The sequence below is a fragment of the Chanodichthys erythropterus genome, chromosome 7 (assembly GCF_024489055.1).
Source record: "Chanodichthys erythropterus isolate Z2021 chromosome 7, ASM2448905v1, whole genome shotgun sequence".
In the NCBI taxonomy this organism is placed as follows: Eukaryota; Metazoa; Chordata; class Actinopteri; order Cypriniformes; family Xenocyprididae; genus Chanodichthys; species Chanodichthys erythropterus.
The window spans coordinates 23,918,015-24,062,193 of record NC_090227.1 but is presented as its reverse complement, the minus strand read 5'-3'; the positions used below and the strand labels follow the sequence as shown (position 1 = coordinate 24,062,193).

General features: G+C 39.7%; 1 protein-coding gene across 1 annotated transcript; it reads right to left on the bottom strand.

Annotated features, from left to right (window-relative positions):
- Positions 1-23,764: 23,764 nt before the first annotated feature.
- si (sucrase-isomaltase) lies at positions 23,765-109,217 on the bottom strand. The gene is made up of 48 exons (XM_067389930.1): positions 109,087-109,217; positions 108,026-108,149; positions 103,798-103,883; positions 103,599-103,719; positions 102,505-102,614; positions 102,266-102,420; positions 95,493-95,664; positions 94,729-94,828; positions 94,367-94,479; positions 92,394-92,519; positions 91,637-91,768; positions 91,362-91,478; positions 88,206-88,319; positions 87,475-87,559; positions 87,254-87,371; positions 84,798-84,969; positions 79,731-79,847; positions 79,126-79,280; positions 78,079-78,163; positions 76,271-76,327; positions 75,309-75,433; positions 74,624-74,712; positions 73,942-73,991; positions 73,616-73,789; positions 72,333-72,476; positions 71,986-72,180; positions 64,247-64,401; positions 56,025-56,193; positions 53,420-53,516; positions 49,210-49,322; positions 48,769-48,894; positions 48,032-48,163; positions 46,435-46,551; positions 45,224-45,286; positions 44,603-44,719; positions 44,162-44,252; positions 43,896-44,034; positions 43,666-43,799; positions 42,219-42,253; positions 41,860-41,976; positions 31,983-32,131; positions 31,335-31,419; positions 30,437-30,493; positions 30,120-30,244; positions 29,211-29,299; positions 27,428-27,477; positions 26,637-26,798; positions 23,765-24,800 (listed from the first exon to the last, which is right to left on the bottom strand). The coding sequence occupies exons 2-48, from the start codon at positions 108,147-108,149 to the stop codon at positions 24,723-24,725; spliced, it is 5,436 nt and encodes a 1,811-aa protein (XP_067246031.1). The 5' UTR covers positions 109,087-109,217; the 3' UTR covers positions 23,765-24,722.
- Between the last annotated feature and the right edge of the window lie 34,962 nt (positions 109,218-144,179).

Here is a 144,179-nt window from a genome sequence, read left to right as displayed (position 1 = left end):
AGCATGCTGACTGCAACTTAAGAAAAAACATCTTGATGTTATTGACATGTTGGGTTCTTCAGATTAACATACTGTTCATTTGTAGAAAATCTCTCCTCAGTTCTTTGAGGCACCAGCATGTTTTTTCTAAAGATACATGGGAACTTGAAAAGGTTTTCATGCGTCACCGGATGAAATATGAAACTCTTGATGTTTATTGTACTCATTTGCTTTTAGCAATACATTTTTCATTATTCAGGACATTATTTTAATAAAAATTAAACACTTTCTCATTACTAAGATGCAGTAATGAAAATAATATTTTTCCCTTAAAATAAAATAAAATAAAAAAAAGATACAATAAACAAATTAAAGGATTAGTTCACTTTCAAATGAAAATGAGCCCAAACATTACTTACCCTCAAGCCATCCTAGGTGTCACAGTCATCATTTGTATCACCATTTCCCAGCATCTCTCTGGTTCCTCACCTGCACTCACTCTCCAGTCACCTTCACCTGAAAGTCATCACCTTTGTTAGCACTCTTCAGCAAACCTCTACGTAAGCCCCACGTTCACTCCATCACATTGTCTGGTCTCGTCGAATAGAGCTGCAGAACTTCATGAACAAGTTGTTTACTCTCTATTTAATTGCAAGGCAAAAAGTTTTTCCATTTACGTCCTTTGAAAGATGTCAACAGTGAAAAATTGAGGTTTTAAATAAAGAATGTACAGCAAGTATAAGTGCTGACTGAATCACAATATACTATTGATGTTGCTTTTTCCTGTAGTCAACTCTCTCTGTGCCAGTAATTGAGATATTTCTCCTTGACTTTGTCCTTGTGTCGGTGCGAATGTATGTGAGCAGACACAGCTAATGATGAGGAACAGATTGTAATGATTGTTAGCGCTAGACCAAACTTCCACTGTTTTATTAAATGGCTTTTTTTTCTTTTTTTGGGAAATCTGTCGTATTTAACTCTATAGTTTTCATTTTTCCCCCATTGCTAATATTTGTAGTCTCACTTGGCATCTGTTTGCCAGCCCACTGTTTCGCTGCAAATTAATGCTTGACATTTGCCGAAGTGAATCCATATGTTTTGGAGGTCTTTGGTAATAGCAGCACTCGGTGCCTTATTCAAATGCCACCAGGAATTTTGCAGAATGCTACCAAAAAAAAAAAAAAAAAGGGGGTATAGAAAAAACTGGCCGTATATGAATCATCAATGACCTTTCCGGTATTTCGTACGCTTCCTCTTGCTAGCCTGCTTGGCGGAAAGAACAAGAGAACAGAGGCAAAGATGAAGGAAGGGGAGCTAATTAAACCAAACCGCAGAGCAAGCGATCTCCATGTTCAGTAATTATCTGCAAGTCTTTTATTCAGGGGGTCGGGGTGAGGAAGAGGTAGATGGCTAATAGCAGACTGGGATGAGATTGAGCTTGGTGGCAAAAAAAAGTGATTTAGATGAATCTGTAATGTAGTGCAGTAATTAGAACCTAGTAATTAAATGCACTTGGTGCATGACATAATGCAAACACAGCTTCCCAAGCAATTGTCAATGTCTCCTTATTTCTCTCATGTCTGATTCCTGACCCCACCTCTAGCTGGGCGAATCTCTTAAAACCTGTCAAGAGCTTGTCTGGGCCATATTTCAACCTCAAAAAAGATACATATAGGACATTTTATTTTACTGCCAGAAAATGATGCTATTAATAACATGAAATGTTATAATATTGAAATGTGAAGTAAATTTTCCATCAGTATTTCTGTGTACACTTTTGGACTAAATGCATAATGAAGAGAATATATATATATATATATATATATATATATATATATATATATATATATATATATATATATATATATATATATATATATATATATATATATATATATAATGTAATGTAAACAAGCCAGATTATACCAACATTAATTTACATCTGTAGTCCCTAGGCAGGTAAACACAAAGACACATACTAAAATATATATAAGACACTAATATACAAATACCCTAAAAACTTGCCCTTAATGGAGTGTCTAGTCCCTTTTTGTCAAACGCTGTTTAGACTAGCTTCGCCCACCAATATCTGGTTGACCACTCAAGAATTCAACGTCTTCAGTGGCGCAGTAATAGTAAGAAAGGCTCGCAGACATGGCTTTTAACGCAATCGACAGGGGTTCGAATATTTCCATCTAGTGTAAACAGCATATTGCTAAGAAAATGCTGCTATTTTCACTTCACTTAGTATTATTTTACAATAAGTTAATGTAGTCAGAAATTTACTGTGCAATTAATGCATGCTGGGTCATTTTCTTACAAATTACTGTGGATCAACAGCAAAATTATGCTAACAACACAACTCGCTCTGGTGTGTTTTATTGCAACTCCTGACAGACATCACACTATTCTATCCATATTCTATCTCACATTCTCACATTTTACTTCTGCATGCATGCATGCATGCATCTGATGCCAGTATGTGAGGTTGTTTCAGAAGTCACAAAAAGTGCAAACTTCAAAACCAAAGAGGATTAGTGTGACAGGGCATGCTGGCCAAGTAAAAAGAGAGAGGAAGTCAGAGAAAGAAAGAAGATTACAAGAGTTTTCTTTTTCTTTTTTTTTTCTTTTGGATTGAAGCAACAGGCTACAGCAAAAAGCTCTCGATCACTCAGATATCTTTCCTTACACAACAATACCGGCAAAGAGATACACCTGCTTCTCAGCAAGCTGGAATTGCCAGATCAGCACCTTGCTTTGATATGTGCCAGTCAGTCAGTAGGGTTTTAAGGTAATCTTTGCTACAGACAACACAACTGGCAAGTCAGCACCATGGACAGCGGCTCCCTTCCTATACTGAGCTGATGCTTGAACAAAACCTTTAGCAGCACTGCTAAGGTCTGTCTAAGAGGGTCCAGAGAGCTTTATAAAAAAACTTCATGGCTGTGTTAACTGTGAATGTCTGCTGATATTGCCTGATACCTGATGAATTAATGAACAGGTGAAGAAATCAACCTTGGTAACAATTTATTTTAATGGTCCACTTTAGAAATTCTACTAACTATATGTAACTTTGCAACTACATGTCAACTAACTCTCATTAATTTGCAACTACATGTCAACTAGCTGTCATTAGAGTATTAGTAAACTGTCCACAGAGAGAGAGAGAGAGAGAGAAATCAGTATTTTATATTTAAATTATTTTCCAGCCACTCTGTGTGTCCCTGTCATTCCTATTGTGGGGGGAAAAGATGTTCGCTTGAATAATGCACAAGGCCCAGAGGACACTACATTACAACTGGTGCTTAAAATCAAGGCACACAATCTCTCAGCCGTTGCAATTTCAACCACGTCACTTCTTTCATTTGCTAACTGCTTGCTGATGAATAAAATATATGGTACCGAATTTAGTCATATGTTGATTTGTTGGATGCATATGAAATGTTCCTCTTTTGTTTTAGAGGGTAGAATTTCAGTTTTGACATGAAAGCTGGCAGCGGCTCAACAATGAAATATGTAAAGAAGTTATATGTTATTCAAATAGGACAAAGGGTTTAAAGTGAGATGCAAGAAAATAAAAGTTGTTCTCACGTTCCACGTTTCAACTGTATCATTTGTCATGATGCAATGTAACATACTAAATTGTGTGGATGTCATTTTTGACCATGTGGTCATACTAAGCTTGCACTCATTGTTCCCAGCCCTTTGCTCAAGGGCACCACCTACATTTCCTGCCAGTACTGAGACTCGAACCTGTAACCTTTGGGTTACAAGTCCAACTCTCTAACTATTAGGCCACAACTGCCCCATCTAATAGAACAAACCTCTTCCGGAAGCTCAAACATGCAGCAAAACACACGAGAATGAATCTCATTGGTTATGCAACACGTTTGAGCTTCGGGAAAAGGTTTGTTCTTGTGTGTCATGCAGGTTAGGTTGGGCTTCCACTTATGTTGGCTGATCAATGTTTACATGCGAGTAAAAGCCTAAATTAAATCTGTTCATCATATAAAGCGATCAAGTCTCTTCAGAAAATCTGGACCAAACTGCTCGATTCACATGGATTAGTTTATCAGTCTCTTTAGGAGCCTATTGAAACGGCATGAGGGTGGGTAATTAATGACAGAATTCTAATTTTGGGGTGAACTAACCCTTTGATGTTCAACATTTTGAAGTCTTCAAGTGACCTCCTTAGTCCCCTGGCCTTAAAGCCATTGAAAACCTTTGGAAAATTATAAACCTGAATTTTGATAAGTCAACTTACCAAAGCTCAACTTTGGGATAAACTTAAGGGAGAAAAGAAGGAAAGAATTTAAGCATGAAACATGCACAAAGTTTAGTGAGTTGATGCCCAGAAAAGTGGCTGCTGTAATCAAAAACAAGGGAGGACCAACAAAATATTAATATTAATATTAACTGATTTCATTGTAGTCAATGTGTGCTTTATTTCCGTTGTTTTTGTTGTTGTTGTTGTTTTGTGTGTGTGTGTGTGTGTGTGTGTGTGTGTGTGTGTGTGTGTGTGTGTGTGTGTGTGTGTGTGTGTGTGTGTGTGTGTGTGTGTGTGTGTGTGTGTGTGTTTTCAATGCCAAAAGTGATGTCTGGAGGGAAGATTTGCACAATATGGTTTTTATGACACTTCAGGTCAGGTTCATACAGTATATACACTATATTGCCAAAAGTTTTGGGACACCTGCCTTTACGTGCACATGAACTTTAATGACATCCCATTCTTAATCCGTAGGGTTTAAATTGGAGTTGGCCCACCCTTTGCAGCTATTACAGCCTCAACTCTTCTGGGAAGGCTTTCCACAAGGTTTAGGAGTGTGTTCATGGGAATTTTAGACCATTCTTCTAGAAGTGCATTTGTGAGGTCAGGCAGTGATGTTGGTGAGAAGGCCTGGCTCACAGTCTCCGCTCTAATTCATCCCAAAGGTGTTCTATCGGGTTGAGGTCAGGACTCTGTGCAGGCCAGTCAAGTTCCTCCACACCAAACTCACTCATCCATGTCTTTATGGACCTTGCTTTGTGCACTGGTGCACAGTCATGGGGCCAGGAAGGGGCCATCCCCAAAATGTTCCCACAAAGTTGGGAGCATGAAATTGTCCAAAATGTCTTGGTATGCTGAAGCATTAAGAGTTCCTTTCACTGGAACTAAGAAGCCAAGCCCAATCCCTGAAAAACAACCCCACACCATAATCCCCCCTCCACCAAACTTTACACTTGGCACAATGCAGTCAGGCAAGTACTGTTCACCTGGCAAATGTCAAACCCAGACTCGTCCATCAGATTGCCAGACAGAGAAGCGTGAATTGTCACTCCAGATAACACGTCTCCACTCCTCAAAGTCAAGTGGCGGTGTGCTTTACACCATTGCATCCGACACTTTGCATTGCACTTGGTGATGTAAGGCTTGGATGCAGCCGCTCAGCCATGGAAACCCATTCCATGAAGCTTTCTACGCACTGTTCTTGAGCTAATCTGAAGGCCACACACAGTTTGGAAGTCTATAGCTATTGACTCTGCAGAAAGTTGGCAACTTCTGCTCATTGATAATACCTGATAATATCTGTGGCCGGTTACTTAAATCTTGTTCAAAAGCCTTAAGTCTTGTATTTCATGGGTTATATAACAAGTCTTTACAGACACAACATGTTCCTAACCTCTGGAAAGATGCTGTGGTTGTCCCTGTTCCAAAATGTAGTGGTCCTAAAACTATTAATGATTTCAGGCCGGTCGCTTTGACCTCAGTTTTAATGAAGATTTTTGAGAAACTGGTTAGGTCCGAGATCTTGAGGCAAACTGAACATGCACTGGATCCCTTACAGTTTATATTATCCGTATAGCATCATAGAGGGATGTAGGATGCTACAGTAACACTGCTTAATTTGCTTTTTAGATATTTGGATGGAAATGGAACACATGCCAGACTTTTATTCGTAGACTTTTCTTCGGCCTTTAATACAATCTAACCCCACATTTTAACCAGAAGGCTCTTAGAACAGTTTGACTTGAGCAATAATCTGGTGGGTTGGATTCTTGACTTTTTAACCAATAGGACACAAAGAGTGAGAGTCGATGGTTTTTTTTGTCTGACCGGAAAAACTCATCTACAGGGTCTCCCTCAAGGGTGTGTGTTGTCACCGTTGTTATTTATTCTGTATACAAATATGTGTCAGAGTAGTTATGACAATAGAACCATCATAAAACATGCAGATGATTCTGTTATTGTTAGTTTGCTTAAGGAGAACGAGATCAGCCATGGCCCAGTTATTGATGATTTTGTACACTGGTGTGAGGAATCTTACCTCCAGCTTAATATTTCAAAAACTAAAGATATGCTCATCGATTTTAGGAGGAACAGTCACATGAAAGAAGTTACTTTAATTAGAGGTCAGACTATTGAGACTGTGCAATCTTATAAATACCTTGGGACCATTATTGATGTAAAGTTGAACTTTGAAGCTAACTGTGCAGCTGTGTGTAAAAAGGGCCACCAGCGTTTATATTGTCTAAGGAAATTAGCACACTTTCATATTGACCATGTTTTATCATGCTTTTGGGTCAGTTTTGTCCTTTTCTTTGGTGGCATGGTTTGATCATACAGCCTTAAAAGCAAGAAATTCCTTAAACCAGATCGTTAAATGGTCTAGTCGGTTGGTTGGTCAGTCACAGTTGTATCCAGCATCCCTGTATACTAGACAGTTACAGAGGATGGCTACCTCTATTTTAAATGATGACTCCCACCCTTTGCGCTGTGAGTTTCAGCTTCTTCCCTCTGGAAGGAGGTTTTAGTCCCAATTTGTAGAACAAAGCGGTATAAAAGCAGCTTCATTCCTGCTGTTTTAACAGTGTTAAATAATAAATAGGGTTTTTATCCGGGTATGTATGTTTATAACCTCCGAGATTATATATATATATATATATATATATATACACACACACACACGTATGCAGGGATGTGCATTTGTATATGAAGGTACAGGTTTTATGTATATATTATCTTGAGTGTCTTGTGTATGTATATGTATATATTGTGTCTTGAGTGGTGGAGCCTTGTGCACATGTATCATGTAACTGTTTATTTTGTTCTTGTTTTTTTTATCTTTGTGATATTGATGCCTTTGTACTCATTATGCTGCAAAACAAATTTACCTGCGGGTACTAATAAAGTAACCTAACCTAACCCTAACCTAATTTTGCGCCTCAGCATGCGCTGACCCTGCTCTCACTTTGTTACGTACCACTAACAGTTGACTGTGGAATATTTAGTAGTGAGGAAATTTCATGAATGGACTTACTGCACAGGTGGCAACCTATTACGGTACCACACTTGAATTCACTGAGCTCCTGAAAGCGACCCATTCTTTCACAAATGTTTGTAGAAGCAGTCTGCATTCCTAGGTGCTTGATTTTATACACCTGTGGCCATGGAAGTGATTGGAACACCTGAATTAAATGATTTGGAGGGGTGTCCCAATACTTTTGGCAATATAGTGTATGTACACGCACCATCTGGTAAGTAAAGTTTCATTTACATATCTGTGCCTCGGTATATGGAGGTCAGATTTTGCGGATTGTACAAAAAGAGTAACAGAGACATTTGGGTCAGCTCAAAAAGCTAAACTTAGCCTGAAATTAATAAGAAAGAGCTTGGGGTTTTTAATGACCACTGAGATAAATTAACATGTTTCATGTGTCCGCTGATGGAAAGCAGTGTAGTGGATTGCACATGACTATACTATCAAAAGAATTTGTATGTAAAAAGTTTTCAGCAAATATTAGTTAATCAGTGGTGACAGATCATTATCCACTGACACAAACAGAATTCATTCATGTTCTAACCTTTCCATCTGATGCATGATATATACACGTCTCACACACACACACACACACACACACACACACACACACACACACACACACACACACACACACACACACACACACACACACATGTTTGTTTCTGTGAATTGTGGGGACTTTCCATAGACTTCAATGCATTTTACACTGAACAAACTGTACATTCTATCCCCCTACCCTGCCCCTACCCCTAAACCTAACCCTCACAGGAAACTGTGCAAACTTTTACTTTTTCACAAAAACTCATTCTATATGATTTATAAACCCATTTACATTGTGGGGACCGCTGGCTGGTCCCCACGATGTAGGTGAACTCAGGTTTATATTACATCATGGGGACAATGTAATATAAACAAAAGCACACACACACACACACACACACACACACACACACACACACACACACACACACGCGTAGTTCTGTTTTTGAAGGACAGAAAACTGAAACATTTTGTAATTTTTCTTTAAAAAGCACAATACCACAAAACAGGATATGTTATATCTAGGTCAAGTTAAGATCAAGTTATATCTAGGGATTGTGTCAAAAGGAGTGGGTAACAGTGTGTTTACAGCTTTTTTTTTATTTTCTCTTTTTTTTTTGCTGAACCTTGTTTCATAACATTTATTATTAAAAAAAAAGAAAAGAAAAAGGAAACAAACAAAAAAAAAAAACCAGCAGTTTATATCACAGCTGTTCCTTGGCTGGGATATAAACCAACCGTTAGTGAGGAGTCAGGGTGGCGGAGGTATGCAGAAAACTGTTGAGGAAAGTAGGTGATTTGTCTATGTATGTATATAGGCCTCCTCTTGTGGTAAGATCATTTGAACGTGTTATTAAAACTACTGTTTCAGTGTTTTGGCTATACAGTGGGCAGTTGCTTATTTGGATAAAACAGATGAATCTGTCAGAGCAGATCTAACAAGCACTCTCACTTCTTGTTTGCGTGTAGAAAAATGGGCTCTTTTGAGATCTCTGGCCTTTGGCTGATCCAAATACATCTCATATTGATCAAAGCCACAGCTAATTCCATTACCCAATACACTGAGTCATGCATGCCTCGACAGAGCAAATTATTATACTTGCCTAAATGCTCCATTAAATCTGTTGGACTAACACTTCATAAGTATGAAGCTTCCTTCTAACAAATAAACATAATGCCTCATTCCTGCACTCAGTATGCAAACTTTGAAATACCCAGATGACCTCTTACATTTGCCAAACTTTTACCAGTATACAATCAAAGCACAGAATGTGATTGACAGTGTGATGAATGAACAGGAAACTATGTCGTTTGCAAGTTAACACATTTTCCAACTCACTGGCATTATTTTAAAAGTACTGTGTTAACAATGCACAAATTAACATATTTAATCACCACTTGCTTATTTAAACATGAGAACAGGATACTAGTGCTGTATACAACCAATAAGATCATGTCAAACCCATAGCATTATGGGAATACAGCACCCAGTGGAAAAATAATGAGTATCGTTGTTAGTATGCTTTCCTGATCACAGATCTACATAGTTCAAACTGGATTTTGATTTGAATTAGGATTGGGGTGAAATGCAGATTGTGAATTGGCAGCAGCATCTTTCCTTATTCTCTACATCACATTAAATAGGCTCTTTTTAAAGGTGTAGTTGATTATGATTTCCATTTTTTAACTTTAGTTAGTGTGTAATGTTGCTCTTTGAGCATAAATAATGTCTGCAAAGTTACAACGCTCAAAAGTTACAACGCTCAACGCCCAAAGCAGAGGGAGGTATTTTCTTTTATAGAAATTGCTTTTTAAGGACTACCATATCTGCAAACTCCAAAGTGGTGAAAAAGGTGACATGTTTACAAAGTAAATATCAGTAGGGGTGTCTGGGGGCATTTTTTTGTGATTTTAACATGTAAACTACACATTCTGGTGCACTCTGACAAGAAAATAAGTAGAAAAAACATTTGTTTCAAGTAAAATAAATAAATAAAAACATTCATTGACCCTAGGGCTGGGCTTTGACACAATTTTTTGGATTTGATTCAGAAGCTTGCTATTTGATTTCAAATTGATTACCTTAAATTCAATATTGATTAATTTGGGGCCTATCAGGTAAAGTACATAGCAAGTTTCCTCAAAGAAAAAATATAATAAAAAACTAATGCTGTAAACTATACAGGGAACCACAGCTGGTACATCATTATATTAGTAAAGTTTAAAATGAATTGATTTGTAAACTACTTACATATAAATTACACATAATTAAATTTTTATAATAACGTTATAATAAATATTTAATGACATAACTATGTTTCTACTCGTTTTTAATATCGCCTAAACTGGTGGCTGTCATAAAACGGTTTTATACATATTGAAGCACATGTTAAGTACAATAAATATGCAATAACCTATAGTCACAGTGGATATCAAAATGTTTTTTTTTTTTTTTTTTGTAGCTGACTAATGAGTTTTTGGACATTGAATGGCCTTTCTGAAGTAAATGTGACAGTAAATGTGACATTTTTACAAGCTGTTTTATTGATGCTTTTCCGCGGTTGAAACACTGATCGATCGATTAATGTGACATAATACAAATTTCAGTAAGTTGTATTTTATCTTTCATCATACCTTCGGATATTCATTCATGTTTATTTCATGTTGTAAAGCAGAAGAGATGATCGGTTCACATGCGCTCTGTGTCACAGACACACCAGGCTCCACAGTCACCCAATCACGATGCACTCCCTCACCAGAATACTAACCATCCACACCTGACACTCATCAGCACCATCATCACTGGCACTACTTAAGACACAGCAGCACACTCAGTCACTGTCCGGTCTCGTTAACGCATACCTACTTGTTATGCTTACCTCAAGGACTCCTCTGACGAATACTTACGTACCTGTCTCCAGCGTTCTCCTCGTCTCCCGTGAGTGTCTCTGTGTCTGGTCTGCTCCTCATCTGCATGCCATCCATGATCCTTGGGAAAAACAAGACAAGTATCAGTTCTACGATCACTCCTGCCACGAATTATACCTGCCATCACTCACCTGCACTCTGCCCGCTGTTTCTGGTTGTTCAGTCCCCTTCTGTATGTAACAGAAGACCGGCCCTAACTGCCTGAACAGCCAGAATGAGCGCTCCTGTCCCATTTCAAGATCTCCAGCACTCCCACATCAAAACAGCCAGTGCAAACTTCCGCATTCTCCGCTGCTTCTCCTTCACCATCTGCAGTCGCCAGTACCATGGCCAAACCGGCACCCTTCTCTGGTTCGGCGGAGGATTGCAACGGATTCCTGCTGCAGTGTTCGCTGGTCCTGGAGATGCAACTGCACATGTATCCCACCGACAGCTCGAAAGAAGGCGTTCATAATCTCTCAATTCGACAGAAAGGCTCTCCGCTGGGCTGAACCACTCTGGTCACAGAAAAATCCCATTATTCAGTCATTGTCAAGCTTCACTGCTCATTTCAAGGAAGTCTTTGGAAAACCTGCCTGGGATTCATTGATCAGTGAGAGATTATGCAAACTCAAACAAGGTTCCATGTCTGTGACTGATTATGCTCTCCAGTTCAGAACCCTAGCCACATCAAGTGGTTGGAATGGTCAAGCCCTCATCGCCACTTACCATCAAGGTCTCGACCCCCGTTTGTGGTTGCATCTTGCTGCACGCAAGGATTCTATCGGGCTCGAGCGATTCATCCAACTCTCCATCAGGTTCGCCACTCGTATGCTGTCGTTTCTTGAAGAGCACCAGGGCCAGTCACTCTTTCCATCCATCCTCCGCCATCCAGAATCCGTCAGCCTCCCAGAACCAGCCAATGAACCCATGCAAATTGAAAATTCTCATCTCTCTTCTGCTGAGCGGCAGAGAAGGCTGACCCAGAATATCTGCCTGTACTGTGGTCAAACTGGGCATTACATTGCAGAATGCCCCATGCGACCCATGGTGAGTGTTATCATGCCTACATTGAATAAGATGAAACCGCTCACCATTGTTGTAAACCTTACTGCTGCCGACTTCTGTCTTCCAGTTATTGCTCTCCTCGACTCTGGGTCAGCCGGGAATTTCATCTCTGGAGCCCTCTGCTGCCAGCTTCAGCTCAAAACAACAGCCACGACGAAAATCTATTACATCCACTTTGTAACAGGAAGACCCCTAAGTCAGCATTCTTCACATGGAAGAAATCCACCTGCTGGTTCTGGAGGATTCAACAGCTGAAGTGATCTTAGGGCGCCCCTGGCTAGAGCAGCATAACCCCATAATCTCCTGGAGGACAGGAGAGATCCTGAAGTGGGGCAACCAATTTTTTAATGACTGTTTTCTCAAGTTTCCTGTTCCAAGTCTCCCACATTCCGAAGAAGTCCAAGTCTGTGCTATATCTGTGGAAAACCCACTCAGAAATCGCTCAACAGACATCCCTGCATGTTACTCCCACTTCAGCGATGTCTTCTGTCCTAAGGCGGCCTCCTCGCTGCCTCCCCACCGGCCACAGGACTGCGCCATAGACCTGCGCCATAGACCAGCGCATATAACCTCATCTGAATACGTGAGGGGGGCGAATGGAAGACAGCTTTTGTGACCCCTACCGGCCACTACAAGTATCTTGTGATGCCGTATGGACTCGTCAACGCCCCCTCTGTATTTCAGGATTTCATGCATGAGGTGCTCCAGGAATTCCTGCACAAGTCAGTTCTGGTCTACATCGACGACATTCTGATCTACTCCCGGAGCTTGGCTGACCATCTCCGCCACATTGCGGAGGTCATGCAATGCCTGAGGGCTTTCAACCTGTTCCTCAAAGCCAAGAAATGCATTTTCCACCAGCCCTCAGTGCAGTTCCTGGGTTACAACATCGATAACAGTGGCATCTGCATGGACGAGGGGAAGGTCTCTGTGATCAAAGACTGGCCCATTCCCATTTCCGTGAAAGAACTGCAAAGATTCCTGGGATTCGCCAATTTCTACCGAAGATTCATCCAAGGTTACACTATCATCACTACCCCTCTCACGGACCTGTTACACAGCAAGCCCAAGTCTCTGTCCTGGTCCCCAGTCGCCACCCAAGCCTTCAATACCCTCAAGAAAGCGTTCACCTCCGCTCCCCTCCTGGTCCATCCTGATCCCGATACTCCCTTTGTCGTTGAGGTAGATGCCTCTACCACAGGAGTGGGAGCGGTCCTTTCCCAGCAGCAGGGGAACCCCAGTAGACTCCATCCCCAGTAGACTCCTTCTCTCACAAAGTCAACCCGGCGGAGGTCAAATATGACATCGGCAACAGGGAGCTTCTTGCCATCAAGCTCGCCATGGAGGAATGGAGGCATTGGCTCGAAGGAGCTCAACACCCGTTTGTGGTTCTTACGGACCATAAAAACCTAGAGTATCTCGGGACGCCAAAAGGTTGAATCCACCCCAAGCGAGATGGGCTCTCTTCTTCACCAGGTTTAACTTCACAATCTCCTAACGACCTGGATCTAAGAATGTAAAAGCTGATGCTCTTTCCCGTATTCATGGACCTGACGAAAGTACGACGACCCAGAGCCCATACTCCCCGAGAAATTATTTGTTAACCCCATCGCCTGGTCTGAAGAAACACTGCCTGAGTCCAATGCCTCCACCAACACCACGCTGGGTTGTCCCCAAGGTTTGCAGCACATCACCCGGACACGGCCCACTCCCCTCATTCACGCATCACACACGTCACTGGGCACTGGCCACCCAGGGGTCAATGAAACCCTCTTGTTGTTAAAACAGCACTTCTGGTGGCCCAACATGGCAGCTGACGTCAGGAGGTACGTACAAGGGTGCAGGGAACATGCCGTCTCGAAGAGCCCTCGTCATCTTCCCTCTGGAAAAATTACTACCTCTGCCCGTTCCCAACAGCCCCCGGTCACACCTAGGAGATGATTTCATCACAGACCTTCCAGTCTCTGACGGATGCACCTGTGTCATGGTGGTGGTGGATTGGGTCTCTAAGTCCTGTCGTCTGATTCCCCTGCGAGGACTTCCTACAGCAATGGAAACTGCTGAGATCATGTTTAACTGTGTTTTCAGATACTATGGACTGCCCAAAGATATTGTATCTGACAGTGGACCATAGTTCACCTCACGAGTCTGGAAATCCTTCTTCAAGCTCCTAGGTATGACGTAAGCCTCTCCTCTGGCTACCATCCCCAGACGAACGGGCAGACGGAGAGGAAGATACAGGAGATCGGCCATTTCCTACGTACCTTCTGTCATGGCCACCAGGACTCCTGGAACCAGTTTCTGGGTTGGGCTGAGTACGCCCAGAACTATCTTCAACAACCTACCACTGAACTTGCTCCCTTCCAGTGCGTACTCGGCTATCAACCCCCACTGTTCCCCTGGACCGGGGAACCGCCAGATGTCCGTGCGGTGGATTACTGGTTCCGGGAGAGTGAGAGGGTCTGGGACTCAGCTCATCTTCAACTCCAACAAGCCCTATGCAGGCGCAGAATGACAGCTGACCTTCGATGTTCCAAAGCTCCCAATTAACAGCCGGGACAGAAGGCAAAAAAAAACCTCTTCAGATATACACGATTCACATAAATGAAATATTTTGACTCAAAACGGCGAATTTCACAGACACATTCTGGGGACACCAGAGACTTAGAATACATCTTGTAAAAGGGGCATTATAGGTCCCCTTTAAAAAAACAAAAACAAAAAAAACAATCTTATCCTTTTATCTGAAGCACCAATTCCATCCTGCTATCAGAAACACCAGTATAATTTTCATTTTCACAATCAGGGAAGGAAATGTCTCCTTCTCAATAAAACTATTATGTTAGCCACCTGATACATCACACTAACGTTCATGACTGGAATAACATCATCTCTTGGAACATGAGGACTGGCATGAGGCTAGATGCTGCCAGCACATCTCCATAAGGCAAAGGTTATGTTTTATGAGCTGTCTTTCATTTGCAGTCTCTCCATTCAAAGCCAAATATCACTTAAACAAATGCAAATAACCCTGAGTCAGTGGTATAGCTGCAGGGCTTTTGCCAGTTCTGCTGTAGTTAAAGACTCCCCAATGACACCCAAATTACCTTAACCTCAGTCACCGGCCGGCGTGACCTCCTTTGAACCGTGCCGCCAAAATGTGGATTGATATTCTGACTCAATTAAACCTGAAACAAAATAAATGTGAACATTTACAGATCCATTAGCTAAACTGAACTCAAGAGTCAGCCTGAAACATCTCAGTTTTCAAAAGTGACACATGTGGTTTCCAAACAGACATTTGAGCTGACCACCGCTAACATATGACAAATAAAATTATAAATTACTCATATTTTCATCATCCAACTACTTTCAGGCTTATTGAAAAAGCTTAAAGTGTTATTGCCATCTTTGAGAGGAGATAAAGGGCCATCCCAGCTTACAATAATATGTTCAAAATGTAAACATTTTTTTGCTCAATGATTATATTAAGTTATGAAAACATTTAAAACTTCCAATTTTATTATTTTTTTCTTGGTTATGCCCACGTTAAAGCTAAACTAGTGGCACCTAGCAGAATAAAAAAATAAAATAAAATAAAAATACTGCATATTTTGCAAACACTCCGTTTGCTCCAACAGGTGCTTGTGAAGGCATGTCTCAACAGGAAAAAGTACTTTCAATAAAAGGTCCAGCATATTAGAATTATTTTTAGCTGTGTTGCCATGTTTCATGAGTAAGCAATGGAGTAGTCTTTTAAGGTGATAGAGAGGATTTTTTCGTCGACTGAAAATCCAAAGACTGTTACTGAGTTTTTTAAATTAGCACGTAAGAACAGCCCCCCTCCTTCACAGCTCACTTCAAAGGAACGCCTCCCAAAAATCGCGCACGAGTATTGGAACACGAGTGTTTACCACCGGCATTCGCTGTGTCGTGTTTTTTGGATTCATTATGTCGGACTCACCGCAGGTAACTCATAATCTGCAGTTGTTATTCCTGTCTCCTGACAAAAACTTTGCATGCAGCGCCTGTGGAGTGTGGAAAGTTACTGGAGCTCGTCTCTCACAAGTAACGTCACGGCAGTGATTGACAAGCCAGAGGGCCAATCCGCACACGTCTCTCACAAGGAACGTCACGGCAGTGATTGACAAGCCAGAGGGCCAATTGTTTACGCGATGATCGCGTAAACGATTGGCTGATGCACCTCGTGCACAGATGATGTATATTAATATTATTACTTTCAGTGCACCTAATAAATAGTCTTTTATCCATTAGTAAAGACAGTTTCAAGTAATATTGCAAAAATGTATAAAACAAAACATCCTCTTTAGCACCTTTAAGGTAGTTTAGGCAATTTCAGAGTGGCTAGCAATAGCAAGCTAGCTTTGAAAGCATTAGATCCACCCTCCCTTCAGAGCGCTCTCCAAAGCCACTCTTTCTCCAAAACACACTAACTCGCAGATCACACACAGCCAGAGCAGATTCAGCAAAGCATCATAAAAGATGCTGTTAAATTACATTGTCTCTCAAAGCACATAACATTACAATAATAATGAACATAAACAACTTACAGAGCTCTCACTTGTACCACCAACTGTGTTGACATAGAAACGTTTTGGTTCAGGACGAACTGTAAAAGGCGGCTGCTGTTCATTTGTTGTGCTCGTTGATGGATGGAAAGTGGAACAGAAGATGGAAAGTGACAGAATGAAGCCGGAAATGGGAACAGGGAATGAAGCTATGGAAAAGAGTCATTAAATCATGAAAAGAACCATCAGTTTATCATTTCAAATGATCATTTTACTGCTTATCCTAAAACCTCTGTTTAGTTAAAATATTCAATACTTGCATGACCTTTGCAGTGGAAGCAGTTGTTCTGGACACGTTCTTGGTGATTCTGTGAATCAATGGTGTTGAAGCTGCAATTGATTTCTCCTCCGCTGAATGAAGAAATTATGACAAACTTGTAGTTTGCCTCTAATAGTGAGGAAAGAGTTATTTTCCAGGTAAGCACATGGCTGTAGTGCAGGTTGAGGCCGGCAGCGTTTGGAATTTCAGAGCAGGAAATTCCTCTGTCGGGAGTTTTACAATCCTTTGTCCTTCTAGCAGGGCATTTACAGATGTAATTTGATTGGATGTTCAAGAGAAGAAACTTCATGATTCTTATAATACAAATGTATCACAGAGTAAGCAACATGTAAAATAAATTAACAAATAGGAAACCAAAGATGGAGTCCATCTATACCAAACATGCAACCCATGTAATCTTAGTTAACCATAATATGCAATTCTAAAACATTAATTCAAAATAGTTTGGATTAATACATAGAAAAGGAATATCTATATCCCTATAATAGGAAAATCATAAAATGTAAAAATTGAAGACAGGTTTGTACATTTATCGAGTAATTATTCTTCAACAGCGATGCCATAGAAATATACAGGGCTACCGCAAAAACGGAAGTTCAAAGACAATATTCTAAAGATGGCGATGTGCTTGTTTCTCTGGTACATAAGGTCTATTATTGATTGCTATCAGGATGTAAAGAGAGTTTCAAACAGAATAACAAAAAGAGTTTATAAAAAAGTTGATGTATCTGCGACCTGAGAATCTGCTGTCTCCTCTTCTGACCCTGACAAAATATATGTCTGAAATTCTAATATTCAATATTTATAATTAATTCTTCAGATTTTCAGTCCTGATTGTTTTCTAGTTTACTATGGTTTTAATGTGGATGAAGATTTAAGTGACTGTAAAGATGGGTTTGTTTGTAAAATCAGAACACCAAGGAACCACACAAATTCCAAATTCATTTCACAGGTCTGAAGCTTAAAAACAGTTTAGACCTGGATAAAGGGGAAAGTGAAATGAAGCGAGAATCTGGCAAAAAACTGTCGCTCTACAGTATAAATTGTCTTGATTGGCTGTAGAATTCTCCCGATAAATGTCGCCCCATTAAAACATTCATATTTTATGTTTATGGACATTGCAATCTGCTCAAATGATGGTAACACTGATTGCTCACCTGTGACACACCTTGCGGCTCTAGGAGGACAGCAGATGTGTGCATTAATTAAATCATTTAGCTTTGGCCTCATGCACATGATGCCCATCCACAGCAGCGGTTGACTTTGCACAACACTCTCTTAACTGACGCTCTGAGTGCCATTATGTCAGGTGCTGTGCTTCACTTATTAATGAAATGGGTCTCTTGGCATACCCTGTGATTTAAACTGCCAACTGGAATCCCATTCAATCTCAGGGACTGTTGTGGAGCGAAAACAGTGAAAGCCATTTCAGACAAAACTGCATATCTCATTTGGTTGGTCATGGACGGTTGCACTGCGGGAACTGTAGTCTTTCAGCAAACTTCTTGCAAAAGGTGTTTGAAGAAATATAATGGAAATATATATATATAAGGGATACTCCACCGTTTTTTCATATTAAACTGTCTTGCGGCGAAACTTTGTTAGCACTTAGCTTAGCCCAGTTCATTCAATAGGGGCCAAGCAGAGAAGCTACCAAACACCTCCACGTTTTCCCTATTTAAATACATTTACTCGAGTAGTGTAACTCGACCTAGGACGGTGACACAAAACAAAACGTTGCTCTTTTCTAAGCGTGTAAAATGGATAACTTTATTGTATGGCGGAATACCATAGCAAGTGCTCGGGAGCACACGGGAGCACTTCGCAGTAATATCTTCACTCGTGAAAAGTCCTCTCACCGGCCCCCGCTCCCTCTCCTGTAAAAGTCACATTGGTTCTATTGACGGAAATGAGAGGGAGGAGGAGAGAGAGCGGGGGCCGGTGAGAGGACTTTTCACGAGTGAAGATATTACTACGCCAAGTCAAAGTGCTCCCGAGCACTTGCTATGGTATGCCGCCATACAATATAGTTATCCATTTTACACGCTTAGAAAAGCGTAACGTTTTGTTTTGTGTCACTGTCCTAGGTCGAGTTACACTACTCGAGTAACTGTATTTAAATAGGGAAAACGTGGAGGTGTTTGGTAGCTTCTCTGCTTGGCCCCTATTGAATGAACTGGGCTAAGCTAAGTGCTAACAAAGTTTCACCGCAAGACAGAGCGATTTAGTGCACACACTGAGACGAGAGAGGTATGTATCAACTCGTCTTAGTTAAGGGAATAACATAGTTTAATATGAAAAAACGGTGGAGTATCCTTTTAATAATATTATTAATTATTATATATAATTAGGTATTTTATATCTTTTTTATAATTATATATAAAATTATACTTTTACTATAATACTAAAAGTATATTTATTATATGTTATTATATTTATTTTATATTTTTATTATAAAAATACAAAAAAAATAATAAAATTTAAATGAAATTAAATCATTTAAATAATATATTATATAATGATATATACTATATTCATATATTAAATTATAATATAATATATTTAAAACAACATAAAAAGCTTAAATACTTGTATTGTGTGATAACCATTTTATAAAAGCAATAAACTCTGTGAAGTTGTGGTTTACATACATACATACATTTAGAACAGCTAAGGAGGTTTTAGGTAACAGCGCCCCTTAACTGTTATAAATTCACTGTAAACCACAGCTTCTTGGGGCTTATTGCTTTATTAAATAGTTACATATTCAAATCACTAATCTTGTATAATATGTAGAAGAAAGCAGCTGTTTGTCACTGTATTTTCAACTCTAGTTTGTGAGTTGTACTTAGCAAACATTTATATTTTAATGTTTTTGTCACCCTAATCGAGATTGCCTATTTAATTAATGCTACACAAATACTGCTCTGATTAAATTCCAATTATATTATCTGACTATATTAAATTACAAATAGCTTGTAGCCAAACTTGTAGTCTGGAACAAAGGTTAACAATGTGGAGCATCAATGAAAAAATTATAGCAGAATCAACTCTGTAAATGAGTAACATCTGGTTTGAAATGTAAAAGTTCACGCAGTGCTCTATCTAAAAGAAATAACCTGACTGTGAGTGTATTTACGTGTCCTCAGGAGACTGTCAAAGGCATAGAGTTTTCCAAATCAACACTCTGCAGGGCAAAATCGAAACTAAAAGCAGATAAAATCACAACAAAATGAATGTGGAGGGTCAAACAGAGATGCCACATCAATACAAAGTTTTGTCTGAGACCATAGAAATAGTTAAACACCCTTTGAAAATTTAGTGCAAACCTGTGTTCTTTCAATAGTATCAAAATCCTTCATGCTACAATATTTGTACATCATTTTGGAATGACATATAGATTGCAAAATTGTTTGTATATATATATATATATATATATATATATATATATAAGCATATAATGTATATATAAGCAGGTGCACTCAATGTCAATTGATTTAAAAAAGTATTTATTAAAAAAAAAAAAAAAAAAACTGATTAAAGTATATGCAAATTAACTAATCAAATTAAATAATTCATATGTGCCTCGATTGTCTTGCAATTTTTCAGCACCTCAAACCATTTGTGCAAAATTGAAATGGAATATTCCACATAAGTGTACATTAAACAACATATATTCTGATTGCCTGTCGGGCATTTTTGCTTCTTACATCAAATTACTATTTGTCATTGCAAACTACAAATCAGTATGTGAACAACACAGGTAAGGCAAGCACACACAATGCATTTTAAACATTGTTTACCTACATATTCATATCCAAACAGGAATGAAAGTCAAATCAAACTGAGTAGTTTCAGTTAGACTCAACAAGCACGCACACGTACACACACCTGTCATAGCCGGTGTGAACTGAAGCATAAGCAGCTGCAATTACCAGGTACCGGCCCCCTCTGCCCCCTGTCGTCAGTGGCCAGCTGTAATTGGCGTACGAGTGAAGGGAAAATTGCGTGGGCGCGCCGTGGTGTCACCGAGTGTCACGTGGTGAAATGACTCGTGAGGAACTGCTCAGACGGCCTGTTATTGGGCCTGTCAGCAATTTAGTGTTGCTTTAAGACTGACAATACAAGTGTGTGTGTGTGTGTGTGTGTTTGTGTGTGTGCTGACATAAACTCAGGCCTTTTACATTTCATATTTCAACCTCAGCTTCAAATTTTTAAGAAAAAACCTGCATCTTAGAAAATTTGTATTAGCTTCATTGCTAATAAATTAGCAAATTGGAAAACTAAAAATCAAGCTTCATTAGAAGGTTTATTTGAGGAAACTTTGGGGACAACTTTATTTATTTATTTCTATAAATCATATTTAGATGTGTCGTCTTTTTAAGACAAAATAATGCCATGTTCTTTTATTTATTTCAACAAATTGATTGTTAATGAAATGGTAACACTTTACAATAAGTCTCATTTCTTAACATTACTTTACTACATGATTTAAGATAAACTAGCAATACAACTTCTCTAGTATTTAGTAATATTAATACAAAGTTGGAACTGTTTATGCATTGTGAAACTAGTTATCCCCATACTATTTATTTACTATTTTTTTTTAAAATTAGCTTTCATTTTAAATTTAGTTTTAGTAGTTTTGTCATTTTTTTTTCATTTTTTTTTTTCTATATTTATATTTAACTTTAATATATACTTTATACTTAAAGAATTAGTTCACGTTCAAATAAAAATTAGCCCAAGCTTTACTCACCCTCAAGCCATCCTAGGTGTAACGTTATATGACACAATCTGAGACAAAATATCCTGACGCATCCGAGCTTTATAATGGCAGTGAACAGGGTTCACGAGTATGAGCTGAAGAAAGTGCATCCATCTACATCCAGCCATCATAAACATATTCCACACGGCTCCGGGGGGTTAGTAAAGGCCTTCTGAAGCAAATCGATGCATTTGTGTGAAAAAAAAAATATATCCTTATATAACAAGTTATGAAGTAAAATATCAAGCTTCTGCCAGACCCTCTTCTGTATTCTATTTATGAAGAAAATGTAAAACTCTTGCAATTCAAAAATATGCTATACGTCCAACACCTTCCCTATTCAGCTTATGAAAAAAGCGTAACGGACTCAATGCTAGTGCTGGGCGGTATACCGGTTTTAATTTCGAGACCGATATGTATTTTTCAACAACCGCCATACCGGTACATAGCTGAAACAGCTGCTCTATCTATTGAATGGCCATGAAGCGCTATGTAGAGCGTATAGAGAGCAGACTTCTATTACTGCATACCCTTCTTACACTAATGGAAACAACTTTATAACACAACAATAAATAACTCACAAAGCTAACTCTCTTTAATACTGCAAAATACCATGTAGAGCCATATGATCTCCGCGATGCTGAAAACACTGATGAAATCACGGAATCAAGTCAAAAATTGAACATACTGTATAAAGCAGAACGGCACATTTGACAATATTTGGATGAATAAATCAAAAGTAGGGTTGTACAATGAGTCAGATATCGATACGGACTAGTGTCTGTGAATATTAAAGCTAAAAAAGACTACTATTGAAATTTGAAGTTTGTATGAATGAGCGCCATATTTTCGTCTCTACTACACATACTGAAGCACGCCGCACGCGTCGCGTTAGGCTCGCGATGATTTCAGTGTCTGCTGTCTCACCCACTAATTATACATGAACCTAATCTGCAGAGCTGCTCTTAGAGTCACTTTATGAACATTTCACAGTTTAATTTGATAAAACTATCGACATTTGTCGTATCATATACACAGGAAGTCAAAGGTCTTCACGACTCTGTCAAAATAAAAGTATGGTATAACTTGAAATATACTATTGTACAATCGCGTATACTTTAATTAATAGAGATAAATAATAATAATAATAATAATGACACCGTTTATTAAAACACAAATTTAAAGGTCTTCATTGAAATGACAGAAATTACACTGTAAAATGTAGCCTACTTATTAATATTATTAATTTAATTAAATAATTAAATTATGTGATTACATTTTAAACTAAACTGTTAGTTTTATAAGCTGATTTGATTTGATTACATTTTTAAATATTTTTTTTTATTTGTCCTTACAATATACTCCTGACAGTAAAATATGTCAAAATAAAGGTCCATTTGTCTCGTTGCTGGAATCTTATCACATCACGTCTGGTTAGGACACGGTTCAAAGTGTAACTTACGTGTCGCAATGACTTATTACGCTACGCCATGATGTACTACGCAACATCCTACCTAATACGTCACGTATTACGCTTACGTTTTTTAATTCTTTAACTATCATCAAAGATTCATAAAATTTGTAAAAATATCTTGCTTATTGGTAATTCATGTTAGCCAATGTGTTAAACACAAACAAACACCTTACTCCTTACTGTTACAGCAATTAAATAATTGTGTGCTATTCAACACTTGGTTAGACTAACGTTACATTTCCAAAATTCTTAAAATTGCATGAAATTGAGATCATTGATCAAACATGATTCTTCAGCATGAAATAAATATAGGCCCTATATATTTCTTAATACTCCACGTGAAAACATCACACCAACTGCCCAACAGTAAATAGGAACCTGTGTGAAAACAAAGTGTGAGCATTCTGGTTCAGCTGGCCTGTTATTTCAATGTTTTCTTTGCGTTTTTGTCCCCAATCCATGTTTTTTTTTTTTTCTTTTTTTTTCAAATATATTCAAGCACGCATATATAACAAACACTCAGAATCACATGTTGATGCTTTGAAGTCACTTGAGTGTATGTTTCATCTTTCATGTTGTCTTTTTGTTGTTCCCCCCAAACCCCTTTATTTATTTATTTTTACATGAGTACTTTAACAAAAAAGTCTTTGTTTGGAGGGTTGGTTAAATCAAGACATCATTCTCTGTCTGTGTTTGATTTATCTAAATCAGATTGATTGTTTTAATGCACCTGACTTTGATTGATGTTTGGTTTGCTTGTATGCAGGAAAGAAACAAAAGAAAGTTTGTTTAGAGATTAAAGCAAATATTACCATGAAATCAGCAAGTCAAATCAGTCACAACCTTCCTGAGGTTTAAATCACTTTATTGCAGTTTTAAAGTCTTTCTCCATGTTACAGCTGTATAATTCTTTCATATGTCGCTTAATGGACAGCAATGAACTTCAGATGGTTATGGCTACAACTCAAAGCTTATGTTTTGAAAGTTTGTATAAACTCCATGAATAATTTTACATTTCCTCATGAATAACTAAAGGAGAATTGTTGCTATAAAAAAAAAAAAAAAAAAAAAAAACAGAATGCAGGACCCCTTTTCTTTGCTAATTAAATACGGGATAAACACCTTTCGCGTAATAGAAAACCCAAATAATTAAAGTCTCAGTCAGAACGGCCCCATCTTGTTTCACACTCGGATGAAAAAAAAAAAAAAAAAAGGTTCTCAATTATCATTGTTTTTGGCTAGTGTCTAAATATCGAAGGCACACCGTGAACGCCTCCTTCCCCGCGGCGTCCATGTTTCCAGCTCGCAATGATTGCCAATTAGAGCAGAAATCAATTTACAGTCTCCGTTGCTTAATTGATATCATTATGTTTACTGTAGAATGAATAATTGAATATTGTATCATTACATCAAAATGTAGTCGTGCATGAATCGGGCCCGGCAGGTAGCCCTCGCTGAGAGGTTTTCTCGTTAAAAAGCAGTGATTGCTGATAATTAAGGGTTATCATTATATTCCCACTTCCTCAAATGCCGGCATTAGACATTCCAAGTTCGGCCTAAAAAAAAACAAAAAACAAAACAAAACAAAAAAATGCACAAACGCGAATAGTTTTTAATATGTGATCTGAATCAAAACAACATCAATGTATCTTTGGGAACAAAACATTTATATTAGAGGAAATTATTTCAGATTTTAAATATTTACCACAAAACGCTCTTAGTGGAAATGCTAAATAAATTACTAGCTGACTGAACGTTCATAAATAAACAGAAATAATCATGCTTGGCACTCCATAGACTTATGTCCATGTCAAAGCTAAGTCCTCCAGGTGATTGTGAAAGACTTTTCAATGGTGTGAGATTGTGATGTTACGTCAAACAGCAACTCCTGAACCTGAAGGAGAGGAAGATAGAATTATTCGAACAGGAAAAAAAAAATAGCACAAAGGAGATTGTGATGCAACTTTTCAGATGGAATGAATACTAAACCACACACTCATGGTCAACAGTTACTACACAAATCCTCTTTAGGAGCTTAAACTCTTGTGTGATTACAGGCTGATTTCATCAGTGACCTCATAATGGCATGATGAAGAAAAATAAATGGTGTTCGAGCGAATCGTTGGAAAATGCCACCTCTGATCTGACATACGCCGCTGAGGGCAAACGCATGCATGGAGACAGATGGAGCTGCCTCGCCTCTTTCAGACTTATTATGCAGTCGGGAAATACTAAGAAAGATAAATGATTTGGTGTGGGCTGGAACACTAGTTATTCAGATTCACATGCACACAGTTTCTTTGTCATCCCCCCCCCCCCGATTTTTCTCATGGCTGGTATAAATCTCAGTCTCTGGAGCTCATGCCTGCATTCTTATTAATAGAAACAATGCGGCCGATGCGCACACAACTTTTTAAAGGCATCTCTTTTTAAGCAGCCCAGGAGAATGTAAACTCCTCTCTGTATTTCATCAAGCTCACTGCTTACAAAATACAAGGAGGAATCAATTAGGCGAATGCATTCAGATATTTAGCTTTGAAATTATTCTTATTCTTAGCTATTATAGTGATTATCATTACTGTAATAAAAAAAATATATATTTTTTTTTATTGTTTTCAGCATAATTTAAAGGTGGCAAACATACTTTCATGATGCATAATAATTTGAATATTATTATAAACAATATAAATAATTTTCTATTTAAATAATATATGCCGGGTTTCACAGACAGGGCTTAGACTAAGCCAGGATTAGGCCTTAGTTAAATTAGGACATTTAAGTAGCTTTTATAAATGTACCCAAAAAAAAAAAAAAAAAAAAAAAAAAACTTAAGACTTAATTGCTTAATTGAATTAAAATATCTTTAAAAAAAAAACATGCAAATAATTTTAAATAAAATATATTGTATTTCTTTGTATTGATTTTAGGGTAAAATATGACGAGGATCAATGAAAGGCAGCAAACAAATAGTTTAAAAAAAATTTTAATTTTAAAAAAAAATTAAAAAGCACAATTTGAAGGTGGGCTGGCAAACATACACTTCCATGATGCATAATAATCATGGGTTATAAATAATATTTTTATTTAAATAATATAATTGTTATGAAAATAATATATCTTAACATATTAAGTTAACATTAAAATATTAAAATCTCTTTCAAAATTTATAAATAATTTTAAATAAAATAGATTTTCATATTTCTTTGAATTGATTTTGGGGTGAAACATGACGAGGATATTTTCATGAAATTTAAATGTGTATTCCAAATGAAAAGTTGAAAATCACTTATATATATATATATATATATATATATATATATATATATATATATATATATATATATATATATATATATATATATATATATATATATATATATATATATATATATTTTTTTTTTTTTTTCATTTTAAACATTCCATAGAAAAATAATTACATGTATTACATAATTATTAAATTTCAATTTTATATTTATAATATATTTTATAGTTTTAAACATTGTGATCAGGGTTGCCAGGTTTTTACATCAAAACCCACCCAACTGCTACTCAAAACTAGCCTAAAACTAGCCCAAACGCATTTCACGGAGGGGTAAAATCCGCGGTTTTGGCAGGGCTACCCAGGTAAAAGTCACATTCTAGGGGCTAAATATATAAATATATCCTCATTATAGTATCAGTGGTTCTTAAAGTTTCAATGATTAAAGTATGTTTGCATGAAGCATCTCACCTCAGCATTATATGTGAAAATTAAGGTGGCATCAGGCTTCCCAGCCACAGTCATGGTAACACCAGTGATGGGCCCTGTTACACCCCAAACCTTCACCTCACCCAGGGTCAACCTGTCAGCCTCGGCCAGACCATCTGTGGTAACCGTGTTAGTAAGAACACCCTAAAAACACACAGCACAACTGTTACACAAGATACACACAGATGCATATTTACAGTACGAGCAAAAATGCTATTGCAAGTGACAATAACTAACAGTAAAACATACGGATACATTATATTAATGAATATTTGTGGGGGGAAATGTACTTAATTATATACTACAATAATAATACTACAAACATATGACCCGTTTCTTGAGATACACCCATTTAGATCTGACTAGAACAGAATGAAAAACAACAGAAAACTGTGTTGTTTCAGTCTTAATGTAACACCTGTGCCGAGACAACTCAAACTAGTTGAGTTTGACCTCGTTTACAAACAGTTCTCAACTCCGTAGGGCCGTGTTTTTTCCCCACCGCTCAAATAATCTCACCACATATGACATCAAACCCACATGAAGTCCAGAGAGCTCTGACCTGGGCCAAGTGGCCTTGAGCTGCTACAGCATAAAATAGTTTTGGATGTGAATTTAGTTTCGAAATAGAGAGTGGCCACAGATGTTTGGCTTCAAGTGAGATGGACAATCTTGGATTCCCTATAGGATTAAATGGCAACTGTGCATGCCAACAATTCAAATAAATCTGAAAGAACTGCAGACATAGCTTTCTTCAAAACATATGAACATACCGAAGAAACATCGAAAGTTGTCAAGAGGAAACGCTTGTTCTGAACAGTATCTGAAAGGAAAAAAGGAAAAAAAGATTAAGATGAGAACAGGAAAGGACCATTTTTTAAAACACATTTCTAAGTCACAAACTGATATATAAATATACATATTAAAAACGCAGTTTTATTTTATTGCTTCAAATGCTGATGAGATCTTACATTAAAATATGTTATCAGTAATAGTATTGAGGAAAATGTAATAAATCCAACATAAGTTAATCTCTAAATTATATGTTGAAATGAATACTAATGGAAGTAAAAGACCAACAACTTGCATTCCTTTTCACACAAATTATGATTACAAATATATGATTACAGATTATTGTTTAATACAGACTTATTTTCAACATTATGTTATGATGACCTTAAAATGTTTTGTGCATGATTTGATATTCACATCACGTAACCAGCTCCATATGTATGGCTTTTCTGATGTAGTAAACTTGCACGTTAGCACACCTTATTGCACTTGCGATGCAAAGAAAAAATTTTTGGTTTTATCTCACGTTTTCTTTTGTTAACTCTTATTGGTTAGGTTTAAGTATGGAACGTTATTTTCAAACACGATTGAAAATTAATCTTTTAGTGCCACTTCTGCAATACGTACAACAACCACTGAACTGAATGTGCTTTTAGAGCCACTCACTGGACATTTTACTTTGAAAGTGCTGTGCAACGGTGCAAGAATCAGCATAATATCATTTAGCAGAAATGTTGCCAGAGGCACATTTGTCATATGAGTCTGGGTTGAAGAAATCATTAAAGGTGCCGAAGAACACATTTTCAAAAGATGTAATATAAGTCTTAAGTGTCCCCTGAATGTGTCTGTGAAGTTTCAGCTCAAAATACCCCATAGTTTCTTTTGTTATTAGTTTTTTTTAACTGCCTATCATTATAAATGTGCCGATTCAGGGTACGCGGCCCCTTTAAATCACGTGCTCCACGCCCCAAGAGTTTGCGCTTGCCTTAAACACCATAAAGTTCACACAGCTAATATAACCCTCAAAATGGATCTCGTCATGCAACATGTCTAATCGTGTAAGTATAGTATTTATTTGGATTTTTACATTTGATTCTGAATGAGTTTGATAGTGCTCTGTGGCTAATGCTAACATTACACACTGTTGGAGAGATTTATAAAGAATGAAGTTGTGTTTATGAATTATACAGACTGCAAGTGTTTAAAAATGAAAATAGTGACGGCTCTTATCTCCGTGAATACAGTCAGAAACGATGATAACTTTAACCACATTTAACAGTACATTAGCAACATGCTAACGAAACATTTAGAAAGACAATTTACAAACATCACTAAAAATATCATGATATCAATGATCATGTCAATTATTATTGCTCCATCTGCTATTTTTCGCTACTGTTCTTGCTTGCTTACCTAGTCTGATGATTCAGCTGTGCAGATCCAGACGTTAATACTGGCTGCCCTTGTCTAATGCATTGAACATTGGCTGGCATATGCAAATATTGGGGGCGTACACGCCGACTGATATGTAACAGTCGGTGTTATGTTGAAATTCGCCTGTTCCTCGGAAGTCGTTTAAACAAATTAGATTTATATAAGGAGGAGGAAACAATGGAGTTTGAGACTCACTGTATGTCATTTCCATGTACTGAAAATTAAATTTTTGAATCTAGGGCACCTTTAATGGAACTGGAATTATCAAGTTAAATCAAAACCATTCAATTCCTCACAATTCCCATTCCTGTACACACAAACATAACCCACCGATTCCCTCTCCATCATCCCAGAACAGGGATCCATGTGCTGAACCTGCATCATCAAGAGCAACGAGCAGACCCAGAGGATTCTGACGACTACAAGAAAAAGCACAAAATAATGAAAACTACATTTGTGTTGCGACATCACAACCATAAACACATAAACACCTACATTTACATAATAATACTACTTATTCAATGTTCAGAATCTTGGTCATCTTGATTAAACAACAGTATGAACTCTGAGGCCACGTTCACACAGCAGCAGAATATGGTTGTCAGTCCTTATTAACACGGTTGTGTTCACACACGGTATGGTTATTTATGGGTGTGACAACCGCATTCGTAAAACTCTACATAAAAACGATATATTCTATATAAATTTTTAGGACTCACAACCACATTCTCGGAATTTTTGCGATGTGTGAACAGGACGTGACACGTGATTGCAGCGGTTAAAGACTCCGGCTATCGCGTGTTTACATGCTGCTGTTGGATAATTAAGTTTGAATGGATACACTTGCGGTTCAATTGGTCTCTTGTCATGTCAAAAGTGATAAGACTTTTCAGTTTTATTGACGTCGTCATCTTTAATATTACGTTGATCACCGTCTTGACTCTCGTTGCATGTTCATACAGGCAGTGTTTCAGACGCTACTGTACGTTGCTGTGTGAACGGCACATTTCGAGATTCACACCTGTAAGTAAATATGGTTGTCAATCCCAAAAAATGACAGTGTGAACATGGCCTTAAAGACACAGAGAGGGTTGAAAATGGAAATATGAAAGAAAATTAACTGGTTGTTTTGTAAGAGACACTTTTGAGAGTGGAAAAAAATACTATGCAGCTATAGAAAAATGTCCCAATTATAGATTAAACAAGTCATTTAATAAAGATGCAGGGTAGCTTCTTCACCTGTAGTGTGTGTTATTCTCTGGTTTCTGCCAGGGCAGGATATAGCCTCCTCTTACGTGCAGGTTAATTTTCGCTAATGGTGCATCCATATCCACAAACTGTCCTCGTACTCCAACAACTTTACCCTGGATGATAAATCACATACAAGCAGATAAGAGACACCAATATATAGAGGACAAAGTACAGCAGGTTGAAATTGTTTGGAAGCCAGCTGCATTATGACTGGTTGTTTAATTGACATGCTAATAAAATCTTGCTAATAAAGATTTGCATGTTTGCTAATAAAATGCTTACTTGCATGCTGATAAAATGCTTACCGTGTGGTAATCGTACCAGCGGGCATTTGGCACGTAGCCCCTGACAACAGTAACGCCCTTCACAAAACAAAACCAATGAGAAAAAAATAATAAATAACAACACAAACAACACTGAAAAGAACTGACAATTTCTCTTTACTGATTGACATATTAAAAGGCTTCCTAATTTATTTAAAAAACACTACATATATATTTCATTACAAAATAGAAATAAATATAATAAATTAAAAATAACTTTTTTTTTAATATGTGGGTCAGTTCAGGGGCATCATTTATAAGGTTTAGTGAACAAACCTCAAAACAAATGACAAGATACTTAGGATTGCATAAAAAAAAAAAAAAAAAATGGTGCTGTATAGTACTAAAAGTGGTTCATTGACATTGATAATCATAGGGGATCCACTTTAAGTGCTGTATAGCACCAAACCTTGGTGCTTCAGTGGTTCTTCAGCAGTTCTTCACTGGTTCTTTGGGATGACTGAGATGCTATATAGCACCGCTACCGTATACAGAACCTGTTAAGCCCCTGTATGGTTCTTCAGCGGTTCTTCAGTGGTTCTTTGGGGTGGTTAAGGTGCTATATATCATCACTGCCATACAAAGAACCCGTTAAGCCCATTTAAAGGTTCTTTACAAGCCAAAGAACCACTGTTGGTGCTGTTTAGCCCCATTTTTGTTAAATAAATAAAATGCGATATGGCACCTCTTATGGGTTCTAAATAGCACCATTTGACAAAGGTGCTGTAGAGCACCTTTAAAGATATGGTGCTACATAGCACCAAAAGTGGTTCCCCTATGATTATGAGCCAAGAACCACTTTTAGTGCTGTAGCATTTAAAAATAAATAAATAAATAAATAAAAAAATAAAGTGTAGCCAAGGTGTTTTTGTGATTATACCTGGTCCAAAGCAGGTGTGATCAGAAGGGCAGGACCCCAGAGGAACTGCCTGTCGATGCTCCATGTGGTTTCATCAGTGACAAACCTACATTACAGAACACAGCAGAGACCAGTTAGCAGTGAACATTCAGTCCAATAGATCAGGCTGCTAAAAACAGAGTGGAAGAGGAAGGTTACACAGGACAACAGGAAAGTGAAGAGCAACAATATCAAAGCAGGCTAAAAAAAAATTTAAATACAGGAACATAAGACCAATACACAGACAGAGAATTTGGCCCAAGTTCTGATTAGTCATTCCTATGATGCTTTGGGGGGAAATGTAATTGAAACGAGAGGATGGACTGAAAATAGTGTCAGAAAGAAAAGATGGTGTAATGAAGATATATTTGGAGGGAAACTGAGGAGCAGAACATAAATGAAGGTCTTAAAGGGATAGTTCACACAAAAATGTTTTTTTCTTTTTTTCATCATTGTCATCATTTCCTCATAGGCATTGTTACCTTTTATTATATGGAAAAAAGAATAGCGTGAACATTATTTCTGGTAAACATCATGGTTTAGTAATAATATGAAGGTGAGCAAATTATGACAAAATGATTTTAATTTTTGGTGAACTATTCAGAAACAGAAGTACTGGTAGACACTCACTCGTGCAGCATGGGTCTGACCACAGTGTTTCCGTAAACATGAGCTTCATACATCAGTGTGTTCAAATATGGCAGGAGGGTATAGCGAATATTCAGCACATCACGAGACATACCAGCAAACTCCGTTCCCCAGGCCACAGGATCCTGCCTCTGTGAAAGATCACAAAAACTCATGAGATTATAAATACTCAACACTACTTCTGAAGAAAATGTGAATGGGTTCTCCTGCAAACCTTGTTACTACAGTGTTTGATATGTTGCTAGAGCATTAAGTGATTGTTCTGGGTGGTTCCAAGTGGTTTCTAGTATTCTATTCTTTAATCAAGGTTCTTCACTGGCATCTCTGATTAAATGAAGAATCTTTCACATCCATGGAACCTTTTTATTTCACAAAAGATTCTTTATAGTGAAAAAAAGGTTCTTAAGTATTATTAAAATGAAGAGTTTCGTTGCAAAAGGAGATAACTCCGTTTTTAACATTTGTCAAAACATGTTTATTATTATGTTATTATGTTATTATTTTGTTTTATGGTGCTACTTAGCTGTATTTTTTAAGTTATGAAGGTTTAAATCAAAACAAACCAACTGCAGTTGAATTGATATTAATTGGAATGCACAACCAAAACAAGATTTTTGAAAAATTAAAAAAAAACGGAGTTATCTCGTTTTGCAACGAAACTCTTCAAATGTTCTTCAAACTAAGAAAAAGTTGATTGAAAGGTTTTTAGGGAACCGAAAAATGTGTCTTCAATGGCATCTCTGCAAAAACCCTTTTATTGGGACCTTTATTTTTACGTTCCTTGCAATGTACATGCTAAAGTAGTTTTGTTGTTTATTGGTGATATATTTTTATGAATGTTTTTCTCATTAGTTTTGCCTTAAGCTAGTTCAATAATTTTATTAAAGGATTAGTTGACTTCAGAATTAAATTTCCTGATAATTTACACACCCCTATGTCATCCAAGATGTTCATGTCTTTTTTTCTTCAGTAGAAAAGAAATTAAGGTTTTCTCTATATAGTGGACTCCATTGGTGTTGAAGGTCCATATTGCAGTTTCAATGCAGCTTCAAAGGGCTTTACATGAACCCAGGCAAGAAATAAAGGTCTTGTCTAGTGAAACGATTGGTAATTTTCTAAAAAAAAAAAAAATTATATACTTCCTAACCACAAATGCGCCACGCATTACGTAATCACATTGGAAAGGTCACGCATGATGAAGGTGGAAGTACTGCAGTAGAGCGAACAACTCCATGTCATTTTCTCTTCCAACTTCAAAATTGTCCGACATCGTTGTTTTACCTTTTTTTGTAAAGGGTGTTTGGTTTAGTCTTTGCATGTTTGCCTTGTAGATACTGGATTGGTACTTTTGCCAATGTCATACGTGACCTTTCCAATGTGATTACGTAATGCGTGGCACATCTCAGAGTTAGTGGAAGACGAGCATTTGTGGTTAAAAAGTATATATATTTTATTTATTTTTAGAAAATGATCGCTTCGCCCGTTGAAGCTGCTTTGAAACTGCAATTTGGAACTTCAACCCATTGTACCCCGTTGAAGTCCACTATATGGAGAAAAATCCTGTGATGTTTTTCTCAAAAACCTTAATTTCTTTTCAACTGAAGAAAGAAAGACATAAACATCTTGGATGGCATGGGGGTGAGTAAATTATCATTATCAAGTCAACTAATCTTTTAATTGCATTTTTTAAAAATATAGCTACAATAATATTTTAGAAATCATATTTAGAGGTTCTTGGTATTCAAATGTTTAAAGACATCTGGAATATATAGCAACATAAATGTAACAGATAGTGTTAATATCAAAATTTCAGTAAAGATGTGTATTATCTCAATAAATCGATTCATTTATGATCCAGTTGCAAACAGATCAGTCTGGAACAACACCACATTTCCAGGATTATCCATTATGATACCATGGGAATAAATACTTTAGCCCAGAACTATTTTTGTATGATTCAAATGTGTACAGCTGTGTCCTGCTGAATCCAGACGTAACCATACACCACACTGAGCATCTGTGCCCGTGTATATGTGAGCATCTGACTCCATATACAGGCAGAATGTTAATTGTCTGCCAGACAGAGAAACAGTTTGCCCCCTTTGGCGGCCTGTACGTGGGTCTAGTGCTCACAATGAGTGGTGTTAAGAGCGGTGGGTGTGAGTTAATGTGCTCATAGATATAAAGGTGAACCATATCTGATAATTATTTCTCAAGTACCACACGTTCGCAGGTCTGTCCACTAATGCGTGCATGCTAACACTTAGTTCTTTCCTCGCCACTGATGGAATTTTCTTTCATTTATCACTTGAAATATTTGCCGGTGCTGTAGGCCCCTAGTATAAGTAAGTTTGGGTTAGGATTGGGGGATGGGGTTAGGATTAGGCAATCAGGTAGCAGCTTCAACGAATAGGGTAATAATCTAGCAGGGAGTCGAAATTTAGCACAACACCGGCAATCCATGTTTTCACTGTTATATAGTAGGGGGCACTATTATGCATCTTCTTAAATATAGTACAGAATCTCCAGATCTAAAAACAAGTAAGCGATAGAAACGTGCTTATGCAAATGTAAGATAATGCAATCATCAAAGATTAAACAGCATATAAATAAAAAAATGCCTAATGTTAGCAAATTAATTGTCAAACCCAAGAATAGGTATAGGACTGTTCAAGCTTTGGGGGTGTTAATAGAAGCAATCTGTGAGGTTTATGTTTTGATCATTGTTCTGAATCCAATCCAGACATAGGGCCCTATTTTAACGATCTAAACGCAAAGTGTGAAGCGCACGGCGCAGGTGCACTCAGGGCGTGTCCAAATCCACTTTTGCTATTTTAACGACGGAAAAACGGTTCGTGCGCCGGGGCGCATTTTTGAAATGGGTTGTCCCTATTCTCTTAATGAGTAATGGGCGTAACGTTCAATAAACCAATCAGAGTGTCATCTCCCATTCCCTTTAAGAGCGAGATGCGCTCGCACCATGGCGGATTGCTATTTACATGGCGGAATATGTTGGCGTAAAAGCTGAACGCTTTTCAAGCGAAGAAACTGATCTGCTTGTGCGCGAAGTTAAAGCGCGCGAGCAGATCATCTACGGGACAAGCAGGATATAACATTATATATATTATATAATTATATATTATATAACATAACATTATAAAATACACTGACTTATTAAACACACCGATTCAACTGAGGAGTTCAACAAGTGATGTTTTGCTGAAATTGTTAAGTGGCCAGTCAATCTTTCAGTCGTCTACGTTGGATGCAGGCTTTCAAATAGCTCTGCGCGATGAGTCAGTTAATATATATGTGTGTATTGGCAGGATTGTTCAATTAATTAGCCAGTTTCGTTCATCATTATAAGTAGCAATAGGCTGAATTGAAAATAGGTATCCTAATTCTAATACACACAATGACTATTCATCATTACATTTTTATATTTATGTAGCCTGCACAATAATATTCTTTTACACTGTAATCCTTTTGTTTTTAATATTTGGCATATTTGTGCGATGCGTATCCCTGTGTGTAATAAGCAAAGTCAACGCGCACTGTGGACGCGCCCAGAGGTGCAGTTTCTACCAACGCGCTCTAACAAAAAAATATTGCGCCACTGACTTTAGACCAGGTTTGAGTTGGTCTATGGCGCAGTCTATTTTCAGCTCCTTAAAATAGCAATGCGCCTGAACACACTTCTTTTTTAGACCAGCACGCCCATGGGCGCACTAACTGGCGCAAATGCATTACTAATTTAAGGACGTGGCGCTGAACGGGAAAACGCGAACGGCGCCGGACGCAAACTAGCAAACACACTTGCGCTGCGCCTTGCGTCGCATTGCGCCGGGTGTATTATAGGGCCCATAGTCTTTGACAAAAACATGATTGTTTTTTGAATGAAACTTACCAACATTCAAGTGATGATAAAAAAAAAAAAAAAAGAATGGATAAAGCTAGAATAAAGAAATTAACAAAAAAGTTGAAAAGGGGAAAGTTGTATGTTATAAAAATGACTGTTCATGTCCTGTAAACATCCTTTAAACCAGACACATTTAGATGATAAGCAAAACTTTGTGAAATATTAAGGCTTGCTTTCAGAAAATGTATCTAAATTATCTAATAATTATTGACAGATTTGTCTTCCACCTGCTCATGATTAAAAGAAGTGAAAAAAATATGCCATTGCCTCAAGACAAAATAACTTTATATTAAAGATGAATTAACTGAAAACGAACCTTGATATCTTATGCAGTTTTACTTCTTAGATAAATTGGTCTTGTTTTAAGGATATTTAAATGAGTTTAAAACTGGGTTTTAGACACAAAAATACTTTAAGAAAATTATTTTGTATATGAACATGATCCATTAAAAGTTGTTGTTTAAGGTTCAATACATACATTAGTAAAATTATGCTAAATATATAACATATACAGTCTTTTTTTTCCTTTTGACCATAAAAAAAATTACATAATTTTGCAGGCAATAAGCACAAAATTTACATTTTTGAGCAGGAAGCACAAATGTGAAATTTTTAGGACAATGCTTAGTATACTAAAACTAAAACGATAAAAAATGCTGTTACTTGATATAAGATACATGTTAACTGAAATAAATTATACAGTTTATTTTATTATATATATATATATATATATATATATATATATATATATATATATATATATATATATATATATATATATATATATATATATATATATAACAGAAAATTAAAAAATAATCCAAATTTTTTATCAAATTTAGAAGACTTTACCAATTTACAACTTAACATATACTATTGTAACTGTGTGGGACAACTTGTGCTAAATTTAATTTGTTCAAAAGACCGAACCTTAACTATTGAGAAATAATAATAGTGATGCTAGGCTTAGTAAACACACTGAGTACTGTAGGCCTATATTGTTCTTGCCCTTTTGACCTGTAGAACCTGTAGTATTTTCTCATCTCTTCCGCACAGAAAAAACTCCTTCTCCTAATAGTAAAGCTAATATCTCAGTGTTAAAGTGTTTGAATGAACTAGACCTTCCTCTTGTTAGAGCTAACTGCTTCTTACAGACAAAAAGCCAAATTATTCCAAATGTACTGCTCTCTGACTCCATTAGCATGTGACTTAGCATGATGGAGAGACAGCCGAACTTGGAAGCCTTGGCAGGAGCCTAAGAATTATGACCCTCTTTGCAGAAGCTGGTCTCTCTCTCTCTCTGGCAGCTGGCATCAGAGGGAACATTTGCACTGGCAACTGACTTTGCCAGACATTAGGAGTAAATAAGGTGGTCTTTTCAAACTTCTTTCGGAGTCTGTTCATCTGTTAACTCCCTCCTCTTTTGTTTTCCTTTCTGTGCAAATTATGTCATGTCTGCTCCCATGGTGCTTTTTAGGATTACCCTATTTTACTCACTTGGGCAAACACTTCCTATTAAAACAGGAAGTTGGAGCTGGAGCTTGTCCCTTTTTTAAATAGCTAGTAGGCTTTAGTTTACATCAAAGCCATGAACCATTTTCATTATCTGACAAAAATGTGGTCATTAATATTAGTCAGTTTCCGGCAAAAGAAAAAAAAAAGTGAATTTATCAAACTTTCAAGAGTACGTTACCATATAGATGATCTTAGACACAGACTAAAAGCTTCCAAAAACTCCCTTTTTTGATTTCATTAAGTGTGTCTCTGTCTCTTATTCAATATCTGACATGTCTTTCTCTCTATTACTTTGTAATTCAGGCCACCTTGACGCCCTCCATCCTGTCTCTGGGTGACCTTCCATTTGCCTCTGTAGCCACATTAAAGCTAATGACATCTTGGAGGGGTAATTACAGCACCAAGGGGACATGCAGGGATAAATACATCCGGGTAGAGGCGAGCTGAGGACAGTTTCTTATTGGAACTGTCATTGAGACACGCAGAGGGCACATCCACACCGGTACAAGTGAATGACTCGGCAGAATAAAAGCAGAAAAAAAAAAAAAATGCAGACATGCTGTCTTGCAAGCACTATTGTGCACTTTTGTCTTAATAAAGCCCTCTAAATTCCCTGGTCACTGTCAGTGCGTGTCTAACACTAGAATTAATACATATCATGCTATTTTAAAAGCGTTTTTGTTAGCATTTTTACTTTTGTGTTTTTCTTTTTCATACCCCAGCCAAAATCCCAAAGGACTACATCTAATATTTCACAAATGTTTTTTTTTTTTTTCTTATCCCTTTTCGCCATTTTGTTTAAAGGGGTCATGGCATGGATTTAATATAGTCGACACAGCATCATCTTTTATTTTCAGTCTCTCTGAGAAGCCTGCGCCAAACTGCGTCTTGTTAAAGGGGGGTTGTTTAAGCTTTTGTTACTCTACATATAGAGTATATGCACTTGTGTGCCAATTCCCAACAAAACATAGACATCTGTTGCAGCTTTACTCACCGTCCCTGATCTGCAAATCCAGCACCAAACTGGGACTTTTACAAAGCATTCATCAATTCACGGGAACAAACAAACATACATGCACAACTCCGTTGCTGCCTCGGAAAAACAAACTTCATCCTCTGTTCCCTTAACGCTGGGTTCTTTGGGAAGCTGAAAAAAGTAATCTTTCCCTCACAACCAAAAACACACTGCTTTGTTTACAGGAGCTGCATCTCATTTCAGATGCTGCGTCCTCCGGAGGTCACATTTGAAGGCTGCATACGTCATCAAGGATGTCATATTTAAGAAAAGTAACCGTAATAAAATTGACTGATATTCATTATGAGGTGTAAAATAGTGTAATTTCTTTCTTACGTTGCAATCTAATGGTTATTTTTCTTAAATGAGACTGCCTCGATGATGTATGCAGCCTTTGAAGGGTGCAGCTCCTGAATTGGGACACAGCCATTGTTGAAAAATCTCTCGGCTTCCGTATCCCTAAAGAGAGCAAAAAAATGAATCAGCAGTAAAATGAAGCGAGAAAAACTAACAGTGTCTTACTGACGTGATCTGGATTTCTTTCAAAATAAAAGTTCATTCATGCTTTCTTAACCCTTAAATGCATGACTGTTTCGCCAATCATTCTTACATATTCGGGTCTTTATCGACCCGGATCTATATCTAACACGGAAGGATCTCTACCTGTCGCGATAATATAAAACTCCTCTGATATTAGAGTAACAATTACAGAAGAATAAAATAAATTGTATTTTGTTACCTTTTGGAGCTTGAAAGGGCTCCGTTTGAGCAGATGTTTTATGCCATCATCACTGTCCTCGTCAGAGCTCATTTCCCAGTAAATTCAGCAAATAATGGGCTATTTTTATGTTTGAGGTCATGAATATGAGCCCATTCGCGATCTCAAACGTATTCTCAAAACTATATAATTTTCAACATCTTCAAAATCAATATTTTGATCGCTAACAGCTTCACCAGATTCATCCAGTGACAGTGACAGTCATATTTGATTGCGTTTAGTACTTGTTCTGCAGTAAATCGCTGAGCCATTTCATGTTTGTTTTATTATTTCGTTTTCTGTCTGAATGAGTCGTCACTTCAGCATTGCGTTTCAGACAATAAAGGTGAACTGCACTTATTCCGTCATCTAAGATTCAATTATTGTTGTGCAGAAAAAATATACGTACACTCATACACACCTTGGGTCGTTTGCGACCCTATACAATTTTTACAAAAAATGAATACAAAAAATAAGCATTATTTTATAATTTTTGGATTTTTTTCTTGTTATATTCTTTATAATGAATTGATTGAGGAATACCAAGAAGGTTGATGTCTAACTTTAAAAAATGAAGGATAGTGAATGACGTCCTGGGTCACTAAAGACCCGAGGTATGCATTTAAGGGTTAATGATGATGTTGAAGTAGGCATTGGTCTTTCCTCGCACTATGACATCATACTGAGACAAAATCCAAAACAAGTCATTTTGGTAGCTTGGTTTCAATAAAAGCAATTTTTTGACTAATGAGGAAGTTTTGAGTTCTGAAACTTAAAGAATATTTTAATAGTACAATGACCTCTTATATTTCAAAAGATTCTCAATTCAAGACAGAGATAACAAACATATAGGGAGTAGATAGCAAACACTATATCTCCAACTCTCCAATTTCTATTATAATTTGGAAGCAATCCTGAAGGATTCTAATCTGAATTCATATATGCTTCCAAAATAACACAAAACAAAAACTTGATCTTTTAGTTCCCAATATCTTGTTCCCAAAAGGTCTATTATAATTACCAACATGGATAAAAAGATGTTGTATGATAGCAAAAGAAATGTAAAGAAAATCCTTCTGGATTTTACAAATCCCAGAGTTTCCCTACAGATTTCGCTACAGAACCGTTCAGTAGCAAGACATTATTCCAATACAATATAAGTAGGATTCGGGTAAAAATAAAAATAAAGAAAAATAAAACAACTTTCAACAACTCTAGAACTCTAAAGACCAAAAAAGAATAAAAATAAGATCAACAAGGATTTTCTATTTATCTAGAAGAATCGCATTTGATTCCCATTGAATTACATTTACATTTATTCATTTTGACAGACCATTTGTGTCCCATGCTCCACCACCTGAGCTACAGGATCCTTTAGGGCATTCTGTGCACAATCCTTTAGGATTTTTAGACTACACTTCTGCTCCAAACTCTATTTTTGTTTTGTTCGTCCTTTGTTTAATCACCCATTAGCAATTCATTTTTAAATGATTGAAGCCCAAAAGGGTTCTGGATAACTTTGAGCATTTAATTATACCCCCAAATGAATCTGTTAGCAAAAAAGCTGCCACGTCCACTCACTGAAGAATTTTCCCCACGCCATATCGATCCCACTCACTCCTTGGGCTTATTGGATTTTTGTGACAGGTCCCAGCACTTGCAAAGGTCACATTTTAAACAAGTGCCAGAGTGAATACCTGACAGCCCACCTGTCTACGGATCCCAAATATTAGTCAGCAACCGGTGTGGGGGGCCCTTTTCAAGTGCCGCCGCGAGTTTTGGGGCATCGTGATGGACTGCTGTCTGTCGCAGGGATTTACAGATCATTTTCATACTCCCTCAGGGCGCCACACAGACAAGCGTTCATGTAAGAAGTTGTCATGGCTGTCTGTACAGTAACAATATCTTGTTTCACCCTGTATTTTGATGCCTGTCACTCAGTGTCAGTGATTATCAGGCTTAACACCATATAAGTCTCAATTAAGGGTCCATTTCACACTGTCTGCTGAACAATGGCCTCACATGTCAACTGCCACATGTCCAATAATTTTCTGTCAGATCAAATTTCTAGATGTGCAAGATTATCTTGCTTTTCGTGATTGTAAAATTCTCAAATAGTAAAGGCTGCAATTTAATTAAATAAGTATATAGATTGTTTAATTTGAAAATTAAGAAATAAAGACAGCGATACATTTTAGTATTGTAGTTAGTATTGCAAAAGGTGTACTGTAAAATAAAATTATTATTATTATTATTTCTTTTAAATACTCTTTCGTTATAGTGAAATATTACAATAGTACTATTTCTTATTTTGTTTTATAATAATAAATTGTATTCTATTCATCATCAACATTATGATGATTATTATTATTATATTATTATTATTATTGTACAGCACTATAACAAGCAAGGAGTTTTTGCTTTTTTTAATACATTTTAAACTGCTTTTTTTTTTTTTTTGCAAAATTCCCTTTTTCAGATGCAAACATTATTTCAACGTGATTTAAAACATGAGAGTTTTTAAAAGAGGTCTGTCACAATTTGACTGACTAAACTCATATATAAGCCTAAAATATGATATTTGTTTTGGTTCACACCAATAAAAAAAAAAAAAAAAAATCTGTCCAAAAAAAGGTGCTGTATGTGTTCTTACTGGCATGTATATAGTGTTGTGGTTTCTGGAGAATGGGTAGAAAGCTCCAAGCTGCATCCAACGCAAGCACATCTCGTATTCGGCAGGGTTAAAGAAGCCACAGATATCAGCACCCGTCTGAAACACAAGCAGAAAGGGAGAACGAAAAGGGGAAGGAGACATAGAGAGAGAAACACGATTATAGATCTCTGTAAAAACAGGGCCAACTACAAAACATTAATAAATAAACTCTCGAGTCAGTGTAATGGCTACATGCTAGTGTAATGCACCCAAATGAACTAAAACATTGTTTGATAGGAAATAAAGCACAAATGAAAAATCAATAGCAAGTGCTGCGGTAGGACGGGAGAGGCACTTACATAAGAGATGCCAAATATGCTGAACTCCATCATGCCTGAAAGACAGAATGAGAGAGAGGGAGATTGGTTTTCAGTTTATACACTGTACTGTACAGTAGACATTGTTCAACACAAAAAAACAGCAATTTAATGGAGGTGGTTCAAGAATAATATGCAAGGACAAAACAGATGTTTATAATATGTGAAAAAGTTGGGACACTCTATTGAATTCCATGGTTTTCAGTATCAGGACATAATAATTCTTCTTTAAAATGTTGCTTCAGTTCTCTGATGTTTGTGTCTATGCACAGATTTTTAGTCGGAATGAGGTCTGGACTTTGACTGGGCCACTGCAACACCTTTATTCTTTTCTTTTTCAACCATTCTGATTTGCTGGTGATCCTCAGATCATTGTCTAGTTGCAGGACCCAATTTTGGCCAAGTTTTAGGTGTCGGGCGGATGGCCTCACATTTGACTCTAGAATACTACAGAAGAGTTCATGGTCAACTCAATGACTGTGATGTTCCCAGGCCCCATGGCTGCAAAACAAGCCCAAAATCATCACCCCTCCACCAGCATGCTTGACTTTTGGTATGAGGGTTTTGTTCTGATATGCTGTGTTTGGTTTTCACCAAACTTGGCACTGTGATTTATGGCCAAATATCTCCACTTTGGTCTTGTCTGTCCAAAGGACATTGCTCCGGAAGTCTTATGGTTTGTTCAGATGCAACTTGTCTTGCTGCCATGTTTTTTTAGAGAGAAGAGGCTTTCTCCTGGCAACCCTTCCAAACAAGCCATACTTGTTCAGTCTTTTTCTAATTGTACTGTCATGAACTTTATCATTAACATGTTAACTGAGGCCTGTCTAGTCTGGGTAATAGTTCTTGGGTTGTCTGTTGTTTCTCTGTGAATTACACTCTCTGATCTTGGGGTGAATTTGCTGGGACATTTGCTGGTGTCTGTTTCCACTTGTGAATAATCTTCCTCACTGTAGAATAATGGACTTCAAATTGTTCGGAAATGGCCGTATAACACTTCCCAGAATGATGGCAGCAGCAATTGCTTCTCTAAGATCATTGCTGATGTCTTTCCTCCTTAGTATTTTGTTAACACACGCCTGAAGGCTCCAGACCAGCAAACTGCCAAAACTTCAGCTTTTATAGAGGTGCTCACACTTGCTGATGATCGATTAATCAAAGACATTTGATTAGCAGCACCTGACTGCTACTTACCCTCTTAAATCCTAATGAAACTATAAGGATGTCCTTAGTTTTTCACCCATGGTTTTTCCATTTTTTCCTAGTTTTTGTTAAATAAATAATGACACAGTGTGATATGGCATGTGTTGTTGTTCATCTGAGGTTTTATTTTCCAAATTGTAAGACCTGTCAAGGACCAGATGATTTTTAATATGTCCTGATATGGAAAACCATTTAATTCAACAGGGTGCCCTGTATAAACTCATACCTATGATGGACTTCAGAAGCTGGTCCCAGGCAGAGTAGTTGTCTCCCAGCCAATGTCCTGCCCACCGACCACTAGATGGGTATGTTGAACGGGTAATAACGACACCTCTCTTGCCAGTGGTACTAAGCAAAGCACTGTGGCATACACATAAACACACATAGAAATTAAAACTCATTCCAGAAAGCCAAGAAATAAATACATTAGTGAATATGGAGGAACAGAAAACTCACTTGTAAGTGGGTTCCGTGTGAGACCAGCCGTACAAGTTGTGGACATCATAATGTTTGACAGGAGTGCCATCAGCAAGGATCTGTTGGCTGTTCATGCATAAAGTCTTATGGTTCAGACCTCTTTGCATGGACTCCAGTGCTGAGAATAAGTATTAACAGTATGCAGATTAATTTCAGATGCACAGTGCTAAATACAGGTTGACCATCTGTGTTGTAAAATCTCTCCAGCCATGTATACACATCAGGACGCTTTCATTCAAACTTACGGGGCATATACGGAGGATTTTCCAAATTGGGATCCCCTAGACAATTTCCTCCAACTGTGCCATGCACAAAACTGGCTGGCTCATTCATGTCCTTCAGAAAGGAAATCAGAATGACAATGAAGGCAAAAGAGGAAACAGTGATTATACGCATAAATGCATAGACAGTGGCTGTGGCTATGCTAAACCTTCACTCATTGCATGCTCACCATGACTTTCTCACATAGGATGTTTTTCTGATTCGGTTTCAGCAGCATTGTTATGAATCTAATATTTCACATTTGACTTTATTTAATGGTTATGGTTAGGGTATGTTGTTTCAAGAGCAACAAATGTGAACACAGATGTCCTCAAAGAACATCTTGCACAATTGTAATTATTGAAATTTCTTTACTTTGCATTCCGACATTAAAAAAAAAAAAAAAAAAGAGACAAAGCACTCACGATCCAAAGTCCGTCAAACTTAGTGATGTTGTTGTAAAAGTCTTTAATCTGATCCTGCCACCACTTTGCTGTGCTGTCCTTGAAGAAATCAGGGAATGCCACGAAAGCTCTGAATCGCTGAAAGTTGATGAAATGAAAAAGACATTTTTATAATTGTGCTTTAACCATTACTACACTTCCACAAAGTGCTTTAACCATTGCTCCAGTGTGTGCTGATTGGATATTACAGTAGTTAAACAACAACACGATAATTTGTTTAAATAATAATGTGCTGATTCACTTTTATAGCAGTGAGTCTGATATGTTCTGATAAGATGAAATGAGTTTGTTTGCTACATGCTGATTGGTAGATATACTAGTGGGTGATATAATATAATATAATACTAGCAGTATATTACAATGTGCTCATTGACAGATAGCTTGTCTTCTACATGCCGATTGACTGATAGAATTCTAAGATGTCACACTCATCTCTTTTGACTGCATTTGCAATTATAGTCCATTGTACTGATGATTTCAGTATGAATAGACTTGACTATGTGGGAACGAGAGAAAAGATGTATGGTTCTCTGATTAAAGTGAGATAGAAAGATAAAGAGATGGGGGTGGGGTGGCAGATACCTCTACTTGAGTATCCCAGTCCAAGGAATTGTCCACAGTGATATTGGGATAGTCAGGCCACACCTATGATGGACAGAAACAATAGCTAAAATCTGTGTTTCAGTATAGGCTAAAATAAAGGATCATTCCTGCTTGTAGTACAATACATGTCCCCTTCATACTATGTCTTAAAACATTAGATAAACAGGTTCTCTATAATGAAAATGTTCCAAACAAAATCAATATTTCTTGGGAATATGATTTTATTCTGTGATTAATTTATACTTCCTTTATTTCCTGAAGTGTCTTCATTATCACTTAATTGTCTTTTGTGAAATCCCCTTAGAGGTGCAGTATGTGATATTGAAAGCTAGCGGTTGAAATTGGTAATGCAGTCCAAATTCAAAATATTGGAGAGAGTTGTTTCCCCCATCCCCTCCTTAACAGACTTGAAACTCACGTGGGTTGCCAGATTGAGAACACGCAACAGAAGAGAGCGCAATTGACAATGGAAGGCCGGGGTCGATTATTGTGATTATTACGCTTATCACCAGTGTTTTTTGAGATGTTTTTCGTGTAATAAATGGCATATAATACAATCTATACAAAAATGGCATATAATACACATCTATTGGTGTGGCCAAGAACTGTTTGTAGGGGTCTTCCTTTTCTACTTACTTACTCTTCGTCGTCTTGGTATCAATGTGTGCTTGGCAAGACCATTTTGTGCTTGAGCGCCACCAAGTCGTGTTTTACTGTAACTTCAGCAGCTCCAGGCACGTGAACAAAAGTGCCAATCTCATTGGTCAGCCAGTTTTTAATGTGGTGCGTCAAACCAAAAAAACGAACCTGAGGCGTTTTTTTTTTTGTTTTTGTTTGTTTGTTTTTAATTACGTTTTTGTATATGAAAAATTTGTATATGATAATATCATTCACTGAGCAATGGCAATCTTTCTTTATTTCCATCTTATCAGGCATCCTGTTGTTGATTGTTTTCTTGTTGTGTAGATAATCAAAATATATGTCCCTAATGCACACCAATGTTTTAAAAGCCACAGTATGAAAGGTACTGAAGGACCCCAAAGTTCAGAAATTTAGGACCCTCTTGAAAACAAGATGATGCATCTCAAGGGGTTTATCCTAAAGAATCACATTTGTTACAAAAATATATTGTCAACAAAACTATGAGGTATTGACACAATCAATAATGTTCCTCTTTGCGTTTGCCATACCTTTCCCCACACAATGTCACTGCTGAGCTCAGGAGGCCATTTGATGAAAACGTCTTGTTCCATCCCGAGTCGAAATGCAGGGTAGTCTTCTGTCTCATTGGCTGCTATAGCCGGGTCCTGAAGCACACAAACAAATAAAACATGTAGCTCTGACAACCCTTATGAAAAAGAAGTATACTTCAAATTCATTTGATAAAATAAGTATACTAATATCAATGTACTAGTAGTAAACTTGTAAGTGTACTATTGCAATACTGCTTGGGACTAAATTGGCCCACTTTTTAGTATATAAAATTATACGTTTAAGTGTACTATAAGTGTAACAGTAGTAAACTTTAAGTGCATGACTAGTTCACAAATATGTTTCTCATTTGTACTGTATCTGTACTATAAGTTAACTTGCAAGTATACAAGTAGTTTGCTATTTTAATACTTGCAGCACATTTAGTAGTGTTATACTACAAGTATACTTATAACTTCTCTTTAAGTGAACATAACATCATATTTATAGTTTACTATTTATACATTATTTTTGCACTTAAGTATACTATTAGGTATTCATTTTGCTATACTTGAAATATACCTTTAACTGTACTTTAACTCTTTCCATTAAAAAAAAAAAAATTCTAGCTTCATGCATCCCTTTTTATCAACACTTAATTGTGGGTAAGTTTCATAAAAAAATAAAAATAAATAAATAAATAAATAAATAAATAAATAAATAAATAAATAAAAAATACAAAAATTAAAAAAGCTGAGAAAAAATACATTTTTGTCAAAGTCAATATCCAGATCAGACTTCAGAGCGATGATCAAAACACAGATGGAGTAGATTGTGTCCATCAACACCCCCACCTGTGTTTTGATCTGGAGATTCTATACTAGAAGATACTTAATAGCGCCCCCGTACTATATAACAATGAAAACACGGATAGCCGGAAAATTCAGTCAGTGGCGTGGAAAGTGTAAAGTAGATTTGAAGTAAATTTCTATGTACACTACCAGTGGACTTTCCTTAAAAAAAAATTAAGATACTCAGAATTAGGAACACTTCTGTTCTCTTTATAAATCAATATTTTCAAACAATGTAAGTTTATAAGACAGTATGTAAAACTATGTGAAAAAAAAGTATTTAATAGGCTGCTTAGTCAAAAGATTAAACAACTACAAGCCAAGTATACTATGAATACTTAATTATACTTTTAAGTATATCTCGATCAAAAGATTGGGTAGCCTACATGTATAGTCCAAATGTATTTACACTTTTCTGTCAGTATAAGTCAAGTATACTTAAGTGCAATTCTGAAAAGTGCATAAAGTATGTTTAAAGTATGTACATATAAAGTAGACTGAAAGTATACTTTTTAACTTTTAGTTTAAAAGAAGTATTCTAATAGCACACTTGAATAAACTTTTTCCTAAGGTAAGGTACAGAATAAATCTCACTGCATGCTCCTGGCCAGAATAAGAAGACCAGACTGATGTCAAGACTACATCAATCCATATTTATAAACTCTGCTCTGCTCATTACAGCCAAACATCCATTACCACTTTATGATAACAACTTTGTTTTCCAGTAATTGAGAACTGTTCGTACCAAAATGAAGATAAAACGCATCCCCTCAGCCCTCATTTGGTCCACCAGAGCTGGCAGTCCCTTGAAGTTCTTTTCATCCAGCGTAAAGTCCATCTGCCTCTCCATATAGTCAATGTCTGCATATTGCACATCCTTTAAGGGATCAAAGGTCAAATATTATGATCATTAAAATCTGAATGTGAAGTTCCAAGTTAATTATTGAATAATTACTGAAAAAATAAGCAATGCTTTGGGCTGAAACATGGTTTTAAACTGCTTTACTGCAAATGCAGACAGTGAGATGGTGTGCTGTTGCTAAGTGGTTACTTATGTGCCCATTTTCACAATTTCACAGACTTCTAAACAAGCCGAGCATTGGAAGTTTTATTCATTATCAGTAACCCAAACACTGCAGGACAGGCTACATGATGAACTTTAATACATAGTGTTAAGTGGTTCATTCAAATCCCACTAGTGATGCTTATCTTAGAAAGAACTGTCAATAAAAAGGACTAGGACTAACACACTCCTGGTACCACTTTTTAGTCTTAAAACGGACACAGAACATTGTGTGTTGTCATTCAAGTTGCACATTACAGTGAAATTACTTGATATTTACAGTGAGAAATGTAATATTCCTAAAGTTCTAATGAATGTTCTGAAGGTCAGTGAGAGTTACATAACTCTGCTACACTGTGTTACATTCAGGGGAAACCTGAATGACACACCTGCACACACTAAAAGATGAGATTGCTTACATAAGGAATTCCAGCGTCTTTCATGTCTTTGTAAAGATCTGCGATCTCCGTATCATTGGCGTAGCCGTAGCGACAAAGCTGGAATCCAAGTGACCAGTAGGCTGGAAGAACCGGACGGCCAATCATCTGTCAGACAAAATGCACAGAGAAAATTGTTTTACATTTTATGCAAATACATTTTAGAACATAAATATTCAAGTGGCTTTAGAGAATCTAATGGCCCCTTCTGTCTATGTGACAAGCGAGATTCTTTTAGATAAATATTTATGTATTTCATTTATGCATGTGAGTTTTTGGATGTTATTTTGTGTGTGTGTTTAGACTGAGTACACTGTGAGCAATGAGGCAGAGAGACTCCAGCTGCTAAACCTCATCAAGCCAGGAATAACACACACACCCACCCACACACACACACACACACACACATATACACACACTCACCTCAGTGTACTGCTGAACCACAACTTCTGGAGTAGGTCCCATCACCATGTAGAAGTCCAAGATACCTCCGATGGTGCGGTAGGTCAAAGCTGGATTAGGCTGGAAGGACACATCTAAGAGCAAAACAAGCCAAAAAAAGATGTTACATCATCCAGTTTTGACTCAATGTGTGACCTAGATCTTTTTTTTTTTTTTCTTTACCCAACTACACATTACAAAAAATAATTGTATTACTATTAATATTATAACAATGTTGTTAATAATGTCAATTCCCATTGCTGTAAAAATTGTGATAAAAAATATTTTTATTTATTTATTTATTTATAAATTCAATTAAGTCTTCCTTTTTCAGTGATTTCACCAAGTACAAGTTACTGGATCAACATATTTTTTTCTCTTTTTTTTTTTTTTGTTTGATCTCGGAACAACATGCCAATCAAGCAATCAGATCAAGTTTACAGTTTATGTCAAGTTTAGGCTTACAACCAGGGTTTGGTGTATGTACATCGGTGTTATTCACCAATTATTTCCCTCTGATTTTAAAGATAAGTTATCGGTTGGGTTAGGTTTACCAGGATAGGGTTAGGCCGTGTGTCCACCAAAGCATTTTTTTCCAGCAGCTAGCATACTTTTCCAATTGTTTTCAATGGAAGCACCACGTTGTACCATGCTTGTTCATGTTCATGGTCATTAGCATTTGCAAACGCCTCCAATGAACCATACTGTATATGGTGACAACACCTCCCTTTAAAAATCACATGATTTTGTTTTTTTCTCACCACAATAATGGCAAAGAGAGCACTCTGTGCTCTCGCCAAGCAGATCAGCACGATCTTGGAAAACACGCTCTCTGCGGAGTGCATTGTTTGACAAGTCTTCCAATAACACAAGATAAGCCATTGCACTAAGACAAACATCTTTCAAAGCTGATTTTTATAGGGTTTGATGCCAACTATGCATTGTGTTTAAAACTAGACAAATAATAAATTGAGTGTTTTATACAGTGGTGTTAAAAAGTGCTTGCCCCCTTCCTGATTTTTCCTGTATGTCACACTATAATGTTTCAGATCATCAAACAAATTTAAATATTAATCAAAGATAACACAAGTAAACACAACATACAGCTTTTAAATTAAGGTTTTTATTATGAAGGGAAAACAAAATCCAAACCCACATGGCCCTGTGTGAAAAACTGCCGTTAAAACATAACTTGACTGTGGTTTATCACACCTGAGTTCAGTTTCTCTAGCCACACCCAGGCCTGATTACTGCCACACCTGTTCACAATCAAGAAATCACTTAAATAGGACCTGCCTGACAAAGTGAAGTAGACCAAAAGATCCTCAAAAGTTACACATCATGTTGAGATCCAAAGAAATTCAGGAACAAATGGGAAAGAAAGTAATTGAGATCTATCAGTCTGGAAAAGGTTATAAAGCCATTTCTAAAGCTTTGGGACTCCAGCAAACCACAGTGAGAGCCATTATCCACAAATGGCAAAAACATGGAACAGTGGTGAACCTTCCCAGGAGTGGCCGGCCAACCAAAATTACCCCAAGAGCGCAGCGACGACACATCCAAGAGTCGTCCCACAACAACATCCAAAGAACTGCAGGCCTTACTTGCTTCAGTTAAGGTCAGTGTTCATGACTCCACCATAAGAAAGAGACTGGGCAAAAATGGCCTGCATGGCAGAGTTCCAAGACGAAAACCGCTGCTGAGCAAAAAAAACATAAAGGCTCGTCTCAGTTTTGCCAGAAAACATCTTGATGATCCCCAAGACTTTTGGGAAAATACTCTGTGGACTGACGAGACAAAAGTTGAACTTTTTTGAAGGTGTGTGTCCCATTACATCTGGCGTAAAAGTAACAGCATTTCAGAAAAAGAACATCATACCAACAGTAAAATATGGTGGTGGTAGTGTGATGGTCTGGGGCTGTTTTGCTGCTTCGGGACCTGGAAGACTTGCTGTGATAAATGGAACCATGAATTCTGCTGTCTACCAAAAAATCCTGAAGGACAATATCCGGCCATCTGTTTGTGACCTCAAGCTGAAGTGAACTTTGGTTCTGCAGCAGGACAAAGCACACCAGCAAGTCCACCTCTGAAAAGCTGAAGAAAAACAAAATGAAGACTTTGGAGTGGCCTAGTCAAAGTCCTGACCTCAATCCCATTGAGATGCTGTGGCATCTGAATTACAATCCAATCTGGCTGAATTACAACAATTCTGCAAAAATAAGTGGGCCAAAATTCCTCCACAGCACTGTAAACAGACTCATTGCAAGTAATTGCAACAGACTCATCACAAATGCTTGATTGCAGTTGTTGCTGCTAAGGGTGGCCCAACCAGTTATTAGGTTTAGGGGGCAAGCACTTTTTCACACAGGGCCATGTGGATTTGGATTTTGTTTTCCCTTCATAATAAAAACCTTCATTTAAAAACTGCATATTGTTTATTCGTTTTATCTTTGATTCATATTTCAATTTGTTTGATGATCTGAAACATTAATGTGTGAAACTATTCACTAATGTCACTATTCTACCACTAGATTATCTGTGTAAGCATGCTCAGAAGTGTGCTTATATTTACAAACATTTCTACATATAAGTACAAGTTGGTGAATCCCACACTTTGCATGAAACTGTTCTTACGCACTCATTACGCACAAATCTGTCCGTACGCACCGTTGACAAATGTGGGCCCCAGAGCGTAATGAGGCGCTGAGAGCTGAGTGCGTTTTTTACCGGTCGCCTCGAGTTGAAGAATGTTCAACTTTGAGTAAAACGCTGCACTCATCACTGTCACTTTTTAGCCAGCTGTCCAATCAGTGGGGGAGGAGAGGCAGGACAAATACAACACCGACCAACTGTCACAACATTCTTGCTGTGCAATAACATCAATGAGTAGAGAACGGGACAAAATGGATGAGAAATTAATATTGCTGGTCTCCGAACATACATAGCAAGTACTCCACATTGTGTCGACATTTTTAGTCTGAAATAAATTACCTGCAAATCAGTGCCGCAGATATTCCGTACCATAGCAACAAAGCATCTCAAATAAAAAAATAAAAATAAAAAACGGTGTGCTTCTGAAGCACTCAAATGTGTTTTCAGCTGGCTAAAAATGCGTTGGTGGACACGCAGCCTTAGGACTAAATTTTCTGACAGGAATGTTGTTCCAAGATCAACAAAATATGCCTTACTTCGCAAAATCACGGTGACAAAGGAAATATGTCAACATACTGTAGACAAGAAAACCTTCAAACCATTTCAGAGGTCTTTACACCTCCTTTACTGTCCATTTCTGCATTATTATGTATGCTGTGAGGTGTTAAACACATCTGCATTCAAATTAAAAGGGCACTACTTTGAACTTCTCTGGGTAAAGTGAACTACATCAAAGCTATTCTCCTGCTGTGGTTTTCAGGATGCTCATTTACTCGACTGCCTGTGCGTGTGTGTTTATGTAAGAATTAAAATGTGTGTGAGAGCATTTGTGAGACAGCAGTTGAATGCAGAACTTTCTGAGAGCATAACTCGGTTAAAAGCCCTGCTGCAGCACCAGCATTATGTGAAAGCAAAATCCTGCAATAAGCATAACCGTTTCTCACACAAAAGCTCAATGACAGCCTCTCGCGTCTGATAAATAGCACCTGCTCTAATCACGACCTTAAGACCTGCTGAAAAACTCCAGTCAGTGTTGGAGCAAGTGGTGAGCGACAAATTTATTTGTTCCAATACTAAAGATGCAGCCAGTGGCCGACTGGCTGAGTTTAGACTCATAAATATACAATAAAACCATTGTTCCCGGACATACTGTAGTGCCCTTTACATAAAGATAAATGTGAGGGGCACATAAAATGATGTTTTCTACAACTTAATTGCAGTGGTGAATACATTAAGAACAACTTAGTTAGGAACTTTGGGATGTTTCTCTCGATTCATCCCAATGCGCTGTGGGATAGTCTATCCATTTAACAGAATATCAAACTACTTAATTGTAATCTAGGTCTAAATAGCCTATAATCCTAATTTTACTTTTAATCTGCACCTGAAAAATAATAAATAAACTAGCCTAAACTGATTTTCTGATCAGCCTAGTCTTAGTACTTTTAAACAGGAACAATTTGACCAGTTTAAACTAGCAAACCATCTTAGGCTTGGGTCCAAGTGGACACAGATGTTTAGTTTATGCAGTTGTACTCACCCATGGCATTGCTGTTGAGTAGGAGGACACCATGTGCATTTTTTGATTTCTCCAGACCCATGTAGAACGGATGGACACCATAACTGTTCAGCTTATGCTACAGATGAGGAGAAAGAGATTAGAGTTTGTGATGCGATTTCAGTTGCTCTCAGTGTTAAACAGACAATTAAGTGTTAATGAGAGATTTTTATTTGGCTTAAAGGAATGAACCTTGCAAATCCCATCTCTCTGTTTTCATTAAACTAATTACATCTCTCTCTTTCTTCCTTCATGTAGCTTTCTTTTGCTTCTCTTTCTCTGGGCATTGTGTCATGAAGTGAGTCAGAGAATAAGGCTGTTAACATGTCCAATATGAATGAATGATAACCAATAACTGTCACGTTCTGTAATGTGGCTTTCCAACACGCACAACTCAGGTAATAAATTCAAATAGACTTAAATGAACAAGGATAATACAAGGAGATTTGTAGGAGAACAACAAAAACGAGAACACAACAGAAAACACAGGATTATATGAAGAGTTTGGTTCCAAAATGCTATAAATCTGTTTTGATTTATTTGAGTAAAAATGTGTTTTCTTTACCAGGAAAGTGGCAAGATTAAAACCACTATTTTCTGTTTCAAACTTTCATAGCACCGTTAGGTTATAATAACATTAAAAATTCAAATCCAGATTTTGATTTTCAAATATTTATTATAAGAAATAAAATTATTATTTTTTCCCCAAAATGCAATAAATCCATGACAAGTTTTTTTTTTTTTTTTTTTTTTTTTTAAAAATTTTTCCAAAATGAAATTTAATCGAAGGCTTGGCAAACAGCTTTGGAGAATTTGATGTTTCCCCATTCAAAGTGATAGGAGCTGTACTTGGATGCCTAAGAGGCGTTTCAAAGATGGCCGCCGAGTGAAATGACTTGTCTTAAAAGGACTTTGACTAGACACAGGTGAAACTAATATGTAACTACAGAAACAAACAATGACCTAAATAAGTTACTAAGGAAACAGAAAGAAACTGCAATGAAGCACAAGAAAAAGAAACACAGAAATGATTGTTGCGTCCAAAATTGAATAGTATGTGAAAAACAGTACGATGAAAGAGTAGTACATCCGAATACACAGTATTCCAAAAACAGTTGGTGAAAAACCCCTTGATAACCTGCTACTTCTGCTAAGATTCTGAAGTATGCATTCAATGGACACTTTAGTATCCCATGAGGCTACAGAAGGGGATTTATGAATGGAAGTCAAGCGATGCAACTGATGCTGGTAGGTCATGTGACAGTAACAACATAGTGCATGTAGTACCATCCGAATTTCATTCATACTACACATATACTATATAGAGCATACTTTTTTAACTGTTACGAAGTAAATTCAAATTCATATGTACACGTTTTGGACACAGCATGTAAAACAACTAAACCAAACATAACCCTGACAATAATAGGGAGGTTAGTAGGCCTCAGCCGAGAGGTGACATCACCGTAACTGAGTAGATCTTTTTGTATGTCACTTTTTAAAACCTACTTATATGAGTCAATTCATTCAAGATCAAAATATTTTTACAATTTAAATAAATGTATTATATTTTAAAATAGTTTAAATGTAATTCCTGTAATGGCAAAGCTGATTTTTTTAGCATCATTACTCCAGTCTTCAGTGTCACATGATCCTTCAGAAATCAATCTAATATTGCTAATTGCAAAATATACACTACCGTTCAAAAGTTTGGGGTCTGTTGATGCAACTTTTTTTTTTTTTTTTTAAATCAATGTTGAAAACAGTGATTTTTGTGGAAAATGTTGATACATTTTGTTAGGTTTTTGTAATTAATGGAAAGTTCAAAAGAACAACATTATTTGAAATAGTAACATTATAAATGTTTTACTGTCACTTTTGATTAACCTAAGGCATCCTTGCTGAATAAAGGTATTTTTTAAAGGTTACTACACACATGCACGCACCCACACACAAGAGGCCCTTGGTGATATACATTTTCTTTTTTATTAATTATATAACTTCCCTTTTTTTCTGCAATGTAACACCTGGTTTCTATGCAGCCATTAAAAGGACAGATATTAATAATAACTTTAATATGAAAACCAAACAAAATAATAATCTGATATAATCAGCTGTGCAAGCAGACAACTACAGTAACATACAGTCGCACTGAACTCTAATAATCGCTCGAACCCATTCAGTGCATGTTTGATCTACACATTCACAAAAAAAAAAGTGCATAAAATACAGCTGTAAAGATACTTCATGGTAGTATTTTTTATGCTATAATTAAATTATTTTTAATTAAAACAATTATATCTGTGCAAGGCAGAATCCATAACTTATAATTTAATCTATAGGCCTACTCATTAATCTATATGAAATTTGTATATTTTTTTTCTTTTGATGTTGGGTTGAAATATGATACATGAGATTCACAAAGATGAACTGTCACAACGATTACAGCTTGTGATTACTTCTTTGAGTGGCCTTAAATCAGGGCCAAGCTATACACTTGGGACGGCTGTGTAACTGATGTGTAAAGGGCAGATGACATATCATGCAGAAAGGCTTTTAAAACATCACCAGTGCTTCTGTCACTCACCCCTGGAGGCTGGTCTTTCGCAAACAGGCCGTATTTGTGAAAGTTGAGATCATGTTTGTAGCTGAGGTGCTCTGTTTCACCAAAACCATAGACATAGTTTGATGGGAGGAGTGTGGAGATCTGAAGGAACATGTCGGAGAATGTGAACCCCGGCACAGCAGAGTTCCATCTAGAGAGAATGAGATTTAACAAAACACTGAAAACACTCAAGATGTTTTTGTCTTCTGAAAAATAAGTTCCTTTCATTAAGAAGGCAAACTGTGCTTTTATAGTCCTAAAACTCTCTGAAAACCCTAAAAGTGCACCATCAGCACTGTTATTTCTGCACTAAACTCCTGTGCTCCTCTACAAAACTGCTTCTTTGTTGCTTTCTCCAATTAATTTGCAGCTGCAATACCTTTGGGAACTTTGCAATACCTTTGGGAACAGGCTAATCTCCTTCTAAAATGGTTTTAAATAGCATTTAGCTAATTATTTTATATGCATGCATTTTAATTAATATAAAATAAATAATAATAATATAATTTTTTATATAATTAATATATAATTAATTATATATATTTGTATTTAATGCATTTTATTTAATATATAAAAAAATGTAAATGCATGCATTTATTCATTCAAACTCAGTTCTCGGAGGGCTAGGAAGTTCCAATCCTGCTACAACAAACATACCTGTAGTTCCCATTCAGTCAGTCACGTTCGACGTTACGTCGATACTGACGTAATGGGGTCTCGCTAGGGAGCCCAATCACCTCCAAGGATACAAAACAAGCCAATGGGAATTGGCCTGTGAGATTTACATGCCGGGCCCCTCCCCCGGCATCCGGGTATAAATAGGGCCGGCATACTCACCTTCATTCATACTTTTGCTTCGGAGCCGATCGGATCGGATCTGCACATTCACCTCTTAGAAGAGCGAATTTCAAAAAGAGCAAAAAACAGCAATTATAATTGCTATAGGACAAGATCCTAAAAACAGCAATTTTAATTGCTACTTGGCTGTTTTTTGTTCCTGGTGGCTGCTCGAGTCTCTCCAGCTGGTGGGAAGGCACGCTCAGCGGTGGGTGTGACGGCGCGCTGCCCACAGGACGGTGCCACACTCGTCCCTGGGTGCTTCGGCTGGTGAGGTATACTGAAAGAGCAAGCACGGGCGATCAGCGTCTTTTTCAAGATGTCTTTTCGTCCGTGTGTTTCTGGATGCGGTCGTTTCCTGACCTCCTCTGACGGCCATGATCACTGTCTCACGTGTCTGGGTAGACCGCACGCTGAGTCAGCGTTCATGGATGGCGCATGCCCTCACTGTGAGGGCATGTCCAGGTTGGTGCTGAGATCGCGCCTCTCCTTCTTTAAAACAGAAGTGAGAGGCCCCTCTGCCACTACCCCAACGCCGGCGGCTGTAGCGGCCGCTGGCCCGGTTAGTGCTCTGGGAGATCTGAGGGTTACAGTGGGAGCCACTTCGTCGGGTCCGTCCCCACGAACCTCCCACTCCTCCACAGCACCATGTGCCGTCGAGCTGCCGACTGCTGTCGCGGGGCCCTCCTCGGGGGTGCCCCACGTCACTTTCGGCGCTCCGGAGGAGGATCGGATGTCGATCGCTGCATCGGGGAGTGGGCTGAACGGTTCGGAGTCTGACGATGACTCTGAGCTTCCGCCTTCAGGGGTGGTGGCTCAGTCAGAGGCGGACTCTGAGCTTACGGCCATGCTTGCCCGGGCCGCCGCGGGCATCGGGCTTGAGTGGAACCCTCCACCCTGCCCCAAGCGCTCGCGGTTGGATGATTGGTTTCTGGGTTCGGGGCGCGGCACCCAACCGCATCCCGCCCCAGTGCCTTTCTTCCCGGAGGTGCATGAGGAGCTCCAGAAGACCTGGCTGGCACCTCATACGGCCAGACTGCGGTCCTCTGCCTCCTCCACTCTCACTACCCTCGATGGTGGGGCCGCCAGGGGATATGTGGACATTCCACAGGTGGAACGTGCGGTTGCGGTGCATTTATGCCCGCAATCGGCGGCCACCTGGCGGAACCGTCCGCGTCTCCCGTCCAAGGCGGGTAAGACCATGGCCGCTCTCGCGGCCAAGGCTTACTCAGCTGCTGGACAGGCGGCTTCTGCCCTGCACGCCATGGCGATTCTGCAGGTCCATCAGGCGAAAGCGCTGAAGGACCTGCACGAGGGTAGTGCTGACCCAGGAATGCTTCAGGAGCTGCGCGCCGCGACCGACCTCGCCCTCCGGGCGACGAAGGTCACGGCACGTGGGCCCGGGGGAAAATCCTGTGTTTTGTTTTATTTCTGTTCCGCCGCTGGCCGCGAGGTCAGCGGTACCCACATTTTCAATAAAAGAGCAATTTCCAAAAACTCTGGGTCATATGAGAAGGTCCGCGCTGAGGGTGAGCGAGCTTTCGCTCCCTCTCTCTCAGCCGTTCCTTCCTTCGCCACGGGCAGGGTCTTGGCGCCCCGGGAATGCACCGCCTTCCCACGCCACCCTGCCCACTCGGAGCCATGTGAGTGGACTCCACTCACAGCCTCGACCTCGGGGCGCACTGCCTCCCGAGTCAGGCCACAGTGCTCCATGCTGCCCCCCCGTGGGTACTTCTGTTGTCCGGATGATTCCACTCGTACGGTGCTTGGAGGCGTGGCTACGTCTTCCCAACCCGTCCCGTTGGCTCATTCGGACAGTCAGACTCGGCTACGCGATTCAGTTCGCCAGGCGTCCACCCAGGTATAGCGGGCGGAGCTTGCGGTTCTCTTGGCGAAGGACGCAATAGAGCCTGTCCCTGCAGCCGAGATGGAGTCTGGGTTTTACAGCCCTTACTTCATAGTACCCAAGAAAGGCGGTGGGTTACATCCAATCCTGGACCTGCGTGTCTTGAATCGGGCCCTTCACAGGCTCCCGTTCAAGATGCCCACCGTGAAACACATTCTCACGTGCGTTCGCGCCCAGGATTGGTTTGCAGCTATCGACCTGAAGGACGCGTACTTTCATGTCTCGATCCTTCCTCGACACAGACCGTTCCTACGGTTTGCGTTCGAGGGGCGGGCATATCAGTACAGGGTCCTACCCTTCGGGCTGTCCCTGTCTCCTCGCGTCTTTACCAAAGTCGCAGAGGGGGCCCTTGCCCCACTCAGGGAAGTGGGTGTTCGCATCCTCAACTATCTCGACGACTGGCTCATTTTGGCCCAGTCACGAGAGCAGTTGTGCGAACACAGGGACCTGGTGCTCAGGCACCTCAGCCAGTTGGGGCTTCGGGTCAACCGGGAGAAGAGCAAGCTCTGCCCCGTGCAGAGCATCTCTTTTCTCGGTGTGGAGCTGGACTCGGTCAATATGACAGCACGTCTCACCAACGAGCGTGCACAGTCGGTGCTGAACTGCCTGAACTCGTTCTCGCGGAAAACAGCGGTCCCACTGAAACAATTTCAGAGGCTCCTGGGGCATATGGCATCCGCAGCCGCGGTCACGCCGCTCGGATTGCTTCATATGAGACCGCTTCAGCACTGGCTGCACGACCGGGTCCCGAGGTGGGCATGGCACCGTGGCTCACTCCGTGTGGTCATCACACCGAGTTGCCGCCACACATTCAGCCCGTGGTCGGACATTGCTTTTCTACGGGCCGGGGTGCCCCTAGTGCAAGTGTCCAGGCATGTGGTTGTCACAACAGATGCCTCTGCCACCGGCTGGGGTGCCATATGCAGTGGCCAGTCGGCGTCGGGGTCCTGGACGGGATCCCATCGCCATTGGCATATCAACTGCCTCGAGTTGCCGGCAGTACTCCTTGCGCTGCGCCGGTTTCGACCGCTGCTGCAGGGCAAGCATGTACTGGTCCGGTCGGACAACACATCGGCGGTAGCGTATATCAACCACCAGGGTGGTCTACGCTCCCGACGCATGTCGCAACTCGCCCGCCATCTCCTTCTGTGGAGTCAGCGCCGACTCAGGTCGCTGCGCGCCTCCTACATCCCGGGCGAGCTCAATCGTGCGGCCGACGCGCTCTCACGACAGCTCACACTCCCGGGGGAATGGAGACTCCACCCCCAGGTTGTCCAGCTGTTATGGAGCCGGTTCGGGGAAGCACAGGTGGACCTGTTCGCTTCTCTGGAATCCGCCCATTGCCAGTTGTTTTATTCGCTGACCGAGGGGACCCTCGGCACGGATGCACTGGCACACAGCTGGCCCCGGGGCCTACGCAAGTATGCGTTTCCCCCAGTGAGCCTCCTTGCACAGACACTGTGCAAGGTCAGGGAGGACGAGGAGCAGGTCTTGCTAGTTGCGCCGTACTGGCCCAACCGGACCTGGTTCCCGGAACTCATGCTCCTCGCGACAGCCCATCCCTGGCGCATTCCCCTGAGGCAGGATCTCCTCTCTCAGGGGCAGGGCACCATATGGCACCCACGTCCCGACCTCTGGAACCTCCACGTGTGGTTCCTGGACGGGACGCGGCAGACTTGAGTGGCCTACCGCCCGCGGTAGTCGACACCATCACTTCAGCCCGAGCCCCCTCGACGAGGCGCGCTTACGCTTTGAAGTGGAGTCTGTTCGCTCAGTGGTGTTCCTCCCGCAGGGAGGACCCCCGGAAATGCCCGGTCGGTGTTGTGCTTTCCTTCCTTCAAGAGGGTTTGGAACGGAGGCTGTCCCCTTCCACCCTGAAGGTCTATGTGGCCGCCATCGCAGCACATCACGATGTGCTCGACGGCAAGTCACTAGGGAAGCACGACCTGATCATCAGGTTCCTCAGAGGCGCCAGGAGGTTGAATCCCCCTAGGCCTCGCCTCATTCCCTCCTGGGATCTCTCCATCGCCCTCTTGGGCCTTCGGGGAGCTCCCTTCGAGCCCCTTGAGTCAGTCGAGCTGAAACATCTGTCTCTTAAGACAGTGCTCCTGACCGCGCTCGCCTCCTTCAAGAGGGTTGGGGACCTGCAAGCATTTTCGGTCAGCGATTCGTGCCTGGAATTCGGGCCGGACTACTCTCAAGTCATCTTGAGACCCCGGCCTGGATATGTGCCCAAGGTTCCCACCACTCCCTTCAGGGACCAGGTGGTGAACCTGCAAGCACTGCCCCCGGAGGAGGCAGACCCAGCCCTTGCGTTGCTGTGTCCCGTTCGTGCTCTGCGCGTTTACGTGGACCGCACGCAGAGCTTTAGAAGCTCTGAGCAGCTCTTTGTCTGTTTTGGAAGTCAGCAGAAGGGAAAGGCTGTCTCCAAACAGAGGTTGGCCCACTGGATAGTGGATGCCGTCGCCTTGGCGTACCAGTTCCAAGGCAACCGTGCCCTCTCGGGTTGCGAGCTCACTCCACTCTGGGTTTTGCTTCCTCCTGGGCGTTGGCGCACGGCGCCTCTGTTGCGGACATCTGCAGAGCTGCAGGCTGGGCGACACCAAACACATTCGCGAGGTATTATAACCTCCGAGTGGAACCGGTGTCCACCCGTGTGCTTTCTACTCGTAGTTAGCCATGGGTGTTCGCTTGCTGTGCCATTTCCCTCGGGAGAGGGAATGCGAGCACTGTTTTCGCTCCTCAGTTCAGTTCCCCGTAACGGCGAACCCTGTGGAGTTCCTCCTGCATCCTGCGGCAGCCAGACGCGGCGGAGGCGTCAGGCGCCAGGTCCAGTACTTGCGTGTATGTTCCATCGGTATGGAAGACATTCCTGGGCTTACTCTGGGCGCTGGAGGGTTGCGAGTATGGGCCGCATTTGCACTTGGCACGCCTCAGCCTGCCAGCACCTGCCTCCCTAACACTCGTAACGTGGTTCAGTTGCTATGGCGTTTTCCACGGGACCCCATTACGTCAGTATCGACGTAACGTCGAACGTGACTGACTGAATGGGAACGTCTAGGTTACTAATGTAACCCCCGTTCCCAGAAGGAGGGAACGGAGACGTTACGTTCCCTTGCCATAGCTTTGTGCCACCGCTGAGCGGCCAGATACCTATCTCGGCTCCTCAGCAAAAATATGAATGAAGGTGAGTATGAGCCCTATTTATACCCGGATGCCGGGGGAGGGGCCCGGCATGTAAATCTCACAGGCCAATTCCCATTGGCTTGTTTTGTATCCTTGGAGGTGATTGGGCTCCCTAGCGAGACCCCATTACGTCAGTATCGACGTAACGTCTCCGTTCCCTCCTTCTGGGAACGGGGGTTACATTAGTAACCTAGACGTTTTCAGGTAAGCCTGAAGGATTTGATTAGCTGGGTTTAAATAAGGGTTGAAACTAAATTCTGCCGAAGTGTGGCCTTCCAGGAACTGATTTTGACACCCCTGATCTAACCTAAAGAGTGTGCTAGCAAAACCAATGTCAGGGATTCATTTTCTAGAGAATGCATGATATATTGGTACAAATTGATAATTTTGGGGAAAAGTGTCTGCATTTTACAAACTGTCCCAACTTTTATGGAAATGGGGTATATATATATATATATATATATATATATATATATATATATATATATATATATATATATATATATAAAACCCCATCTACAGAAAAGTTGGGACAGTTTGTAAAATGCAATAAAATTCAGAATCTGTGATTTGGTAATTCTCTTTAAGCTTTATTTTACTGACAAAAGTTCAACTGACCAAGTTAAGGCCCAGTTTCACAGACAGGGCTTGGATTAAGTCAGGATTAGACCTTTAAAAAGCATTACTGGTGTGCATCTTGAGACAAAACAATAGCACTATTTTAATGGGCATATTTTAAGATATGTCAAGGCTTATTTAAGAAAAGCCAGGGGTAAACCAGGGGTAACTGTATTTTGTAAATATAAAGAAATTTAGATTTTTATGGATGCAACACACTCCAAAATAGTTGGGACAGAGGCAAAATAAAAGTGAAAAGGTTATAAAATATGGTTAAACTGTGAGTCTACAATAAGCAGGTGAATTGGTAATAGGTGAGGGTTTTTTTTGGGGGGGTATAAAAATCAGGCTTACTAGCAAACATGGGTATTGGCTCACCACTTTGTGGCGATATAATATATACAATATCATGAGAGAATTCTCAAACAATTCAAAAATCACATTTCTCAATGCAAAATTGCAAAGAATTTAGGTCTTTCAGTATCTAGCATACAAAATATTATGAAAAGATTCATGAAATCCAGAGAAATCTCCGGCCGTGTAGGGCAAGGCAGTAAACCTCTGTTGAATGTGCATGACCTTCGAGCTCTCAGATGGCATTGCATGAGAAACCGTCATACTACTGTGTTAAAAAATAGCCACATGGGCTTGGGAGTATTTTGGAAAACCGTTGTCACTTAACACAGTCTGCTGCTGCATCAAGGAATGCAACTTGAATCTCTGTTTTGGAAGGAGAAAACTATTCATCAATTCTATGCACAGATGCTGCCAAGTTCCCTGGGCGTGAGCTCATCTCAGATGGTCTAAAAGACAGTGGAAATGTGCGCTGTGGTCAGATGAGTCCACGTTTTAGCTTGTTTTTGGGAAATATGGACATCAAGTTCTCAGTCCCAAAGACAAAAGGGACCAGCTAGACTTTTTAAACAGCAAAAGGTGCGAGAGCAAACATCTGTCATGGTATGGGGGTGCATCAGCACAAACGGAATGGGTGACTCGCATATGTATGACGTGGAGGCATTTATTGAGAATGGGAAAGGAGAATCAGACAACGCCAACCACAAACTGTCTTGTATCAGGTAAGATTGGAAAGAATTCCACTTGAAACACTGCAAAAATTAGTATCATCAATTCCCAAATATTTAAAAAGTGTAACTGAAAGTAAAGGTGATGTGACACAGAGTTAAACATGCCTCTGTCCCAACTTCTTTTGGAGTTTGTTGCAGCCATCAAAATCAATATTTGAAGAGTTTCGTTGCAAAACGAGATAAATCTGTTTTTAACATTTTTGTCAAAACATGTTTATTATGTTATCATGTTATTATTTTGTTTTATGGTGCTACTTAGCTGTATTTTTTAAGTTATGAAGGTTTAAATCAAAACAAACCAACTGCAGTTGAATTGATATTAATTGGAATGCACAACCAAAAAACAAGATTTTTGAAAAATTAAAAAAATGGATTTATCTCGTTTTGCAACGAAACTCTTCATTTGTTTATATTTGCAAAACACACCTAAGTTGGTCATTGAAAAAAAAAAAGTTCTTTGTACCTTTGTCAGCTGAATAACAAACAACAGATTTTTGATTTATATGTCCCAACTGTATATAAACTATAGTAAAACTACCACAATACTGCCCAAAGAACCTCTCTGGACTTACATAGTTTCGGCTGTGTCTTTTCTGATCACTCGGATCCCAAATGGCTTGTTATTGATTTCGACCTTATACAGTCTCTTGGCTTCGTCTGTCTCTGGTGTGGATGGCAGATTGAGAGGAATGGGGACTTCATAGCGTGCAGTGGCTGGGTCGTAGATCTAGATGAACAGGACCAAAATCAATCTTAGTCTTAATCTCAGTCTTAAATGTATTTATTTTCTTATTAAAAAAAATCCTGTAGCTCAAACAATAGAGCATGGTTACACCAAGGTTATGCATTCAATATCCAAGGGAATGCATGAACAAAGTACAGTATATATTGGTTGCTTGGTTAAAGTCTGCCAAATATGTGCATTTGAATTGTATGTTTTGTACGGAAGAGGATTAGGGCCAAGCAATAATAAAAAAATAAAACCATCTCGAGATTAAAGTCATTCAATTACGAGAAAAAAGTCGTTAAAATTCGGAGAAAAAAGTTGTTAAATTACGAGAACAAATTCATTAAATTACGGGAATGTTCTTTGTAATTTTGTCAGCTGAATAACAAACAACAGATTCTTGATTTGTCACGGTGCACACAAGAACAAGGTGGTAAGATCCAAGTGCAGCGATGTTTATTACAGGAAACGTCTCGGTTACGTATGTAACCCTCGTTCCCTGAAGGAGGGAACGGAGACGTACGTCAGTAGTGACCGACGAATTGGGATATCGCTTAGAGAGCCCTATCATCTTCGTGTAAACTAAAACAAGCCAATGGAATTGGCGTGCGATATTTGCATAATGCGCACCGCCCCCGACAGGTGTATATAAATAGGAAGCAGATGCAATCGCACTCTGTTTTTCGCTGAGGAGACAACTGGTGTCCGCACTACAGCGAGGGTACAGAAACTGTGGCGACGGGACGTACGTCTCCGTTCCCTCCTTCAGGGAACGAGGGTTACATACGTAACCGAGACGTTCCCTTTCAGTCGGTCACGTTCGACGTACGTCAGTAGTGACCGACGAATTGGGATCCCAACTAAAGCGCCACAGTTACGAAACCCCTTCCAGTGCCCAGCACAAGCTCAGCCGCCCATGGCACCGGCTGGCGGTGAAGGGGGCGAGCTTACACCGAGAGAGTCTACTGCTGTCTAACCACTACCCACTAAGTAAACTAGACACACTGGGGAAGCGAACCCGTAAGGGACGCTGCGGAAACCACTACCTACCCAATGGGGGAGGAGTTTACGTGGGAATACACACATGGACTGGCCCGGGGGGGCAGTACGCATATGGAGTCCCTGGGATGGCTCCACCTGGTTAGGGGGAGACTCATCTGACAGGTGACAGCAGAGCTGGCTCTGCTAAGGGAAAGACACGGACTCGGCCCGTAGGGAGTTTTAAACCGTGGAAAATACACATATGGGACCGCTCACGTAGAGGGGTCACGACATATGGGCCCCAGCCAACAGACAGCGTCAGCGACGGATGTAGGCCTGGCATCAGACACTCCGCAATGTCCGAGCCGAAGGGGGAGGCGGAGGAACTCGACAGGGTTCACCAAGCGGGGAACACGACTGGAGTGAAAGTATGCACGTATCCGGCCAGTGGCGGGAATGGCATTGCAAGCCGACACTTAGAGTGGGTACAACACGTCTACCGACTAGTGGATGCGAGTACACGCGAGGATACCGGCTCTACACGTAGGCTATAAAACCTAGCGAACGTGTTAGGTGTCGCCCAGCCCGCAGCTCTACAGATATCTGTCAGTGAGGCGCCATGAGCCAGCGCCCAGGAAGAGGCCACCCCTCTGGTGGAGTGGGCTCTCAACCCGAGCGGGCAAGGCACGCCCTGGGATTCGTACGCCAAGGCGATGGCATCCACTATCCAGTGGGCCATCCTCTGCTTGGAGACAGCCTTTCCCTTCTGCTGGCCTCCGTAACAGATGAAGAGCTGATCTGAGGTCCTGAAGCTTCGCGTTCTGTCCACGTAAACGCGCAGAGCGCGGACGGGACAGAGCAAAGCTAGGGCTGGGTCTGCCTCCTCCGAGGGCAGCGCTTGCAGGTTCACTACCTGATCTCTGAAGGGAGTGGTAGGAACCTTGGGCACGTATCCAGGCCGGGGTCTCAGGATGACGTGAGAAGCACCGGGCCCGAATTCTAGGCACGTTTCGTCGACCGAAAATGCATGCAGATCCCCTACCCTCTTCAGGGAAGCCAATGCAACCAGAAGAACCGTCTTAAGAGACATTAGTTTCAGGTCGACTGATTGCAAAGGTTCGAAGGGATGACCCCGGAGAGCTGTGAGAACCAGGGTCAAATCCCAAGAGGGTACGGAGGAAGGGCGAGGAGGATTCAGTCTCCTGGCCCCCTCAGGAATCTGACGATCAGATCGTGTTTCCCCAGGGACTTACCCTCAACTGCATGGTGATGTGCGGCAATGGCGGCAACATACACCTTGAGGGTGGAGGGAGACAGCCTTCGCTCCAACCCATCTTGCAGAAAGGAAAGCACGGATCCGACCGAACATGATCGGGGGTCCTCTCGGCGAGAGGCACACCATTCGACGAACAGGTTCCACTTCAGCGCGTAGAGATTCCTAGTGGAAGGAGCTCTAGCGGAAGTGATGGTGTCTACGACCGCTTGCGGGAGATCACTCAGAACCTCCGCATCCCGTCCAGGGACCACACGTGGAGGTTCCACAGATCGGGACGCGGGTGCCACAGGGTGCCCCGTCTCTGAGTCAGGGGGTCCTTCCTCAGAGGAATCGGCCAGGGAGGTGCTGTCACGAGGAGAATGAGGTCTGAGAATCAGGTCCGAGTGGGCCAGTACGGAGCCACTAACAGAACCTGCTCCCCGTCCTCCCTGACCTTGCACATGAGTTGTGCGAGAAGGCTCACTGGGGGAAACGCATGTTTGCGCAGACCCGGGGGCCAGCTGTGTGCCAGGGCATCCGTGCCGAGCGTGCCGCCGGTCAGGGAATAAAACCACTGGCGGAGGGCAGTTTCCGGGGAGGCAAGCAGGACTACCTGGGCCTCGCCGAAACGCTGCCAAATCAGCTGGACCGCCTGGGGTGGAGCCGCCACTCGCCCGCAAGTAGATGCTGCCGTGACAGCTCGTCGGCTGCACGGTTGAGCACACCTGAGACACGAGTGGCCCGAAGGGACCTCAGATCCTTCTGACTCCACAACAAGAGATGGCGGGCGAGTTGCAACATGCGACGGAAGCGTAGACCACCTTGACGGTAGGTGTACGCAACGGCCGCAATGCTTAGTGAGCGGACTAGAACGTGCTTGCCTGACAACAGCTCCTTGAAGCGGGCCAGCGCAAGACGAACCGCTAGCAACTCGAGGCAATTGGTATGCCAATGCAGCTGAGGCCCCGTCCAAAGACCTGTCACTGCATGCCCGTTGTACGTGGCCCCCCATCCCGTGGCAGACATCTGTGGAGACCACAGCGTGCCTGGACACTCGTTCGGGGGGTACTCCGGCCCACAGGAACGAAGGGTCCAACCACCGGATAAGGGTGCGACGGCAGCTCGGTGTCACGGGGACACGGAGCGTGCCGCACTGCCACGCCCATCTCGGGACCCAGCCGCGGAGCCAGTGTTGAAGCGGTCTCATATGAAGCAATCCGAGCGGCGTTACCGCGGCTGCAGATGCCATATGCCCCAGGAGCCTCTGAAAATCTTTCAGTGGAGCCGCTGTCCTGCACTTGAGCGAGCTCAGGCAGTTCAACACCGACTGGACGCGCACCTCGGTGAGACGCGCAGTCCGTGCGACCGAGTCTAGCTCGAGACCGAAACAAGAGATCCTCTACCCGGGGGCGAGTTTGCTCTTGTCCCAGTTGACCTGAAGACCCAACCGGTTGGGAGCTACAACCATGTCGGGTAGGACTTTGTACTGACATGCCCGACCCTCGAGCGCAGACCGACCTAGGAAGGGTCTGTGTCGAGGCAGAATCGAGACATGAAAGTATGCGTCCTTCAGGTCTATTGCTGCAAACCAATCCTGGGGACGGTCCAGGATTGGCCGTAGCCCACCGCCCTCTTACGGTACAATGAAGTAGGGGCTGTAAAACCCCGACTTCATATCGGCTGGAGGGACCGGCTTGATTGTGCCCTTCGCCAGGAGGACAGCAATCTCCACCCGGAGAACAGGAGCACTGTCCAACGACACCGGAGTGAAGTGGACAGCCCTGAAGACCGGGGGACGCCGGGCGAACTGAATCGCATAGCCGAGTCTGATAGTACGAATGAGCCAACTGGACAGGCTGGGGAGCGTGCTCCATGCTTCCAGACACTGAGCCAGCAGGACCAAAGGCACCACAGACGCACCGGGGTGGGGCAGCAAGGCAGAGAGGGGACCCGACCCGGACAGCTTGGGGGCGGCCCGGAGTGGGGTCAGACTCTGCGAGGCAGCAGTGTGCATGGGAGACGGCGCACGGGACGCGGTCTGCACCATCACACTGCCACCTGCTGGCGAATGGGGAGGGAGCTGACAGCAGCGAGGCGGAGCCTGGCACACTGGCAGACACCCCCTGTTGTGACCTGGAGTTTGAGGAAACTGCTCCTTTTGTGGCAAAGTGGGTACCGCTGGACTCCGGAGAGCCAGCGGCGGTAGATGGACAGCCGCCACAAAATCCCCCGCGGCCCTCCTCCGGGGGTGGGAGAGCAGATGGAATACTCTCCCAAAGGGCAGGAACCTTCCGCTCCAGGTCGCCCGTCTCAGGGCCGAGTTTTCCCCGACCGCTTGCCACCTGGCTGGCAGAGACGGGCTGGGCACCACGTCCGCGCCCGGCACCCTGCTGTTTGGCTGGTGTAGGCTGCTGCTTTGCCAACTTAGCAGGGGCGGAGGAAGACGCAGGCGGGCGCCCTCGGCGACGAGCGGGCTGAGGCTGAGCCACGGGCGGCTGGGTGGAGGCAGCAGCGGACCGCCGTGGCATGACATGTCTGATAGCCTCAGCCTGCTTCTGTGCAGCGGAGGACTGTTGGGCACAGCTCTCCACCGCGTCGCCGAAAAGGCCGACCGGAGACACGGGGGAATCCAGGAACCGATGTTTGTCGGTCTCCCTCATGTCTGCCAAGGTCAGCCAGAGGTGGCGTTGCTGGGCTACCAGAGTAGACATCGCCTGGCCAACAGAACGCGCTGTCACTTTCGTTGCCCGGAGGGCAAGGTCAGTGGCAGCGCGCAGCTCCCCAAGCAGCTGTTGGTCAGGACCTTCCTGGGGCATCTGCGACAGCGCTTTTGCCTGATAGACCTGCAAAAGGGCCACCGTGTGCAGGGCAGAGGCAGCCTGCCCACAGGCACTGTAAGCTTTCTCAGTCAGACCGGCTGAGAATTCACAGGCCTGGGACGGGAGACGCGGCTCACCGCACCAGCCAGCGGCCGTTGGACACAACTGCGTCGCAACAGACCGCTCGACTGGCGGGATCTTCGCGTACCCCCTGGCTAGCCCGCCGTCCAGGGAGGTGAAGGCGGACGAGGGACCAGGCCCTGTACGAGCCCCAAGCGGAGCTTGCCAAGACCTGGTCACCTCATCGTGTACTTCCGGGAAGAAAGGCATTGGGGGGACGCTGGATTTGACCAGCGTGACCCCCCGCCAAGTACCAATCGTCCAACCGAGATGGGCCGGGACAGGGTGGAGGGTTCCACTCAAGCCCGACGCACAAGGCGGCCCGGGAGAGCACAGCCGTAAGCTCGGGATCCGACTCGGGCAACGCTACCGTCCCGGGCGGCAGCGCGTCCGAATCCTCCCCCGAGGACTCAGGCTCACCTTCCGATGCAGCGATCGACATCTGATCCGCCGCCGGCACACCAAAGGTAACGGCTGGACAGTCCATAGAGGGCCCAGCGGAAACCAACGGTGGCACGATGGGTTGCGGTGCTGATGAGGCGGCAGGGGCCCGAGGAGCGTTTCCGCTCGGCGGGGAAGCCCTGACCGTAATCCTCCGGTCACCCTTCCTATACAGCGCCGTACCGTCATTCCGGTTCCTGGGGCCGGAAAAAACGGTCGTACGCGGCATAGGAGAGGGGACCCCCGCTTCCTGAGACTTCAGGAAGGAGAGTCTCGACCTCAGCATCGCGATAGTCATGTTCCCGCAATGGGAACATGAACCATCCACAAAAGCTGCTTCAGCGTGCAGAATGCCCAAACACGAGATGCAACGATTGTGCCCATCAGCAGGGACCAGGGAACGACCGCACCCATTAACGCACAGACGAAATGACATACTGTCAGGGTTCGTCTGTAAAGCTCTTTTAGAAGGGGAAGTCAACTCACTCGTGCTGAAGCACCCAGGGAGCGACGCGATGTGTCAGGTACACCACTCCCTGACACACCGAGGAACCGGCCCAAATCGCTACACACGCACACGCTCTTTGTGTTGCTGTGAAAACAGCAGTTTTCGAGCTTATAGCTCAGCTCCTCGGAGACTCGCGACCTCGCTGAACGTGCCCTTTCACCAGCACTGAAAGCTCGCTGTAAATCCTCTTCTGAGGCAATGTTTTAGAATAAAACAAACGAAGAAAGGAGTCTTCTAAAACAGGACACCAGTGAATGGCTCCGAAGCGAAAGACAGAGTGCGATTGCATCTGCTTCCTATTTATATACACCTGTCGGGGGCGGTGCGCATTATGCAAATATCGCACGCCAATTCCATTGGCTTGTTTTAGTTTACACGAAGATGATAGGGCTCTCTAAGCGATATCCCAATTCGTCGGTCACTACTGACGTACGTCGAACGTGACCGACTGAAAGGGAACTCCAAGCATGTAATCCAGAGCACAGACAAAGGTTAAACTCCACAAAAACAGTCCAATACAGAAAGCCAGAGAAAACAAAAGTGCACGTAACAAAATACAACAAACCACAACCAAGGACAGACACAACTGAGTATAAGTAGACAGACACTAATGATGAAACACAAAACAGCTGAGTGCAATGAATGGGATAATGAGTCCAGGGGTGAGTATGGGAATTGTAGTCCAAGGGGTGAAAACAAGAGTCCAGGATGGAGTGCCCTCTAGTGGCTGACTAGGGCACTCTCACTAGTGATCATGACATGATTTATATGTCCCAACTGTATACAAGTTGTTTAATTTCGAGAAAAAAGTCGAGATAAAATGTTGAGAATAAAGTCATTCAATTACGAGAAAAAAGTTGTTAAATTACGAGAACAAACTCGTTAAAATTCAGAGAAAAAAATGTTCTTTGTACTTTTGTCAACTGAATAACAAACAACATATTCTTGATTTATATGTCCCAACTGTATATAAATTGTTAAATTACGAGAAAAAACTCATTAAATTTTAAGAAAAAAGTCGAGATAAAAAGTTGAGAATAAACTCGTTAAATTACGAGAAAAAAACTTGTTACATTTCGAGAAAAAAGTTGAGATAAAATGTTGAGAATAAAGTAATTAAATTAACGAATTTATTCTCGTAATTTAACAAATTTGTTCTCGTAATTTAATGACTTTTCTCGTAATTTATCTCGACTTTTTTCTCGAAATTTAACAAGTTATTTTCTCGTAATTTAATGAGTTTATTCTCAACATTTTATCTCAACCTTTTTCTCAAAATTTTACGAGTTTTTTCTCGTAATTTAATGAGTTAATTCTCAACATTTTATTTCGACTTTTTTCTCAAAATTTAACGAGTTTTTTCTCGAAATTTAACAACTTTAATCTTGAGATGGTTTTATTTTTTTATTATTGCTTGGCCCTAATCCTCTTCCGTAGTTTAGTCATTGTCTTGGTTTTACCTTCCAACGTAGGCTGTGTTCACTAAGGTATGTGATTTCCACACGGAGCTTGTTGATGTCTCGAGATAGAGAACGCTGACTTTGGAATTCTGTATTGCGGTCGATATCTAGACTGATGCCACTTTCCGACTGAACCACATTGCTGGCGATGTAGCCATGGGTCTCCGCGTAATAACAACTGGGAATACTTAAAGGCTACAAAAGAGAATAAAAACAGAGTATTTACATTACAGCAAATGCAGCAAAAGTACAAATTCACAGCTGTAACAGGAAATCTTTCTGTATACAGACCAATCAGTCTTTTTTAAAACAATAGGGTTAAATATTGAATATCTTCTCTCGCTGACCTCCCAGATGCAGCCACGAGCTTTGCATTTGGCCTCATCGACGTCATCTTCAGGGTAGCAATCGAAATTTCCAGAGGGTGTGGCCTCCCATTGGACTGTATAATTCTTCCCAAGCTCCAACTCCAAATTTGTCAGATGGATCACCTAGCAGACCACAAACACCCAATGATTTATATCACACAAAAGAGAGGAGGTGTATTCACTTCAAAATCCTTGCCGGCGCCATTGACACCTCTAGTTAAAAGATACGAATGACAAATACTGTTGCGTTTTACAAAGTCTCTTTGTGTTACTTGCTGGATATGCCATAAATTACAGCTGACATTAATGTGTCATGTGTAGTTTAAGACTGAAGTCTGCACGTCCTTGTGTTGTCATTCCAAGACCTTGAGCTCTGGGATAAAAGCAATGCCCTTCATCATAGCCTAATATGTATGTGCTTTTAAGAGCCCTGACAAATTCAATCACTGGTCTGTGAGCATCCCTGGACATTCACATGGAATGACATGGCCTCTCTTGGTACCCTAGGGAATCCTGCTCCGTATTAAACAGAAGTCAGGCTCTATTTTGTGGATGCAGTTTGTTGGACTGACTTAAAGTCCTAACTACTCTACGTTACGTCGTTGTGTTTTTGTCTTGTTTTTTACATTTTTTCACTTCATTTAGATATATTCTATGAATGTCAAATTATAAGAATTCTGTAAAGCCCTTTGAAGGACAGCTATTTTCATAGGTCTTTTTTATTGGGGAAACCTTGGCTTTTAATGGAATTATTTGATCATGTGGTAATAGTAATGTGGTATTATTTATAACTGTAAAGCAAAAATATTCTTATATTATTCTTATAATATTCTCACTACTATGTAAATGATTACTTTCATTGGAAAAGTGTGGAAAATACAGTTGTTATTTATACTTCATGGTGGTATTTGTTGTACTATATTTAAATTGTTTTAAGTAAAAAAGAAAAGTGGCTTTAGATTAGACGATAGATGATAGATAGATAGATAGATAGATAGATAGATAGATAGATAGATAGATAGATAGATAGATAGATAGATAGATAGATAGATAGATAGATAGATAGATAGATAGATAGATAGATAGATAGATAGATAGATAGATAGATAGATAGATAGATAGATAGATAGATAGATAGATAGATAGATAGATAGATAGATAGATAGATAGATAGATAGATAGATAGATAGATAGATAGATAGTAATGTGTTAAATATCCTATTGTCAATCAAAATAAGTCACATCGAGTCAAATATTATTACCTGCTTGGTAGAATCGTAGTGAACCTGGGACTCGGGCAGAGCGTTAGAAGTGGTACCGTCTGACACAAGAATGAGAGTGGGAGCAGTAGTCACTCCCATTACAGTGATGTCCTCGAACTTCAAGTTGTTTGGATCTGTGTATCCTTTGTGGACGACGTCCATTGTCAAGACACCCTGATCCAATAGAGAAATATCAGATATTAATATGATTAAAATTTTACAAGATGTAATTTTTAAAATGATGTTGCTGTTTGGACATACAATGTAATGTCATCTAAAAGAAAATACAAACAAACTAACAAAAATGTGACATTAGGATGACGTACATTAACCACTGAAAACTGGTAGCGAATGTGGGAGCGAGACGATACAGTATCTGAGAAAAAGAAGTTATGGGAGACAAATAGACTTAAATATCATATACAAGAGTTATTAAGAAACATTAGCCTAAATCTAATCATTTTACTTCAAAAAAGTCTATTATAGGGCTCAACAATAAGGATAAACCTGTGACCAATTTGACTTTTTCACCACATCTTAAGATTGTTGCTCACATTCATGTCTTTTTATACCTTGCAGACTCTAACATTTGTTTTTCTCTGCACTGTTCATTTATTGAACATTTTTATATTGCAAATTCTGCTAATGTAAAAAACAAAGTAACCTAACCAAGGTAAAGTTAACTACCCGGCTAACAAAGGTGAGGTTTGCATGCACCCAAGCAAAATGTTTCTTTACTCTATGAATTTATATTTTTCATGGGGTTAAATTATAGCTGTTCTTGCCAAGTAAAAATCTTTAATGAAACATATATACATTTTGTTCTGATGAAAAAAAATTAAAAAAAGTGTAAACATTGGATGTATAAGTAGAAATCTGAACTTCAGGCTTGAAGAAAAACATCCGTATTGTTGAGCCCTCATAAGGTAGAGTTTTGTTTCTGAGAGTGAACTGTAGGAGACAAAAAAAAAAACAACTTTTAATTAATAGCAAGTCCCTCAAAAATACCTCGAGAGTCTCCGTCATCCCAAAATAGCTCGCCTGACGCAGCCTTGTTGTCATCAAGAGCAATGATCAGTCCCATGGGACGAAGTCGGCTGAGGGAACACATAACTTTCATCACACAAACGTACAACTTTTTACCAGAAACTGAAGAGCAGATAGAAAACGGATCCTTTGAAGTTCATATGGGATTCTTGTTTGTGAATAACATGTCACAGATACCTTACAGCAAAGTGGGATGCATTTTAAATAAGTTGTACTTCACCTTGTATTTGTGAAGCATTCTTGTATCACCCCAATTTATGTGCAAGTACACCCCAAAAAGATACTATGAGAGATACAGTACATTTCCATTTCTATTGTGAAAGGTGTAAAATATTCAGAGGGAAATAAAAGCGCTATATAATAAAAAGCTATTGAGCACAGAGAGAAATTTGAACAATTTTCCTAATGTTTAATGGAAACTCAGGCCTCATGCAGATGAATGAGATGAATGAAAACACAGAACTACCCCTGAGAGGAAATATAAAAAATGTTTGAAACACACAGAGGTAAGTGCAAAAACAAACCCATCTAAATATTTGTCTGTTTTAATATAAACTCACACTGTAATGTTAAATTATTATTGGTAAAATGTTTTAGGTGAAGTCTTTTTTTTTTTTTTTTTTTTTTTTGAGGTTCCCATCATTACCTGTATGTGGTGGTGACATCTGGTCTTTGAATAGGCAGAATGGCTCCGCCTCTCAGGTGTAAACCAAGTTTATCTTCGGTCAGGTTCATGCTAACCTTCACTTTGCGTTCTGTAATCTTTGTTTCCTATAAAACCAATCAAAAATGTATATACATTTATATACGCATATATGTGTTTGAATCAATCAATCAATCAATCAATCAATCAATCAATCAATCAATCAATCAAATATGCTATTTTTTTTCATAATTATAAGATTATAAATTTAAAAACAAAATAAACAAACAAAAAGAATAAACAATTCACTAGATTTAGGACCAAAGTCATAGTTTCTGCCAAACTACACTTGATAAAAAGATATTTACCATCACTTTGATAAAAATAGCATAAAATAAAGATCATCTAAAAAGCTTATTACATTGTTAATTTTACAGTAATAACATTAACTGTAATCACTAATATTTCATTAGAAACCGAGCTTAACATAATTTTCAGCATGGTTTTCGTTGTTGTTAATTCACCTCACACTGCCTGAATTACCCGTCTCTTGCACAAGACCCCTCACCCCTCTCTCTGACTGTGCGTCTAGGTCAATGCTGAGATGCCAAGACAGACATTGAGTCTCCTCTCTATCCATAAGTCATTTCAGATCCAATCAGGTTCTCCATGTAGCTCCTCTCCATCAAATCTCTCTTCCTCTGCTAGGGTCATTCACGACCTGCTTTGCCAATCATGGCTTCTGTAATCGACCTATTCTGAGACGTAAGGGACCAATCCTATCAGTGATCTAAGTGGTGGTAGTTTATCTGGCTAAAGCACTAACCAGACTCTAGAGGGGCTTAAATGAAAAACTCTGCCTCTGACTCACTAAAGGAACAAGTCTGTAGTTTCAAGCACAGATTTTATTGGAATAACTCAACCAAAAATGTACATTATTTACTGATGCAAGACGATGGTCTTACCGTCTCAAAGTCATACCAGACGGCATCTGGGATATAGGCCTCCACAGTTGCAACACCCTAAAACAGAATAGTCAGCTGTGTTAAGATGCATACCTTAAACATAATGACAGACATTATTTTAATAATTAGCATTATTCATTAAACTAATGGGGATGCAATCATGATTAGTGATATTTCAGAGAGATTTGGTCCACCTGACGTTTTTTTTTTCAAGCTTCAGAAAGACAGAATATGAGCACGATATTGGAGAGTATAAGCTGACAGAAAGAGAACAAACTAAAAAAAATAGATGATTCATGCCTATGCCTAAGGGAAAACCCACTGTACACTTCTGATGGTGGCACTCTAATAAGATATTCATATCAAGCTGAAAGAACTGGTCATGGGTGACTTTAAGACAGCAACAGTGTTTCTCAAAATGGAGAGGTACTCCAAATAATGATTAACCTGAGCCACTTTGATGCCGTTGTAAATATAAACACTTGGGAAACATAAACAGCCTACAGTTAGTAACTATACTAATTAGCAGAAGGTCCATATAAATTGTACTTTTAATTTTATTTTTATTTATTTATTTATTTTTGTCCTTTTAACATAATCCTAAACCCTAGGGATAACTTAGAAGGGAAAAAAAAAGCAAATAAATAAATACCCTACTATTTAAAAGTTTGGAGTCTGTAAGATTCTTTAATGTTTTTGAAAGAAGTCTCACCAAAGCTGCATTTGTTTAATCAAAAATACAGTAAAAACAGTAATATTGTGAGATATTATTACAATTTAAAATAACTGTTTTCTATTTGAATATATTTTAAAAATTGTATTTATTGTTGTGATGGCAAAACCTAATTTTGTTGTTTTCTATTGTAATATATTTGAAAGTTTAATTTATTATGGATTTTCAGCATCATTACTCCAGTCTTCAGTGTTACATGATCCTTCAGAAATCATTCTAATATACAGATTTGCTGCTCAAGAAAACATTTCATATTATAACCAATGTTAAAAACAGTTTAATATTTTATATAGTTTCCTTTTTATAAGTCTTGACCCCCACAGAGTGGTGGCTTCTCACTCTTTGAAGCTCACCAACATAAGTAATTGAGAGCGTCAAGATGAACAAGAACATTTGAGAATTTAAAAAAAAAGATGGCTAAGATAACAAAAATTCTGAAGGTGGAAATAGATTTCCCTAGTCAAAACCCATGTTGAGAAGATTAAAGTTCAACTGATCTGCAAGTTAGATGTCGGGTGTCATTAAATTAATGCTTGCGAGATGAAAAACAACAGCAGTTTTTCTTCTTCTCTGCAACTTGTTATAGCACCTAACAACTTTTTTCCATACCACATGGTCCAGTAATTATCATAATCTTTCATGCATCTGATGCATATGGATTTTGCTGCTGATTGAAGTGTTTACATCACATACCCTCCCTTAAGATTTGAATAACCTCAACGCACGCGTCTCTTGACGTATGCATATCAAACTTTCTCAAAATGGGCCTTTTGCCATGTTCTCCTGGGAAGCTCTTTGAACATGAAGATTTTCAGTCATATTCTTGATAAAATGCACAAAGCCTGCTCAAACAATTCATCACCCATTTTCACATGGCCGCGATCTATATTCAGTTCTAATTTCTTCATAATGAGGTCGACGAACTCATTAGAAAGAGAGAAAAGGAGGCGATGGAAATGAAAAGAGTGAGAAAAAAGTCCCATCTTCCTCGTATTTGTCCCAGAGGAGGTCATCTGCATGGTCCCAGAGGAAGTTATACAACTGCTTGTGTGTGTGTGTGTATGTGTTCACTTACAGGATCCAACACAGGTGTGATAAGAAGGTGTGCTCCCCACAAGAACTGCTTGTCCACCGCCCAAGTTTCACTGTCGGAATAGAACCTGCAGAGAAACAAAATAGTCTTATTAAGCATATAGTTCCTGGATGCTGACTGGTTAATACAACCAACTAACTAACTAAAACTGAAAGAAAAAAACAAAACAAAACAAAAAAAACATGGTAATTAAAATATGGTTTAAAAAGGTAATCTGTGAATATACACTATATAATTCAAAAGTAAGAAGTGTCAGTAAGATTTTTTTTTAAATTTTTTTAAAGGAGACTCTGTGAGTACAGTGGTTCTACCTTAATATTATAAAGTGATGAGAATATTTTTTGTGCGCCAAAAAAACAAAATAATGACTTTTAACAATATCTAGTGATGGCCGATTTCAAAACACCGCTTCTTGAAGCTTCGGAGCTTTATGAATCAAATCAGTAGATCGGAGCGCCAAAGTCACGTGATTTCAGCAGTTTGGCGGTTTGATACGCGATCCGAATCACTGATTCGACTCAAAAGATTCATAACGCTCTGAAGCAGTGTTTTGAAATCAGCAATCACTGGATATTGTTAAAAAGTCTTTTTTTTTTTTTTTTTTGGCGCACAAAATATATTCTTGTCACTTTATAATATTAATATAGAACCACTGAACTCACATGAACTGATTTAAATATGTATTTAGTACCTTTATGGATCTTGAGAGAGGAAGTACCATTGCTGTCTATGCAGGCCTCACTGAGCCATCGGATTTAATCAAAAATAATTTAATTTGTGTTCTAAAGATCAACAAAGGCCTTATGGGTGTAGAATGAATAAAGTACTGAATAAAGTACTTGTGAATGGTTATGTATTTACTTAAAATAATAAAGTTGATGAATTAAACTCAAAAAAGGCATTCAAACTACAATATTTTTCTTCTACACAGATCTCATTTAGAAATACACAAAGTTAATATACAGAACCAGCTGTTTGTTGTTGAGGCTGACACTGTTCACTGCTGTTTGCACATGCTTACGAACTCACTCATGCATCATGGGACGCACTACAGTCTCCCCATTAGTGTGGGCCTTGTAGAACAGCGTGTAGAGGTATGGCAGGAGGGTGTATCGGATGTTCAGGTAATGCTTGGAGGAGTTCACCAAGAGAGAATCAGCACCAAATGATGCAGGGTCCTGGTCCTGTTAGAAAAGGGTCATAAAACTAGTCATGGAGAGTAAGCTGAAGAGCAAAGAGAAGCTGAGTGAGAAATGGATTTTACTGTGTGGATACTGATAATATGTTCATCATGGCGGAGAGCCATCGGTCCCGGAGACAGCCGTGGAATGATTACTCTCTGACTAAAAGGTCAAATCTTATTCATCTAATTTCACCAAGAATATCATTTTCCATTCATCCTCATTTGCCCTCTCAAACTCTCGCTCCGGAGGTCTGATTGCTTCTCTCACGCCAATCTCACAATGATGATTAGAGAAATAAATCTTCTACAAATAGCATTTAAAGAGAGAGGACACACTTGTAATTCAGAGCATTGCCGTTGGGATAGTAACATGTAGCAGAGATGTTAGAAGAAGAGGATACTTTGTACACTTAGACTGAATGTTTATTGGTGTTTAGAGGGCAGGACGTACTTTGTAACCTTGTGCGTTGTGGTTACGGCTGAAGGGGTAGAATGCGCCAACTTGCAACCAACGTCTGCAAAGCTCCTCTGATGAGTCGTCGAAGAACCCACAGATGTCCGCACCAACCTGCCGAATAAAATCATGAGATTCAGAATCTCTCCAGAGGTGGGGAAGAAAAAAAATCACAATGAAAACTCTGTTTCTCCAAATCAGTGAGGCGATTAAATAGAGATCAAATGGCGATTCAGGGGAAAAGTCAACTCATAAACGTCTCCCCAGAGCAGCGGTTCCCAACCGCCCAACACTGCACATTTTGCATCTCTCCTTTATCTGTTATTTCTCTATTATTTCAGGTCTTGGAGTCTCTACCAATGAGTTGATGATCTGAATCAGGTGTGTTTGATTAAGGAGACATGGAAAACATGCAGTGTTGGGGTTTCCAGGAATTAGGTTGGGAACCCCTGCCCTAGAGTATAAGAAAAGACCTAAAAATGTGCTAATTGTTGTAAAAATAGCAAAGTCTGCTATTAAAGGCCTCGAATATGAACTCATTCCAAGATCAGTTTGTCTCATTTGTGTTCATTTTTGAATCTCAAAAGTAAAATTGGACAGTCAAATTTAGACGTTCTACAAACTATAAGTAACTTTGCAACTACATGTCAACTTTCATTAGAGCAATAAACTGTTACACCGTGTCTTAACCATAGGTCTTAAGCAGAAGCGATGCAATAAGATTCCAGCGACAAACAATTTGTCTGTCCACATCAGACGGGACGCGACGATGAGATGTGATAAAGTCAATGAAAAATCACAGCCAATCAGAAAAGCGAGTGGGCAGGCTCTCTCTCTCTCGGCATGCCCCAACGGCGCTCAAAATAAAAAGGATGAGTACATAATGAAATTCATGAATATTACACCATTTTAACATTATTAAAAATACATACTAAGTTACTGAACAATCTTTGTCATAGAATACATGTGTCTGTTCACAATGAGTTGACAGTTTGAACCTTCTTGTTTCCTTTTATTTATTTTGAAGATCTGAGGTGAATTGTTCATTGTTAGTACAACTATAAAACACGCACAAAATGATATTCAAACTCACATTAGATGCTTTTAACATTAAATAAAGCACACAAACAGTATCTGAGATTATCATTTCCATACTTTGTGTCGTGGCTAGTTAGGACAAAAACTCTGATTAACATGGAAAATATACCTCTTATCGTGTGTAACGTTACTTGCCAAATTACTTACAGTTGTTACGGGTGGCTGGTAGAGAGATGAGGCAGATACGGATTTCCACGATAATAGAGACTTTACTTCAAACAATGGCAATGAACAACAGACAGACACCTTAACAAAACAGAGAACGGACGAGGAGTGCAGGGAGTGAGTGCATTATATAGGAGTGCTAACAATAGAGTCCAGGTGCAGGTGATGAGTGACGATGAGGAGCTGACGAGGGAAGTGAGTGCAGGTGTGGAGAACAGGAGGATACTGGGAAATGGAGTCCAGGGAAACAAGGGATCTGTAACAGTACCTCCCCCTCCCGGTAGGCGCGTCCTCGCGCCGTAGATGTAACAACCGGGAGGGGGGCGGGCGCCCTGGAGACCTCAAGCTGGTGCAGGGGGAGGAGCAAACTGGAGTGGAGGTCTCCAGGGCAGGTTCAAAAGCCATGGCAGGTCAAGGGCTGAAGGCAGCCATGGCGGGTCAGGGGCTGAAGGCAGCCATGGCGGGTCAGGGGCTGAAGGTAGCCATGGCGGGTCAGGGGCTGAAGGCAGCCATGGCGGGTCAGGTGCAGCGGGCAGCCATGGCGGGTCAGGTGCAGCGGGCAGCCATGGCGGGTCAGGTGCAGCGGGCAGACATGCAGCAGGCATACATGGCGGGTCAGGTGCAGCGGGCAGCCATGGCGGGTCAGGTGCAGCGGGCAGCCATGGCGGGTCAGGAGCCGAAGCCTTCGAGGCGTTGAGCCCAGGCGTCGCTGAAGGACTGGCGGGTGATGGCGGAACCGAAGGCTCCGCCGACCGAAGCGCAGCCGGGGCTCCAGAAGGCCGCAGTGAAAGCAGAAGGACAGCCAACAAAACGAACACCGGGGGGAGTGAGGAGGCCAACTGAATCCGAGGGACGGAGTGACGGAGCGGAGACGGAGGAGTGAAGTCCAGAGGGGAGGGCAGGCTGATGAATGACCAAGGTGTGAGTGGAGGCAGGATGGAGACTGGTGAAGCTGGAGGACTGATGGGCAACGGTGGAGCAGAGGGAGGTTGGAGCCGGGGTGAAGGTAATCGCCCAGAGGTCCGAGGTGGAGATCTGGGCGAGGGGGCTTGAGGTGGAGGTGCAGTATAGACATGACTAGGAGGAGGCGGGAGAGGGAGGCAGGGAGGGAAAACAGTCTTTGGGCTGGAGAGTTCAATCACAGAGACCATACTAGGAGCGGCTGGCTCGGCGGCGGCGGCTGGAGCGGCAGGCTCGGCGGCGGCGGCTGGAGCGGCTGGCTCGGCGGCGGCGGCTGGAGCGGCTGGCTCGGCGGCGGCGGCTGGAGCGGCTGGCTCGGCGGCGGCGGCTGGAGCTGAGGGCTCGGCGGCGGCGGCTGGAGCTGAGGGCTCGTAGGCGGCGGCTGGAGCTGAGGGCTCGTAGGCGGCGGCTGGCGCTGAGGGCTCGTAGGCGTCGGAGACTGGAGAACTTTGCTTGGCGGCGGAGACTGGAGAACTTTGCTCGGCGGCGGAGACTGGAGAACTTTGCTCGGCGGCGGAGACTGGAGAACTTTGCTCGGCGGCGGAGACTGGAGAACTTTGCTCGGCGGCGGAGACTGGAGAACTTTGCTCGGCGGCGGAGACTGGAGAACTTTGCTCGGCGGCGGAGACTGGAGAACTTTGCTCGGCGGCGGAGACTGGAGAACTTTGCTCGGCGGCGGAGACTGGAGAACTTTGCTCGGCGGCGGAGACTGGAGAACTTTGCTCGGCGGCGGAGACTGGAGAACTTTGCTCGGCGGCGGAGACTGGAGAACTTTGCTCGGCGGCGGAGACTGGAGAACTTGGCTCGGCGGCGGAGACTGGAGAACTTGGCTCGGAGGAGACTGGGGTTGAGGGCCATTTCATCCCCTCAAATACAATTAAAATCCCCACAGGCACTGGAGCTGGCTCTGTGGGGACTGGAGCTGGCTCTGGAGATACTGGAGCTGGCTCTGGAGATACTGGAGCGGGCTCTGGAGATACTGGAGCTGGCTCTGGAGATACTGGAGCGGGCTCTGGAGATACTGGAGCGGGCTCTGGAGATACTGGAGCGGGCTCTGGAGATACTGGAGCGGGCTCTGGAGATACTGGAGCGGGCTCTGGAGACACTGGAGCGGGCTCTGGAGATACTGGAGCGGGCTCTGGAGATACTGGAGCGGGCTCTGGAGATACTGGAGCGGGCTCTGGAGATACTGGAGCGGGCTCTGGAGACACTGGAGCGGGCTCTGGAGATACTGGAGCGAGCTCTGGAGATACTGGAGCGGGCTCTGGAGATACTGGAGCGGGCTCTGGAGATACTGGAGCGGGCTCTGGAGATACTGGAGCGGGCTCTGGAGACATTGGGGCCACTTTCTTCCTCCTCCTCCGCTTACTGGGCCCAGTAGCGGAATATGGGTCCAGCCTGGGGCAGGCAGGGAGTTCGCTGGAGCGGTGTGCGGAGGAAGCCGGAGGTTGACTAACTGGCCCGGCCAACCGTGTTTCTGGATGGACCGGACGACAACACTGATCCTGAACCTCTTCTACTAAGAAATTGGAGCCATTCAACCACAAAATTAAATTGATAGTGTCGCTTAAGGAGAAACAAAAAACAGGTTCATCAAAACGGATAGTGTCGTCATCCAATCCATCCAAAAACAGGGAGATCAACTGAGCGTCGGGCCAGTTAGACAAGTACGCAAGCTCAACGAACTCCTCCACATACCTCTCCAGCGAACGTCCAACCTGCAGGAGCCCGATAATGCGTTCGCTGGCTGTTAGGGTGAGAGGCGATGGAGGAGCTGGATCCAGGGAGCTGGGGAAAGTCTCCATTTTTTTTTTCCGTGGAAAATCCGGTCGGTTTAGGTCCGTTCTTCTGTTACGGGTGGCTGGTAGAGAGATGAGGCAGATACGGATTTCCACGATAATAGAGACTTTACTTCAAACAATGGCAATGAACAACAGACAGACACCTTAACAAAACAGAGAACGGACGAGGAGTGCAGGGAGTGAGTGCATTATATAGGAGTGCTAACAATAGAGTCCAGGTGCAGGTGATGAGTGACGATGAGGAGCTGACGAGGGAAGTGAGTGCAGGTGTGGAGAACAGGAGGATACTGGGAAATGGAGTCCAGGGAAACAAGGGATCTGTAACAACAGTCAGTAGAATGTCTGTTTAAAGACACCATTGAAAGTGTTAGCAAATATTATTATAAAATTATTGACTCATTTGTATCTATTTTTAATTCCCTTATGGAAATTTCAGAGAGGTAGTTACTTAAAAGAAGTTGCTTAAATAAATCTCTTGTTCTTTGAAAGAAAAAAATGGAACTCAGTTGAGATTACGTAGAGAGTTTTTGCTTAAGTCTCATAGTTCTTAGATGTTTCTCCTGAGAAAAAGACCCAGGAGATTCTTCATAAGAGATCTTAACAATGTCTCAAACTGTGCTCAGATTTGCAAAAACACCAAAGACTGAAATCAAAAAGTGAGAAATCTCAATATGAACAAATACTGATAATAAAAATAAGTGGTTTAAAAATGATTTACCTCACAGTACAAATCACAGTAAGTTTGATGGTCAGATATTATGCAACCCCTGCTTTTAAACGCAGCAATAGCAAGAGATGTATACACCATCCATCTCATGATGAATTCATTGGATCTGACTGTTGAGTCGGCCAGTCAATGTTAACTCAATTCAAACTGAACACTGAGTCCAAATGCCTATTCAATTTCTCATTGCATTTCATGGAAACACAATCAAAACCAAAAGCTTTCTCTAAAAGCTTTCCATGTCTCACAATGGGGGTTGTTGTGTTATGAAGAAAGACTGGTGTCTACCATCAATTACTGTCAGAAACCACTTACATAAGGTATTCCAAAGAGGTTAAACTCCAGCATGCCTGGTATAGCCCACTTAATGTCATTCCAGTTGGCGCCATTGTCACCCAACCAGTGCCCAGCGTATTTGCCCACCCCGGGGAAGGAGGAGCGGGAAAAGACCATGGAACGGCTGTTCCCAAACACTCTTCTCGCCGCCCTGGAAGCAGAAACACAATTTTAGAGCTAAAGGGAATGTTGGCACCAGAATAAAACAACATAAAAGAGGGCATTTAAAAGACACAACGCCAAGTAGGGTGGCCCAGGAAACTATAGAGATGAAAAACATAAAAGCAGGAGTTAAGTGGGAGTTAAGCTGAATGAGAGAGGGGGTGTAGAGAAACGAGAGTGGAACAAATCAATGATGTAGAAATTACAAGATGAGTAAAACAGATTTCCTGCTGAAAATAAAAAGAGCAAGCATGATACAACTCAACCCTCCTTTGAGGAAAACATCCTGCCATATGACAATATTGAGTGTATGTTAGTAAAACACTGAATCACGCGTGATGCTGCTTGAGTCACTACAACTGACTCAGAGCTGTCGTGTGCTGTTCCACATTCATTAAATAAATCATTTCAAATCTGAACAATTTTTTATTTTATTCATTTTCTATTACTTGCACTAGTAAAGAAAAAAAAAAGTTTGATTCCATTTTCTTGCATTCAGTTGACCTCATTATTACAATACAGCTATGGAAAAAATTAAGAGACCACTCCAAGTTCAGAAATCAATGTTAAGTGCTCTCTTAATTTTTTCCATAGCTGTATATACTTTGATGTTAGGAAATTATTTATTTTGGAAAAAAATCTAATTGCTGAAGAATACAAAGAAAAATAATGAAATTAAATAAAAAAAATAAAATAAACATTTATTTTTAAAAGACAAATTATTATTGCTGAAAAAAAAAAAAAAAAAAAAAAAAGTTTTCCTTAATCCTATCTCTATTATTTGAAAGGAAAAATGGTTCAGTTTTCTTGTATTAAAGGTACATCCTAAAAGATTTTTTTTTTAGCAAATTATTTGGAAAGAAATTAAAGGTTTTTCTAAACACCACAAAAATAATTGTCAATTTATTATTATTTAACATAGATTTAAATGTGAAGTAAATACTAAAATAGTAGGTAAAGATATTTAACAATGAATAATACAAAAACAAATAAATATTTCATAACTATATATCATCTGCATTCATTGCATCCATATCCACAGCATTCATATCTATTCCACTGCCATGCAATGTAGAAGACAACCAACATAAGTAATACCCCATAATGCACAAATAATTTATATGACTCCAGATGTTTTAAAATGTTTATTTGCAAAGAAATGTGAATCGTATTTCTGAAGGCAGTCTCTAGAGCAAAAAAAATTAAAAAAAAATGCATCCTCCACAGAGTATTTTGCTAGAAAAAAAGATCTTAAAATGAAGAAATATCCTTTTATTGGTTAATTAAAAACCATCCCTGCATTTTATTTCCAACTTAAAAAAAAGGTTCTTGCAAAATGAAGAAAATGAGTTTGTTATCCAGAGGCAATCCAGAGGGTTAAAGTAATAATAATAATAATAATAATAATAATAATAATAATAATTTGATAAACTTTATAAAACATCCTTCCCTTGATTCTGATTGGCAAATAGCTGTGTTTTATTCACGATTAAACACGGCTATGACCGTTTCACCCTGTGTATCACTGCACAGAAAAACGTTTAAATGCCCAATGTATTATCTTGTCCTTTTAACAATTAATGGGTTTTCCCATGAGTGACAGCTTTAGTCAAAGCATTTATCAGTTGCATCTTGTTCCGTGTTCACAACAATTCAGTCTTTTCAATGTAAAAGTCTTCGCTACTGACTGACACATTCATAAAGACAGTCTTTGCCGCCATTTAATCGAATAATAACATAACATCTGTTGCTGTTCACGGTCAGGGACTATTTTTTCCAGTGGAAGGAAGGCTTTTAGCAAAAGTTTACTTCATGAAAGTTGCATTTATACATATTTTTGGCTTTAATATTTGTCTTGTGTGGTAACCATTTTATAAAAGCAATAATTTACTCGAGGTTAGTGCTGTATCATGAATAAGTCACGGCTTTGTGTCGTGCCTAACGACGCCCTTCAGCCGTGACTTATTCACGATACAGCACAGCCTCTCGTACCTTATTGCTTACATATAGTATACACTATCATTCAAAACATAAACCTCCCTCCCACAACCACCCAGAACATTTATGAAAACTAAGCGTAAACAAAATTCCAAAACATTCATGGTTATGCTGTCACAACCATGAGCACATTAACATATGACTATCCACTGGTAAATATGACATTGTGGTGATGTTCACCTGCATTAATCATTCTTTGACAAGATTAGAAAGCAGCGTCAGCCGATCATAAGAGAGATCATTTGCATATAGAGTGTGAACAAACCAACACTTACTTCTCAGTGGCCAGGACCATAGAGTACCCATAGAGACTGTGGACATCATAGTGGGTCCCCCATTTGTGTTTAGCATCCATACATAAGGTCTTACTGTACATCAGGTCATCAAGGATACCTTTAGAGTAGAATGGAAATAAAGAGTACAGATGGTGAGGAAATGCTTAGCTGATATGCATCTGCTATCAATAAATCTAGCGCTAGATGCATTTCAGACTCACGTGGGGTGAATGGAGGATAGTTGAGTTTGTTATCAGCACAGCCTTTGATGCTTCCCTTCACAAAATTGGCCACCTCATTCATGTCCTTGGAAATAAAACAGCAATTAGTTCAGCGCTTCCCTAATTCAGGCAGCTAATTATCTTGAGATTAAAGCATCACCCTTTAGGGAGGCTTTAAAGTCAACATGAAATGGCATTCGCAAAAGTAATCCAAGTCAAAATATTCAGTGAGAAAAAGAAAAAAAAAAAAAAAAAAAAATCAGGCTGGACTTGATTTTATAATTCAGGAATTGACTAGATGGTGTAAAATTTGTGAGTCTCCACTGGTTTCTTGATTGTAATATTTTTGAAAAATGCATTTTCTGTAAAGCTGCTTTGAAACAATATGTAAGCCTACTGAAAAAAAAAAAAAAAAAAAAAAAAAAGCGCTATACAAATAAACATGAATTTAAATTTTGACTTTATGTTGAGCTTTTGTAGTTTATACTATACTGTAGATCAGATGGAGTTTAAAATCTTACAGTGATGTTTATAGAGTTTTGCTGTGTTTGAATATCATGATTAATACATATTAAGTCAGTGGCATATATAATATTGATTTGGAGACTCTGTAGGAAGTTGGAGATCAGAATCAGAACATTTTTCATGACCTTTCATGACCTTTTCACCAAGTCGTAAAATGATCAAGTTCAATATATGATCAATGGTAATGATCTATGTGGGTTACTTACAATCCAGAGAGCATCATGCTTGACTTCTCCGTAGAATAGCAAAATTTCATTAACCCACCATTCAATGCAAGCATCGTTAGTGTAGTCAGGAAACACAGTTTCCCCTGGCCAGACCTGTGACAAGAGAGAGAGGAGGAAATGTGCTTAACTGTCAAATATATTTAAATATATCCTATTTATTTTGATTATTTGGGTAAAATGCCTCTGTTTTATGAGATTCTAATCACAAACATCACAATATTTCACAGAAATATTGGGTGAAATACAGCCCCCCACCACCCCCCAGTTTTATTTATGTCTTTATGTTTTTAAGCCACTGGCGTTTCCATTTCCTCTTGTGTTCTTTTATTTTCCTCATCTCACATGGCTCTGAGCTGCATGAAAGCGTGATATTAAACTCTAATGCAAAATCAATGCCCACATTGACCTGAAATAAAACTATAAAAAAGCAATTAGCATCTGTCTGCGCCTAATCGTCTAAATACTCACAAATGATATTATTGCCATGTGATATGTGTATTGTTGCCCTGAGGGGTGGTTGATATATGATCTAATTCAGTGTTTCATAGGTTAAATTAATGGTCTCTCTCATGGCAATCACATGGCAACTCCAGAAGTCCTTCATTAAATCCGTCAATTTTTCAGTGTCTCTTTACTTATTCTATACTTCATTATAAATATCTATTCTAATTTTTTCACAAGGTTCAATTTTGTTTTTATACATTTTTACAAGACACCACAAGATTAGTCTTAAACTAAGCCAGTAAATACAAAATAATCTTTTCTTAAAATAGAACTGGAAAGTTAATAATGTTTAATGGGATTTTTTTTTTAAAAAAGATGGATGGTAATTCTAAGAAATCTAATAATTCTGGCTCTAATTCTAATTCTACTTGATGGTTCCAGGCTTTTAGTTATTTTGAATAAGTACTGTAGCATTGATCCTCCACCACACAATCGTTACGTAAACTGTAAATAACTATACTTATATATATATATATATATATATATATATATATATATATATAGAGAGAGAGAGAGAGAGAGAGAGAGAGAGAGAGAGAGAGATTTAGAAGTCTCTTAAGCTCATGAAGGCTAAAATAAGGTAAAATCGAACATATTTTGAAATATTATTACAATTTCAATACATTTTTTCAATGCATTTTATTCCTGTGATGCAAAGCTACATCATTACTCCAATCTTCAGTGTCACAAAAAATATTCTAATATGCTGATCTGCTGCTCAATAAATGTATATTATTATAATCAATGTTGAAAAAAGTTAATATTTGTATCTTTTTTTCCCCCCCCAGGATTCTTTGATAAATAGAACTTTCAAAAGATCAGCATTTATTTGTATGGAGCCCAGCACATGACATGCAGAAAAATCATGTATATCATGGCCATGAATTAATTAATTCCCACAACGTTTTACTAATTCGTTCCCTTGTTTTAAGTAAATCGTGCACACAATATAATAAGTCATTCCCTCGTCTTACTAAATCGCAGCCACATTGTATTTGTCACGATCACCGTCTGTTTCTGTCAGTTCCTGGACTACATTACCCACAATCCTCCCAGCCAGTCACATGTTCACTCCACACCAATCACCTGTCGCCACATACAGCCATGCACACACTCCTCACTAATCACCACACCCAGCTGCAGTACATTAACAGGACTATAAAGGACTCACACTCACACCACCAGTTTGCGAAGTCTTGATTCCTTGTGACAATTCTGAGCGTTTCCTTGTTTTCTGTCTGCCTGTGATTGATCTTGCCTGTTCCTGTTTTTGACCCGTTGCTGCCTGTCCTGACCCTTGCCTGGTATACTGTTCTGTGAATGATATCTGCCTGTCCTGACCATTGCCTGCACCCTGATTACGATTCTGCCTGTCCCTTGCTGTTCTCGTCTGCTCCTGATTGACCCTGCCTGTACGACATTCTTAATAAAGCTTGCATTTAGATCTTACCATGACTCCCGCTTCGTTACAGTATTAATGTGTTCCCTTGTTTTAGTTAAAGGTAGGTTTTAGTCAATTTGTTTTATAAAACAATTTTTGTTATACTGGTGGAAACTCTCTTCACATCCTGATAGCAATCAATATAGAAATCAAAATAGAAGTGGTCTAAATACAATACAATACAAATATCTTCTGTGGAAGTCTCAGTTTGGTCCGAATGAAAACCACAAACCGAGCAGAGCAGTTCATATCCTCAGACTTGGATTTGTGCATTTCTATGTCAACACTATCAACGCCAAAATCAATCTGCAGCAGTCAGGTGGTACAAGTGGGAACTCTGTAAGTTGTTTACGTTCATTAATAGTGTAATGTTATGTGGTTTGAGACATGAAGTAATTTAACCTCACCTCTCATGATGCATTGCAGACTCTGCTGTGTGCTTTCATGTGTTGCGAAGGAGGCATGGCTTTGGAGAGCGCTCTGAAGGGAGGGTGGCATCTCATGCTTTTAAAGCTAACTTACTATTACTAGCCTCTCTGCAATTGCCTACCCTACCTTTAAAATGAGGCAATGAATTAGTTCAACGTGGCCATGATTCACTAAATTGGGGGAACAAATTAATAAGTCTTGGGAACAGATTCTTAATTTGTGGCCACAATTGAACTAAAACAAGTAAACTAATTTGTTCAACGTGGCCACGATTTCCTCAAATGAGGGAACAAATAAGTAAATCATGGTTGCAATATACTAAAACGAAAGAATGAATTCTTAATTTGTGGGAATGAATTCTTAATTCATGGCCACGATATACTGTATATATTTTTGTCCGCATATCGTGCTGGGCTCGTTATATTTGAAATAGAAAAAAAAAAACAATTAGTTTAATTTTTCGATAGGCTTAGTTATTTTACACCAATACACCAAAAATAAGTCCCAGATCAGACTACTCTAGACACACTGTACTGTATATATCTTGTAGTGTGCAACCAGCAAGGACAATGCAATACAATATGTTATCTGACCCCATCAGTGTAAAAATGCAAATGTCCAAAAACAATTACTAAAACCAAACATGATGGAAATCATTCAGTTCAGTAAGTTTTATAAATAAGAGCTTGTTCTCAATTCCAACTGTTGTAACAATTAGCCAACATAATACCGTGATCAGGATTATCTTTGGAGGATCTTACCTCTCCTAGTAAAGGTGTTTTCCCATCTGATTCAGTTACCCAAGCATGAGCTTCATGTCCTCTTTCAAGTGCTTCATAGGGTCCATTTATCCTCGAACCTGTGGACACAGCAGGATCCTACCAAAAAGAAAATGTTTTGAGGTACTCTCAAAAAACACTGAAATGTATGAGACAAAACTTGCTATGGCCTATACTGTCCAAAAGCCAGAACTGACTTGCCAACCTATAAAACCCTACACCTTAACATAAATTAAATTTCAATAGCAATGGCTCACCAGTATGATGATGTATTTCTGCCCTTTTTCATGCATGTAATCAGCAAACTGAGGCAAGTCCTTAAATTTATCCATATCATAGGTGAAGATCTTTTTGTCCTCCATGTAGTCAATATCAGTGTATTGGACATCCTGGAACACAAAACAATATGGACATAAATAATGGTTTGACTTTGAGTCCCTTAAAATCAAAATTTTCTTCTCTCATTGAATATCCTGTTTTATTTTAGCATCAAATTACGGAAGTTAAACAAGTTGCTAAAGTTCATATTTGTGTCAAGCCATTCTCGTTCTACCAGAACTATGGCACTTAAGTCTCCTCCTTAATTTCTCCTTTAGAATCAGCTCCTTCAGCCTTTATGATGGCTAATGCCTCTTTTGCATGCTAATATTGTCCAGTCACTGTTTTTTGTTTTGATTCTTTTAGGCTTGACTTCCATCAAACATCAGCAGATGGTGAGATTCTCCTGCCAGTAATTTGCTAATGGTAATCAGGCGGAGATGCAATATCCTGACATGCTAAAGCCCTCTTTGTTCAGGTTAGATCAAACATTGAGCTTCAATACATCTTTCAGCAATTAGAACCCAACCATAAGGTGCTAAACGTTTCTAACTGCACGTACAGGTGAAATTCACATATGTGAAGTTATTATTTATAAAGCTTTGTTCTGTGCTCTCAATCGTGGCTTTGAAGTGCTGGGTGGAATCAAGTTTTGTAGAACAAAGCGAGGACCCTCCTTCTGTTCCTGGCACTTACATACGGAAGCCCGGCCAGTCGGTTCCTCTCCACAACTCTCTTCACCTCGTCCAGGCTGCCATAGTCCCAGCGAGAGATTTGGAAGCCCAGAGACCAGTATGGAGGGATGAAAGGCCTGCCAATCAGCTGGAGACACATAAAGCAATGTTAAACATGCTGAACATCACAGGACTCCCTCAGGCTAATCTGGAGGTTTCATCTGGGCCTATATGATTTTTACTTCAACCTTTTGCATGGGGTAACATCAATTAGCAAGGATAAAGTTTAGGATCCTGACCACCTTGCCAGGGTTTATTTTACAGTAATGACTGACTGCTTATTAGGGCTGTACTTACCATTAAATATATAAATGGCCCAGTGCTATTTTATCATCATTCTGTTTTAGTTTTTATTAAAACTATACATTTAAATTTATTATCATATTTTTCATTTTAAATTTAGTTAGAGTTTCAGTAATTTTGTTGTGTGTTTTTGTCATTATTATTATTATTAATTATGTCTATATAGTTCTTATCCATTTTTATTTCAGATTTAGTGCTACAAAGAAAATAAAACATCACTGGCAACTACCTAAAAAGTTTATTATATATATATATATATATATATATATATATATATATATATATATATATATATATATATATATATATATATATATATATATATCCCTCTACAGCACAACGAAGCCCTATGTTTAGTAAATTTTTCTTTAAATGATAACAACCAAGTAGAAAGGTCGAGAATGTACCAAAGAACAGTTCAGTAAGGTGTTGGAGTCAATATCAAGCACCATTTAAAGGTGGGACGTCCTGTTCTGACACATGGTCACAGGAGCACATCTTATGAGAAGAAGGCAATATTATTTGCTTTAGTAATTTTATTTAAAACGACATGAACTGTACATAAAAAATATGTGTGTGTGTGTATGAAGGTGTAGAGAAGCCTTTTGACAGGTTTTATGAAGTTTTTTTATTTTTTTATTTTTTTTATTTTGCATGTTCAGAAATTCAGTTTTTCTTTTCGTAGCCTCAGGGCAACGAAAGGGGTAATTTTCGAGGAGGTTTTAGACGATACCTTTCATTGGCAACAATGTATTATAAGAAGGGAAGATGCTGGGTTCCTGGGTGTACAGGAACACCCAAAGTGATGTGCAAAAATTGTAACATGCACCACTATGTCACAGCAAAGAAGAAGTGCTTTTTAAAGTTTCGTACGAAATTAAATCTTATTACATGAAGTACATTATATGGCATAGCACACTACATGATACAGACCTATGCATGTATCAAATTCAATATATCAATGTCTTTCAAGTGTATCTTTTAAAGTTTATTTTTTTATATCAGCTTATGTTTATTATATTTCTAACTTTTTTATGGTTTTAGTTTTAAGTTTAGTTTTAGTTAATGATAATAACCCTGACATGGACATGAAATATCAATGTGATTTGACAATAAAATTGACAATACGTTGATATTGTTACTATTTTATAATAGTTTTAACTTCGAAATTTAATAATATTTGTAAGTAATAACATGGTTATTATACTGTAGTATGGTTATTATTCTGTATATAATATGGTTATTATACTGTACAAAAACATTTGACTGCAGGATGCAGCAAATGACGTATTGTGTGTAAATTTAATAGAAAAAAATATCCCTAAAATAATGTTTATAATGTTTATAATTTATAATATAGTATTTTAGCTGTCAATTCCACCCAATTTGACTTCAGAATACTATAACTGACCAATCAGAATCAAGTATTTTTAAGATCATGGTAATCATAACATGACAGAAAATAACATGACTCAGGTTGCCCACATTCTTCCACTGTGCCACATGTCCTAGCATGTGAACTGCCCACCATGCCATGTCTCTATCCAAAATGAAAAAGCATTACCAAGATGTTTAGAATTTCACCCACAAGTGTCACTGATGTTTCTATTTATATCTGACAGCAACGCATACCTTCGTGAACTCGTCCACCACTGCTTCTGGTGTGTCTCCGACCAGGATGTAAAAGTCCAAAACCCCTCCAATAGTCCGGAAGGTTACAGCCGGAGCAGGCTGGATAGTCACCTCTGTGCACAGACATAAACAGACAGACATAAACAACTTAAATTGCCCTAATTTGCTAACCTTAAGCAAAAGCAACCATTGCAAACACAAAAGCAAATCAAGATGCACTATATATGCTGAGCACAGACATCACAAATCATGTTAAAGATTATGACTTTAGCCCACGGCAAAAGCTTGTGTTTGTGACCAGCAATAAAAAAAAAAAATAAAAAAAAAAGCAATTGCAATGAAAAAATAAAACAACAGTTTACCCATAGCATTGCTGTTCATGAGGAAAACGCCAATGGAGTGACCGCTCTCATCTTCCAGACATGTGAGATAGGGGTAGTGGCCATACAGGTTGTGTGTGCCCTGGGGTAGGAAAAGTCATTAAGGTTTGTAATGGTAAATTTCAACCCTTTAATCAATTTTTGAGACAATTTAGAACATTTATGTCTCATGATCTTGAAACACAAATGCCAGGCTAATCCTACACAGAAGTGTTGCAATATAAAAATGTTTTAAGTAACCTAAACAATGTGCTTCCTGTAAAATATTTAAATTAATTGTGTTATTCATTTCATGTTAATACGACAAAATTAACCTGATTACATTGGGTTATACCAACGCAAGTAATTTATAAGTCAGATCAGTTAGAAATAGCTCATTAAAGGAAAAGTTCCCTGAATTCACTGAAAATCTTGATATATGCTCTAGATCTCCTCGAAAAAGTAGCTATGTTGTTCACATGGATTCATTTCTTAGGTTCAATGCACTGATTACAGCAATTATCAGTGAATAATGAAAATCTAATTTCAGTCATATGACTTGGATTTGGATTTGGAATATGGTGCATGATGTGTATGAACTACTTCTATGATTTTTTTATGATGATTTTGCATCCTTTTTGAAGTTTGATATCAGTCCTTCATTCCAGAGTGGGCAGGACATTCCTCAAAAACTTGCCGAAGACTTTGTATTCCAGTGAAGAAAGTAAGTCATACTGGTTTGGACTAGTGAAAATGTTATGACTCACGCCATTGGGAAAACCATCTCTTGTGAAGATAGGCCAGGTCCTCCAGTTGGTGTCATGGCGGAAGGTCTGATGGACATGCTCTCCAAGTCCATAAATATTGTGAGAGGGCAGTTTAGCTGAGAGCTGAAGGTACTGATCAGCAAAAACCAGTGGCCCAAGGGTTGTGTCAAACCTGACGGAGCAAGAGAGTCAGAAATGTTGTAAAGAGTAAGTTTATATAAATCCTGCATCACAGTTCAGTTTGTGGGTGAATGTCTTGAAACCTGTCAAGAATATGTCCATGTACAGATTCACCCTTCTAGCACGTCATCAAAATGCACATCCAGATCACATGAAAATACAACTATCAACTGAAAGATGGATCAGTTGGATCATCTTCTGTAACGTAAGGAAAATGACAACCTATTCTCAAAACCACAGCTATTAATCATTCTGTGACATATGCAACTTCTTATCTAAACTTCTGCTTGGAGTTTTAAAAATAATATCACTATAGAGATAAGGTTAATCAGCATATTACTCACATATACTTCTTAAGAAATATCAATATATGCTGAAACTTCTACATGAATCATGCATTCCTATGATTAAAGCCATTTTTATTGGGCTTTTAAGTAATACAATTCAGGAGATAAAAGATTACTGAATCACTGAATCATTGCAACATGCATACAGGCAAGTCACGTAAAGGGATATGTGGCTTTTGTTGACTGTGGTTCCCTATTCTTTGGAAACAAGACCCGTTTATCAATGGATAATGAATGAGCCTCCAGAAGAGGCTTGTTCTCGCACGTGAAGCAAGTTTGAGGAGAAGGTTGAGCTTCTGTTTATGTTCGCTGATCGATGTTTATATGTGAATAAATGCCTAAATTCAATATGTTCGTCATATGAGACATGCAGCGCCTGTGGAGTGTGGAAAGTTACTGGAGCGCGCAGCTGCGCATGTCTCTCACAAGGAACGTCATGGCAGTGATTGACAAGCCAGAGGGCCAATTGGATGATGTTTTTAAGGCCCTACCTCGTGCACAGATGATGTATATTAATATGTGCCCCAGGCCCCAGGGATGACGCGTTTTTGTGGGCCAACCCGGAAGTTAGCGGCGCACGAGTTCCTTCGGCATTTTTCCCATAGACTTTTGGAAAATCACAGAAAATAAGCTCTGTGTTTAACAAAGGGTTATGACACTTGCACGTTTTGTCTATCAAGGTAATCTTTACAAGTTAACACAACATTTATAGATTTTGAAGCCTAAATAAAGTCGGCAGATATAAAAGGCTAACAGTAGGCTATAAACGGACTACAGCACACCATGCTCGCGGATCAACGTCTTCACCACCAAGCTTCCTCAAACTGTATTTAAAAAACAACTTTATTTATAAACATGCTCGCTGATTATGATCTGCGCTGTGTATGAATACTTAATGATGTTTTATTAACAAAATTCGGGAGGAGCAACGTTCAAATAATCTGACTAATCATCACGTCATCTCAGCCAGCTGTCAGCAATCAGTAATCAACATATCTACCCAATAAGCACGAGTGAAAGCATATATAAGACATGGTTGACTCACCTATATTCCTCGACAGTTTGACAGCATCTGACCCGCCCTAAGTTCCCACCGTGTCCGAAATTAATCTCTGTGTGTCCGATGAATAATCTTTCGTCCACAAGGTATCTTTGCTACAATCCTCTGGCCTTACTAGGAGCAATTACACCGCCGCCGATTCATCTCGGGGGCACTTCAGCCCAAACAAAACGGTCCCCGCATGCCAAGACGCCGAGGCCGACTTTCGTCACTGCGGTCGAAACATCCGTGATTTCCTTCCGTGTATTTTCCTAGTTCTGCCCAGTCTATCTTTCCTGCCATAAAGAAATGGACAACAAGGCAGTCGAGCACCAAGCTCGAGTCTCGGGCAATTTCGCCTCTTCCCGTGAAGAAACGGGCCTTCCTCCAGCATCAGGCCGCCGCAGCAGGCCTTTCAGCAAAGCCGCGCCGCAGCGCAGATATCAGTCCAAGCCAGCTGACACTTTCCACCCCATCGGCTCAACCCAGCAAAAGCACAGTTAAAATCCTTCTCGTTTCTGTCACTGAATTAATTTCTACAGTTATGCCATCTGTATCAATGTTGATCGAGGGAATCCACGTTTTAAACTTTTCTGTAAAGTTTGCCGTTCTAAATTACGGCACGATTGTGGTTTAAACAATCAGCTGATGCACGTATGACGTTAATATTACAGAATCATTGAAACTCGGAACTTATTGTCCTCGCTGCCCATCGATTTATCAAAATCGCTTAGAAACTTGGTCATAATATGTATTTCTGTTTAAGTATAACCACTGCTTCAATATTGGAGACGCGGAGACTGGTAGGAAAAATTATTTTCAAATCATTATTTTGACGCATTTAAATAAATCTTTCCGTTCCCTTTTCATCTGTATCTGCTTTATAACGAGCATAACCAATAACCAATGAATAAACTATTACGTTGCAGTTTGGAAGTATGGAATTTGAGTAATTTCCAGGTCTGGATAGAAAAGAAACCAACATAAATAAATATAAATGAACAATGTTATACAAGCAGTGTGTTCATGGTCAAATTTTAGTGATTGTTGAACACAATTAAAATAAATTCAAGGTGCACATTCTTATTATGCAAAGCTCTGTCTTTTACAAATGATTCTCTTTTGATCTTTACTAAATAAATGTGCTTGTGACCAGCAACAGTTAAAGAACAAAGGATCATCTAAGGCTACGTTCACACTGCAGGCTGAAACGACCCAATTCCGATTTTTTTTTGCCCCATGCGACCTGTATCTGATCTTTTCATGACAGTCTGAATGACACAGATCCGATCTTTTCAAATGTGACCCAGGCCACTTGGGTATGTGGTCCTGAATCCGATACGTATCCAATCTTTTGAAATGCGACCTCCGTCTGAACGGCCAGACCACATGTATCCGACCCATACGTCATTGATACGCTACAAATGTCATAATTGTGCGTTGAAGTAGGCGGGAACGAGAAGATAAACAACAACCATGGCGGACGATGCTGCTGAGACCAATCAATGGAAGGGAAGCGAGGTCACAGATTTAATTAATATTTGGGGTGACAGCTCTATTCAGGCCAAACTCGAGGGCTCTTATCGGAACCGGGCGGTTTACGATAACATTTCCAGCGGAATGGCCAGCGTGGTTACAGACGATCCTGGCTCCAATGTCAGCGAAAAATAAAAAGCCTCCGATCCAAATACAAGGAGGTTAAAGACTGGAACAAACGAAGTGGCCGTCTACTTCCGCAAACAACGAGTGACGTCATTGACCGTTGCATACTCTTCTGCGCATGCGGGTCACTTCTGGGTCATTTCACATTCACACAGGAGATCACAAAAGGTCGCATTTAATTGAAAATGTGAACGGCCTTGCAAAAAAATCTAATTTTTTCAAAAAATCGGAATTAAGCATTAAGCCCTGCAGTGTGAACGTAGCCTAAATCATATTGTACTTTGCTGTTTGATGATCTTTCAACATCAAACAATGACAGTTCAACAGTACTGTCTTTTACAGTATCAAACCATTGTGTCAGAGTTTCGCTGAGCTCAGGTTTCCAATCGCCCCAGATAAAACGATGGGTCCAGCCACGTCCATTGAATTTCTGGGCCTTAACCTGAATACAGCTAATATCCAGGCATCACGGCATAAGGAGTCAATAGGATATTTGTTCGCTTCCACCTTCCTAAACAGTCCAAACTGTTCTAAACAGGAATTACTATCTTCGATCAGCTACTTAAACTTCATTATGTGAGTAATTCCACAAGGCTACTCTTTCATCTTACATCTCCTCACTCTTGTATCTTCAATTCATGTGCTAGAAACAAGCGTCAGGCCGCAGCAGCAGCAGCAAGCCTGGACCGTGCCCCGGATTCCCTACTTTCCTCCCTCTGCTTAGCCACACATTGCGGCTTTCACCGGCGCCGCACTCCATCCAACAATGCCTGCCCCTCTTGATAAATGCCTTCCCTCCTAACGTGAGGATGCCTCTACTAGCGGAGCAAGCTCAGCCGTCTCAGCCATTTCATGCCACCATCTCTCACCCTACCTCTCCGCTATCGCCGCAGGCCTAGATGTCCTATTTTCCCCAGCTTCCCTCTTTTTCTAACCACCCTGTTCTTTCCCAGGCTCCAGCGGCCAACCCGAGCAAGAGGCTGCCTCTGCTAACGGTGCAGGCCCGGACACCCCAATTTCCCTTTCTCAGTTTCCCTCTTTTCTAATCTCCTCATCCCTCCCCTGGCTCCAGGGGCCGACCCGAGCGTGAGGCTGCCTCCGCTATCGGCACAGGCCTAGACGTCCTACTTTCCCTTCCTTCCTTTTCTAACCACCTTGTTCCCAGGCTCTAGGGGCAAACCCGAGCGTGAAGCTGCCTCCGCTAACGGTGTAGGCCCAGATGCCGCAATTTCCCTTTCTCAGTTTCCCTCTTTTCTAACCTCCTCATCCCTCCCCTGGCTCCAGGAGCCGACCGAGCGTGAGGCTGCCTCCGCTAACGGCCTCGGTCCCGGCCTTTCTTCCTCCTTGCTCTGTCCCACAAGCAAATGCAGTTCAACCTGTCTACTACACTGATGCCCATCCCACCAAATGCTACAGCCCTGGAACCAAACCATGTTGCCAACAACATCAGATCCTCTTAGAAAATCCAAGCTGTTGTCACCAGAGGTGGACCCATTCTCAACCCCGGTACCTTATTCTGAGCTGATATTTCCATAAACCACCCGCAAAAAACTCTCCTTGACACCTCTCTCAACTTCATTCTTCAAGCTGCCTCCCCTAGAACCCTACAATCCATTTTGCATAGGAGCAGCAACTACAGCCACCCCAAAAAGGCCACTCCCAGCATCAGATTCAAACATTTGGTCACTGGAAGCTTAAGAACTACATCCGATCTAATCGCTTCCATATTAAAGAAGCCCAACGAACACCTATCGGTTAGTTTCAGCTCCAGCTCTTTCTCTCACACATACCTGCAAGCCGCCATATCCAACTCAACTAATACCATCATTCCAATACAACGGAAAATTTCTATCATTGCCGCAGCAGTGATGTCGCCTCGGCTCCCGCAGGAGCTCAGTTCTGGCTAATTCCTCCACTGCCGCAGCAGTGTTGTCACCTCGGCTCCCGCAGGAGCTCAGTTCTTCAGGCCAACTTCTCCACTGCCGCAGCAGTGATGTCGCCTCGGCTCCCGCAGGAGCTCAGTTCTGGCTAATTCCTCCACTGCCGCAGCAGTGTTGTCACCTCGGCTCCCGCAGGAGCTCAGTTCTTCAGGCCAACTTCTCCACTGCCGCAGCAGTGATGTCGCCTTGGCTCCCGCAGGAGCTCAGTTCTGGCTTATTCCTCCACTGCCGCAGAGCTTGAGTGAGCTCAGTTCCTCCAGCTATTCTCTCCACTGCCGCAGCAGTGATGTCGCCCATGCTCCCGCAGGAGCTCAGCGCTGTCTAATGTCTTCATCCATATGGCGAGAAACCTACCGGTCCTTTACTAACCCTCCCAGCAGCGCATTCAGCCTAAGCAAGGCAATTTTGGGGGTCATCAATGATGTTCCGGCTGCTGTCCTGCATTGGTTTGCAATTTTTGGGGGAGTACATGGGTTCGGGCCAAAATACCGAGCTCGGAGCCCTCTCCTCGAACAGCACGCCAAATACGCATACTACGCATACTATTTACTATCTGATTATTTGTAAGTGTGAACTCGTGAATCCACTTTTTCATGAGAAATGCTGTCCAAATGTCCTGTTTTTAATGATGACTTCTAAAGTCCCCACCAAAGGAAGTAGTCCCTTTTAGCAATTTGTTAGCAACCGCCGATTTTAAGACACAGTAAAAGTTAAAAAAAATCACAAGTGGGTTATAACTGGTGTGTTTTATGCCATAGACCAAAACGTGAAAGTATTTAGAGGCTTTGTTAACCACAGACCTTATTTCAGGTGATTTAGCAAAAACCCATTCAAAAAACCTATAGACTTGACGGCGTTGGAACCGGAAGACCTAAAATGCTAACTCGCTTCCGGGTTTTGCCTACAAAAATGCGTCATCCCTGAGGCACTCTATTCCTTTCAGTGCACCTAATAAATAGTCTTTTATCAGTTAGTAAAGACAGTTTCAAGTAATATTGCAAAAATGTATAAAACAAAACATCCTCTAACCCTTCAAGCATTTTGCATGTCAAAGTTATTATTATAAAAAGAGCTCTGCTTTCTTTAATATTTCTTTAAAAAAAAAAAGCCCCAAAAATGAATACACATTTCTTATGTGACAGAAGCAACACACATAAAGTAAGCCTGATAGTCACTTACAAATGATCAAATTCAACTTGAACATGTGTAAGAACTAGGAATCTAGACTGGCCATTTACCTTTGTGTCATTTTCAACTGTGCACAAAGACCCACAGATGATGGCAGACAATAACAAAAGGAAACAAAACAATTTCCATCAACAGTATGTAGACAGTGAGACGAAGACTGGCTCCTTTACAAAAAAGCTTGTTTGCATTGCTTCAAGCTTCTTTCAGACCTCTTCGGAATCCCTCATTCTATTCATGTCTCTAATTTCTGTCTTTTTTGGTGTTATTGTGATTGCTCTTCATTTAGTCAAAGAACCACTTTAAAATGATTATGTGCTGCATTGTTAGCTATGCACTGAGCTCACAAAGAGTCAACATATGATCACTGTGTGAAAGGGAAGAGAAAAGATGAAAAGCTCCCAAGTGGACTGCACTCACAGGATTTTTTCAGGAGATGTTCTCCAAACTCTCAGTCCGAAAGGCTTATGGATCAGCTCCAATCTGTATTTTAGGGGTCCGGTGGGATGGCTGGAAGAGAGCGACTGCACATGCTCGTGAGGAACTTCATACCTGGCTTGCTTTGCATCAGTGATCTGGTAACAAAGAGGTCATTGCACGCCATTATAAATGTTTACACACATGATGACATGGCTATTTGTGTCAGTTTATAAACAGACCTTGAATCGAAAGCGGTTTTCTGTCTGCATTTCAGCGTAGAAGGTCAACTCTTTAATATCAGCTCCAAATAGAGATGGAGAATCCATTCTCGTCAGCTTGGCCTCAATATCTACAACAAAACATTTCCCATGAGGTCTTGGTGAGCTCTATTTGCTACATGGTCAAATACAAACTTTTCAAAGAACACTGAAAAAAAGTTCTAGTAAATTTCGTAAACCATTACAAAAACCGTAAAAGAAACACGCTGAATTAAACCAAAACTGAAATAATAATTTCGATGACACTTTACAATATGGTCTTATTTTTTTAGCATTGGTCAATTAACTTTTATTATCATGTTAGTATTAACAGTGAGCAATACATTTGTTACAACATTTATTAAACTTGTTTATGTTCACAGTACATTAATGTTCAAAAATACAATTTTTGAAAATAAAAAAGGGTAATTATAAAATGTTAAAATTAACATCAGCTAAGATTAATAAATGCTGTAGAAGTGTTGTTCATTCTTAGTTCATGTTAACTAATGATAACAAATGGAACCAAAAATCTTTGTTTCGTTTGCAATTTTTATTTATTTATTTATTTTTTTACTGTGTACAATGGAAAGTAGATTTGTGCATTTTCTGAAAGAATTGTGAGTTGTGTTAAGATAATCATTAAATGTCAATGGGATTTTATAAGTCTGATCGCTTAGAAAAGTAAAAGCAAACCTCTCCCCAACAATCCAAATGATCTGAGTTATCATTTATGTCCAGTGTTTACAAGTTGTATAAGGTGTTTATTAAAATTCCCTAGCCCATATAAAGAGCCTCAGCAATGGTAAGCATACATTAAAAAAAAATGTTTCTTTCAAGCCTTGAACAATTAATTTGAATAAATGATAATCATTATTTATCACCACAAGGCCAGGATCAATGGAATTTAATTTACACAATATTGGCATATAATAGAATAATGAAAAGAGACCATTCCCCTGATGTAACCTTGCTCAAGGGCACATCTCATGTTGATCTACTATGCCAAGCCACTACCAACATTAAAATGTTCTTCCAAGTAACATGGCTCATGATAAAAGCGGTAATGAACTCACGTGTACTGTCAGGCTTGTTTTCGCTGACCACGCTGTAGCCATGGTTTTTGGAGAAGAAGCACCAGGGGACGTTAGTCTCATTCAGGGGGCTCCAACAGCATGCTCTTTCTAAACACTTTTGCTGTAAGGACACACGGCAAGACTCAGAAAAGCATGCTTTTTTTTTTATGGAAAGTAGGCAATGAACTCTGCAGTTTACCTGGGAAGCACCGCCATCTGGAAAACAATCCACTCTCTCTCCATCTGGAATGTTGGGACATTCTGGGATGATGTTTGATCCTGAATCTGAAGTTGGGGACAAATGGAAAAATGCAAATGACCATTGTGATATATAGATTTTAAACAAAATACAGTGAAAACGATTAAAAAATAAATAATTATTTTCTTTTTTAATTTATTTTAAAATGTAATTTATTCCTGTGACGTCAAAGCTGAATTTTCAGCATCATTATTTCAGTCATCACTGTCATAAGATCTTTCATAAATCATTCTAATATGCCGATTTGCTGCTTGAAAAACATTATTCATTATTATCAATGCTTAATAATTTTGTGAAAAGGGTGATATATTTTTTTAGTGCTTGTAATTTCAAAACTGGACTACTGGACGACCAGCAAGAATAAGCCTTTGTAGATGATCCAGAACGCGGCAGCACGTGTCGTTTTCAATCAGCCAAAGAGAACTCATGTTACCTGATCTCACTCCACTGGCTCCCAGTTGAGGCCAGAATCAAATTTAAAGTTCTAACGCTGCTTTTAGGACTACCACTGAAACTCCCTACCTCAACCCACTACTAACAAAATTGTATGCTCCCTCCCGCCAGCTCAGGTCAATGAATGAGTGGCGTCTTGAGGCAAAAAGTCACCCTCCAAAACTTTCACCCTCTCTGGTGGAATGAGCTGCCAACCTCCACCCAAGCTGCTAAGAACAACACATCTTTTAATAAGCAGTTGAAGACACAACCACACACACTTACACACACACTCTGGCGCGCCTATCATTATGAGGACATTCCATAGGTGTAATGGTTTTACAAACTGTATATTCTATCCCCCTACACTGACCCCACCCCTAAACATACCCATAACAGAAAACTTTCTGTATTTTTACATAATAATACTAATGTATACTGAGTTGTTTGAGGCAAGTAAATGGTGCTGTTATTTTATTGTAAATACTGTTTATATGACAGAACATATGATGTAGTATAGGCTACAGGCTTATATATATTCAAAATGTTTAGTAAATAGACTTGAACTTCCATATGGTCTGGGTTCAAACATTCTGACACGCAAAGTGAAGTTTCATTTAACTAGAAAAAATGCGAGAATGGTTTCTCTGAAAACAATACCCACATTTCGGGACAAAGCTGCTCAGAGACAACATAAAAAACAAAACAAAACAAAAAATGCAAGAGGCATTAAGCACATCAAAGTCCAGTTACATGCATCAGATTTTCAAAGTGGTGAACATGAAAGAAACAGCCGATCACTTGATTTGTACAGCATAGATCGTTCCCACCAACTCACTGATTTATTTAATCGGGGTGTTGGGCTTGTTCTGTGTGTACCCTGAGATAAAATCCTGCAGGCGCCCCTGGTGTGTCTGAGACGTAATCAGTCATATTTTTCACTCTAAAATAATGGTCCACTAGTAGTTCCTTAACAATGACGAGGTACTTGAGTAATTAGTGATGCATTTTATGACCAAGTCGAGAATAAAAAAGGACAATCTTCAAGAACTACTAGTGATCTGGACCATTATTTTAAAGTGAAAAAGATGTTTTTCACTTTAAAATAATGGTCCTGATCACTAGTAGTTCCTGTGTTGTGCCGAATTCCGACCCCCTGCCAGATTATTACCCCCCTAGTATTGGTAGGTTTAGGAGTAGGTGTGGGGGAGGGGTTAGGATTAGGGGTGTGGTTAGGATTAGGCAATCAGGTAGCGACTTCAACGAGGGGGGTAGTAATCTGGCAGGGGGTCAGAATTTGGCACCTGCATAGTGACTAGGTAACACTTGAGTAACTAATGATGCATTTTATGACCACGTTGAGAGTAAAAAAAAGACAATTGCTCACATCTTAGACACTTTAATGTTGTGATTAGTAATTAATTAGCAATTCTTTATAATTTGGGTCCCACTTTATATTAAGTGGCCTTAACTACTATGTACTAACATCAAAAAATAAGTACAATGTACTTGGGTCCATATTGAATTGCAAAACACTTTTTCAACTTTTGGGGTGGGATATAGGTAAGGTTAGGGAAAGCTATGGTGGTATGGGTAGGTTTAAGGGTAGGGGTAGGGTTAAGGTGTAATGGATTGGTCAACAGTGTAATTATAAATGTAATTAAAGAAATTAATTACAGATATAATTACATGCAGGTGTTTTTAAAATATAAGTACAATGTAATAACATGTATGCACACAATAAGTACATTGTATCAAATTATTAATTTAAATGTAAGTACATAGTAGTTAAGGCCATTTAATATAAAGTGGGTCCATAATTTGTCATAGTTACCTATTAGTTCTTAATGATGCCATTCTCATTCTCTAATTATTGATTAGCTAATAAGGTACTATCTTATGCTGCGTTCACACCAGACGCGACTTGAAATTCACGCGTAGTTGGACGCTTGAACATTTTGAGTTTACTCGCTTCATTCGCGAGTGAAAATCCCTTCACAACAAACGCGAATTGGCGTCATGAGAGGGGCTCTCCCGCTCCTTTATGTGTCCCAGACTCTCCCACTGCTTTCTGCACACTTCCTCTGAATAAACACAACTTGTCAGTGGGGAAATAATTGTAAATTACAGCGAATAAGCTCAATTGGTCGTCTTTAGTTGGCTTGTAGTCTTAATATGTATGTATATATATATATATATATATATATATATATATATATATATATATATATATATATAGCTCAAATTGAGTAAAGACCGTTTTTTACAACTTATCAGATTGTCCGACCTCCTCACTCACTTTCTTTCAAACACGATCCTTTTTATTTCTGTTTCTATATGAAGATGTATAGCGACGATGATTTTGTCCTCCATTGTTGTTTAGAATTTCTACCTCAGCTCGCTACGTCACGTCACTACTAGAGCAAGCTCCTGATTGGTTAATGCGGCACTGAAATTCGCCAAAGTTCCGATTTTTCAACTTGCGCCATTCGCACGAATCGCGCCGCAGGATGTCAATTTGCATCTTTGCATTGACTTAACATGTAAATCACTCACGCTTACCGCTTCATTCGTGTCCGGTGTGAACGCACCATCAGTCCTAAATTTGATATTACTTACTGATTAGTTAAGCTTGTTTCTATATTAGTTAATAATAGTAGCTGAAGTGTTAATGTAGTACGACTCATTAGTTAATGTAGTACTACTCATTAGTCCTGCATTATTCCTGCATAGTTACTTATTAATGGCGGACCATTATTCTAAAGTGTTACCCCCTTCCTTTAAGGTTAACTGTTAATTGTAAAATCACTACTAACCAAACTCTGGCTTATTGCCATACAACATAAAAAGGCGTTAATAAATATACACGTAAATATACATAAATATAAGGTCAGAAATCTTCAAACATACATCTTACGTCAGACAGATATCATTTTGTAATCATTGACCAGTATGCAATCTGATATAATCATATCAAACATATTTATCCTATAACCTGCTACAAGTGATGTTCATATATATATTTGTATATATAGCTTTTGAAACCTGATTTCCATCAGTACCCTGTACCCCTAAAACAAGGTCATATGCATGAAATCATAGAGACTCCCCCCACCCATCTAGCTGTCCTAGGCTCAATTTGTTCCCTTTAAATATAAACCACTTGACCAACATCAGGGCGGTAAATTGAAATTGAGAGTGACAGCTGTCATAATAACCCCGTCTGTGCATGCTTGAGTCCTCGTCCCCATGCGAGCCATTCACCAATGTCTCTGTACACTGTCTCTGCTTTTGGTTTTCTCACTGCTGGGTGTCCTTGATAAAAATCAGGATGAATATATTTGTTTTACTTTAGTGGAACATCAAAGACTCGCATTTCTTGCTGTCCTTGACGAGGCAGGTGCAGTTTTTTTTTTTTTTTGTCGTTAATAAACTAATCTTCAAAAGCTGCAGTCCCACTGTACAATACCTTTGCCCTCAGTACACAGTGCTTTTTTTTTTAGGTAATAATTTGTGTCTAATATCTTTGTTAAACCTTACACAGGTCATTCCTACTATGTTGAATGAAATATTAAACATGTAAAGAGGTAAACCATATTGGTTATTTTTTCACAATATCACAATTAATTGAACATAGGGTGATTTTTTTTTTAATCCATGTATAGTTCATAGATGCGTGTCTGTGTCTCTGCATTAGTGTCATTCAAAGGGATAATACTGCCATCTCATCACCTACCTTCTCCGATCACCCCTGGTTCCCCAGTGGCCAGTACAACGATCAATGCGACAGCGACCACCAGCACCAATGAAAACAGCACCATCAGGGTCACCTCCAACCCTGAGAAGCGCCGCTTTCCCATCTGATTAACATACACACACAAACACAAAGTGTAAACAACCATAAGCATACTATAATTCATCTTCATGCATGTCTTTGACATACACAGTACATGTCCTTGAGTCTGTGTATGAAATGCACAGGCTAATGTTCAAAAGATTTGTTCACTTTTGCCATGTTTTGTTTCCCTGTAACTGAGTTTAACCTTTAATACTGCGTTTTGAGATGCATTCTTGTCCATGAAAGGTTTAAATGCATGAAACCTCCAACAACAGGACAAAACAGTCAGAAACATCTGGAACATAGAAAGTCTTTTTTTCTCTAAATTCTGCATAAAATCTGTTAATGTTGTCCAATTGTTGTTTGTATTTCATCTCCATTTTCTGATTTGTTTCATACAAAAAGATGAACTTCATGCTGCATCAGTAACAATCTGTTCTCAGTTTGATTTTAGCCAAATAATACTCTACCAGCTACACTTTATATTGCATGTCATCTTTTCTTTGAATCCAACTTGGTCTTTTTCAACAAAACACCAGATTTTTTAGTATTTAAAAAATGATTGTTCACTTGAACATGTTCACATGACAAAAAAGAAAAGCCACTAATTGTTCTTATGGATCAAACAGTTTCAATTTAATTTCAGTACTTCAAAGTTAAATTGATTGTTTTTCATTTTCACAGCAGCTTGTGGGGTAAAACAATCCCATCAAGATAAAATGTTTGGAAAGCATTCTTGTCTAGCTAAACAACTGAACATTTGTACGTGCAGCAAATGGCCTATGAAGCGCCATAAACATGTCAAGATAACAAAAATCATCTGTCAACAGCCGTGTATTTCAGCTGAATTTATATATGGACATCTTATATGATATTATAAGAAATATCAAGCATCAAATTTCAATTAAATGTTATAAACATTATATCATTTAAATATATAAATTATATTTCTCTTATACCTTCACTGTTGTTATTTGAAAATTCGCTGCTGTTAATTCCTTCTTATCCAGTCCTGGGTGCAACTGAAGTCAGAGCACACTAAAGAAGAGCAGAGCTGGACCGTCTGTTTTACATTGCAAAGGAATAAATTAAAATCCTGAGTGGGTGTGTTTGTTGTTTTCATCTTTACAACCAGAATTTCCGTTACGTTATGGGTCTCTACCAAAGGTCATGGTCATGCAGCAGTGCTCCTTGAGACAAGTGTCTTTGTATCCATTCAGGAATCATTCACAGACAATGGCTTAACCAGATGTTCCTCATACTGTGCTGTTTGTTTATGTAAGACATGACAAGGCCTTTCTTCTTTATTGATAATGTATATGTGATCTTTTCCACCTGAAATGATATTAATGGGCACTTTATCATTGCATTGTTTATCAGAACATTTTACAATCCCCATGCTGAATTTAGCTGACAAATAAATGAGCTGTTATGGAAAGTCTTTAGCACCACATCTGTGTTAAATAAAAATCATTTTGCAAGATATTTTCTGTTCCAAAAATATTGCATGAACTCTTTCAAACTGCTTCAAAGAAGCAATTAGACAAGACTGGCTTCATGAGACATTCAGATTTAAGCTCGAAATGTGCAATGTCCTTTCAGTGATGTGTTGAATGAGAGCTTAGAGACATAAAATTATTCTCAGACTAATAAGTATATTTTAATGAAGCAATTACATGTGTCATTTATGGGCTTCTTTAAGACTTTATTAAGCTTGATTGTTTTATGATCTGAGGATTGACCTTTGACCCGAAATAAATGAGACGTGCAAGCAAGTGTTTCTTACTTTCTTTCTGTCTGTTTTTAGATGATATATAGACAGACAGACAGACAGACAGACAATAGATAGATAGATAGATAGATAGATAGATAGATAGATAGATAGATAGATAGATAGATAGATAGATAGACACAGTATCTCGCAGAAGTGAGTAAACCCCTCACATTTTTGTAAATATTTTATTATATCTTTTAATGTGACAACACTGATAAAATGACACTTTGCTACAATGTAAAGTAGTGAGTGTACAGCTTGTATAACAGTGTAAATTTGCTGTCCCCTCAAAATAACTCAACACTCAGCCATTAATGTCTAAACCGCTGGCCACAAAAGTGATGATACAGTGGTTTAACAGGACAGGTTCCACTCAGAACAGGCCTCTCCATGGTCGACCAAAGAAGTTGAGTCCACATGCTCAGCATCATATCCAGAGGTTGTGTTTGGGAAATAGATGTATGAGTGCTGCCAGCATTGCTGCAGAGGTTGAAGGGGTGGGGGGTCAGCCTGTCAGTGCTCAGACCATACGCCGCATACACTGCATCAAAATGGTCTGCATGGCTGCAGGGCAGTATTCCAACATGATAACGACCCCAAACACACTTCCAAGACGACCACTGCCTTGCTAAAGAAGCTGAGGGTAAAGGTGATGGACTGGCCAAGCATGTCTCCAGACCTAAACCCTATTGAGCATCTGTGGAGCATCCTCAAACGGAAGGTGGAGGAGCGCAAGGTCTCTAATATCCCCCAGCTCCATGATTTCACCATGGAGGAGTGAAACAGGACTCCAGTGGCAACCTGTGAAGCTCTGGTGAACTCCATGCCCAAGAGGGTTAAGGCACTGCAGGAAAATAATGGTGGCCACACAAAATATTGACACTTTGGGCCCAATTTGGACATTTTCACTTAGGGGTGTACTCACTTTTGTGGCCAGCAGTTTAGACATTAATGGCTGTGTGTTGTGTTATTTTGAGGGGACAACAAATTTACACTGTTATACAAGCTGTACACTCGCTACTTTACATTGCAGCAAAGTGTCATTTCTTCAGTGTTGTCACATGAAAATATATAATAAAATATTTACAAAAATGTGAGGGGTGTACTCACTTCTGTGAGATACTGTTTACCTACCATTTCAGACCAGTTCTACAGAAAAGCATTGTGTGACAGGGCTCTGCTTATCCTGACCCACAGAGTCTATTGCGTGCTTTAGCACTTGAAAATGAAGCTAACTCTCAGGTATAACAGCTCACTTTTACCTCACTGAAAACTACTCAGTGGCGATGATACCACTAGAGTCAGAGCTAGTGCTGACGGCATCATGCTTTCTCTAGCGCTAGCACAATGAGCCACAATGAGCTAGCATAGCGATTTCTCCAGATGTGTCTATACGCCTGCAGTCAGGCTTTGATGGCCATATCAGGTTAAGAGCAACGCAAGCAGCTATCAGAGCTGAGAGCTGGTCCCAACTGAAGGAATCAATACTTCAGGATTGAATTGCCAGTTCTACTTTCAGGTACCAGAATTGGATTGGAGCTGCAGGTCCAATGTGTGAGAGAATAGATTTGGAGTCGGCTGTGGGAAAATGGATACGGAACTAAACTGAAACAGATTCACAATTCACAAACCCAGCCAAATTGTGTTGAGTGCAGAGACTGCAGTGGATAATAATGGAAGATGACAAGACAGCATCCCTGTGTATATGAAATATAATTGACATAAAATTGATTACATATTATTAATTAGACACACATATAATTATTGGCAATGCTAATTAAAGCAACAATATACAGAAAGTTTCAGTCATTTAATATTTTAAAAGGAAAACAAAAATATGTACTGTAAATAAATAATTGTGTGTAGGAAAGGTGCAGATAAATGAATTTATTATAAGTAACAACAACAATAATAATAATAATAATAATAATATGAAGGGATCATAGTCCTATAGAATCTTGAAGTAATGCAATATAAATTAAAATGAGATTCATTATTTTTTTATTCCTAATTTATAGCCATTCTATATATTGTGTAATCTTATTTGTTTTGTACATTGTGTAATCTTACTACTACTACTACTAATAATAATAATAATAATAATAATAATAATAATAATAACAACAACAATCATGATAAAGATAGAATCATCTTGAAGAAACATAATAGAAATCATATTGTAACCATGTGGTAAGCACAAACAAAGTCTTTATTTCAAAATACACATGAAAACACACATGGATAATCACCGATTATCCACATTAAATCATAAACGAGAACCGACAAGGGACTGAACATAATGAAGTATAAATAAAAGGTGAACATAATGAAACACAGGTGCAAATCATATATAACCATGGAAACAAATGCTTAATAGGTAACCCAGAATACCAAAACTAAACAGAGCAGGGAAACCAAAGGGGGAAAAAACAATAAGGCTACATCTGAAAGTTTAAAAAGGCTGCCTACAGAGGATGCATTTCAAAGTAGGAAGGCATCAAGACCGAATCCAATGTTAGCTTCACTTCCTGTTTCCTTAAATACCTTTAAGTTTTGAAGGCAGCCTACAAAGTCATTGCCTTATAAGTCAGTGATGCCTAAAGGCAAGTGCTCACTGAGATTTTGGCCACAATTTGGGCGTCTGAGACAAATTTTGAGAATCCTAAAAGATTCCTATAATCCTAAGCTAAAATCTGTAGTGTGTGATCTCTAGTTTGACATTTGGCACACAGTCCTGCAGTGTGACTTCTCCTATGATGAACGTCAAATTGTCTTTGTTTTTAAAGACAAGCCGTGATCAAAATTAATGCTAGAGATTTGTTTGTTAACCACCATTTCAGTCCGGTGTGTAATGCAGCTCATAGTTACCAAACCTGTATAGGTTGATGATGTGAAACTCCAGACAAGTTTTCATGCACGTGTACGATTTTAATGCGTCTTGACTGTCGTACAGTCTGACATAAATGACAGCTGAGATCCCACAGTGTGACATGAGGATCATGTTCGTACAGAAGCAACAATTGTAAAGGACTATTATAAATCGCACAGTGTGCACCAGACTTAAGAGTCCCCTGAGCTGTGACAGTAGTCCCCCTTCCCAGAAGGCACGTCCTCACAGCGTAACGTCCAACTGTGGAGGGAGGGAGGTGGCTTTGGAGGTCGATGTAGAGCATGGCCCGGAAGCCCACGGTGGAGCTGCTGGCTAGCGGGACCGAGGTGAAGACAGGGGATCAGCAGACCGGGGCGACTACAGAGTGAGAGAGAATGACGGGGAAGTCATAGGGAAGGAGGCTGAGCCGGAGGGACAAGGGATCCTGGAGGAATCTGAGGAGCTGGTCGAAGCCAGTAGAGAAGGCAGATGCAGGGGACTGGATGGAACCACCAGAGGAGATGGAACCATGAAGTCAGGCAGGAGCATCGGAGGAGGAAGGTCTCCGGATGGGACTGGAGCATCCAAACAGCTGGATGGGACTGGCGAAGAAGGCGCAGATTCGAGAGTGGGGACTCGGGAGGGAACTGGATCCGTGGATCACAGGTCATTAAGGCAGTGGTGGACTGGGCAGGGTGCATAGATTCCGGGACTGTGAGCAGTGAGCAGCCTCTTAAATACACAGGAACTCATGCAGGGATAATCGCCCTAAAACACCATTTTCTTGTATTATAAATCTTTTTTTTTCTTCTTTTTTTCTTCTTCTTTCTGGAAGATTTTGTGTGAGTGTTATGTTAGCATCCAATAAGAAAATCTCATTAGAAATAAGATTTTGACAGAATTCCCAACAGGAAAATTTTATGACCTGAACATGAGCTGTTATGTTCATATCACCTCCTGATCATAACTGTACCTGCATGAACACATAAAACCTTCCTTATCAGTTCATGATAGAACAATAATGATAGTGTCTTTAATAGTACAAGGTGTGTGATATAACACAATAAAATCACATGCAAGTTACCTTCTAAAGTTGAACTTGGACTCTATCCCCTATTGATAAATGGTTCTGTGGTGATGTAAATACTACAGAAAGTAAAAAAACAAAAAAAAAAAAACAAAAAACAAATGCGATTTCTACATTGAATAAGTTAGTTCAGTCAAGTTTTTTTTTTTTTTTTTTTTTTTTTTTTTTAGTACATTTTATATTCATACTTTATTCAAGCTTGTAGAAATGAAAGCTTAGCCTTAATTACATTTTACTTGGAACTGTTTGTTATGTTTACAATGAGTCTTTGAGTAAGTATCAAAATTATACAATTAAGTAAAACCTACTCAACTTTCTGTTACTGGTGTTCTCATCATGTACTGGGGAATGAAAAATCAATATGGTTTCATTTTTCACCATTGCTTGTGTTATGTTTAGTAACTTGAAATTTTGTGACATCTAGAGTTCATTTTCTGCTTAAAATGACCCATTCATACTCAAAAAATATTAACTTATTGTTACCGTTATTGTATATTGTGTATTGTGTATTGTGTACCAAGTATTGATGGCTATGTTTAGATGGATATCTCCTAACCTATGTTATGTAGATATGTTGTATTATAAAGTGTAACATGCAATCGACTGTTGTTTATGTCAATGTTTAAGTGCATTGCTTAATTTAGTGCTACATTGTTTGAGAAAAATGTACAAACAAAGAGTGAATAAAATGTATTTGAAACAGAGTATTGCAAAGTGTGTTTAAAGTAGTTAAATGGACTTATTCTATTTAATTACTTAATTCCATACATGTGAAATTTACTTAAAAAAATGAGTGCAAAAGAAGAAAAATACTTATTTTTTCTTTTTCTTTTCTTTTTTTAGTGCAGTTCTTGACATTGGTTACATTCACAGAGTGGCTGTGACGGTTCTTTATGAGGGAAATAAAGTAATATGTTTTTATATATATATATATATATATATATATATATATATATATATATATATATATATATATATATATATATATATATATATATATATATATATATATGAATAGATTGACAGGAAAAGAGAAAGAGACATGCTGATGGGATTAATAATTATCAGACTGGATGTCAGATGAAGGCTGTGGTGGCAAAAGTCATCCATGGTGGACTCTGCACATGAGCAGACATTTATGAATAATCGTATGAGCATGTTGGCAACTAGACAGGAGAAAATGACAGAAAGTATACACAGATGTGAATCCGAGAAGTAAGTTTGGGTTGAATATAATTAAAATACTACTACTACTACTACTACTACTACTAATAATAATAATAATAATAATAACAGCTGGAATAAGCAATTGTCAGGGGTTCAAGCATTATAAGGCCTGACCCAAAATGTAGGGCTGACACCATAACACATTCACAATGGAGAATATGCTTAACACACACACATAAACAGACAAACACACAAACACACCTACACACACAGAGAGTGAGAGAGAGACAGAGAGAGAGAGAAATGAAAGGGTTAAAGAATATTACTTAACTCTAAGCATGTTTATACACACATGCACACACATTTTGTTGTAGATACAGATATTTGAAATAAATTAGTCTCCTCTTTATAATAATTACTTCAATAGAAATTAAGTGATTTATTTTGACAAAATGTGATTGTAAATTTTATAATAGTGATTTTATAATGTTTAAATATGAACTAGAACCATATTAGTGAGAAGTTTGACAATAGCCGCTTTTCCACTGTCGGGCCAGTGCAAGCCAGAGCTAACAGCGTACCGGGCTGGGTCTATGGCCACAGACCTTAGGCACCGAGGCCAAATTTAAGTTGCGTTTCCACTGTCAGTCCGCTAGCTCCGCAGCGCTGATCTAAAAACCGTCCTTAAACACACCTCCCTTGATCAAACGTCACACAACCAAACCCATTTCAGCGTGTAGACCATCACCTGACTACGATTAGCTCCACCTTTCCCCTCGACCACGCCTCAAGCCCCAGCTGGCCCGCTTTGGACCAAGGTTTTCGGTGGGCCGAAAAACCCGTGCCTTTGGCACCGAGGAAGCACCGAAGAGGCACGATCACACCCCAGAAGTGACAGTGGAAACGTGACCGGCCCTGGCACGCACTAGCACGGCAGTGGAAACGCGGCTAATGATACTATTATATCCAGTAGATGGCAGCAGAGGACCACTCACCGGCTTACTTTTATTTTAAAAGTGTCTGTTTTTGGTTTTCTACGGAGCCCCTAAAGGGACATTGTGGTGGAAAAATTTTGGGATAGGAGGAAATTTTTTCCCCCAAATCTTTTGCGTTCCTTCACAAAGATATTTGCGTTCCCTCAAAAAACTTTTGCAAAGGGAACGCAAATATCTTCACGTCCCACCACGCTCTGTAGTTTCCTAGCAGTAATCTCCACTAAAGCAAGGCATATTTTCCATGTTAACTCCATTAAACATGTTTTGTTTTATTGAGGTTGAGCAAAAACCTAGAACTAGTTCACAAAAGTATATATATATATATATATATATATATATATATATATATATATATATATATATATATATATATATAATATATATATATTTTTTTTTTAATTATCTGAAATATTTAATGAACGGTTTGATTGACAGCAGTGGATCTCGAGGGAAAGTTGTTCAGAATGAGGAGATCTAACATATGATATGAAGACTGAGTGTGTTTACGACATCGTATAAAGGCAGGAACACACCAAGCCGAGGGTTGGCCGTCTGGCAGTTTTTGTTTGTCAGCCGACTAAGTTTTCTCAGTGTTTACCGCACCATCGGCTGAAGTTGGTCTGCGTTGGATTTTTTTCGGCCGATTCGAAATGTGAATCGCCATCGGAGCTTGTCGGCCCGTCTGCCATTTTATCATTCTGATTGGATGTTCAGATACTGCCACCTGCTGGTTCTGAAAGGTACATCATCTCACGCAGGTGCAGAACTGATGTGCTACTTGGCCGTCGGCTGTCTAACGTTGGTTTGGTGTGTCAGGGCAACTTTGGACACAGACGCTGACGTGAGCCAACTCCGCAGTCTGTTTTCGTCACCACTACTTCGTCGACATTGGCTTGGTGTGTCCCGGTCTTAATATACAATCATTTATGCACACATAAAGGGCAATATCGCCCCTGGTGGCTGATTTCTTTCAAATTTCCCACTGCCGACGGCAGCCGTGTTTATCTGAGTCAATCCGACTAACTGTTTTCATGTTTTTTGTTGGTGTTGTTTGTTTGTTTTTTCATTTTAGATGTGCCACCAAGTGGCCAGTCGCCATATCCTTTTACATGCAATCACAGACCGAGCTTGTGCATAGGTACCGAGTTTGGTGAAATGATCTCACTATGGGTATGGGGAGATACAGAGATATGGGTCTGTATGGGTAAATATGGGTAAATGAATACATAACAAATCATTAATTTCTAATTGGAAACACAACCTAAGAGTAATAATCATTTCAAATTGGAGTCAGATTAAATGAGTGAAATTAAGTGAACTTTAGAGGGGTGCTGAAAAGACAAAAGACATACACGCGTTAACCTTCGCCCAGGCCATCGGATTCCATTTTTGGGCGTTCCTTACAATATATATATATATATATATATATATATATATATATATATATATATATATATATATATATATATATATATATATATGTAATTGTTTTCAGCTTGACCCAAGGATTCCAAAGATATAAGACACTTGAGCGACCAACGATTTAGGAGTTATGAGCCATTACGTTACGAGACTTTACGTTGTCTCGTTGACTTAAATTTTTCCAGAACAAAGTTTTGCGGTTTCACAAAAATATGAAGCAAGAAAACTTATTTCAATGCAGTTAATAATAATAATAATAATAATAATAATAAATGTTTCTTGAGCAACAGATCAGCATAATGATGATTTCTTAAGGATCATGTGACACTGAAGACTGGAGTAATTATCCCTAAAATTCAGCTTTGCATCACAAAAAATATTTTTCTTTCAAAAACATTTAAAATCTCACTGACTCCATACTTTAAATAAATGTAACTTTATTTATTTATATACTATCACTCTATATTTAACAACTGAGAAAATATACCAGGCCATGAAAATGTCTCACTAGTCTTAGAAAATGTCATCTGTTTTTCATAAACATTAGCATCTTACTGGGTTTGTTAACATCAAAATGTGGGTCTTACACTGCAATTTAAACCATAAAAAGTTTCTGGCAAACTAATAATGTTATATTTACTTGCCAACACCAAATTTTACTCACATTTGGCACTTGGCAAGTGTTAATTCTGGATCCTGTGCGTGTGCAAGCAGAGTATGGTTGTGTAGGTGAGAGCTCTTCTCTTGTGTTTATCAGCTCCAGCTGAGAGCAGTAATACACTCTGACAGCTAATTATCTCCTGTACTAGTCTCACAATACACCCCCAACCCCCCAACCCCCGACACACACACACACACGCACGTACGCGCACACACACACACACTGCTCTCAGCACTCCAGGAAGTAATCGAAAGTCTCTTTTTCTTCAAATGTTTGTTTAGAGTCATTAATCAATTATTTGGTGTTTGAATTTGCTTCAAACATTTTCTGTCTTTGATGTTCTGACATGTGAACCACTAGTTACCCCTGCACACCTACAGTAAATCACATTGTTTTACACTGAAAATTAGGTTGAAATCCAGGTGGCACTTAGTGTTGGACATTTAGGAAAAGTGTCAGACAACATTATTTTTTTAATTTTTTTTTTAACGTGAGGAACACTTATAAAGGCGATCAATGTTTATTTGGGCCAAAATTATCATCCTTGTAATTTGATAATAATAGTAATTTATTTTTTCACATTCATATATGCACCCTCTCTTACTCTTCAAATTCTTTCTTTCTTTCTTTCTTTCTTTCTTTCTTTCTTTCTTTCTTTCTTTCTTTCTTTCTTTCTTTCTTTCTTTCTTATATGGGGTATTGTAAGAAGAAAAAAACAACAGGATGAGGAAAAACAAACAACAATAATAATAATAATAATAATAATAATAATAATACAGTTTTTCTCAGTCGCTTTGGTACATTTCTCAGATCAGAATTGAAATTCTCAAAACTACCTGTTCAATTCTCACATCATTGTGTCACTTGTGCACATCAAAAAAGCAGTTTCTCATTTATTTGAACAAGTTGCAAATGCTTTGGTACATCCATGCAAATGATTATGTACAATTCTCAGTTGTTTCCTACATTATCAGTTGCTTATGTCATGTTGATCAAAATGTATTATATTGGGTCTCTGTTGAATAGTCTCACCCCCTACAACATTTAGGCACAAGCTCATAGCATAAGTCTTTACATGCAAAATGGTTGAACAAGTTATCATAATATGTCAAGCATATTTCTATACTTTCTATATTTCCATTAGACTTTTTTCTAAATCTGTCCTGAATTGGTAAATTGCTCCCAGGTGAATCTTGACGACATGACATGACTCAATAACGACATGACTCAATGACTCAATGACATGTTCTGTCAATAAAATACAGTACAAACAGTAAGAGAGTAAATTTGAATCTTTTCCATTCTATTTTTTACACTCACACATACACTAAGATGTAACTTATAATTGACAATAATTGTCATCAAAACTTTAGCCATAGTTATCAGAACGTCCCTCCAGAGTAAACGGTTATATTGAGAACATGACTAAACAATTTGACTGTCTTATCCGTACACAATGACACAAGGACTTGTCATTCTGATGGCACTGACATGTTCATTGACACAGATATTTACTTTTGAGAGATGAACTAAGGATTTTGAGTAAGAGAGTGGCTTTTGCAGGTTATCCATGGTGTTTTGCTATTTGTACAAATTGTTTTGAGAAATGCACTTACTGTTTTGCAAATTGTGAGTTTGATTCGAGAAATGTACCAAAGCGACTGAGAAAAACTGTAATAATTAATAATAAAAAAAATTAATAACATTTCTAGAATGTTTAAAGACAATAAATAAATAAATAAATAAATAAATAAATAAATAAATATATCCTCTCGCTTTATGTGAATACATTTTATAAAGAAAAGACATTTATTTACCCTGATATATACAACATGGATGGAACCATAGCGACGGACGGACGGATGGACAGACAGAGACAGACAGACAGACAGACAGACAGACAGACAGACAGATAGATAGATAGATAGATAGATGATAGATAGATAGATAGATAGATAGATAGATAGATAGATAGATAGATAGATAGATAGATAGATAGATAGATAGATAGATAGATAGATAGATAGATAGATAGATAGATTATATCTGCAAGTGCAGGTAGAAGTTACAGAGCCTAATATGAAATATTTACACCATTAGACGTTGGTTTATCTAAACACACCTACACATAAAGTACACATAATAGTTCAAAACATATTAAACATTATTCTGGATACTACACATACTTTATACTGCCTCACAGATCGCTTTATAAATATTAATAATCATACTAAATGTCTCATTACCCTGAAAAAAAAAAAAAAAAAAAAAAACATGTTTAATATGTTTAAACAAGTGTAAAATAATCGCATAATAATAACAATTACTAGTGGTCTCAGGCTTCTGAACCCAGTGAGCATCTCTGGCTAGATTTTATCAAGGGTTCAGTAGAAGCATCATACCGGTCACAAAGCCTTGGAGTCTATTGGATCAATATCTTCATATCTCCACTTACACCGGGACACACAAATGGTCGTGCCACACATACGAGCTGATAGATGATGCAGCAGTCATGTCTGCTAATAAATTGTGGTGTGGCGTCTGTTGTTTGTCACTGAGATGTGACTCACACACTCTGCGTTGAGAGTGGTTTATTCTGATGTCCTCAGAGTTTATGGTGACCCACTTTAGTGCAGCCCATCTGACACTGAATGGGACACAAGTATTAAGCACAAAGGACAGGAAGAGAACTGGAAGAAGTCGGAGGAACTGAAGGACGAATTCAAAAGAATTAACTAAACGCAATGTAATAAACAAGAAATAAAAGGCTGGTCAATGTATTTTAATCATGCAAACTTAGATTGAACTGTAACATGATGACAAGCTCCTTCATAAATTCAAATGTTAAAGGAATAGAGAAAGAAATTCTTTACTCACCCAATGTCGTGCAGATACACTTTATAATAAAAAATAAAGAAAAAAGTTTCGAGAAAAAAATTGAGATAAAACCATCTTGAGATTAAAGTTGTTAAATTTCGAGAAAAAAGTAGAAAAAATTCATTAAATTTTGAGAAAAAAAGTCGAGAAAAAAGTTGTTAAATTACGATAACAAACTCGTTAAATTACGAATTTGTTCTCATAATTTAACTATTTTTTTCTCGTAATTTAATGACTTTATTCTCAACATTTTATCTCAACTTTTTTCTCGAAATTTAACAACTTTAATCTTGAGATTTAATCTCAACAAGGTCCAAATAGGTAACATTAGTTAATGCATTAACTAACAATTAGCAGTACATTCGTTTCAGTATTAATTGTTAATGTTAATAAAAATACAACTGATAATTGATTATGTTAGGTTATGTTAGATTACAGTTGAGGTCAAAAGTTTACATACACCTTGCAGAATATGCAAAAATGTTAATCAGTTTAACAAAATAAGAAAGATCATGAAAATTGCATGTTATTTTTTATTTAGTACTGTCCTGAATAAACTATTTCACATAACAGATGTTTACATAAAGTCCACAAGACAAAAAAAAAAAAAATAGCTGAATTTATACTGTATGTATATAAATGGAAAATCAAAGAATTGATTTTACACATTTCAAAGAATTTCCAGGACCTGAATGATTTTTTCTGAAGAACAGAGCTCACTGTTCAGGATAAACAAGCCTCTTATGAACATTCATCACAAAAAACAAAAAACAAAAACATGGATCACCCAGGTAACGACGCACAGTATTAAAGGGATAGTTGACCCAGTTCAACAGTTTACATACCCTTGCTTCTTAAAGGAATAGTTCACCCAAAAATGAAAATTCTGTCATCATTTACTCACCCTCTGGTTGTTCCAAACCTGTATAAATGAATTTGTTCTGTTAAACACAAAGGAAAACATTTTAAAGAATGTGGGAAACTGAACAGTTCTGGGGCACCACTGATTTCCATAGTATTTTATTTTTCCAACTATGTCAACTAAGTCAATGGTGCCCCAAAGCTGCCTGGTTACAAACTTTCTTCAAAATATATTCCTTTGTGTTCAACAGAACAAATAAATGCAATTAATAAATATACAGATTTGGAACAACTTGAGGGTGAGTAAATGGTGACAGAATTTTCATTTTTGGATGAACTATCCCTTTAAAGGGTTATGAAACCCCAAAACACTTTTTTTGAAATGTAAACAGATATGTATAGGCTGCACATCATTGAAAACACTAAAGGTACTCATTAATGTTATTCATAAGTGAAAAATAGTTATTTTTGCATTTTTCAGAGTGATTTCTGTCTTCCTGTTTGAAAAGCTGAGTCGGAGCAACGTCACAAAATATGACGTCATCGTATACTTTCGAACATGCTGATGTAGATTCTCGACATATATTTTCATGACATAAAGCTCATTCAATCCAATCACTGCGCTGTAGTATGCATAAGATTATAATTGCGGTATTATGCATGAGGAAGTGTCACTTCTCCAACACGAGAATGCGTAAATAGTACGAGTGTGTAATCTCGTAGAATATACAGCAAAATGAGTTTTGGCATGCTTATGGTACGCGGTTTTTCGCGTGCATATGATACGCACTTTATGGCGTGTATATGACACGCTCTTGGTTAGGATGGGGGTTGGGGGGTGGGGGTGGGGGTTCCGTATGCATAATACGCCATAAAGTGCGTATCATATGCACGCGAAAAACTGCGTACCATAAATATGCCAAAACACATTTTGGCGTATATATTCTACGAGATTACAAACTCGTACTATTGATACGCATTTTCGTGTGATTGGGCTCCACTTCTCTCACCTCGGTCTCTTGTCATTCAGAGACATATCGTTGGTGTTCGTTTCCTCTACAACACAATGTGTTTTCCTGCGACGCGACCAGAGCAGAGGTTTGTGTGGATGTGGATTGTTTTGCAGTAATCTACCAGCACAAATGGAAAATATGTTCGCGTGAGATCGCATTACAGCGGAGAATTCAAATGTCACAAAAGTGCTGTTCATCACCTCTGCGTTCAAATGCGCGAGGCTGTTTACCTCAGCATACTAGCATGTTTGTTGGTTGTATTTTGCTCACGATGCGGTCAGAACTGGAGTTTGAATACGAACACGTGAAAAATACGATTGTTTTTATGATATACAGGCGGAGCACGCATATGCTCGGTTTCAGCGTGGAGTTCCGAGATGAGTTTAAAGGTGCCCTAGAACTTTTTTTTTAAAAGATGTAATATAAGTCTAAGGTGTCAAAGTGTTCATCATGCAGCATGTCTAATCGCGTAAGTACAGTGTTTATTTTGATGTTTACATTCATTCTGAATGAGTTTGAAGCTATGCTCCGTGGCTAACGGCTAATGCTACACTGTTGGAGAGATTTATAAAGAATGAAGTTGTGTTTATGCATTATACAGACTGCAAGTGTTTAAAAATGAAAATAGCGACGGCTCTTGTCTCCGTGAAAACCGTAAGAAACAATGGTAACTTTAACCCCATTTAACAGTAAATTAGCAAAACATTCTAACGAAACATTTAGAAAGACAATTTACAAATATCACAAAAAATATCATGTTATCATGGATCATGTCAGTTATTATTGCTCCATCTGCCATTTTTTGCTATTGTCCTTGCTTGCTTACCTAGTATGATGATTCAGCTGTGCACAGATCCAGACGTTCTGCCCTTGTCTAATGCCTTTCATAATGTTGGGAACATGGGCTGGCATATGCAAATATTGGGGGCGTACACAAATATTCTGTTACGTAACAGTCGGTGTTATGTTGAGATTCACCTGTTCTTCGGAGGTCTTTTAAACAAATGAGATTTATATAAGAAGGAGGAAACAATGGAGTTTGAGACTCACTGTATATCATTTCCATGTACTGAACTCTTGTTATTTAACTATGCCGAGGTAAAATCAATTTTTGAATCCAGGGCACCTTTAATAAACCTAGCCACGTGGCACATAGCCCATACAGAATAAAGTATCTGTGTTTAAAGTTTTTATTTCACATATTCTCCTGCACCAAACATTAACCAGCACGGTGTAGTTATGAACACATATTTCATCAAGTCTTCTTCAAATGAATTATATGTGCAAACTGGACACTGATACAATGGTGTAGCCTATCTGAACGCGACGACACGATCATTCTAAAAGACTGATTTTGAGTGCAGTGCTCGTAAATGTAATTGAAGTTGCTATTATTAACCCTATTAAATATTCTTTCGCATTTCTCCCTTGTGCTTGGGAGTTTGTTGTCATTCTCTCCATGCTCATATATTAATATTCATTATTCTGTATAATGAGTGTGTTGTATGTCTGTGCTTCATTGGTTGTTCTCTCCCCTCTTCCCCCCTCTACACTCCCACTTTTCCAGAGCTTTACACGCCCATTTTCACAGACTTTTTGAAACTCTGAGACCCTTTCATGATCATTTAACACTAGCACTACCGGAATTCTATAACTACTAGAACTGCCAATAGCGGTCATTTTGACTGTTCATACCAGACAGCAGTGAATGTAATTTTTGTCATGTTATATTTACTTCAAAGCTTCTATGGTCATGTTTTATGAAAAATGTGGGGTAATTTAAGCATACATAATATAATATGTTCGTGATATTATTGTGTAAGAGCTACTAGACCTCCCACAAAAGTGCATGCCGCAATTTGCTTTCCGCAATTTGCATCCGGCAAGCTGGAGATCAAAGTTTTTCACCGCAGTTAAAATGTTGTTCTTGAAAGTCAAAATGTCAACAAATATAAAATGAAGCAGAATATTTCGTTAGATAAAAACATATTGTGAATTTTGGAAATGATTACATCTGTCTTTATTCAATACATTTTGACTTTTGGAGTTTACAATGCTTTAGCATTATCGGAAATGTTTGGACCACACGAATCGGGAACAATTTTATGCAGCCTCTAATGAAATCTAGAATGAATAAATATTATTATTTTTTGGAATTATCTCTGAATCACTCTCAGAATCAGTGTCAGACGAACTGTCAAGAGACCAAGAGACATCGCTCTCTGCTCCTCCATCAGACTCTGCATCATCAATGTTCTCAAGCAAGGATAAAACCTCAGTGACAGTCATTTTCTTTCTTGTTGCCATTTTGACGGTAAAGCTAAGTTTTAGCTTAGCAAAAGCATACAAAACTGCCAGAGAAAGGTTTCTAGGCAACAGCTAGGCAACAGCTAAGCACATCTTTAACGGCGGAAAAAAGCGTTGAGGAGATACGCCTGTAATATGTGCGGTCAAATTGACCGCTATGGCCATTCAAGGTAGAAATACTCAGAACTCTTTTGTGTTTTATAATTTTAATAAAATAACAATGTTAAAATAAAATTTACATTAATTTAAGAAAAGTCATGGAACTGTAGTTATATGGGTTTTATTTCAACAAAGTTATTACATTGCAAATCTTTAAAACGGTCAAAATGACTGCCTTGGTAGTTCTAGTGTTAATACTGTGCGTCATTACCTGGGTGATCTATGTTTTTTTTTTTTTTTTGTTTTTTTTGTGATGAATGTTCATAAGAGGCTTGTTTATCCTGAACAGTGAGCTCTGTTCTTCAGAAAAATCATTCAGGTCCTGGAAATTCTTTGAAATGTGTACAATCAATTCTTTGATTTTCCAGCATCTTCTGCACATTTGAACCCATTCCAACAATGACATCCAGGTAACGACACACAGTACTAAGAATCAAGGGTATGTAAACTTTTGAACTGAACAGAATTTTCATGATCTTTCTTATTTTGTTAAAATTATTAACATTTTTGCATATTCTGCAAGGGGTATGTACACTTTTGACCTCAACTGTAGGTCCATTAAACAATATGAAGTTACAACTTTTAATTTTCATTATGTATTAGTAAATGTTAAAGTCCCACTGGAGTAAATAATTCTTTAAAACTAATCTTTGATAATCACAACGACATATTTAAATGTGCATATTTGAGTTTCACTCTAGAGAATGTCAAATGTTTATTTACAATGTAGTTTGCAACAGTGAGCAATGTAACCAATCACAGACAGGTTTGCTGATCTCTTGAACGCAGAGGCCAATGATTAGCCTTTGACTTGAATACTTTATCAAACAATGATATGATTAACCTTTTGCTTGACTACGTTATCAAACAGCTAATAGTGTGTTGCCAATGTTACACAAACCATGTTCCTGTTTGCCATCTCAGAGTCTTACAGCTAATCAGCTTCCCTAGAAATAATAATAGGAAAAGCCCCTCCCCTAACATTGACTGGATTGGTTACGAGTTTTTGATGTAGGAATTATGGGATGTTTCAAACCATGTTTTTGAGACTGTCTTTGGTACACTGTAGTTTTAAGAAGAAAATACTCAGCAATGATGTTGACTGATGAATTTGCACATGGTTTGTCTTAAAGCATAATAAAAACACCACATAGACATATAAACAATAATAAAAACTGTTTCACCGCAGGGTATTTTTTAATGTTAGTTCAACTTAGTGTAGAACATAATGTGCAACGCAGCAAATTTGCATGATGAACTGATTGTCATTCCAAAGAAAATAATACAAGTGGAAAATATTTTCTCCCTTCAACCACACAATCTCTGTTCTCTGCGATGTCTCCTCCAAGCAGGAGCAATAGCAGCCATGTTGCAAATGGGTTAAGACATGCTTTTTTTTTGGGGGGGGTGGGGGGGGGGTGGGGTGTTAAATACTGGCACAAATGCCAGGAAATTGACAAGCGCAAACATTAGTAAATCGCATTACGTGATTTATTTAAGTACTCTCCTCCCATAAATTTTGCGTCTGAAAGTGAAACTTCTACAAATGCATATACAATAAGGTAAGCCGCAAAAACAACTCAGTCACGCTTTTTCAGAGCTAATTTTGTACAGTGTCTTAGTAAATCCGGACAGTAGTTTTTAATGCCAAAAGAGGGTTTGCGCTGGTATTCAAGTAAAGTCAAGTCACCTTTATTTATATAGCGCTTTTTACAATTCAGATTGTGTAAAGCAGCTTTACATTGATAATTGGTATATAATTTTTCCTTTTAAAGAATAGTGTCAGTGCAGGCAGATCAAAAGCACTGTTGAATAAATGTCAAGGATACTGCTGAATATCAAATGTCAAGTCAAATTAAATTAAATTAGGGCTGCACGATTAATCGTATTTTATCACGATAACGATATCTGCTTCTCTCGATTGATTTTAAATAATCGTCACGATATTGGCCCGCTCTATGAAAATGAACATAATTTCGAAATATTGGAAGTAATATTAGGAATTTCGCTGTTTTATTTTTTGAAGTTCCTAAAGGTTTTACCAGTTTTCATAATTTTGATCAGCTAGAAATGATTTTTTCTTTGCTTTACGAATTTGCCGGGCAATCTGAATCTGGTTTGTCTTGTTGCAAACGAATTGTGTTGCTTTAAAATCTAATGTGAATACATATTACAAAGCGCTCACCAAAACCATGTTTTGTATTGATTTACCATCTAACGAAGTTATCATAGTTGGTTAAATTTAAGTCTTTGTGCCACCTACAGGCCTTTTGGGTGAAGTGTAGGTTGGTAAAGAACTTGCATAATAGCCATAGTTACATTACTCTTTTTGATAGAATAAACATGATTAATAATCGTGATTATAATTTTGAGGAAACTGTGGCACTGGCTGTCGTGTTGATGATGTCCCCACAATGGACGATCCAGTAGACCCGACTTCCGCCGACACAGGGCTGCGCCATGGCCGTGCCAAGGCACCGGTCCTCGGTCTCATCTGGAAACGGCCCCGAATCCGGTTGACTATGGTAAACCTCGGGATAAACAGAAAGACTAATATTAGCGTAGATGCCATTCTTTTTCTGATGTAACAAGTACATCTGGTGTTATAGGAAGTGTTCCCGGTTCCGGCTGAACTAATTTATGCAGCCTAATAATCCTTTAACGGATTTGAAAATATAAATATATATTGTGTTATGTGTATGTCAGGTTAAAGAGATGCGTTTTTAGTCTAGATTTAAACTGACAGAGTGTGTCTGCATCCCGAACAATGCTAGGAAGGTTGTTCCACTGTTTAGGTGCCAAACAGGAGAAGGATCAACCACCTGCGGTTGATTTCGATATTCTAGGTGTCACAGACACGTCAGGTTCCACTTCCCTGCAATACCCACGCACTCAATCACCGGAGTTCTAATCACAACCACCTGCACGTAATCACCAGCACTATATCTGCCACACTCACACACACAGTCATTGTCCGGTCTCGTACGTATCACAGACTAATGTATACTTACCTCAAGGACTCCTATCTGCTACTTACCTGCTTCCAAAGTCTCCAGTGTCTCCAGTCTTCCTCCTGTGTGCTTCTCCGTGTGTGTGAGTGTTCCCCGTCTTCAGTCATCTGGTTCATCTCCAAGGAACTTCATCTACAAACCACAAAGGACAGTATCATTCTCCTATCATCTCATCAAGCTCTCCATTTACCATTTACTCACCTGATCTCTGCTGTTATCAATAAAACTACCATACTTGCTTTTACATCTGCCTCCGTGCCGTCTGTATTGTAACAGAAGACCGGACCTAACAAAATGACAGGATATCAGCATGAGCCAACCAGACCCATTCCAGGAGCTCGTAGACGCGCTACGCCGAGCATTCACTCCACCACAACCATCGTCACCGTCACCAGCACCTGTCACCGCTTCCTTGTTCACTTCTTCGCTCCACTCACGAACCATGCACGCCAGTCCCATGGCCAGGCCGGCACCCTACTCTGGATCGGCGGGGGATTGCAGCGGATTCCTCCTGCAATGTGAGCTGGTCCTGGAGATGCAATCGCAACTCTTCCCCACTGACACCGCTAAGATCGCCTTCATCATTTCTCAGCTGCAAGGTAAAGCTCTCCGCTGGGCGGACGCACTCTGGATTCAGAAAGGCTCCGTGGTGAAATCCTATCCAGCCTTCGTCTCTCATTTCCGCGAAGTCTTTGGAAAACCCCTCTCAAATTCATCAGTCGGTGAGAAACTCTATAATTTGAAACAAGGATCTAACTCAGTGAGTGATTATGCCTTGCAGTTCCGTACTCTGGCTTCCAGCAGTGGGTGGAATGAACAAGCCCTCACCACCTCTTTCCGCCAGGGTTTAGAGCCGAAGTTGCGATTGCATCTTGCTGCATATGAGGACACCATCGGCCTTGAACGCTTCATCCAACTCACTATCCGCATAGGCACTCGTATGCAGTCGTGTCTCGAAGAACACCAGGGCCAGCCACTTCCACACTCCCTCCTCCGTCTGTCCAAACCTGTCAGCTCCCCAGAACCAGCCAGCGAACCCATGCAACTGGACACCTCTCGCCTCTCTCCCACCAAACGCAAACGAAGGCTGACCCTGAATTTATGCCTCTACTGTGGTTCTCCTGGGCATGAGCTCTCCACATGCACAATCCGCCCTCCAAGACCTCTGGTGAGTGCCATCATTCCCTCCATAAAAAAGGTGAAACCACTCACCACTGTTGTAAACCTTACTGCTGTAAATGTATCTGTTCCAGTTGTTGCGCTCCTCGACTCAGGGTCAGCCGGGAACTTCATCACCGGTGCCCTCTGCCGTCTACTCAACCTCAAAACCTCGCCCTCGCCGTCCATCTACCAAGTCCATTCCATCACCGGAAAGCCCCTGAGCCGCAAGAAAATCAGTCGTTGTGTGGGACTGCTGCAACTCCGTGTCGGGATCTTACACGTCGAGGATATTCATCTGCTGGTTCTGGAGGAATCCACTGCTGACGTGGTTCTAGGGCGTGAGATCCTGAAGTGTGGCGAACACTGTTTCTCCAACTGCTTCTCCGGGTTTCCTGTTCCTCCTTCTCCACAACCAAAAGAAATCACTGTCTGCGCTACCTCCATCGAGAGCCCCATCGAGAAGCGATCCATCGACATCCCTTCCTGTTACGCCCCCTTCAGCGACGTCTTCTGCCCGAAACGAGCCTCCAAACTACCTCCACACCGGCCATGGGACTGTGCCATCGATCTGCTACCGGGTGAGCCAGTGCCACAGGGAAGGATCTACCCCCTTTCAGCGCCGGAGGAGAAGGCCATGGAGGAATATATTGAAGAGGCCCTTAATCAAGGTTACATCCGCCCATCTACTTCCCCTGCTGCTTCCAGCATCTTCTTCGTGGCTAAAAAGGACGGAGGCTTGTGGCCCTGCATTGATTATCGGTCTCTCAACAAACTCACCATCAAATTTCGCTATCCACTTCCCCTCGTCCCAGCGGCTCTGGAACATCTCCGTGGTGCCACTGTGTTCACGAAGCTGGACCTCCGCAGCGCATATAATCTCATCCGGATACGCGAGGGGGACGAGTGGAAGACCGCCTTTGTGACGCCCACTGGCCACTACAAATACCTGGTCATGCCCTATGGACTAGTCAACGCCCCCTCTGTATTCCAAGATTTTATTCATGAAGTGCTCCGGGAGTTTCTCCACAAGTTCGGCTTACGGCAGTTCCAACTGTTTCTCAAGGCGGAAAAATGCTCCTTCCACCAGTCATCTGTCTACTTCCTGGGATACTTCATTGATCACAGTGGCATCCGGATGGACGAGGGGAAGGTTGATGCCATCCCCTCCTGGCCCATACCTACAACCATAAAAGAACTCCAACGCTTCCTAGGCTTCGCTAATTTCTACCGCCGTTTCATCAAGGGTTATAGTTCCATTGTCTATCAATTAACCAATTTCCTCCGTCATCAGCCCAAGTCTCTGTCCTGGTCCGAAGATGCCACACAAGCCTTCGAAGCCCTCAAACACGCCTTCACCACCGCTCCCCTCCTCGTCCACCCTAACCCTGATCTCCCTTTCATCGTGGAAGTGGATGCATCCACCACAGGAGTGGGAGCGGTCCTCTCCCAGCAGCAGGGGCAGCCAAGTAGACTCCATCCATGCGCCTTCTTCTCCCGTAAGCTCAACCCGGCGGAGGTCAACTACGACATCGGTGACCATGAGCTCCTGGCCATCAAGCTCGCGTTGGAGGAATGGAGGCATTGGTTGGAGGGAGCCAAACACCCCTTCCAAGTGCTAACCGACCATAAAAACTTAGAGTATCTCAAGGCTGCTAAAAGACTGAACCCTCGTCAAGCTTGCTGGGCAATGTTCTTCTCAAGATTTGACTTCACTATCTCCTATCGTCCTGGCTCCAAAAATCTCAAGGCTGATGCCTTATCCCGTCTCCATGCCCCTGACGAGAAAAATGAAACTCCAGAACCCATTCTTCCAGAATGCCTCTTCTAAGTCCCAACCAGTGGTCCGAGGAAACTCTGCCCTCCTCCAATGCCTCCAACCACACTCCGCCGGGTTGCCCACAAGGACTCCAATACATCACCCGATCACAACGCACTCCACTAATCCACACAGCTCACTCATCACTTGGCACTGGTCACCCGGGGGTCAATGAGACCCTCTCGCTGCTGAAAGAGCACTTCTGGTGGCCCAACTTGGCCAGGGATGTCAGAAGGTACGTGCAGGGCTGCAGGGAGTGCGCCATCTCCAAGAGCCCTCGTCATCTGCCGGCCGGCAAGCTCAATCCTCTGCCCGTTCCTGAGTGACTATGGTCACACCTGGGAGTGGATTTCATAACAGATCTCCCACCTTCAGACGGTCACACCTGCATCCTAGTGGTAGTGGATCGATTCTCCAAAGCCTGCCGACTCATTCCTCTCCAAGGTCTACCTACCGCTCTAACTACAGCAGAACTAATGTTCAACCACATCTTTCGTTACTATGGAATTCCCGAGGACATCATATCTGACAGAGGGCCCCAGTTCATCTCCCAAGTCTGGAAAGCCTTCCTGTCCCTCCTGGGTGTGACCGTAAGTCTGTCTTCCGGATACCACCCTCAGACGAACGGGCAGATGGAACGGAAGATCCAGGAGATCGGTCGCTTCCTGTGTACCTTCTGCCGCGGCCACCAGGACTCCTGGAACCAGTACCTGGGTTGGGTCGAGTATGCCCAGAACTCCCTCCGTCAACCTTCCACCGGATTAACACCCTTTCAATGCGTACTTGGTTACCAACCCCCACTGTTCCCCTGGGACGGGGAACCATCCAACGTTCCTGCTGTCGACTACTGGTTCCGGGAGAGCGAAAGGGTATGGGACTCAGCCCACCATCAGCTGCAGAGGGCCCTGCGCAGACGCAGGATGACAGCCGACCTTCGTCGCTCCAACGCTCCCAACTACCAGCCTGGGCAGAAGGTCTGGCTGTCGACCAGGGACATCAGACTGCGTCCGCCATGCAGAAAGCTGAGTCCCCGCTTCATTGGCCCATTCACAGTCATCAAGCAGATCAACCCCGTCACGTATCGTCTCCAGATCCCTCCACAATACAAAATTCATCCTACTTTCCATGTTTCCCTGCTAAAACCTCACCACCCTTCTGTCTCTCCTTCCACAGAACCAGACGTGGCAGCCGCCGAGCCCCCCCTTCCACTTCTTCTGGAGGATGGAGCTGCATACGAGGTTCGTGACATTCTGGACTTCCGGCGCCGTGGTGGTCTCCTGGAATACCTCATCGACTGGGAGGGCTACGGGCCAGAGGAGCGGTCGTGGGTCCCGAGAAACGACATCCTTGATCCCAACCTGCTACAAGCCTTCCACACCAGCCACCCGGACAGACCTGCCCCACGCCCTCGAGGTCGGCCACCATGACGTGGGAGGGGGGGTACTGTCACAGACACGTCAGGTTCCACCTCCCTGCAATACCCACGCACTCAATCACTGGAGTTCTAATCACCGCCACCTGCACGTCATCACCACAGTAATCACCAGCACTATATCTGCCACACTCACACAGTCATTGTCCGGTCTCGTACGTATCACAGACTAATGTATACTTACCTCAAGGACTCCTATCTGCTACTTACCTGCTTCCAAAGACTCCAGTGTCTCCAGTGTATCCAGTCTTCCTCCTGTGTGCTTCTCCATGTGTGTGAGTGTTCCCCGTCTTCAGTCACCTGGTTCATCTCCAAGGAACTCAAACCACAAAGGACAATATCATTCTCCTATCATCTCATCAAACTCTCCATTTACCATTTACTCACCTGATCTCTGCTGTTATCAATAAAACTACCATACTTGCTTTTACATCTGCCTCCGTGCCGTCTGTATTGTAACACTAGGTATTATCAGCTGGCCTGTATTCTGAGATCGCAATAAACGTGAAGGACTATAATGCATTAAGAGCTCGCTTAGGTACTGGGGGGCTAAACCATCTAGTGCTTTGTAAGTAATTAACAAGATTTTAAAATCTATACGATACAGCCACAGCTGTTTGATGAACGCGTTGGAAGAGGAGCGCGCGAGACTGATGACAAGTTAAACAAGCTAGCGAGATGCAAACGCGTTGTAAAAGCGATTTAGATTCAAAGATTACAAGCTGGCGACGTCAGATTAATGTGGTGGGCAATAGTGTATATATATAAAGTAATGATAATATAAGCAACAAAATGTACGAGATTCAATAAAATACATTTTAATATTAAATACATTAAATTATTAGCCTTTAAGTGATGAAAATAAACGGTTTTGAATCAGAATCCAGTCAATTCTTATATCAGGATGGTGGATCATGATTCTGAACTCCTAATGGTTGTTGCCTTATTGCTGTGCATTAGCATGGACATTGTCACTTCGCCTATGGTTACTGTCACTCACGTCGCCTCAAATCGCCATCGCTCTCTGAAACTGAATGACTTCCGGTTACTTTGACGCTACAAATCACCCCTTTACTAGGTCAGGCAGCTTCTAGCTTCACAGGGCAGCCCACCCCCTGCTGCTTTCACCCTGTTCAGATGTCACCTTCCCTATAGTCCTTTAAAAGTAGGATAAACTGCTAGTTTCACACACTGTATATATACACACAGACATGCATGCAGACTAGAAACCCAAAAGACTGAAAAATCAAAGAAACAGCCACAAACCGGTAGGATGAAGGGGGATCAAAGTGCAACATTTCTTTGCTCTTCTAGAAAGAGAGAGAAAAAGTGAAACAGCCTCCACTCCACAACAGCCAGAGAGAGAGAGAGATTGCATATATTGATTCACATAAAATGACACACAAATGTAAATCACTGCAGTTATGATCAGTCAACAACAACATTGAGCAGTTACAGCTGTTGCTTTTTAAGAAGAAAGGCACAGACATATCATATAGATGACAAATATGGCCTGAGATGTATTATTTATTTACTTATTTATCTATTTGTAATTTTAGTGTCTGCAGTGTTGCTCCCAAAGGCTGCTTTTTAAAAGAGTCATGACATGAGAAATCAAATTTGCCTTGATCTTTTGACCTATAAGAGATATCACACGGGCAAATATATTTACATATGCCTGCCTCCGGAGCAAGACATAGGCAAATAGTTTTACATCATTGCACCATAGGCCCTGCCCCCTGGCATTCAGTGGCATGACACTTGCTTACACCATATATGAGCATTGTGCCACGTCAAAAGTAAATAGAACCCATAATCACTCACTATAATTTATTTCTTTTTTTAACTTTAAAAGTTGTCGCCTTTTATAGCGTTTTGTGTCTGCTGATACTTAAATGAATATGGATACCTGCTTACTTTTTTGACTTGGTTAAATATTCACATTCTTCATGCTATCGTTTGCAGGGAGGAGAAGATATTTATCCTATTTATAATTTGGTATTTTCACTTCAGTTTTGTAGTATTCTGTTCACAATGTTGATCTGGTTACCATGAGAACAGTGTCACGCACTGCTGCTTCAGCCATCGTATGTTAGAAAATGTCCAAATAAAATAAATGTGTTCAACAAGCTAACTGAAGTCGATCCATTTATTTGTTGGAAGCGTGTAAATGTAACTAGTTTTAATGCTGTTTTTGTAAACATTCACTTTCCCATATGACCACGGAGGAGAATCGGGAGAACACCTTCAGGACACAGACACGCTGTATTTTTGTATTTATTTCAATAAATGACAACCAAAATCACACCCATAGTGGCTGTGTTTTGAAGTGGCTGTGTGCAAGTTATAATTGTTCACAAGCTGAGTGATATCATACTCTAAAACATAATGTTAATTATTACACAAAAAACAAATAAAAAACTCAGCAAAGTATGTGATTATTTTGAGTGAAAGGCAGTGGGTTTATTTAGTGACATTATTACATTTGCTAGTCGTCTTCCCTCACCTTCTCAACCAAGGCGAAAATTGTATTACCTTCCTTTTTTTTTTTTTTTTTTTTTTTCACGAACGATATCATGAGTTCCTATTACAATTCTTGATTCAGCATAAATGACCTACAATGGTGACATTTTTCACAATCACGACAGAACTTCACTAGTAGAAAGGCTGTGCGATATAAACAAACCCAGACTAGAACTGAATGCGGCGTGACGGCAGCTTCACATCCTCTATCTACCTCCTCGATGGCAGGAAAGTATTTTAAGTCAGCGGAAAAGTCGCTCCTCTTTATAACATAAGGATCGCGTCCAACATATGTTGTGATTTTCTGTTTATACATTTCTAAACGAGCAAAGAAAGGACTTTTCCCCATCTCTTCCATTCTAATTTTCACTGCTTGCCCTCCACCGGAATTCACCAGAACCACATGATTGCAAACAACCTATTAATTCACCATATATGGTTAATTCCCCCTTGGGTCGGTATGTGCATAATAATTATTCATAAAGCTTTATGAATTATTATATTCATATTCCACCCATAAATTGATTAATAACTGTACAATTGCTACATTCCCAGTATGTATGAGTATGTCAACAGTATGTCAGCATTTTTTTTTTGTTTTTGACCACAAAAAGTATTCTCGTTGCTTCATAAAATTAAGGTTGAACCACTCACATGGACTATTTTGGCAATGTCTTTAGTACCTTTCTGGATCTTGAAAGTGGTAATTATTTTGCTGTCTCTGGAGGAGTCATATACCTCTCGGATTTCATCAAAAATATCTTAATTTGTGTTCCGAAGACAAACGAAGGTCTTACGGGTGTGGAACGACATGAGGGTGAGTAATTAATTACAGAATTTTCATTTTTGGGTAAACTAACCCTTTAATGTAATGGCAGTGCTGTGTTCTTGTTCATTTAAGAAATTATCACTGAAAAGTTCTTTGGGGAACCCAAAAATGTTTTTTATTTGGCATCACTGTGAAAACACTCCTTTTGGACACTTTATTTTTATGAGTGCATTAAGATATTTATATATGTGTAATAAATATAAATATATATATAAGTATGTATATGTACATAGATGTCATTGATAAATAGATAAATGCTAGCTATCTGTGCTTCCCAAGCAACCGACTCTACACAGAGGTGTGTTGAGACATGCACAACACACACACACATACATACGCGAACACAGCAGGGTTTTCAGCTGTCTGTGGCCTCAAGAGTAAAAAGCAAAAAAAAAAAACCTTGTGCTGACACAGAATTGTGCAAACACATCAAAGGATACCACACTAAAACACTGTGGGAAAAATAATAATAATAATAATAAAAATTAATTTTTCCTGAAACGAAAGGCAAGTGAGGAGAGCTAGAGGAAGAGAGAAGCAGATGGTGATAACACACTTAAACACACACCTCGCACACACGAACGGCTGTAGCCGACAGAGGCGGATCAGTCAGACAGATCACAGCGGGATCGGTGGGTGCCTGGCTGACCCCACGGCCAAAGGCTGCATCGGAAATGTTGGTACGCTGCATCCAAGCACGCTCAGAAATGCCTGCTGTCAGGATAAAGAGAGAGAGAGAGAGAGAGGGAGCTGGAGCGAGATGGCAGAGGAAGGCTGTCAGAAGGGAAGGCCTGGAGTCATGAATCACCCCAGACAGATGCACTCACTGTCCACAAACTGATCCCATCAACCCTTAGACAGAGCCAAAGAGGCAGAGGACGTGAGCTAGATCTGTGCAACTCATAAGCAAAAACTGCACAGGCCACCAATACTGTATGTAAAATGACTGACCTAATGCATTAGCATGAATGAATAGAAAATTTGGCAAAACATACTAAAAGTTGTCATGCTCTCACTAAATAATTCACCACACAAACAAGTCACACAACCTGAGTATCTGCATTATTCAATACACATGAATTTGCACTAAAATATCTTAAAGTTTCTTTGTAGGACCTTGGGTTTAGTGAAAAACCTTCTTTGTATCAAGAACCATTTTCTGTGTAGGGCAGGGCTTTTCAAACTCTTTCTGAATCAAAGACCCCTTTCATGACCCCAAACTACTTAACCTACAATCCCAAAGTGACATCTAACAACCAGAGAAGTGATTGTTACCATGGAAACTGATATCATGGCAGTGACTTCCCCTTTTGTGGAACTTCTGGCATGACGTTGAAAAAATTATGAAAGGTCATCATTGTGAATTATTGCAGAAATGACTCATTGGTCCAATCCGAATGGACGGGGGGCAAATTCAGTCATACATGACACTTGACAGACGGCTGCAGTCTAACCGCTGATCTCTGCTCCCATTTCCACACATTGTTTTGTGAAAACAACATATTGTGAATAAGAGCAACACTCCGTTTAGCATTCTCGCTAATTAAAACAAAACAAAATGATAACATAATATCTTACATTGTCAATGGAAATCAGTCATGCAGATTTTTTCCACATTTTGTGTCACAAGAATCTGAATTACTGTGCAAATAAGGGTATACTTTACATTTACTTGATCTCTTACCATTGGAGAAAGCGTAACAGCTAATTTAATCATGTGCGGCACCTCTCAGCCTATCGTGTAATGACATCAGTCGCAACATTCTCTTGTCTGCCTTCTCTTAAAAAAAGACATTTTTATCAAGCTAAAATCTACATATAGTTCCCAAAGAAAGTAATATTTAGTGTAAAACATTCTGAAGATTGGCAAACAGGCTGTCGATTAATTAAATGATTAGCTATTTCCCGCAAAAGCTGTTTAATCAGCATAGTGAAGCCTCTAATCCATTGACATCCATTCAAAAAACAGCCTCTGGTCTCCTTCCCAGCATACCGCAGGGGGCGGGGGCGTTAGCATTAGCCGCTACGTTTTTTTGGCTAAAGGTTGCAGGCTTGCCTTCCAGTGGCTTTGGTTAATATGCATGTGCATGATGTCACCATTTTCACAAATTCACGTTCTCGTAGTTTACACGTGGACAATAGCGGCAGCTTTTTCAAAAGCAAATGAACACTTTGAAACTTGTTTTCAAATGTTCATGTTTTCAGGCCCCAAAAACACTGCTGTCATGTAAATGACAAATTGCTAAAAGTTTTCCGTTTTTAGTTGAAATCAGTGTTGTGTAAATGGCTCCAAAAACTAAACCTAAACAATGCTATAATATAAAGCAGTCACAAAATGTGTTTGAACATTCAGGCCACATAGTGTATGAATTTCATTGCATTAGATAAATGCAATAAAATACCAAAGCAATTGGCTTGGGAAAAAAATAAAAATAAGAAAGAGAGAGAGAGAAAAAAAACAGTTAGTTCAGGAGAATGCCACTTGCTATAATATTTTATTATCTAATGAAATGACATTCATACTTTAAGTGTGGTTAAAATTTCAAATACTTTGTGTATCTCATGTGCACAAAAATCACATTGAGTCATTCATTAAATACACAAACATACAGTATATCATATTCTGATTTTATCTAGTTAAACAAATAAAACTTGTGTTCTCATATTGCAAAGAATGACCTAAACTCCAAAATGGCAATACAATAATTAAAGGTGCCCTAGAGGTGCCTTTTCAAAATATGTAATATAAGTCTAAGGTGTCCCCTGAATGTGTCTGTGAAGTTTCAGCTCAAAATACCCCATAGATGTTTTTTTTTTTTTATTAATTTTTTAACTGCCTATTTTGAGCCATTATTACATATGCACCGATTAACACTAGCACTACCGGAATTCTATAACTACTAGAACTGCCAATAGCGGTCATTTTGACTGTTCATACCAGACAGCAGTGAATGTCATTTTTGTCATGTTATATTTACTTCAAAGCTTCTATGGTCATGTTTTATGAAAAATGTGGGGTAATTTAAGCATACATAATATAATATGTTCGTGATATTATTGTGTAAGAGCTACTAGACCTCCCACAAAAGTGCATGTCGCAATTTGCTTTCCGCAATTTGCATCCGGCAAGCTGGAGATCAAAGTTTTTCACCGCAGTTAAAATGTTGTTTTTGAAAGTCAAAATGTCAACAAATATAAAATGAAGCAGAATATTTCGTTAGATAAAAACATATTGTGAATTTTGGAAATTATTACATCTGTCTTTATTCAATACATTTTGACTTTTGGAGTTTACAATGCTTTAGCATTATCGGAAATGTTTGGACCACACGAATCGGAAACAATTTTATGCAGCCTCTAATGAAATCTAGAATGAATAAATAGTTCTGTTATATTAGGACAGATAATAAACATCATAACACAAGTCAGACGAACTGTCAAGAGACCAAGAGACATCGCTCTCTGCTCCTCCATCAGACTCTGCATCATCAATGTTCTCAAGCAAGGATAAAACCTCAGTGACAGTCATTTTCTTTCTTGTTGCCATTTTGACGGTAAAGCTAAGTTTTAGCTTAGCAAAAGCATACAAAACTGCCAGAGAAAGGTTGCTAGGCAACAGCTACGCACATCTTTAACGGCAGGAAAAAGCACTGAGGAGATACAACGCCTGTAATATGTGCGGTCAAATTGACCGCTATGGCCATTCAAGGTAGAAATACTCAGAACTCTTTTGTGTTTTGTAATTTTAATAAAATAACAATGTTAAAATAAAATTTACATTAATTTAAGAAAAGTCATGGAACTGTAGTTATATGGGTTTTATTTCAACAAAGTTATTACATTGCAAATCTTTAAAACGGTCAAAATGACTGCCTTGGTAGTTCTAGTGTTAAGCGTGCGGCCCCTTTAAACCCGCTTCCCCGCCCCTGCGAGCTCTCAACTGCCTTAAACAGCAAACACAAAGTTCACACGGCTAATATAACCCTCAAAATGGATCTTTACAAAGTGTTCATCATGCATACATTGATTCCTGCGAGTATAGTATTTATTTGGATGTTTACCTTTGTTTATGAATGAGTTTGAGGCTGTGCTCCGTGGCTAACGGCTAATGCTACACTGTTGGAGAGATTTATAAAGAATGAAGTTGTGTTTATGAATTATACAGACTGCAAGTGTTTAAAAATGAAAATAGCGACGGCTCTTGTCTCTGTGAATACAGTAATAAACAATGGTAACTTTAACCACATTTAACAGTACATTAGCAACATGCTAACGAAACATTTAGAAAGACAATTTAGAAATATCACTAAAAATATCATGATATCATGGATCATGTCAGTTATTATTGCTCCATCTGCCATTTTTCGCTATTGTTCTTGCTTGCTTACCTAGTCTGATGATTCAGCTGTGCACAGTTCCAGACATTCTGCCCTTGTGTAATGCCTCGATCATGGGCTGGCATATGCAAATATTGGGGGCGTACACCCTGACTGTTACGTAACTGTCTGTGTTATGTTGAGATTCACCTGTTCTTTGGAGGTCGTTTAAACAAATGAGATTTATATAAGGAGGAGGAAACAATGGAGTTTGAGACTCACTGTATGTCATTTCCATGTACTGAACTCTTGTTATTCAACTATGCCGACGTAAATTCAATTTTTGAATCTAGGGCACCTTTAATGAAATGTGTTTAAAACCTGTTTTCACATTATGAGAAAAAACATTTATTTCTCTCAGTAAGAGCCAAGTTCAGTTTGACTGTTGCATCTGCAATAACAGATCTTTCCTGAAAGTGCTTCAAAACCAGAGAGCTCTGGAAACACTTGACTGTAAGTGCACAACATCCATTTACAGAATTCTGTTGTTTCTACACTTCACATGGATGAAGTCCGCACTGAAATCCGAGAACATTTTTAGAGCTTGAAAACAGAAAACAAGCCATTTCAACCAATAACTATTCAGTTGCATAGTGCTTCAATGGTGTGTAAAACACTCACTGAGAATATAACAATGTACAATGTACTTTGGTTACGCTCAGTGTAGTGGTACTCCAACCTTCCTGATCTTAGTTCTGGGAGGGAAAAAATAATAATAATAATAATAACAGCTTTGACGTCACTGTAGTGGCAGCTGAAGAAGACTCATATTCACAAAAGAGAACCCACTTACACACAATAAGTCCTTTGAGATCAGCCTGTGGGAAAGAAAAGGCACAAATGAAAATATTTATTTAATATCTTTACTGTTCTATACATCAGTGAGATTAAACGTTCCTTTAAAATCACCTGCTCCTCGGATGTTTTGAGAAAGATCCCTTTAAACAAAACGTATATGACATCTCCATTATGTCTCCTGAGGACAGGTGAAATATGAGTGTTTCTGTGTTAATTAACCTGCAGGTTCTTATCAGATTTTCAGAGCAGAACTGTTTGCACTTATGAATCAACTAAACACAGAAGTTAACATCAATAAGATCTGACAGGCTTAGGCTGAACCAGAGCTGATTACAGCATTATAATTTAACAGGGGGGAAAACTATTTAAATGAAGCAGCTCTTTTTTTAACAGCAACAAATGATTTATGATTCAACAAACAAACACACACACACAAAAATGCACATCCCTTATAACTTATAATATTCTGTGTATAATATTTTATTTCAGTACATTGAGAAATTAAGAATCATCCCCGAAAATATATGACCTGCATGGGGCCATTTGAGTCAAATTTTAGTCTTCTTAAGTGTGTCAGAATTCTAAGAATGACATACTTTTAGTCTTCTTCCTAAACTTAAGAATAAGTGTGATTCATAAAGGTTTCTGTCCATTAAGAATAGGTCTCAGTTCCTAAATGAGTTAAGAGTGCTGGAGAGGTATCCTAACCTAGTTAGGAGTAAGAAGATGGCAATCGATAAGAGGTCCGAAAAACAAATAGTGTATTTGAGTTATGTGATGACAGGGAGCTCAAGGTATCATCAACGTATTCTTTTTGAGGAGACATATATCAATAGAAAAGGATTCCACATCATCAATACTTATTTGTGATCATTTTGCAGAATGAAAAGCAATTATTTAAAATAAATGTGGTAACACTTTACAATAAGGTTCATTAGTGAACATTAGTTAACTACATTAGTTAACATGAACTAATAATGAACAGCACTTATACAGCATTTATTATTAATCTTTGTTAATGTTAATTTCAACATTTACTAATACATTATTAAAATCTTTTTAACATTAGTTAATACACTGTGAACGATCATAAACAATGAACAACTATATTTTAATTAACTGATGTTAACGAAGATTAGTAAATATGGTAACAAATGTATTGTTCATGGTTAGTTCATGTTAGTTAATACATTAACTAATGTTTTAATGGACCTTATTGTAAAGTTTTACCAAACAAGGTAAACATTACATGTTTAATGCTTAATTAAATGATTTTATAATAATTACATTAAACAACTGGTGTCATACTGCAGTGATTACCCTTCCAAGCTCACTATTGGCTGATTCAGAGGTTGAGGGTGGCCATTTTTGGGTTGACATCATTGTACTCCTTAGTTTGCAACATTTAAAGGATTAGTTCACTTTCAAATGAAAATTACCCCAAGCTTTACTCACCCTCAAGCCATCCTAGGTGTATATGACTTTCTTCTTTCTCATGAACACAATCGGAGAAATATTAATAAATATCCTGAAGCATCCAAGCTTTAGAATGAAGCGGGATCAACAAGTATGAGCTGGAGAAAGTGCCTCCATCCATATTCATCCATAATAAACGTGTACTCCACATGGCTCTAGGGTTAATAAAGGCCTTCTGAAGTGAAGCAATGTGTTTGTGTAAAAAAAAATCCATATTTTCTAAATTATGAAGTAAAATATCTAGCTTCCACCAGACCGCCTTCTGTATTCAACTTAGGAAGAAAGCGTAATGCCTCTCGCAGTTCAAAAAGCTTATACTTCCATCCTACGCCTTCCCAAATCAACTTATGGAAAAAGTTTAACTTACACAAAGCCAGTTCCGTTTTTTTCATAACTTGAATACAGAAGATGGCCTGCAGAAGCTAGATATTTTAATTCATAACTTGTTAAATATGGATATATTTTTTTACACAAATGCATCGCTTTGCTTCAGAAGGACTTTATTAACCCCCAGAGCCGTGTGGAGTACATTTATGATGGATGGATGTGGACGGAGGCACTTTCTTGAGCATCATACTCATTAGTCCTGTTCACTGCCATTATAATGCATGGATGCATCAGGATATTTATCAATATATCTCAGATTGTGTTCATGAGAAAGAAGAAAGTCATATACACCTAGGATGGCTTGAGGGCGAGTAAAGCTTGGGGTAATTTTCATTTGAAAGTGAACTAATCCTTTAAGCACCACCTTTGTTAGAACCTAAGAGTCATTCTTAGACATTGCTGAAAGTTGCTTTTAGCTTCTTTATAAGTTCCTACTCTTAAACAAGCTGAAATCTATTAGTAAGAGCATTTATTTGATAAGTTTTATACATATGGCCCCTGAACATGTCTTCATGAGAATCACCATGAAATCACCATCAAGAAAAGCATCCATCCAGCAACATAAACTGCCATAGTAAGTTGTTTCTGAAAAACACCTTATGAATGTGCACAAAAACACATGCATACAAAACGCACAAGCACACAACACTTCCTCTTGTGTATCCGCTGTATGTTAATAGTCTAGAGGAAGTCAACAGTGCCAGATTGAGGAGTAAATGTCAGCATCACAGTTATTAATGATGTGGCTGCGTGCAGCTGTCTCACACAAATGTAAACAAACAATGCTCTAATTTGCATTAGGCAGGTATGAAAGGGTTTGCTGGAAGAAGAAAAAAAATCAGTAAATGCCTCATTGATTGATGTGGGCTTCATCATCACCCAGTGACATATTATGCACGTGACCTTGCTAATGCAAAACTTCCACTATTAACCCACTCACGAATACAGCCTAAACATAGAATAAACCACACAACTTTGGCTCAATGTTTTAAACTTAAATGCAATAATGCAAATATTTCCCATTACCCCCTCCCACCATAAGCACTTACAT

Coding starts and splice junctions, on each gene's coding strand:
- si (XM_067389930.1), bottom strand. CDS start 108,149: ATGGGAAAGCGGCGCTTCTCAGGGTTGGAGGTGACCCTGATGGTGCTG. Junction 46,552..48,031: donor TGCGTTTTATCTTCATTTTG/GTACGAACAGTT, acceptor TGTGTGCTTCAG/GACCCGGCTATAGCAGCCAA. Junction 26,799..27,427: donor CAACTTTCGATGTTTCTTCG/GTATGTTCATAT, acceptor GTGTGTTTTTAG/GGTGTTCTTACTAACACGGT.